General features: G+C 44.6%; 2 protein-coding genes, 2 long non-coding RNA genes and 1 pseudogene across 4 annotated transcripts; 1 reads left to right on the top strand and 4 right to left on the bottom strand.

Moving 5' to 3' along the window:
• Positions 1-17494: 17494 nt before the first annotated feature.
• On the bottom strand, positions 17495-19702 carry Gsx2 (GS homeobox 2). Its single transcript, XM_028859100.2, has 2 exons — positions 18932-19702; positions 17495-18297 (listed from the first exon to the last, which is right to left on the bottom strand). The coding sequence occupies exons 1-2, from the start codon at positions 19512-19514 to the stop codon at positions 17957-17959; spliced, it is 924 nt and encodes a 307-aa protein (XP_028714933.1). The 5' UTR covers positions 19515-19702; the 3' UTR covers positions 17495-17956.
• A 15185-nt stretch (positions 19703-34887) lies between these two features.
• Positions 34888-39194, bottom strand: LOC119088653. Its single transcript, XR_005092343.1, has 2 exons — positions 38030-39194; positions 34888-35199 (listed from the first exon to the last, which is right to left on the bottom strand). It is a non-coding gene; the product is annotated as an uncharacterized LOC119088653 (long non-coding RNA).
• Positions 39195-44681: 5487 nt separating this feature from the next.
• Positions 44682-47939, bottom strand: LOC114689506 (annotated as a pseudogene).
• A 2200-nt stretch (positions 47940-50139) lies between these two features.
• On the top strand, positions 50140-96917 carry Chic2 (cysteine rich hydrophobic domain 2). The gene is made up of 6 exons (XM_028859186.2): positions 50140-50587; positions 67764-67818; positions 68085-68240; positions 87442-87498; positions 87661-87720; positions 95562-96917. Exons 1-6 carry the CDS (start codon positions 50469-50471, stop codon positions 95610-95612), a joined length of 498 nt encoding a protein of 165 aa, XP_028715019.1. The 5' UTR covers positions 50140-50468; the 3' UTR covers positions 95613-96917.
• Positions 96918-115250: 18333 nt separating this feature from the next.
• On the bottom strand, positions 115251-126279 carry LOC119088652. The gene is made up of 3 exons (XR_005092342.1): positions 126100-126279; positions 120201-120320; positions 115251-116453 (listed from the first exon to the last, which is right to left on the bottom strand). It is a non-coding gene; the product is annotated as an uncharacterized LOC119088652 (long non-coding RNA).
• Between the last annotated feature and the right edge of the window lie 17408 nt (positions 126280-143687).

Below are 143687 nucleotides of genomic sequence, written 5' to 3'. Positions count from 1 at the left end.
CTTCCTTCCTTCCTTCCTTCCTTCCTTCCTTCCTTCCTTCCTTCCTTCCTTCCTTCCTTTCTTTCTTTCTTTCTTTCTTTCTTTCTTTCTTTCTTTCTTTCTTTCTTTCCTTCCTTCCTTCCTTCCTTCCTTCCTTCCTTCCTTCCTTCTTTCTTTCTTTCTTTCTTTTTAAATAATAACTTATTTTGAAACGGAGCCTTGCTAAGTAGTCTAGGCTGACTTCAAGTTCATGGCAATCCTCTTTCCTCAGCCTTCCAAAGGCTAGGTACTTCCTGGAGCCACCATATCTTTGCCTTCCTTCATTCTCTTTCTTTCTTTCCTTTTAAATTTTATGGATGTGAGTGTTTTTGCCTGCATGTATGTCTGTACACCATATGAATATGGTGCTTACATAGGCCAGTGGAGGGCATTAGATCTCTTCAACCTGGAGTTACCCATAGTTGTGAGCTGCATTGTGGGTGCTGGGAATCAAACCCAGGGCCTCATAAAGACCATGCAGTGCTCTTAACCTCTGAGCCATCTCTCTAGCTCCTTGTCTTTCTTGAAGTACTGGGGATACAATCAGGGCTTTGTTCATACTGGGCAAGCACTCTTCCACTGTGCCATAACCCCAGCTGGAGTGAGTGAAGGTGTTTGGTGTTTGGTGAGCTCTGAGATGGGTAGCAGTTCGTGGTTTGTTTGTGCATAGTCCCCAATGAGAAGGCGTAAGAAGTGAGTGAGGTTGGCCAACAAACATGTCAGCTTCGGGCACCCCAAGGAGGACTTCCAACACTATGGCAGTTCAGAGACAGTAGGGACCTCATCTCTGTACCTGCATGACATGTAGAGAGGACCAGTCTGATCAGCAGAGTTTTATAGAAGAAAATATTGAAGTAGTGAAGCTGCTGCTTTCCACTAAAGACTGGACCTGCCTTGCTGCATAGGACAAGGTTCCATCTAACCTGGATCATGGACAACCCTGCCCGGGGAGGGAAATGCTTCATCATAGCTTAAATTAAAGCTCTCATTGCCCCCTCTAATGAAGACTAAGAATGAGAGCTAATTTTATTAAAACTCCTAGAGAAGGTAACAATTCATACACATATAAGGTAAGCCACTTCTCTCTCACTGCATTTGAAGGGTGAACCTTTTCCCAGGACATGTGTGAATGCAAACAAATGAAAGAAAAAACAGCTTGTAACAGCAAAGTTCTGATTGTAGAGAACATTGCATTTTCTGTTTAATGAAGCCACATTTGTGGAGACAGTGATGCTATTACAATTGCATGCATACCTGTCAATCTAATGAGGTCACTCAAGTCTCTCAAAATCCGTGTCTCCTCTTTGTAATGCCAACCATTGCAGCTCAAATTAAATCTTCATGTTTTGAATGAAACCTCAACTATTTTGTAAGTTTCTTTTTCTTTTTAAAGATGCTGTTTTAGGCACAGAAATGGTTTTCTTTTCAGTCTCTGCATTCACAAATACTTTGATACCAGCAACCAATTGTTTAAATAGAAAATAAATGACAAGCTCATTTCTGACAACTTAATTGTGGGTTGACAGCTGTGACGGGAGCCAGCAGGCTACCTTGGCAGAACCCACAGATACAGGAGCTGCTAGACCTGTGGGTAATCACAAAAGACAGATCCACAGAGAAGAATTCCAAAAAAGACAACAAAGCGTTGTGAGGGGAAAAAAGAAAAAGAAAAAGAACCTGTCTTGGGATCTTTAGAAGTGACTGGTTTTATTATTTATTTATTTATTATTTATTTATTTTTGAGACAGGACCTCACTGTGTAACCTTGCTAGATCTGCAGCTCACTGCGTAGAGTGGGCTGGCCTCCAACTCATGGAGATCTACCTGCCTCTGCCTCCCAAGTGCTGGGGTTAAAGGCGTGCACCACCTCTCCCAGCTTGAAACGTTGTTCTTTAAAATAATTCATTTACTTTTATTTCATTTGCATTGGTATTTTGCCTGTATGTATGTCTGAGTGAAGGTGTCAGGTCTTGGAGTTAGAGACAGTTGTGAGCTGCCATGTGGGTGCTGGGAATTGAAGGTGTCAGGTCTTGGAGTTAGAGACAGTTGTGAGCTGCCATGTGGGTGCTGGGAATTGAACCCGAGGCCTCTGGAAAAGCAGTCAGTGCTCCTAACCACTGAGCCATCTCTCAGGCCCTTGAAATGTTTTTGTTTTGTTTTGTTTTGTTTTTCCAAGACAGGGTCTCTCTGTGTAGCCCTGGCTGTCCTGGAACTCACTTTGTAGACCAGTCTGGCCTCGAACTCACTGAGATCCACCTGCCTCTGCCTCCTGAGTGCTGAGATTAAAGGCGTGCACCACCACTGCCCGGCCCCTTGAAATGTTTTAACAGGACTGTTTTAGTGCCTCTTTTTTCCTTGTCTCTGAACTGTCAATAGATTTTTCTTTCAATGGAGAAGTCAAAAGTTAAACCCACTGCATCATGCATGAGTATGAAGAGGTAAAGGACCGCCTCTCTCTGGAGAAACGGAGAAAAACAGCAAGTCTGAGAATGGCCATTCCAGACATCAATCTTGATTCGATAGAACAATTCAATTATAAGACAACGTGGAGTATAGAAATCCATGTTCTCAGCATCAGTGTCCATCCCCGAGCAATCCTGTTCACTGGACTTCAGTCAATCCCTTCTGAGACTTTCCAGCTTCACCCAGTTCTGCCTCCCAGAATCTTCTCATTCTACCCAGGCCTCAAAGGCCAAACTTCAGTCTTTGCCATTCTCCCATCTCACTTCCGTTTCCACCAGGGTTCTCTGAAGGGATGCATGCTGGCCTTCCTCTGGAATATAGACAATGCTACCTCCTTGTCATATGACTTTGAAAGGACTCTACACAAAAACAGGCATGGTGATTCACATCTGTAGGAGGGCAAAGATGAGAGAGAAGAGGGAGGAAGAAGAGGGGGAGGAAGACTCTGTACCCACAGGGTGACCTGGGATATCTGAAGACATGGACATTCTTGTTTCTAAATTAAGGCAACATTGAGAGAAAATTAGGGAGAAAATGTGTTGTGTCTGAATAAAACAACACTTTTAAAAAGTTTCTGCTGAGTATTATGGCACATATCTATAATCCCAGGACTCAGGAGGTTGAGACTGGAGGATTGCTGTGAGTTCAAGGTTGACCTAAGTTAATAAGACCGTGTCTTGAAATATAACAGAAAAGTGGCACTGGCTGAAGTAGTCAGCTTCTGGTTGGTAAATCCTGAGACAGTCAACTTGAAGGAGAAAAGGTTTCATTCCAGCTCATGATCTCAGAGCTTTTAGGTCATTGCTTTGGGCCACGAAGCAAGGCAGGACTTTATGGTGGTAGAAGTATGTGACCAACAGAAACTAATTACCACATGGTGGTCAGGAAGGAGTCAAGGACATGATATAGTTCCCAAAGGAACACCCCAAGTGCAGATAGGCAGGGCCCCCTAAATTTCCATCATGTCCCCATAGCCCATCACATTATGAACATATTAATAGATGACCCCATTGCTGGGGTCAGGGCCCTTCATGTCCAATCATTCCCAAGAGTCACACCTATGAACATAGCTGTCTTGGAAATCAAGACCCTGCTGTAGACTTCAGATCCAAGTTATAGTACTGGCAAAGGTCAGATCCTGTGGCAGGGCTTCAGGGAGACCAGGATGGAAATACCAGCTGTCCTTGTAGCCCCACTGTGATGTTTCCAGGTCAACACTAGTTGACCTTTCGTCCTTGAGCCACGGCTGTGATGGCACGTTCCCCACATCCTCCTTCACCCTGACCATCTTCATTACATAAGTCTGATGTTGCAAACCTCTTGTCTTTTGCCTTCAGTCTTTTCCCCATTGCTGGGATTTGGACAAACCCAGTGTTCACACAGCAAAGCGCTGTCCGTATGCTATCACGTCTAATGTTTGCGACCCTCAGTTTTATGGACAAGGCAAAGTGCAGATCGAAGAAGTAAACCAGTCACCCAGTGACATTTGAGCTTGCAGGAAAAGGAGCCAGGGCTGGAGCTCATGGGGCCCTTTATCTTCTATTCAGTTTTCCTTTCTTGTCTTCAATTCCATTTTCAAAGTTCTTGGTAAGACTGAAATTGAGGCAGATTTTCAAAGATAACCTTGAGTTTGTATAGCATGAAGGAGCTCTAAGGAAGATCATTTCATTTGTATTACTTCAGAAGCAAGGCAGAGAAACAGAATTATCCACTTCCTCATCTTGGGTGCAGGCTTACTGGGGGAAAGATTTAGTAAACTCAAGACCTGTTTTGGCCATATCTATCAATTTAATTTTCATTTTTATTATTTTTTCTTCGTTTTGGAACACTGCCTCACTATGTACTATGAGCTGGCCTCCAACTCACAATGACCCTCTTGTCCCAGCCTCCCAGTTACTGGAGTGTTGGGCTTATAGCGTTTAAGAAATCATATCATGTATTTCATACCTATAAATGCATACCATTTGGATAATTTCTGACCAAAAAGTTCTGAACTTCATGAAACCTATGTTCATTTTTGTCTTATCTTCTGCCCTTAGAATTTGATAGATTAAAGCAAGTACTCAGAGATTATTGAGAATAAGTTATTGCCCAGAATATAATTAAAATATGCTGTATGTTCTTTCAAGGTACACATTTTACATTGCTGTTCTTCATGTGGTGCACTGTTTCTTACAGATTTGGAAAATTCCTAATAGAAGAGGAGGAGAGAAAGAGAGAACTATATCCCTTGTCTCTTTGTTGCTGGTTTGATGAACTTTAAGAATTCAAAGTTTAGATGCTTTTTACTCAGGTGCTAGAGAAACAATTTAACTCTACACTTTCTCTCTCTCTCTTTCTCTCTCTGTCTCTGTCTCTCTGTCTCTCTGTCTCTCATATAATAGTCCTCCTCCTGTATCTGTGGGAGATTGGGTTCAAGATGCCATTATTCCTTTACTCACAGATATAAAAGCTAGACACAGCTAAGAGGTAAAGCACTCATCTAGCATACTCAAGGTTCTAGGTTTAATTTGCAACTAATGTACACATACCCAAGTCTTTTCCGTAAAACGATACATCATTTACATATAACCTATGTATCTTTCATACACATTATCATTTCCAGATTACTTAAAATACCTGACACCATGTAACTACTATGTAAACAATTGTAAGATTTAGCTTAGGGAATAATGACAAGGAAGAAATATCAGTATATGTTCATAAACATACAATTTTTCCTGAACATTTTAGAGTCAAGATTGATCAAATCTGCAAAGTTGGGGCTGGAAAAGTGGCTCAGTGGTTAAGAGCACTTCTTGCTCTTCCCGAGGACCTGCATTTAATCCCTACCCCTCGCATCAGATGGCTCACAACCAACTGTAACTCCAGCTCCAGGGGATCTGACAGCTCTGGCCTCACCTGCATTTACACACATATACCCTAATACAGACATGCACACATACACATGATTAAAGATAATAAAAATAAGCCAGGCATGACGGCTCAGGCCTTTAATTCCAGCACTCGGGAGGCAGAGGCAGGAAGAGCTCTGTGAGTATGAGGCTAGCCTGGTCTACATAGTGAGTTCCAGGCTGGCCAAAGCTATATTGTGAAACTCCATTTCTGCAGCAAGCACTTCTAACTGCTGAGACATCTCTCCAACCTCTCTCTCTCTCTCTCTCTCTCTCTCTCTCTCTCTCTCTCTCTCTCTCTCTCTCTCTTGGAGATATACATTATATTTATATATATATACACACACATATACGTGTGTGTGTGTGTGTGTGTGTGTGTGTGTGTGTGTGTGTATGCATCTCCATGCTTTTACTGTGCAGTCCAGTAGTTCAGGCTGGCCCCATTGCACTAATCAAATTCAGTTAATCGTGACTGTGCTGCAGTATATGTTAGTGGGCACAAAGGCATCATTGCTGACTGTCTTCTTCTATTCTCCCCCCCACCAGCCTGCTATGACAAAATATCATGAACTGCATAGCTCCTGCAGAGTTGAAATGTTTTTGCTCACAGTTCTGGGAGCTGCACAGTCCAACATGAAGGCAGAGGCAGAGTCTGTGTGCTTGAAGGCCCCGTTGCTCAGAGAGAAAGTCATTTCCAGTCCTGTCCTCATGTAGGAGGGACTCAGAATTCCCAGGAGTCTTTTAATATTTGTTAAATTACACTTACTATTTATCGCACTGATGTTATAAATTATTTGTGATTATCAGCCAGCATGTGAAGGTCTGAGGACAACTTTCCGAACTTAGTTCTCCCTTCTATCTTGTGAAACCAGGGGATGGAACTCGGCCCATCAGGCTTGCCAGCAGGACCGTTACCTACTAAAGCTTAGCTCACCACTACCCAGGCCTCTTTTATAAGGACACAAACCTCATTCATGGGGACACCACCCCTCTGGCCTGGTCACTTCTAAGAGGCCCCACTCCCTAACCTAAGGGATTTTAAGATTTCAACATAAGAATGGGAGAGGGGCACAAACATTCAGAGTTTGCCCCAAACAACTTCCAAAACCTCACTGATTTTGTTTCTTTGCTTTTTTCATTATTTATTTCATGTATACAGATTTTTTTTTTTTGCCTGCATGTATGTCTGTGTACCACATGCATGCAGTCTCTCTGAGGCCAGAAGAAGGTGACAGGTCCTCTAGAACTGGAGTTACAGGTGGTTGTGAGTTGTCATGTGGGTGCTGGGTATCCAATCTAAGTCCTCTGTAAAAGCAGCAAGTGCTCTTAACCATTGAGGCATCTCTCCATGAGGCAGAGTTTTCCTGTTGCACAGCCACTCTCAAGTAATCACTTAGAGGCTTAATATTAATTATGAATGCTCAGCCAATAGCTCAGGCTTGTTACTAGCTAACTCCTACACTTTAAATTAACCCATATTTCTTATCTATGCTTTGCCACATGGCTCATGGCTTGTTACCTCATTTTCCACATGTCCTACTTCCTTGGCAGCTGGCTGGCATCTCCTCTGACTCAGCCCTTCTTCCTTCCAAGTCCTCTGTGTCTGGCTATCCCACCTATTCTTCCTGCCTGGCTACCAGCCTGTAGATGTAACCATCTTGTTAAATAAGAAACAGATCCAAATCCGAGATGAAAGCCCAGAGGTCAGAACTAAGAGCTAAAAACCTTAGCCTTCACTGCTGCTGCTGTCCTCTTCAACCAAGAGACCTACATCCTGTGTATCAGACTTTCTGTTCTGCCTTCTCATTGGTTGTAAACCCAACCACATGACTTCCTCATCACTGCCCATCTATACAGACCTCCAGGTCTTCTATGGTTGGTATTGAGATTAAAGGCATGTGTCCCCATGCTGGCTGTATCCTTGAACACACAGAGATCTGCCTAGCTCTGACTACCAAGTGCTGGGATTAAAGGTGTGCGCCACCACCCAGCTTCTGCTATGGCTTGCTATTAGCCCTGATCCCCAGGCAACTTTATTTATTAACATACAAATAAAATCACATTTCAGTACAAATAAAATATCACCATACCAGCCTGTCAGCTTTTTACTAATCAATGAGAGTGACACATATTCACAGTGTACAGAAGGATTATTCCACAGCATCTCCAATCCCATATTTTTTTTAGACAAAAATCTTACTATATAACCCAACTGGCCTAGAACTCCCTATGTAGACCCAGCTGGCTTTGAACTCCTGTCTCTGTCTCCTGGGTGCTGAAATTAAAGTTGCACACCGCCAGGTCCAGACTGATGTGTACTTTTGAGGCTGCTTTTAAGCTTTGATAGACAAGTAGCTTTAGTCTGGGGCTAATTTTGCCTCTGGACATGAATATGCCCTCTGAATAGAAGAAAAAAACAAAAACATAGGAAATTTCATTCTGGTCCCTGGGAAGTAAATCTTCCTAGTATTGTGTCATGATGCATATCAGGGTTGGAAACTGGGAAGAAGACAGACAAAGACCTCTTTGTGAAGAGAAAATACTTGGTAGAACCAATAGACACACAACAGCTAACAGGCCTTTAGCCCCAGATAGTTGGAGGCTAGCTTGCTTTATATAATGAGGTCTAGGCCATCCAGCACCACATAGTGAGACCTTGTCTTAAAAAACAGGATGTCAATTGACTTGGCTTTTACAGAGGGATTGAGTCAGCCGTGGCAAGCCTGATGGGCAACCAGGCAATCACTGAGCTGGAATGTGTATTATCTATCTGCCTATCTATCTATCCATCTATATCTATCCATCTATCTATCTATCTATCTATCTATCTATCTATCTATCTACCTACCTACCTACCTACCTACCTACCTATATATAGCCCATCTGACTATCAACTGCCTATCATCCATCTGTCTGTCTATCTATCTATCTATCTATCTATCTATCTATCTATCTATCTATCTATCTATTTATCTATCTATTTATCTTTTAAGCGCTGGGGCCACTCTGAACCCAGAGCCTCCAGATTTGCTACTGAGTTATAAGTCCTCAGCCTTTGAGCTAGGGTTTTTCAAGAAACTGGTTTTTTGTCTTCTGATTTGTCGTAGTGTATACTGATGATAAATGATAATTTTGTTATGAGACGCTCATACATGTGTGTATATCGTGTATTTTGAACATATTTAAATCATAGTCAACCCCTGTTACCCCCCTCTGTCTCCTTCCCACTGCTGCTGATCCCCTTCCTCTTTCCAATCAGCTTCCCTTTATTTCCTGTCCTGAGGTGTTTCCTTTTTCTTTTTTCCTTTCTTTTCTTTTCCTCTCTTTTCCTCTCTTCTCTTCTCTTCTCCTCTCCTCTTCTCTCTCTCTCTGTCTCTCTCTCTCTGTTGTTTTTCAAGATAGAGTTTCTCTGTGTAGCCCTGGCCAACATGGAACCCACTCTGTAGACCAGGCTGGCCTCATACTCAGAGATTTGCCTGCCTCTGCCTCTTGGGTGCTGGAATTAAAGGCCTGTGCCACACCACCGGGCTCTTTTCTTTTTTTAAAATAATGATGACCCAGTGAGTTTAATTAGGGTTGCTTACAGGAAGATGCCCACCTCAGCAATGGCAACACCACTGAAGAAAATGTCTCCTCTACCCCAACAACCTTTAGTTGAGAATAAGTCCTCAGGGAAGGGAAGGGCCCTAGGAGCCCCTCCCCGTCGGTGCCAAGGCGTCTCCTGGTCCAGCCTTGTGCACATGTGCAGGTAACCGCAGCAGCTATGAGTTCTTGAGTGCAACAGTTCTGTCACGTCAGGGACCTGATCAGTCCAGGCACTCCCCACCTTCCTCTGGCTCCCACATTGTCTTTGTCCCTCCTGTTAGAGGGAGAGAGATGCTCCATCTACGACTGAACAGTCATCCATCACTTACCCCTTCACATTTAGTAAGTCGGGAGTTTTGCAAATCTTTTTTTTTTTTTTAATTGTTTGCCAGGGCTAGACCTGTAATCCCAGCTACTTTGGAAGTTGAGACAGGAGGACTGCACATTCAAGTTCTCAGTGAAAACCACCACTGACCACGACAGTGGCCACAATGGCTGGCCACATCAATGACCACTGCAGTTGACCATCACAGGGGTCAACCACATCACACGACAACTGACCACCACAGAGACCACTAAGGTTGACATCATAGTGAACAACACACGTGTCAGTGAGCTGCTGAGTCAGTCCAAGGCCAGCTTAGGCAATTGATTCTTAAAATATAAAAGGGAAATGAGTGAGATGCCTTAGGGGGTAGACTGGCGACCTGAGTCGGACCCTCAGGACTCACATGGTGGAGGAAGAGAACAGACTCTGGAAAATTGTACATATGTACCTGGCACATGAACATCTGCCTGATTGATTAATTAAAAAATTAAAGAACAAAATGAGCTGTAGATGTAGCTCAGCTGGTCGAGTGTTTGCTTACCGTGAACAAGGACCAGGGTTTGGTCCCCAGCACTGTATCAATGGGTCATGAGCGTCATGACGTGGAGGCTGGAGAATCAGAAGTTCAAGGTCATTTTTGGCTGCCTAAGGAGCTTGAGGCAAATAGGTCTGGATGCTCTGTCTCAAAGTGATTAAGTAAGATGAAAGGCGAGGAGCTGGGAATGCGGCTTTGTGGCAGAGTACTTGCCTACCCTGTGTGGAGGCTCTGAGTTTGGTCCCTAGTGCAGTCAAAAAAAAAAAAAAAAAAAAAAAAAAAAAAAAAGAAAAAGAAAAGAAAAGAAAAAAGACTATTTGCAGAGATGCGCGGATTAGCAGAAGCTGAAGGAATTTTCACTCAAGGCTCCAGGGGAGCCTGGTTAAAAGTTGGAGTCTTAGGAAAGATCTCTGAGAGAAAGAATTTCTAGAAAGACGCTGCAGCTGGGACGTAACAGTATTTCCAATAAGCACTCCCCGCCCCGCCTCGTCCCGCCCCCTCGGGTCGTTAGGTCACTCAGAGTGCCACTCATTCACCCCCGCCGCCGCCGCCCCGGGTGGAAGCCACAGGCAAAGGCCTGCAGATGGGGCGGGTTATCTAGTAAAATCCGTGCACTCCACCTTAGCATAGAAGGGTGAGAGGGGACCTGGGGGGTGGGGGCGGGTAAACGGCCAATGCTAAAGTAGGTTAAGGACCTCATTTATTTAGAAGCAAACATTTCTCTGGGGGGAGGGGGAGAGACTGTCAAAATGAACCAACAGGAAGTGATGCGGACCATCCCTCCTCCGTATCTTCAGGGAGCTGGTGGTTCAGATGCTCAACACCAGCCAGCTTTGTCCCACGCCCTAGCGAAGCCTGGGACACCTGAGTTCCTGCGCAGTGATGCAGGGCAGGAGGCCGCGAGGTCTAGGTGGAGCAGGCTAGGACTGGGAGGCTGGGCCCCACTTGCGTCCTGCCCATCCTGGGTGTGGGGTCTGCGGGGCCTGAGACCATTCAGAAGACTCTGGCCTCCAGACAAGAGGGGGTTTCCACGTGGGCAGAGGCGATGTCGTTCAGGTGGCAAGGATCCAAGGCGGAGCCTTCTTCCCCTCGGGGTCCACCCATGCCCCTCCCCAGTCCCAACCCCGAAAAGGACACAGACACAAAAAAACTTTTGCCACACTATTAATATATTCTGGTTTCCTCCCACTTTCCCAATGGGCTACCAGCTGCAGAACTCCTGAATAGAAAGCTTAATTGTGCTTTGTCATGCAGAGTACCTCGATTTTCTATAGAAGGTTACAAAGGGCCATTTGAAGTGTTTCTTTCTGGTCTAATAGTGAGTCATTTGCATAGGGCACCTCTGCGCCTGCCAGACCCAGGTAGCTGCGCTGACGCTCCGGGGGCCTGGGATAACAAAACTGCCCGCCGCTTCCAAGGGGCGCCCTGCCGATCTCGCGCCCCGCATTCCCCCCACGGACTTTTCTCTCAACTCCCAGGGGTCACTGCCAGCCCCAGCAGCTGATGCGGGGGACTTGGAGCTGGAGCCTAGCAGGGCGCGGCTAACCTCGGAGCGGCCTTGGGCCACCCTAGGCCCGAGGAACCTCCTCAGTGCCTATACTAGACCTGGCCTTCCGAACCCAAATGTTTTTCCTGCGGGTCCCAAGACCGAGCTATTTCCCTGGAGGCGGAGTCCTCCAGGGCTTGCCTCCTACCTACAGGCAAGGGGAGATGCCAAAGGAACTAGAAGCCGACCTAGAGTTAGAGACCACGCAGTTCGTATCACTTAGTTGATTGGCAGGGCTGCCTACAGACTATCTTTTCTTGTTTTGACACTTCAAATCCAGGTCTACGTGACATATAAAGCTAATAAAATTCTAATTTCATTGTTAATCTTATTTCATTGCAGTATAGGTTTTTACCCTCACACCTGCATGGCAGGGTGTAATTCCATTAATAAAAAAATCAACATATTCATTGCATGTCTTTTCCCTGATGATATATTGTGAGCAGTGTGAGTTGAAAAAGCCATTTATTCCCACCGTGAATGAGCCTGCATGGGGCGGGAGCTTCACCTGCCCCTCAGTCAATTAGGAATGTATCGAAAAGTCTAGCAGAAAACGAGTTAAATTAACCGTTCGCTAATTTCCTTGTGTCCCTCCTACATAATCCTCCCTTTTCAGCTTGCCCAGAAAGTACCACATGTTGCAAGGTTCAAATAGTGCCTAATGAAACAGTGACTAAACGCTTCTCCCTCCAGCGCCGCGGACCGACGGGAAGCCCTTTCGCCGGCCTTCAAAGCCCACCCTTGTTTTCCTGTCCTGGTGTCCGAGTCTTAAAAATAAAATAAAACAGAAAGTAAGAAAGTTTCCGTGGCAGAAACAAATCAACGACAGACAACAAAAATATTTAAGCTGCCAGGAACTCTCCACCCAACGATCCAGCGGGTGAAACTCGCTGCCCCAGCCACCGCCAGCCAACGGCGGCGGCGTAGCGGGATTCCGAAATGCCTCCGCCTCGTATGGGGTCCGCAGCATCTGCGTCTTCGCTTTCAGGCGGGCGGTGGAAGACTGGGTACCAGGGCTAGGATACTTGAGCTAAGGCCAGGGTGGATTCAATGGGAAGAAAGGGGAGAGGGTTGGGAGAGAAACTGTGGGAAGAGAAAGGGGGGGAAGGGGGGGAGCAGAGACAGACAGAAAGACAGACAGAGACACACGGAGACAGAGACAGGGACACCTCTGTAGTGGAGGAAGAAGGTGGGGGGGGGGATAAAGACAGTGAAAAAGGCAAGCTAAAAGAGAACTGGAGGGGAGCAGACAGACAGACAATAAACACACACAGTCCAGTCTAAACTCCCTTCTCCCGGCCCCAAGTGTAATCTCAGCAGGCAGGAGGATTACTCTGGCCTGGGCTCCAAAGACAAGTTCAGGTCAGCCCAGGTCTCAGAAGGGGACCCTTTCTTAAAACAACAGCACACCTAACTCCAACTCCCTTCTCCCAAGTTAAAACCAGCTCCAAGCTTAAGCTACTCAAAGCCTGTGGAAACCTCGAGATGCCCAATAATTAATCGTGCTCATTAATTAGGAAGGAAAAGGGGGAGATGGCTTGCTGCTGCTTGACCCCAAACAATTTAAATTAGGCTTTGTGAAGGTGGTCTCTTAAGGCAGGGCAGCCCTCCCCCTCCCTCCTTCCTATTCTTTTTCTTTGAAGCCGTCAAAAATTTCCATTATAATCCCCAACGGTGGTGCGGGGCGGGCCGGTGCGCGCTCCCTCGCACTTCCCAGCAAACTGAGGCCAAGCTGGCCCTGGCTCCGGGAGCTGCCGGCTGCACTCGGCCCAGCCCGGAGCTCTTTCCCATCCCTGCAACTCCCACCTGTCTTCCCCCCACCCCTCTGCCTGCACCTGCTGTGGATTGTTTCTCCCAGAACTTCAGAAATCAAGTAGCTGCCCAAGAATTAGTCTCGCTACAGTGCTCACGAGTTAAATAGTCATATCTCTCTCTCTCTCTCTCTCTCTCTCTCTCTCTCTCTCTCTCTCTCTCTCTCTCTCTCTCTCTCCCTCCCTCCCTCCCTCCCTCCCTCCCTCCCTCCCTCTCTCTCTCTCTCTCTCTCTCTCTCTCTCTCTCTCTCTCTGTCTCTTTCTCTCCCTCCTCCTCCCCTGCCTCTCCTTCTCTCCTCCTTCCCCCCTCCCTCTCCTCTCCCTCTCTCCCCCTCTCATTTTCTCCCTCTTTCTGGAGACTGGAGTTCCTTATTTGAAATGGTGCCGCTAATACAAAGTCATCAAAGCGCTATGGTTCTTGTCTTAAAGTGACAGCTTGCTTTATGGGGCTGTTTTAAATACTCTCCCTCCTTTTCAATGTCTCTCTATCCATCTTTGTCTGCTCTTCAGAAATGGGGACAATATAAAGCCCAGCCTGGCGAGCTCCCCACGCTGGGCCTGGGCAGTGCCAACCCCCGCCTTTAAGCAGATTGAAATTGTCAGTGCTTCATTAATCTGAAACTAGTTACTTTCGTAGGCGCAGAGCACACACTTCCGATCTGTCCAGATTCTCGGAGGGGAACCCCGGGGGCCTTCCGGTGTTTGGGGTTGGGAAAGCTCACCCAAACACAATTGGGTTGGAGAAAACAGGACTCAGGTGCAACAATAATAAAACACGGTGGAAAGGGGGCTTCCTGAAATCAATAGACCAAAGAAGCACAAGCCCTGTTTTTAGAGACAATGGGACCCCCAGAATTTTGAAGAATGCACTTGAACCTAAGGAGCCAAGGTTCTGAATCTAGAGCGCCGCCGTTGGGAACTTGAGGTCTCACGTGCTCTGGGTCTGTCTCCTTTCTCCAAATAGGAGAAACTTACTTTCAGGTTTCTTCCAGAGTCGGATTGTTGCTGTTTCTTCTTGTCTTTGCTGTTTGATTTTCATCTGAGCTCTCATTCAGCTCTGTTCCCAAGACACGTCTTTCAGTTCCCACTCTCTTCTGGCCTGGGTCAAACTCAGCTTGACTTAGCCCCGTCAAGAATCTGCCTCTGAGCTGCAGAGCTCTGGCGAGGCTGGAGTTTCTCCTCTCCTGTGATGTGAGCTCAGGCTTCCTCCACTCCTCCCCCATTAACAAAGACAATACAAAAGACTCCTCTGCCCTCTTATTTCTAGCTGGCTTAGAATAGCAAGTTTTTGGATTTCATTCTATCTAATTTAAGAAAGAGGCATCTGTGGGCACTTTTTTTTTTTTCTAAAAAGAGCTCAATTTCAGTAATGTGAGCCTAAAGATTTATAAAATAGATTTATATTAAATTATGTTAATAGAAGCCTAGTAAATGCACCAATTAATTGCACAGAAAAAAAATGTTCCTTTTTAAAAGGTCTGTCACCTTAACAGGTACATTCAAAGATTCTCTGTGAATAATGAAAATAGGAACAATTGCTCTGATGCACAGAGCTGCATTCATCCTCGGGGACAGCTTTCTGTTTGGGGAAGGTGGGAGGGGCGCCTTTTAAAGAAGTGATTGCTCCTTTAAACCCAATTTCCTCTAGCAAATGGGTTCAATTGGAAGTGTCATTCCCTTCCTCCGTCCTGAAGGCTGGGCTGAAGCTCCCTTCCCAGAATTCTCTTCCCTCTCACCTCAGTGTTCATCAGCTTCCCCCCAGCCTTAGCTCTCCCTGAGCACCTTCCCACCTTCCTCAAGGGCATCTCTTAAGGAAGGGGGCCTGCAAAAAAGGAAGGATTTTTTTTTTTCTTAAGGAGCTGGATCTAGAGCTTAGGTAGGGTGCTGGTGTGAGCTTGTACAAAGCCCTGCTGGGTTCAAGCCCCACCACCACATAAATCAGGTCATGTCAGCACTGAAAGATGAGGGAAAAGGCTATCCTTAGCTACCAAGACAGTTTGTAGTCAGCATGGACTGTATTAAATACAGCATGGATGCTGTATTTAAAAAAAGAAAATTAAAAACTGGTATTCTTCCACTTGTTTTTAGCTTTCCATTTACACCACCACTGCCACTTAGTTCTCTTTCTCTCCCTGTCTCTCTGTCTCTCTCTCCTTCTCTGTGTGTGTCTCTGTCTGTCTGTCTGTGTATGTGTGTGTGTGTGTGTGTGTGTGTGTGTGTGGTCTCTCTGTGTATATGTATATAGGTGTATGTATGTATGTGTGTGTGTGTGTCTGCCTCTCTCTCTCTCTCTCTCTCTCTCTCTCTCTCTCTCTCTCTCGTACACAGGCATGCATGCTTGACGTCTGCATTACATCGATGTGGGCACACAACTCCTTTTACCACCCGTGACCACCTTCATTTAGCACCTACCACCTTTCTGGCAATTGTCTGACTAGTTGGTGTGGCCCAAGCAAACTGGTACAATCCTAATCCGATAGAATTGGATGGAAAATGTGGCCAGCTGTGGGGGTGGGGAGGGGCAGAGGAGGCTAGAAACGGAGGACTGTCCTTCCCTAAATCTTGTTTCTATTTAGGAAAGGAAGTAGCAAGAAACAGAGTAGCTCTGATGCATAATTCAAACCAAACCGGTTCAGAATAAGAACTCCGGAGAAGATCAGTCGAGTGGCACCAGTGTCTCCATTACCTGGGCTACTGACACCCCAAGGATAAGTTGTTGGATCCCTTTTGCCAGGGTTTGCAATTGAGAAGCCTTGCCTGGGGACACAGTCCCTGTCAGACCCTTGGCCTAGAGCATGTGTTGGTCACTGGATGGGTGAGTAGAAGGGGAAGGCCTTTGTTCCCCCTTTCCTCTCTGTGTTGAGCCAGGGCACAAGGGTGAAAGGTCATCTTCCTTGTGTTCTGAAGCTCCTAGCTGCCTAAGGTTCTCCAGGTTGGATACAACACCTTCAGTGGTTCTCACCCCCTCTTTTTAGTCAAGTAATCCAGGTTTCGACTTAATATTTTCCTTTCTCTTTTCTGGTTGTGTTTAAGGATTCTGAGAGGTTGTGCTTTGGATAAAGAGCATTTGGTGGGTTTCAAGTGGGACACTAGGAAAGCTGGAATCCAAGACTGTCTAGTAGACACGGTCCACATTGGCTCCCAATGTCTTAAACCTTCTCCAGTGCACCCAAGGGCACGGCGGCTTGCAGTGCTTGATCTGATGGTTGTTGGTAGACTATTTCCATACTTGAGCCTAGTGTCTGAGAGTTGACTTAAAAGGCTCTTAAGCTAATGTGGGTAGCCAGATCCTAGATCCTGGAAGTGTGATTCTTAAAACGTGCACAGTAGCAGTCCTCGGTCAGGATAACAGCACTAGCTGGCTCTCCTTTCGCCTGCTCCACACACACAGCTCCAGGAGTGGGAAGCTCCTGGCAACTGCATGGCAAGAGCTGGCCACAAGGCCCAGCAAGGTTACAGTAGGGGCTGAGATTGTACTGGCAATGGATGTGAGCTGGGTGTGAGCCAGACCCAAGCGCAGGACAGTGGGGAGTAGGCAGGTGTGCACATAGCAAGGGGATGGAGCAATAGTCTGCAGAAGAGGCTTTGCTTTGGCTTGGAGTAGGCTAAGAGGCAGCGGGGAGCGTGGGTGGGGTGGGGGAAGGTGGAGGGGGGCACCAGAGGTGTCTTTGTCCTGCTTATTTCCAGGGAAAGAAATTACCCTCTTGAAAAGCCCACCTCTAGCCCTTGCAAACATCTTTCCTCCCACTGGCCATTGGCCCTGGTTGCCTAGAAGCCCATTTCCTAGGAAAAAAGGAGGTTGGTTTTTAGGAGGTAGGAAATGCAGCGAGTTTGAGCCTGCTCCCCTCCCAGCCAGCAGGACAAACCCTGCTTTCCTTCGCGTGAGGGTCACAGAGATCAGGCCGGCTGAGCACCAGTTGCCAAGGTCCCCTTGACATTGTCAGTGTCCCCTAACTGTCCCCTGTCCTGGCAGCTGTGAGGTCACCCGTTTTGGTGAAAGGAGCACTACCTGGTCGCAGTCAAATGAGGACTGAGGTGTCTTTTTGTTAAGAAGTCTCTGTTACACACAAACCCTTAAGTTCCAAGTTCCATCAGCTGGGAGACCCACATGATTGCAGCCAGGACTTAACCTCTAAGTCCTTACTCCGCACATGACTGTCTCTAGACAAGGTGTATGTGTGGGGGGGGGGGAGAGGGAGGGCAAGCACCACAAATTTAAAGTATTTATTTTGTTTCATTTATTTAAATAAATATAAATATAAATTTTATATAAAACTATTCACATACAAAGGGACTTCCAGAGACTTGAATTTAAAACTCTCCCCCCCACGTGAAAATTTTCAGAAAAACAAGACCTACGGAGTTTAACTCTATATTAATGGCAACCTCAATGGTTTCCTTTCAAAACAGCAACAAAACTAATGAAGAAGGCCCTGCCTGATCAAGTTGAGAAAGACAAGGCTGGCAAATGACATGCGCGATTTCAACCCACTCCCCCTATACAGTGTTAAACTTAAACCATCCCTGGTTTTTTCCTGTTAGATGAGACTGACTCGAATTCTAGATTATTTACATTAAAAAAATCCATAACTCTGAGTGGAGTCCCAAATAAAGAGTCAAGAAGTAGCTTCAGAGTCAGGCCCAGCTTTGAACTCTCTGGATTTGTCCGAGTTCCTTTTCCAGGAAGGGTGAAGGCAATGAACTAGAACTTTGGTCCCTAAGCTGATTCAGCAGGGCCTGCCGGGGAGCAGGTAGCCTGAGAAGGAGCATCCTCCTTTACAAGGGAGAAATCTCCTTGTCTTCGTTAGCCGAGGCTGGGGACAAGGAGTCCTCGTCCTCTGAGCGCGCGTAGGGCGCCTGGCTCCCCACGCACTTGCAGCTGGTGTGATTGTTTCGAGAAGCGCCTTTCCCCTCCTTCTTGTGCTTCACGCGACGGTTCTGAAACCAGATTTTCACCTGCTTCTCTGACAGGTTCAGGTACGTCGCAATCTCGATTCTCCGGAGCCGGGACAGGTACATATTGGAAGAGAATTCTCGCTCCAGCTCCAGGAGCTGCGTGCTGGTAAATGCTGTCCTCATCCTTTTGCCGTTGGGTACCTGGCTGGCGTCGGAGCCTCCTACGGACCCAAAAGAGAGCAGAGGTGAGGTGCAGGGATGTATCCCCTACCCTACTTGCCAACCGTTGGAAAGGACGGGTCTCCAGAACCCAGTCTAACCCAACAGACCCATGCTCGCCCCGGTTTCGCCTTCTGTGGCCTGTCTGGGAGGGTGAGAGACGTCCAGGAGAATTAAGGCCTTCAGTGTGTATGCGCTGGATTCTAAGTTAAAGGAGCTCTGGGGCTTGCCCCGCCTTGCTGCCTTCCGTCCGCCTAGCGAAGTAGAAACTGCTAGCAGCCTCAACCAAAGGCACAGAAACCCTTTAACCAGCCGGGATGCTAAAATGCCGTACTGAGGTTCAAACGCACCCACCCACAAGCCTCGCTCAGTCAACCTCCGGTTCCTCTGAAGTCATGATCCAGGTCCCCAACGCCCCGGATAACACACGACACTTGCGCACCTGTAGAGCGAAGTGCCTAAGGCCTCCCCGAGAGGTTGACAAGTGAACCCCCACCTCCGTGGAAATTGCTGAGGACGACCTCAACAGTTCCCACCTCCCGCCACACCCCGCCCCCGGGGCTCGCACCTCCTCCCCTGGCGGCGCAAAGTTTGTTCCCGGGACGCGCGCGCCGGTCCCCAGGGCCCCCGCCCTACCCATGGTGAGGCAGTGGAATCTCCGCGGGTCCGACACGTTATAGGTGGTGGCGGCGCAGACAGGTGCGTGGTGCTGCGGGTGTCCCAGGGCCGCTGCGGCCGCCGCTGCAGCCGCCGCCGCCGCCGCCGCTGCCGCTGAGCCTGGCTGCTGGGGCTGGTGATGGTGATGGTGGTGCTGGGGCGGGTGGTGGTGGTGATGGTGTGCGTGGCTCACCCGTGGGCAGAACTGTGGGTCCCCGGGACCGGAAGAGAACTGGCTCTTGAGCAGAGGTAGGGCGCCGGTGCCCCCAGTCGCCCCGCCGCCCGCCACCGCAGCCCCTGCGGTCCCCGTAGCGCCGCCGCCGCCGCCGGCTCCTGCGGGCGGGCGAGAGGAGTGCAGGTGCGAGGTGACGCAAAGCGGGCACACGCAGAAAGAGCCGCTTTTGCGGGACGGGCAGCCCGGCCCGGACACCGACATCACCAACGGAGACGGCATGCCTAGCGGGATGAAGAAATCCGGCCCTGGGTGCGATTCCGGCAGCGAGGGTGCGGGCCGCGAGGAGTCCTTGATGATGAGCGAGTCCACATAGAAGGAGCGCGACATGTCGACGGGGGAAGGATGGCTTGTCCTGCGGGGGCCGCGGCTTCTCCTTGCCTTTCGAGATGTGCGCACTGCTTAGAGAGCTGGGCGGACGCGGGCGGTCAAGCCCTTGGGGACACGGAGGTGTCGGCGTCTGGGGCGTCTGGGATTCGAACAAAGGGGTCCTTGGAGAAGGTTGGTCCTCACGTCCCCCGCCCGGCGCCCCGGCTCCAGGATTTTATAGCCCCCACCCCGGCACGTGATGCTGCGGAGTACCGCTCAGCTCAGGCTCCTCCGCAGCTCCCCACCCTCGGGATAGGCTGCCCGAGTCACAACAGAAGCGTTGGGGGGGGGGGGGCGGGCAGGGAAGAACGCGGGGGAGGGGGAGACTTCGCAAAGTGTATGGTTTGTTAATTTTGCTGGGGGATCGACCTCCTGTCCCCCTTCTCCATCTTTGCTGCAGAAAATCTTAGCCGTACACACTCTGTCCTACACTCTCCTTGCTTGATCCTCTGTCCAACTCTTCATGGCGACGCGATGCAGAGCGCACCAGGTGGGGACTTCCAGGCCATTTAAACTGAGGTACCCAAATGCTTCCAAACTCCTCGGTGTCAACCCTGGCTGTACAGTAGAGCGTGAAACTTCTTCTGCTTTGGAGCAGGGTGTGTGATCCTGAAGGGGAGGTCGGCCTGGTCTAATCCTCACCACACTCATACCTGCCCTTGCTCTCCAACTTTTAGACTTGGCCAAGGTCATTCGCCCTGGACAAATCCAGTAACTGGACGAATGGGTAACTTCCCGGCTAAGAAACCAAGCGCTCCAGGCCGGTGCTACATCAGTTCCCAAATGCCTTTGTGTTTGGGCTTCTCTTGAGGCCACTCAGACCAACGACCCTTCTTGAGCATCATTCTAGTCAGCAGTTCAGCCTTCCGCGGAGGGGGGGGGGTGAGGAGTCGCCCTTTTCTTATTCCAAGCTGTTACATAGTTTTACAAGCTCAACCTTACAAACGCCACTGCGAAATATTTGGAGATGACCAAAAACAGCCTTCCTAGAGACTGGTGTAGGAACTGGAGGAGAGGCCTTTGGTGTAAGTCGAGTGATCTCTTGCTAATACCCCCAACCCCCCCCCCCCCCCGCACCCTCAATACCGATGCTCTTTACATCCTCAAATCCTAAAGCTCAAGAAGGGCGTAGAGCTGATGGAGGAATCCTGCCTGTACCTGTGAGGAGTGGCTTGGTACCAGAACCCCCTTCCGTGGCTCAGGAAGACTTGTGAGCCTTGTGAGAGAGGGTGGCCGCCACCACTGGGGCTCTTGGTTTGGGGGGAAGTCAAGGCAGCAAAGATGACAGCGGTTTCTTTCCTGTCCTTTTGCTAAAATGGCTAACTTCAAGTGTAAGTTCACAACAGCGACAAGGAACTTGAAGACTGGATTCCCTCAACCTGAGAAGTACCCAAGGACAGGAGACCCCAGCTGGAGGCATGGTTCTCTCTGTGCCCTCTGGCTTTCTCTTTCTCTTTCTCTCCCCCTACCCATCTCTGTGACCACCTCTCTCTTGCCTGATGGAGGAGTATAATTGGGTTGTAGGGATGCCCCGCTCTAGGGAGCCCAGGATTTATGGATGGCAATTAAAGTTTTATGAATTGCAGCTGAGGCTGGTTATTGAGCTATTTGAATGTGATTAGAATTCAATTAGAAAGTGGTTAGTGGACGGTGGGTCTCCAGAGTGTAAACAGACAGCTATTCCAGAAATGTGCTAATCCAACATCTTGTGACAACAGTTAAGGAGTCTGGGGCTGAGCGTGGGGCCACTCACTTGTAACTACTTTTGCATTGTAAGGTTCGCCTATACAGCCTTGAAGGGTGCTCATTCTCATCCAGCCCACCCAGTCAAGACCAACTCTAACCAACCCACTCTCTCCTGCCCAGCAGTCCCTGCAATCCTTCTAACCCTAGGAAAAGTATTTAGAATTCAACAATTGAGAGGCTTGACGGCAGATTATTATTTTTTAAGATATGTCTTTTATGTATATGAGTGTTTCGTCTGCATGTATACACACCACACTTGTGCCTGGTGCTCTCAGAAGCCAGAAGGCATCAGATCCCCCTGGATCCTGAGTTACTGATAGGTGTGAACCATCATATGGATACTGGGAACCAAACCCAGGTCCACTGCAAGAGCAACAAGTGCCCTTAATTGAGCCATCTCTCCAGCCCCAGAGTATTTTTTAAGGCCTAGATTGTTCGATGGGGTCAATAGGTTGGTGCTTTGAGAACATAGCCCTTTTCTCTTTCCTCCTCTGGCTAGGTAGGTCATCTATAGTCCTTTGGGGGCTGGTGCTTGCATGCCAGTATTCTCAGTGGCTTCTGGTGTGCGCCCAAGAATTGCTCTCTGTTCATGTTCTGCAAATGGTGTTTGTGTGCAGACCCATTCGTTTTAGGGACTCCATCAAGCAGGAGGCTTACATCTTGTTTGGTTTATGTCGGACTGTGGATGCATTCAGCTTCCACTGTCAAGGGATTTTGAGAGAGGTGAGGGGTCCAGGGAGGGTGGGGGGTGGTACTGATGACTGCAGGGGAGCAGAAGCTTCAGGCTAGGCCGAGTCTGAGAGCTGGACTGAGAAATCAGTTCACCGGAGTCCTTTGCAAATTGTGTAGGCTCACCAAGAGCAAGTGTTTGGGAGCTGTATCCCCTCTTATAACCTTTGCTCTTTCTTTTTTCCCTAGTTCTCTGTGTCTGTCTCCCCCTCTCCCTCTTTTTTTTCTAGAAGTCAGCTCCACCTCTGCCCTGTGCTCCAACAAGCCCACCCTCCGCATCCTGGGCAGAGTTGCCTCCATTGCCCCTGGAGTAAGTAGCAAAGCAAACTGCTCAGAGCAAAGGAGGATGCCATACGGAGCCTTCTCCCAAGCAGGCTGGCAGACAGGCAGCACATGCCCATAGTGCTTGCCCCAGCGCACAATTTTATTTCTCAGTGATTCTGTCTGATAAAATTTCATCGTCCATTAAGTAAGCCCCAAAATGAGGGCTCTTATGAGCCTATAATGAGCTCTAATTGCCAGGACTCGGGGAGCCACGTGGAAGGATTTATTCGGTATTAAGCAGTCGGGTACAGAGTACAGACTGTTACCTTAGCCATTACTTTCATAATTCAAGGAGAAAATTAGTTCTTTTAAGGGGAGGGGGGAAACCCTTGGCTTCCCTCTCTTTTGCTGAGGCTGGCAGAGGCGGGCTGGCTTTGTCTTCCTTGAATGCAAGCAGTGTTACAAACGCAAAGGTAACAAAATTGCTTTTCCCCATTCCCAGACAGAGCACCTTCATCCTGCCCTCAGCTTAGGGGAAAAAAAAAAATCAAAGCAGCTGTAAAAAGAGCAACGGTGCCTTCCTGCCAGTGGGCTCTAGGATTGGGTTCCTTGTAGCTCAGCCTTGAGCCTTGAACGCTTGGATTCTAGGTTTCCAGTGGTTGTGTAGTACTTTTCCCTCTTGCCTGCGATGGAAACTGACCCGAACCTCACATCCCTTTTCCACTTCTTTCTTCCAATTTCCTTTCATGGGCAAAGTGGCATGGCCTTTTCAACAGGCCCCAGAGTTCTGACCTGTTGATGTACTTAACCGTTCTTTTTTATTTTTCAGGCAAACCCCCCACTTTGCACCTACCCTTTATCCCCCAAGAGCTCCCCCTCCCATCCTCAGTTTTTTTTTTTCCTGCCCTCTCTGGTTTAGCATTTGTCTCTATAGTTCTCCAGCTACAAACTGAGGCTGCAAGCAGAGCCGGACAGCCGGGGAGTTGGCGGGGCTGCCTCGGATTTATTTGCTCCTCTTACATTGATTTCATATTAGTTTCCAAAGCGATGAATGATCTCAAAGCTGGGTTTTGTTAGCCGAACACAAACAGGAGACAGGACTTACTTGCCCCCAGCTCCCTTTAATGAGGTCATTATCAAAGCGTGAACAAGTCTATGAATGTTTTATTGAAAGCGCATCGTTAACTTGTATCCATCCTTTTCTCCAAGTGGCATTGTGATATTGCTGTCTGTGGCACATCTTACCCGATATAGCCCGAGATTTCCCCATTCTCTGTAACCAGGCAACCCTTTCTGAATACCCAAAAATTGAAAAGAACCGCTTAGTCTTCAAGAAAGTCCTCAATAATAGTGGAAAAGAACAAAGATCCAGGAGACAACAAAATGCCACAGGGGTGACTTCTCATGAGCAATTATCTCTCATTAATCAGAAGAACAGCTGCAATATTAATTTTCTCTCTTTCTTCCTCTCTTTTCACAGTCCCCAACATTTGAATAATCATAAATTTTGATTTTATGAAGGAGTCACGTTTTCAGGGGCTGGAGGAAAAGCAGCAGCTACCTAGGTGAAGACAAGAAGAAAACGCTCTTGCTTTATTTTTTTGTTTGGGTAAAACTGTCAACAAAGAAAAAAATTTTAAAATTAAAAAAAAATTAAAAGCAAGAAAGAAATACCAAAGAAAATGAAACCCCTCACCTACTTCTAGATGGCTGCTGTGAATCAGGACCCCATTCTCCTCCACCCCTCCTCCCAACCAGCACCCCCCTCCCCTTCTGCCTGCCCAGAACCTTTCCCTAGTTGTGCTCGGAGCAGGGTGGAGGGAAATGTCCTTGGCGTCTGGCGTGGGAGTTTCAGCTGGGTCTTTAACTTGCAAACGTGAAACCAAGCGTTGTCGATCTGACCAAAGAGACACTCTTTGGGCGTAACTTGTATTGTGGCCATCAAAAGCCCTCCAGCCTCAGATGAACTGAGGCGGCCATTCAGCAGAAATGGGGCGCTCGCTCGCTTTCCATTCAGGCTCTGGAGAGGCGATTGTTCGCAGGATGTGTAGCCAGAGTGGAAAACTGTGGGTCCCCAGATAAGGCTGTAACCTGCAAACAAGCTAGGAAGTAAAAGAACCTCATTAAAGGCAAGGGCGCAATTAGCAAATGCTTTCTCTCTCCCCTCCCCACCTTGAAAGCAGTGGGTCCGGGGAAAGGGGGCAGTTGGGAGTTAGTCCCCACATTCCAGGACTGGCTGAGTGATAGGCTACTGAAAGGCCCTAGGGATGTTGCTTTTAATGTAAATCAGGACGCGGCCCGATCCCGCGAGGTAACAGGTTGCAGACCCTAGGCTGAGGCGGTACCCAAAGTGCCTTAGCTTCGGCCTGGTGTTTATTCAGAGTAGATGGGCCTTTGAGAAACCTGAATTCCCCTTTGTGCTCACCACAGTTGCAGGAGTTCAATGGAGCCTTCTGAGAAAGGGCGGGGGCATCTTCTGAGAAAGGAGTCAGGGGGTTGGCTCAGAATTTCAGGAAAAGCTGCCTGCCTATCTACATGGCCTTCTGGCCCTAGGAGCAGAATTTTGATGGCAGCCAACCCACACCCCACACCCCCACGCCCTGGTTTTGCCCTTCACCTTAACGACTAGCCCCTCATCTCCGAATCCTCACCATCACCCCTCTCCCACCCTCAAAGCTCTGGTCTGTCATCGGCATAAAATTTATTGAGTGCCTACTCTGTGCCCAGCGTGTGCGAGGCACCGCGGGGAGCCCGATGAAAAGGCCGAGACAGTATCCAATAGAATATTGTTTCATTCCAGGAACAATGGCCTGAGGTGGGGGACAATTATCCAGATAATTGAAGCAAATGCCCCACCTCCCTCCCTCCCTCCGACTCCAGTTCCTCTGGCCCTTCCCAGCCAGCCTCACTACTCTTTTCAGCTATGAGGCGTTTGCCTAAGGAGAGGAGCGGGGAAGGCAGGGAAGAGCTGAGTTATTCACAGAATACCAATCCAGCAAGCATTGGGCTGATATAGCTGCTTAATTATGGGGATCAAACATTTTTCTTTCTCTCCTCGCCGCCATCTTTCGTGTTTTTTTTTTTTTTTTTTTTTTTCTTTTCCTTCTGGGGGACGAATCCAGAGGACTGCATATGCCAGATAAGGAATCTACAGCCGGGCCATGTCCCTAGCCCTCTCGTGTTTATTTTTTCACTTTACTCAAATCAGCGTGAACGCTTGTACTTTTAAAACGATTCAGCCTTTCTTGTTTTCAACCTCGGTCACCTACAAAAGCCACCTAGAACGCTTGTTCAAAAAAACACCCCAAGTTACCTGTTTTTGCTGGGCATGGGGGTGCATGCCTTTAAGGCAGATGATAGGTCCACTGTGAGTTCCAGGTCAACCTGGTCTACATAGTGAGACCCTGTCTCAACAAACAAACAAACAAACAAACAAACAAACAAAAAAGCCCCCCACCAAGGCACTAGAGATTTTCATGAGAGAAAGCAGGACCAGTACTGAGAAAAGCTTATTCCTGCCTCCTCCCAGTCTGGAACCTGAAGAGACTGACTTAGCCCCATAGACCTCAGTTCTCTGATCAACGGAAAGAGTGTATTGGCTCAGGGATGTAGTTTAGAGGTGAAGCATTTGCCTGGTGGCCAAAGGGGTGCCGTGCTTAACCCCCAACATCACCCCCCAACCCCAAAAGTAAGTGTGGATTGAGTGCCTACTATACACCAGGCTCAGGGCCAGAGAATCCAGTAGCACAAGCCCCGCCCCCTGGGGGTTTGCAATACCTTAAATGGATCAACAAATCAACTTAGAGCTGGTAGGATGCAGAAGGTCATGGGACTATGAAAGAAAGCCCATGGAGCTCTGGGAGTTGGTTAAAAAAAAAAAAAATACCAGAGGCATGAGGTATAAGTTTCAGGCTATCAAAGTCAAAGAACCTAGGGACAGGACACAAGAGCCCTGGAGAGTTTCTAGTTAGTTAGTTAGTTACTTTGTTAGTTTTTTCGAGACAGAGTTCTCTGTGTAGCCTTGGCTATCCTGGAACTTGCTTTGTAGACCAGGCTGAACACAGAGATCTGCATGCTTCTGCCCCCTAAATGCTGGGATTTAAGGTGTATACAGCCCCACCCCACCCCCCACCCCCGCCACGAGTTTCTCTTTTTTAACTGAGAGAACTGAAAAGAAGCCAGAGACAGTGAAAAGAAGAAATCCAGTTTCTGCACCTGTGAAATACAAAAAATGCCACCATTCTCGACGGTTCCTGAGGAATTAAGGCCTACCACCATGCCTCAAGTTTGATCATCATCATCATCACCACCATCAACATTGTCAGCACCCAAAAGCTGTATAAATCCTTCAGACAGGAGGTATCAGAAGCTCAGGTGTGGCTGTGAGGAACCCTGCAGACCAGGGCTTCTCCCAGAGTCCTCACCTGTAGGCTCTGAAGCTTTTGCATTCTATCCTGGAGCTACCACTTGCTGGCTCCCTTAGTCTTCCATTTCTGGGCAGCAGCCTCATGGATCTGAGGTGCCAGGGATACTTCACATCCCACGCCCCACCCAGCCCAAAATCCCCCTCCTGCCTTCTCCACCTGGGACTGTACCCTAAACTTCAAAGCTTCTCTGTGACCCCGAGAAAACAGCTAACTCTGCTGCCTGCTCACCCACTTCACCAAGGAGGAAACAGGCTCCATCTGAGTGTACAAAAGTCCCCACAACGACCATCTCCAAGAGCTTTCTGTGTGTGGGAGGGGGTGTGGGCGGGTGGGGAACATAGCCTTGCCCACATGACTCATTCAATCCCCAGCAGCCTTCCCAGAAAAGGTGCTATTATTATGGCTGTTTGTGTAGCAGAACCCCTAGACTGTGGAAATTCAGAGACTTAACCTAGGTCACACAGCTAGAGATGGCAGAGCCAGGATTCAGAGTCTCAGCCGCAGTAGGGTAATACTTCACCCAGAATTTATTTCTCATAATGATGCCGTGAGGAAGGTACAGTCACTATGTACTTTTTTTTTTTTTTTAATAGTCCAACCCTTGATTAGTGTGGCTTTCCAACGTGTATTAAAGGTTCCAAGGCTCGGCCAAACTTGGCCCATGTGACAGAAAGGACAGACTGACAAAAGAGGAGGCTAGGGAACCTGATTTCTTCTATGCACCTGTGCCCAGAACACAGGAAGCTCTGAATGAAACCCAAGCCTCATTGCTTTACTTCAAAAGTCCATCACAACTGGTGATCTGAAGTTCTGTGGGTTGAGTTTCTGGTTGGGTATCTTTCCCAGCCGACTTCAAGCTGCACCTCAGCAGAAACTGGGTCCGTTTTGTTTATTCCCGGTGTTTGCCAGACAGCCAGTCCATAGTCTGCATAGAAGAGAATTCATACGTGCTGAACGCCTGGCTCCTTATTTCACAAAGAAACTGAAGCCTGTCAAACACCTGGAGAGGAAAGAGATGGAGCATTCAACCACGGTTGTTTCTTCTTCTGGGGTGGGTGGGGGTGGGTGGGGGTGGGTGGGGGTGTGTCTCACTCTGCAGCCCAGAATGGCTTCGACTTGGGATCCTCCGGCCTCAGCTTCCCAAGTGCTGCAACTTTCAAGCTAAGGCCCTCTTCTCTTTTCAACACATTCACAGCTTCCAGCGTCCAGTGTCCCCAGACAGAAAGTGAGCACCCAGGCTGTGCAGCAGGACGAGTCCCAAGTGGGCGCATTCGTCCCAGTCCGGGTGCAGAGGAGCACACAGCGGCAGGGGATCCTGCGGGTCCCCCAGCACCCCGCGCCCCTCGTCCCCTTCCCCTCTTCCTAGTCACAAAACAAGCGGGACAAAACAAGCGAATCCACACTGTCCCACCGACCCAAAGTTCCCAAACATGACACCAGCGATCTCAATACCCACCTGAAAGCCTGCCCTGCGCCACGACCTCTCCGATCCGCCACAGGTGCGCATGAGCCCCGCCCTCCACCCCACCCCACCCCACCCCACTCCGGGCCTGGGCGCATGCGTGGGTGTGAGGCGGGAGAACTTGAACTTGTAGGCGATCGCCTGTGTCTGGGGTTGAGGTTGGGGGTAGGGTGGGAGGGAGTGCAGGGAGTTGAGAATCTGGGTGACAGTGAGACACAACGTATGTGTGGGGAGTGTGCGTGTCCATGCTGTGTGTGCGTGGAGTGCGTGGGGACAGACGGCGCTTTATGCTACCCGAGCGAGCGAGCGTGTGAACACCCTGGTGCGAGGCGGGCACTGTGAGCGGGGGTGGGGTGGGGGGTATGGGGAAGCTGTGCGCTCGCGTGCCAAGGGCATGGGCATCCCTTGGAGGCTGGCAACTTGGGCATCTAAAGGGAGTCCCCTTCAGTCAGAGCCCGGACGCACCACGTGGAAGGGGACTAGATTCTACCGCCTTGGGGGTCACCCCTTTCAACGCCCCAGGCTTGCTCTTTGCCTGGTAGGTCATCTTGCCATTCATTAACGTGATGAACTTTGATGGTGTGCCCACAGATAGATGCCAGGCTCTGCGTGAGGCGCTGGGGAAGCCAGAATGAACTAGCTTAGGTCTCCTGCCTCATCTGCTTCTGCTGATCTTTTGGGTTTTCGGTTTGTGTGTGACTGCTTTGCAGGATGTCAGTGATAAGCACAAATGGTAGCCTCTCCCTGTAAGCAAAGGGGCATGAAGTAGCTTATAGGACAAAATAAGTCAGAGCAGGAACCGAAGACGCTACATGAAGACCCTCCAGGATAGGGCCCTTTCGACTACTCTAACCATTCCAACTGCAGCCTACTGGTCCCTCCGGCCCCTCAACTTTCTTTCTGGCCTGGCCATCTCTTCACCTGGAAGTCCATTGTCTCTCTTCTTCCTGCTTCAGACATCCCTTTCACTTTCCTTTTTTTTTTTTTTTTTTAAGATCAAAGTCCTTACTCTACCTTCTGTACTACAATCCTTTATCATACGGGTAGTCTTTTTTTTTTTCTTAAAGCATTTATTGCTCTCAATCTGTACTCTGTAATGTGCTAAGTTGGGTCGCTTCTTGTGTGAATCTCCCTACTGGATGAGAGCTTCGGGAAGGGAAGGGATGAAGGTCCTCTAAGACCTCGGCAGACAGCACCGCCCAGTGGGCGGGCACTCAGTGTTGATTGACAGATGGGACAGAAAGGGGGTTCCCCACAGCCCGTGCCTAGGCACAATTCTTCCTTACCTCTGTACAGCAACTCTGGAGTGTACAAAGACTTTATAAAAGTTATGTTATTAAATCTTCATGATTATATAAACTATGTAGGACTTTTTCTTGATGTTGGCCTTAACACACACACACACACACACACACACACACACACACACACACACATCTGGCAGTGTATCTTGCTCATATCTCCCTCTGCTGCTCTCCCTTAGCCCTTCTTCCTCCTTCTCATTGGTCCCAATTCCTTCCACCAAGTAGTCCCACTTATGTTTTCATGCCCCAGTTGTATGTCTATGTCAAACTGATAGTCAAGGCACATACAAGAGCACTGTTTTCTGAAGATGTCACATCTCCCTAGGAAACGTTTTTTGTCACACACACAGCATTCTCTCTCTCTCTCTCTCTCTCTCTCTCTCTCTCTCTCTCTCTCTCTCTCTCTCTCTCTCTCTCTCACACACACACACACACACACACACACACACACACACACACACACACGTATATTGCAAATATGGGAAAAATATGTGATATTTTGTCTTTTCCTCTCTCATTCCTCATTTTGAATTTCTTCCCACTTACAGTCCCCCTCTGCATCCTTATCTATGATAGTGCCTTTCTTAGGATGGTTATTTCCACAAGAGGAACTGAGAGGTTAGAGGACTTGTCTTGATCCAGAACCAGATCTGAGCATCATTCTGGGTGGGAGACAACCACTTGCTTCTAGATCTCTTGGCTAATGAAGAGAACTGCTAGGTTCCTGCTTCTCCTAGGGATCACGGTGGGTGTCTTCTATCCACTGTCTGCCTGTCATAGTATGCATCTGCTTAAGCTACAGCTCGATGGTAGATGCCTCGTAAGCACAACAGTGTGGTGCACAACAGTGTGGTAGCCACTTCTTCTTGTTTCTATAATTTGCACTAGATTGTAAACAAGAGCCATCATTTTGTTTTCCAGAGCTGTCTTGGAGTCTGCCCCGAGTGTTGTAACTTGGCTGGATGCTGCCCTTGACTCTGGCTGCTCTGGGCAAACCAGTCACTGGCCTGGCTTACTACATTACCATTCCTTCCTCACGTTTGAGTTCTCTGCCAGTCCATTGGACTTAGCTGATGAGCTCAGTGACTGCCAACTGATTGAGCAAGACAATGGCCCTGATTCTCCAGCACACACAACAGCATTGTCTCCTACAGATGCTTAGGGATCCTTGGCATCCCCTCCAGAGAGCACTGGTGTCTCAATAGACATCAGTCAATGGCTGTTGACAGGGAAGAATTTTATAGAGTAAACTGCTAAGGGAGTTTTTAAAAGTAAGTCGGGGTGGAGAGGGGGCCCTTAAGAGCTTATACCGATTTTGCAGAGGACCCAAGTTCAGTTCCCATCTTCCACAATGGGGGCTCACAACCACCTCTAACTCCAACTGCGGGGCCTCTAATACCTATGGCCTCCAAGACACCTGCTTGTATACACCCACACAGAGTTAAAAATAACCAAGTTTAAGTAAGTCAGAAGTCAAATGTAAATTTAAAATAATTCTGAAGACAGTTTTTTTTTTTTCTTCCTTCTTGAGACAGGATTTCTCTGTGTAGCTCTGGCTGTTCTGGAACTCGCTCTATAGACCAGGCTGGCCTCAAATTCATAGAGATCTGTCTACTTCTGTCTCCTGAGTGCTGAGGTTAAAGGTGTGTGCCACCCCTGCTCAGCCTGAATGAATACAATTTTAAAGATTTATTATTATTGTATGTACAGGTGTGTGTTGGGGGTACATGTGCACACACACTTGTGTGCATGCCACAGTACACGTGTGGAGGTGAGTTCACACTGTCCCCCTTTACAGGGGCTCTGAGGCTCTTCACTTGGATCAGTAGGCTTAGGTGGCAAGCACCTTTCCCTAATCCATCTGCCTAGGCTTCTGAACAAGTTTTCAAGGTGCTAATTTTTTTTTTTTTTGCTCAAGGATATTCATATGCAGCAAAATAAAAAAGTTTTTTTTGTTGTTATCATTTAAATGACAAATTGTCTCTCTGCCTTTTTGGTGGTACTTGCTTGGCTCCTTTCACTCTGGGCTCTCTATCACTGAGCAACATCCCTATCCCAAATTACTGTTTTTATGTGAAACAGGAAGTATATATAGCATTTGGACATTTTAAGATAAGACAATTGTTTCTTGAAATTTTATTCAACGTTTGGTAATTGATTATTGCCACAAAGAGTATACTGCTTATCTCACTTATACACTGCTTTTCTGTTTCGTGTCTTCTAATACTTCAGCGACAACAATAATGAATGAACAATAGACTTGTTTCAGGAAAAGAGCGATGGCCTAGGAAGTGCAGTGAATGGCCGCTGTTCTGGAGAGGGCTTTCCACCCGGACTTTCTCTTTTCTATCTGTTTGTTTGAGATCAGATAAGTTAATGATGTTCCACACAATGTGGCTGACACTGTCACCGTGCCCTTTATATTGGCTGGAGAATAACTTTGGTCCAAACAATGCTTTAAGTGTGTTTAGTTGTCAACAAAAGACAAAGTATCTCAGAAGAATGCCCACTTTCAGATGTAAGGCCTGACTCAGATTGTTTGAAGAACTGCGAATGGGAGGCAGTTGTTACTGAAATCCAGTTCGGCTTTAGTCAGCACTGTTTTACCCAGCTCCTACACACGGTAGGCCCTGGGGCTGCAAAGATGACTAACACTTTTTTAAAAGGGATCTAACTTAGACTTGCTGTGTGCAAGGCAAGCACTTTACCACTGAATGACATTCCCAGTACCTCTTTTGCTTTGTTTATTTCGAGACAGGGTCTCACTGAGTTGCAGGCTGGCCTTGAACTTCCTCTGTAGCCAGCCAGGCGTCTTAGTTAGGGTTTCTTTTGGTGTGTAGAGACACCATGACCATGGCAACTCTTATAAGGGAAACATTTAATTGGGGTGGCTCGCTTACAGCTTCATTCATCAGTTCAGTCTGCTATCATCATGGTGGGGAGCATGGTGGCGTGTAGACTGACATGGTGCTGGTTACGTCTTGATCAGAAAGCAACAAGAAATAAACTCCGACACTGGGCCACATCTTGAGAGTAGGAAACCTTAAAGCCCACCCCTACAGTGATACATTTCCTCCAACAAGGCCACACCTACTACAGCCAAGTCACAGCTCCTAATAGTGCCACTCCCTATGAGCTTATAGGGGTCAATTACATTCAAACCACCACACCCAGGCAGGTCTTGAACTTGAGATCTTCCAACCGCAGCTTCCCAAGTATCTGGAATCACCAGGCTTTGCCAGATGATTACAACTTAACCTTAGTTATCAATGGGTTCTGACTGGGAATGCTAATGGAAGACATCAATTTATGGAACCATGGAGGAGAGAGCAGTTTCTCTTCCTGCTGGCATCATTCATAGGAAATGCTCAGATTAAACTAGTCATAGGAAATGTTCAGATAAAAAAACAAAAACAAACAAAAAAAAAAAAACAGTGAAACAGCAGGAGAAGAGTCTAGGCCAAAGGTCTAGAGTGAGCACAGATCCAGATGACTGTGTATCATGCTAGAACGTTTGCATGCAGGAGAGGGAAGATGGAAGCGCTGTTTGGAGGCCAGAAACAAAGCCTTTGAGTGTCACGGGAAGACTTTTTATATTAAGTGGATAGTATTTGAAATGGAGCTGGATGTGGTGCATGCCTGTAATACTAGCCCTTAGGAGGTGGAGGCAGGAGGATCAGGAGTTCAAGGTCATCTTCAGTTACATACTGTATCTGAAGCCAACTGGGGCTACAGTGAGACAGTCTTTAAAAGTTCATTTAAAGGGGGCAAGCCTGGTGACATCATTTTAATTGTCAGAATCCATGCTTTAAAAAAGCACAAAGAGAGTAATGACTCCACAAGTTCTTTTCTGACTTCTACATGCACTCTGTCACATGTGCACCCCCCATAATAAATAAATAATAATTTAAAAGGGTAAATCAGATCACTGAAGTTGAGGCATACCCATACACCTTTGTCACTGTATGTCATTGTAAAGGATGGAAACGATACAGAGGTCCAGACTTGAGAAGATAAGATGGCCATCCATCAGCAGTGGGGATCCATTCAAGAGTCTGGTGTGTGCACCCTCGAGCGGGCACTGGCCACTAACTAGATGGAACAGAAATACAGAAAGGGATGTGAGCAGTGGAGTTTGGAGTTCCTAGCTCCAAGAACCATGTTGGTGCTGAACACCCTCGTTGTGGACGGAAGGTGAGCAAGTTTTCATCGTTTCAGATGAGATTGTGGGTAGAGCTGGTGGGAGGGGAAGAAGGCACAGTATTTGGTTTTTGATTGATTGATTGATTGATTGATTTTACTTAATTCGTGGTGTGGGAGAGCATAGACGTGTCACAGCAGGGTGGGGAGGTCAAAGGACAACCCCCAAATACTTAGTTCTCTCCTTCCATATGGGTCCCAGGGATTGAACTCAGCTTGTCAGGCCTGGTGATAAGTGCCTTTACCTCCTGAGCCATCTTGCTGGCCCCCAAATATTTGGTTTTAAGTATTTGGAATTTTAAGAACCGTCAAGGATAGGGCTGGAGAGATGGCTCAGTGGTTAAGGATCACACTGCTTTTGCAAAAGACACAAGCTCTACCTCTAGTAGCCATGTCAGGAGGCTCATAACCATTTGTAACTCCAGCTCCTGGGGAATCCAAGGCCTTCGGCCTCTGTGGACACCTGCACTCATGTGTACAAACGCACACAGAAGCATACATAGATACACAATCACAAAAATAATAATTTTTTAAAAAGAAGGGCTAAGGATGGGTTGGGGATTTAGCTCAGTGGTAGAGCGCTTAATTTATATGTTGGCAGTGGAGACAGAGATTTGACTTTAAGAGAAATTGGGATTGGCATTAAATGACAGCAACCTACAATGTTAAAATTGTATGTAATATTTGAAATGGTGAGGTAAATTTACCCAGGGTCAGATTGATGATTAGGAAAGGCCTTAAAGTTATGTGGCTCAGGACCTATTCAGTAATTGACAAATAGTATGTAACATATGTATTAAGAACTGGGTTGGGGGATGAATATGAATCATACAATTATTTTCATATGAAAATATCATAACAAAACCCATTGTTTTGTATGCTAACTAAAATGTTTAGTTATAAAAGAAAGGAAATTGAGTCCATTCCAGTCTCACTTTCTTGATTCAAGGAATTGTGTGTTCTTTTGGTTACTCTGTCTAAGGGTAATCCAGTATTTACCACTTGATAGGGGGCCTGGAATAGACTGAGCTACCCACCAAGTTACAAGACAGTTTAGTGTGAATGTGGGATTAGAGTTTGAAAGCAGTGGTATGAGCAGATTAGTTCCTAAGAGCCTCCAGGTGTCTTGGGAAGTTGGCTGCGCCCTCTTCCTCACCCCATCCTACAGAAAGAGCACAAAGAAAGGAAATTCTAGAACAGTGTTCAGTCTCTGCCTCCTTCTCTTTCCAAAGATTCCTTTCCACGCGTTCCTTACATATTTGCAGACAGAGTCGACTTTATATCCAAAGCCCCAATTGACAACTGAGCAAGCCAGGACTCCTTGGAGTGGAGCACCCAGGTGTTTAGGGCTGTCCCCTGGCTACTTATCATGACATCACTCAGATTCCCCGGGCTGAGTCAGAGTCTTAGGTGGCTATTCAAGGTCATAGGATGCCTGCTCTTGTTTCCTGAGGAAGTTGAAGTGCTTGCTGATTGGTCTGTTCTGTCCCACTTCCAGGAGAAAAATCAGTCATCTGTGAGATCCCATGTGGATGAGAAAAAGAGAGAGAAATGTGGCAGATGATTAAACACAGTGTCACTATTTATTCTCAACTGTAGCTGATGATTTATTTATTTATTTTTTCATGGGCCATCTGGGTAACTGCCTTCAGCTCATTACATTCTGGATCATCCTTCCATCACGTCTTGGCCTTCAGATAAAATCAAGCGTAGACCTACCCCTTACTTCAGCTGGGTAGTTGTGTTGGCTACACACACAGCTGTCCTACCCATCCATGATCTCATTGACACCTGCTCCACTTAACATGCCTCTACCTCCTCCTCACTCTCATATTTTAACCTTTGAAGTATTACCCCAAACTGTAGCTCCTCTACATTTTTTTTTCTTCCTACTGCTAAATCCTCCCAACAGTCTACACTCTCCTGGGGCCATATCAGCTACTGTAAGTTTTCTTTCTCCATAGTGCATCCAGAGGTGATGTTTCTTCTCCTGTGGATACCTGGGATATGTCTTTAACCTTCCAGACTAGTCCTCAGCTTCACTTAAAGAGATGGAGGAGTGGGATAAGTCATTTGACTATGCTAAACTGAGTTTCTAAGATGAGAGTAACAGCAATAAGCACTGTAATTCATCGAGTGTCCACTGTGGCAGATACCTCACTAAGCATTTTGTTATGTTATAACATTGCCACCATCAAATGTGAGGAAGCTAGCCGGGCAGTGGTGGCATACACTTTTTATCTCAGCACTCTGGAGGCAAATGCAGGCAGGTCTCCATGAGTTCGAGGCCAGGGCTGTTCTACAGAGCTACAGCCAAGGCTACACAGTAAAACCCCGTCTCAAAAAACAAAAACAGAAGTGAGGGAGGTCCCACCTCTATTTTGTGGATGAGGAAACTAAAGTTGGAAACAATCATTTGTTTAAGAGGCAGAAACCAGATTCAGGCTTATGGCTTTTTTCCCTAGCTTTATTAAGTGATAAGTGACAAAAAATGGTATATGTTCATTTCTGAGTATTAGTTCATTTTATGTTGCCAAATCAAAATATCCAAAGCTGGGTCAGCCCCGTTGGCTGAGAGGGTAAAGGTGATTGCTGCCACGCCTGACAATCTGAGTTCAATCTCCAGGACTCACATGGTGGAAGGAGAGACCAGACTTCTGAAAGTTGTCCTCTGGCTTCCACGTGCCCCACCCTAAAGAAGGCAAATGTCATACGAAACCAAACAATACCTGTAGCTGACTATGACTATGTCATAAAGAGGAGAGGTTTTTCGGGGGTGGAATATTTGACTACAGATCAAGTGAAGAGGCTTATTTCGAGCTGGGTGTGGTGGCATGTGCCTTTAGGGGGAGTCTCTGTGAGTTTGAGGCCAGCCTGATCTACATAGTTCTAGGCCAGCCAGGGCTACATAGGGAGGAGACCCTGTCTCAAAACACAACATCAAAAAGAGGCTTATTTTGACCGACATCTCCAGAGGTCCTTAGGAAAGGGCACTGATAGCAACACACTGACTTAGAGCATGCTGAGAAGCAAGAAGCCAAACAGCTATGTGTTGGAAGGCCTGGTGTGTGTGGTGACCTCCAGGCTCCCAGGAAAATTACATTAATTATGCTCATTATCTTCCAAGTGTGGCAACATCAATGACCTTCTACCTCTTAAAGCAGTGGTTCTCAACCTTCCTAGTGCTGTGACCCTTTAATTCAGTTTCTCATGTTGTGGTGACCTGTAACCATAAAATTATTTTGTTGCTACTTCATACTGTAATCTTGCTACTGTTATGAGCCATAATGTAAGTATCTGGTTTGTGAATCCTGTAGGGGTCACGACCCACAAGTTGAGAACCACTGTCTTAAAGGTTCCACCAGCATAACACCACCAGGGAAGTGTTAGGATTCTGATACATGCCTTTTTGGGAGACACTTAAACCACAGTATACAGATTTGGCATATGTGTGCATAAAATGATGACCACAGTAAAGCTAATTAGCACATCTGTCAGCTCACGTACATTAATTTTGACAGTTGATAACTGTCAACTAATATCCTAGGAAAGATTAAAAAGTGCTCAAATCACCAGGATCATTTTTATCCTGTTTTTAAAGAAATATTTTAATATCTATTGTTGTGCAAAAGAAATCTTCTTAAATATTAATCCTCGGAAATGACATGTAGTTTAAAGTTTTAAGACCATTTTCAGTGAGCAATTACAACACCTTTGGCATTATTAGTAAAAGAAGACAAAGAAAAAGGTCTCACGATAATACTCAAAGGGAAGAACTAGATCAGAGGAAATAAGATATAGGAAAAGATGGGAGAAAAACTGAAAAAGGACAAATAAAGCCAGTTTTCTAGAAAGGGAAGTTTTAAAAACCTTCCTGGAAAAGAAAAAACACAGTCAAATGTCCACGGTTGTATAATTTAATGTCACAAGGGTGTCACCCAGCTAGCGCAGTCGGTAGAGCATGAGACTTGTGATGTCACATAGGAAAACTATAAAAGCAGTAGTTAATAAGTCACAAAAGGTCTCCTGCTGTTGGGTGGGTAAATGAGTGTGGAGACATATGCCTGTAATCCTAGCACTGTGGAGGCAGAAGCAGAAGTTCAAAGACATCCTTAGCTACTAAGCAGTTTAAAGCCAGTGGGGGCTACATGAGTCTCTATTAAAAAAAGGAAAAAAAAAAAAAAAAAGATTTGCTAGAGAGTAAAATATAAATCTCAATATAAATATTTTAAACTATGTTAACAAGATTTAATTAGATTCTTTCTATATTATTTTCATTATAATTCCAAGACAAATGAGGGATTTGAAATAATTATAGAATTATCCCTCATGGCGCAAACTAACCTGAGTGAATGAAATCCGACTCAGCTGTCATGCTCAGCCCAGCCATCAAAATGTAGTTTGGATCACCTTTCGATGAGAATAGAAATTAAAAATTCCTGCTCAGCCCAGCCATCAAAATGTAGTTTGGATCACCTTTCGATGACAATAGAAATTAAAAATGTCTGCTCTTTTCATTGGTGTTTATCACAAAGACAACTCACTTGTTTGTGATAGGACCCAGGAGGAAATAGGTCTGTCAATTCAGTAATATGGGAATTAAAAAGAAAAAAAAAAGCTACTCTAAATGAATCAATGTGGAAAAACACAGATTGGCATCACTCTGAGTTAATCCAAGATTATCTTCCAAAAATGTTTGATTTAGGATTCGTTTACCAAATAATGTTATTCCTAAAGCATCTTAAACCAGACAGGACAGGATAGAGCCACATTCTGATGTCACAAGGTGTAGATGGGCCCCAGTGGTACCTGATTTAGCTGGCATCACACTCTCATCACAAAGGATCAGCTGCTCTGCGGTACTAACGGTACTAACCCACTCATATGACGTGCCCTTGAAGCACTTGTTGGCCGTGGAGTGTCAAGGGGGTTTCCAATGGGACGAACCACCAGTAGATCTTTGGGCCACGTTAGGATCATAGGCAGGACAAGCAGCATCCTCATCAGAATTATGAGTACATTGAGAGAATGCATCTCTGAGAACTCTTTCACAAGCTAATCACCATGGTAACCCACAGCTAAATAACATTCTAGAGATTTCTCAGGTGGCCAGGACATTGTTATCTGAATGAAGCTGTTATAGACAATGCGAGCTGCTTATTAGATTGTTGGACAATGATAAAGCCAGGTTCACCATGCTTTCTCCTCGGCCATGAATTCTTAGACTGCCAGACGACGGTGTAGGTCTGAACTGGTGTCTGCTCATCCTGCTCCCACAGCCCCACAGCATGGCTCTGCTCAGAGCAGGAAGAGGGAAGACTGGAAGGGAGACACTGTTGCAGAAACTTATTTTGTTCCTTTTTTAAAAATTAAATTCTCTTCCCAGACGTATTTATTTTAGGCATATGAAAGTTTCCTTCGATGTATGTCCATGCACCGTGTGCCTGTCTGGTACCCACAGAAGTCAGAAGAAAGCATCAGACCCTTGAAACTTGAGTCACATGACCGGTACAGCCATCGTGTGGGGGATGGGAACTGAACCTGGCAAAAAGCAGCAAGTGGTTTCAACTGCTGAGCCATCACTGCAGCCGGACATCTTGCTTTTGTTATTATTTTTTAAGATTTATTTTATATACATTGGGGTTTTGCCTGTGTGAGGATGCCAGATCCCCTGGAATTGGAGTTGCAGACAGTTGTGTGAACCGCTTTGTGGGTGCTGGAAATTGAGCCGAGGTCCTTTGGAAGAGCAGCCAGTACTCTTAACCGTGGAGCCATCTCTCCAGCCCCAACACCTTGCATTTCTACAAAGTAAGGTGCTTAGAACAGGACCCATCCTGGGGCTTGGAACAGGACCCATCGTGGTGAGTTGTTTCTGGGAAAGAGGCAGTTAAGTAACATTGTCTTCACTGCTTAGATGAGAGGATTGAAGGGAAGGGACTCAGAGTTGGATGGTCACCATGGAAACACTTATGTCTTCCCCTCTCTCTCCAGTATCCTACTCACCTAGATTAAAAACACCATCCATGGTGACTAACATGTATTCGGTGCTTATCATTCCTTGTATGAATTATCTCATTTAGTTGTCCTTACAACAACTTCATGAGTTCTATACAATCAGATCTAAGCACAGATAAGGACAAGAGGTTGAGACAACTGTTTTCCAGGTGCTTTTTTTTCATATGTTTTTAATTTTATTTTATTGTTTTCAAGGCAGGGTCTCTGTGTAGCCCTTGCTGTCTTGGAACTTGATTTATAAAGACTGGCCTTGAACTCAAGAGATCCACCTGCCTCTGTCTCCCAAGCGCTGGAATTAAAGGCTTGTTCCGTCACACCTGGCTTTCACAACTGTTTTTAAAAAAAACAGTTATTGAAACAAAAGCTCCTGTCGTCCAGGCTTGGCCTTGGCAGATGGCCAAGCATGCCCCTGAGTGCTAGCTCCTCCTCTCTTCATGTACTGAGTGCTGGGTTTATAGACATTCACATCACACTTGGCGCCATTGTCTTACATATCATCCTGACGTTGTGACGTGTTTAAGGAGGCGTATGGATTCCGTTATAACTACTTAACAATTTTTCGGTATACTGAGGAAAAATAGTTAACTTCCTCTTCTCATTAAATGCATATATTTTCCCTTCCTATTTGTTTTTTTCTCTCTTTCATGGGGAAAAAAAAAACCATTTATTTTGTGTGCATTGGTCTTTGGTCTGCATGTATGTCCGTGAGAGGGTGCCAAATCCCTTGGACCTGAAGTTACAGACAGTCATGAGCTGCCATGTGGGTGCTGGGAATTGAACCCTAGTCCGTCGGGAGGAGCACCCAGTGCTCTTAGCTGCTGAGCCGTCTCTCTCCTAGCTCCCCTTTTGTAGAAATTTTAAACCGTAGGAACACTAGCAATTTTGGATTTTAGTTGTACTTCAGCCCCGCCTCCCGTGTGTGTGTGTGTGTGTGTGTGTGTGTGTGTGTGTGTGTGTGTGTGTGTGTGTATGAGAGAGAGAGAGAGAGGAGAGAGGAGGAGAGAGAGAGGAGAGAGAGAGAGAGAGAGAGAGAGAGAGAGAGGAGAGAGAGAGAGAGAGAGAGAGAGAGAGAGAGAGAGAGAGAGAGAGAGAGAGAGAGCGCTGTGCTGTGGGAGTTGATTCTCCGTCAGGTGGGGGCCTATGGTTATCAGGCTTGGCAGCAAGTGCCTTTCCCAGTATGCCACTCGCCCCCAGCTCTTTATTTTACGTCTCATTCAGGGGTTGGGCCCGCTGTCACAGGCCCACAATCCCATCGCTTGGGAGGATGTCATAAGAGACCATCTTGGAGGCTGCCCATCATACTCCTTACATCAAGGTGTGTCTGCTTGGGAGTCCAGACATGAGGAAGGCTATTGACCAGACATGCTGAGGCAGCCAGATGCAGCCTCTCCAAGAGGCAAACACCTCAGTCTTCTCTCTTGGAGGAAAGACAGTTGAAATACATGGGCATAGTCAAAGAGTGAAGATTTTTGGGTGGGGATATCTGTACACTGTTGGGCTCATACAGAAGCACAATGGTTTTGTATCTCAGAGATTGTAGTAAGAAGTTATAGATGTGCAAGTATTGAGTGACCCTAGATCCAGGGACTATTCAAGGGCTTAGAATAATCAAAAGAAAAAGGAAGACACAGTCTCCACCTTCAAGAATCTAGCTTTTCATGTGGCAGAACAGAGACTATTTTTGCATATGCTCCACTAGATAGGAATGTTTAACGTCCTAATTAGAGTGCGCTTAGTTAGAGAAGGAAGACTCATACAGACTGATAGATGTATGCTTGATTTCCTTCTTTTCCTCCTCATTCTTTTTTCAAGTTTCTTGTAGCCCAGGCTGGCCTTGAACTTGCTCTGGATGACCTTGAATTGAGCCCCCTGCCCCCACCTCTGGAGCACTGGGTCTACCTGCTGTGTTTATGCAGTGCTGGGGGTGGACGGTGGCTCCATGCATGCTAGGCCAAGGGAGCTTCTTCATGCATGCTAGGCCAAGGGAGCTTCTTCATGCATGCTAGGCCAAGGGAGCTTCTTCATGCATGCTAGGCCAAGGGAGCTTCTTCATGCATGCTAGGCCAGGGGAGCTTCATGCATGCTAGGCCAAGGGAGCTTCTTCATGCATGCTAGGCCAAGGGAGCTTCTTCATGCATGCTAGGCCAAGGGAGCTTCTTCATGCATGCTAGGCCAGGGGAGCTTCCTGCTGGAGCTCCAACCCCGCCCCCTTCTTGTTTTCTGTTTTGAAATGGGGACTCTTGCTCTATAGCTCAGACTCGCCTCAAACTTGGGCCCCTCCTGCCTCCGCCTCTGGTGTAGCTACACCTAACTCTAATATATGGTTTGGAAGGACAGTGGGGATTATTCGGCTTCTGGCTCCTCCGTTTTATGAGCCTAGGGTTCTAGGAATAATCTGAGAAATTATTCTGTGAAGTTAAAAGATAGAGAAGAAAAATGAATACAATTTGTACTTTTTGTTTATAGTGTTTGATTTAAATAAGATAAATTTTAATTAGACACCATTGAAGGAATGTAAGAGAATCAATTTTTTTTTATTTATGATGAAAATATTTTGGAGACAGGACTTGAATTAAATATGCATACGTAGTGTGAGATGACCCAGAAAAAAACTGAAAGCAAGTGGTTCCATACACGAAGCTGCCTACTTTATATTTTATTAATCTAGTTTAATTGTCCTTCGGGTGTTGGGAAGACAGAGGTGTAGGTAACCCAAATATTTGTCTGGTGTTTCACTTGTTTGCTATTTTGAGACAGAGTCTTGCTGTGCATCCCTGGCTGGCTGAGAACTTGCTGCAATCCTCCTGCCCTGTCCCCGTCTTCCAAGTGCTGGAATTGCATATCTCTACCAGCGTGCCCAGCTTCTACTGGTGATTAGACTACATGGTGAGGAACAGTCTGCTTAGATTCAAGTCCTGGTTCTAATCCTGCTACCACCACCTCTACCACCACTCCATCACCACCACCACCACCACCACCACTACCACCACCACAACAACAACAACAACAACATCACATCCTCCTCCTCCACCACCACCACCACCACCACCACCACCTCTACCACCTCCACCTCTACCACTACAACCACCACCTCCTCCTCCACCCTCTTCCACCACACCATCACCACCACCTCCTCCACCACCTCCTCCTCCACCACATCCTCCTCCTCTACCACATTCTCCTGCTCCACCACCTCTTCCACCACACCATCTCCACCATCATACCACCACTGCCACCACCACCTCCATTACCACCACCTCTACCAAAGGTGAGTTTTGAGGTTTAAAAAGCCCACACCATTCTAGATATAAAATAAAGAACAATCAGACCACAGCCCATAGAACCATAGAGGCTATATATATAGCATGGAGGTCCCTAGGACGACGGTGGCTTATAATAAATTTCGGTTTTACTCAATTATTAAAAAAAAATAGCCAAATGAATGGAAACACATGAACTATGAACCAAAGGCTGAGGGGCCCCCAGCTGGATCAGGCCCTCTGAATAGGTGAGACAGTTGATTGGCTTCATCAGTTTGGGAGGCAACCAGGCAGTGGGACCAAGTCCTGTGCTCATTGCATGAGTTGGCTGTTTGAAACCTGGAGCTTATGCAGGGACACTTGGCTCAGTCTGGGAGGAAGGGACTGGACCTGCCTGGACTGAGTCTATCAGGTTGATCGCAGTCCTGGGGGCGGGGGGATTTGCCCTGGGGGAGGTGGGAATGGGGGGTAGGCTGGGGGTAAGGGGAGGGGGTGGGAGGGGGGAGAATAGGGGAACCCGTGGCTGATATGTAGAACTGAATGGTATTGTAAAATAAAATTAAATTAAATTTAAAAAATGAATAAAACAAAACAAAAATAAATAAATAAATATTAAATAACCTTAAAAAAAAAAAGCCCACACCATTTCTCAGTCTCTCTTTCTGCCTCATGCTTGTGGTTCAGGTGCAAGTTCTCAGCTACAGATCATTTCTCTGGAGGCTGTGATCCAAGGGCACAAATTCCATTCAGAGGGCTCTGTCCCCTCGACCAGATCATCTCCTGACAGCCTCACCCACTAATGCTATCACCTTTCCGCTTGGAGTTTCTATATACAGGCTTCCTACTGCTGCTCTTGGTTTCTGAGACCATCTCGCTTCATAGCCCAGGATGGTTTGGAATTGTTGCTCTTCCTGCCTCAGCTTCCCAAATTCTGGGATTACAGGTGGGAGCCACCACATCTGGACTTATCTATAAGCTTTGTGGGGACACAAACATGTAGTCCTTGGGATGGTGACTTTTTTTTATATATATATAGAAAAGCGATTTCCTCCTTATAAGCGAGCACGTGGTTAGTCAAGGAGATAATAGGCCCAGTGGTGAGATAAGTCAACCAAAATGGAGAGAGTCTCAAAGTTATCAAAGACTGCCCTCCTCCCAAAGAAAGAAACTCTTATCAAGGATTAATATTGTAAGGACTATGTCCTTGTTATGTCATTAGCCTGCCATGGCATCCCAGTTTAAAAAAAAAAAAGCGGGCATGCCCTCCCACCGGGCCCCCTCATTCCGTATTCTCTCTGTCCCCTGCGCAGTCTCTCTCTCTCCTCTCTCTCTCCTTTCTCCTAATAAAGCTCTAAAAAGGTAACCATGGCTCATGATTCTTCTGCCACGGCAGCATCTAGCACCAGCCACGAGTCCCGCTGCGTTAACCCCTTCAAATATAATTAAAGAAAAATAAAACTGACACGGGTGGTGGTGGTGGTGGTGGTGGTGGTGGTGGTGGTGGTGGTGGTGGTGGTGGACGCCTTTAATCTCGGCACATGGGAGGCAGAGGCAGGCAGATCTTTGTGAGTTCGAGGCCAGCCTGGTCTACAAAGTGAGATCCAGGAAAGGTGCAAAGCTACAAAGAGAAACCCTGTCTCAAAAAACAAGCAAACAAAAAACCCAAAACAACAACAACAAAAACAAAACAAAACAAAAAGGTTCAGAGGAAAAGGGAGAGTCTAAAAATCACAAATGCAGACGTGTCTAGGATCCTCATCCTCTGGGTCCATGCATTCATCATTATAAATGTTCAGGCACTCATCATTACAATTGTTCTCTGCCATCTGCCTCACTTGCACAATATTATTTCCTGATACAGAACAAATCAACCAAGGTTCACTAGGCTTCTAGGAGAATTCAAGGATCTTGGCAGTGTGACCACCATGAATAATCAACAACTCTGGTGGGCCATCTTCTGCATCTTCTGGGCTGTTCTTCTCCAACTTTACTTAAATGCCACGCACCCCATCTACAATGGGTCTCACCAGAAGCCAAGAGTTAGTCTCATTGTGAGGTGACCACTGAACTTGGACTGTGATTCAAAGGAATGCAACCTGAGTTTCTGATTACTCAGATCCTGCAAGGCAACAGTCTCGTCAGCTGATGCTATGGCAAGCATGAGCTCACTACAAGGACGGAAAAACAGGCAGTCTACTTCAGTAGCGTGAGCAGCTTCTAAGTGACTTGGTTTGGAAGCATTGTTTGAATGGCTATCACGAATCTTAAGTTTCTGATCATCCACGACTGCCTAACACAGATGCCAAGGAAAGTCTACAGCTGTATGTCTTGTCGAGATGGTCTTTGAACCCCCCACTTTTCCTTCCCTTGGGGTTGTACTGCTGTCCCATAGGCAGACGCTGACGTCATCTGAAGAACGGAGTGACTGCCGAGATTTGCCGTCCTTCTGATGTTGCACTCTCCAGAGGTGCCTGCTTTAGAAGGACGCTTTGTGTAGTCAAAATCAAGAATGTCACAGTGGGATGTAGATTCTGTTGTGATGATGCCAGGGTTCTGGGGAATATAATAAGCCCTGTTAACTTCTTCATGGTTGATTTTGATTCCAATTTGTTTTCTCACTGACAGAGCCAATACTTCCAAATTCTCCCTCCTCACTATTGGGGGGTGCATAAGGAGCCCTGTTTACTTCTTCACGGTGGTTCTATTTCAGTTTTCCCACTGACAGAGCTAGAACATCCAAATTCTCCCTCCTTACTATTGTGGTGTGATGCATCAAACTGAGCATCAGCATTAGGGGGCCTGCCACTGGCTATCACAAGGTGGGTTCATTCATTTGATGTGTGTGTGTCCCCAGGACAAGTCCATGAATGCTGAAATCATTCCCTTCACATCTGTTACATCTGGAAGCCACTGGGCAATTAATCTGTATTACTCCAGGCCATGGGTCACCATCAAATCATAAAGAAATGGGTATTCTTTTTCTATATTTTATATTCCTTATTGATCATCAAAGGATGCTTCCTACTCAGCTGTGGTGGCAGGTGAGCCCCAGAACGGGTGTGGGAGAAATCCTGGGCCCGTGTGTTGTGGGAGGGGTGAGGAGGCTGCCCACCTGGAATGAGTGGCTTAAATATCAGAAAGTTCTAGTCTGGAGAGTAAGAGATCAAAGACCAAAGCTCCAGTGTGTGGAGAGCATTCTCCTGGCTTTCAGGTAGCCAGCTGCTCACATGGCAGAGAGGAAGAGGGTGGGGTTTCTGCTGTCTCTATCAAGGTAGACATCCTGTTCTGGAAACCCAGCTGTTAGGATCATTTTAAACTCACGTAGCTATCAAAAGCCCCATATCCTGAGACCTTCATCACACTGAGGATTAAAGTTTTAGCATATGAATTTTAAGGAAGGATACAGTGCAGTCCACAGCACATTTATTTTCTCATTTGGTCCTTCATAACTCCATGACAAAGGTTCCAGTTAGGGTGAAGAAGCTTAGAAAGATAAATGTGAGTGAGGGCTGGAGAGATGGCACAGAGGTTAAGAGCACTGGCTGCTCTTCCAGAGGACCTTTGTTCAATTCCCAGCACCCACATGGCAGCTCACAGATGTCTGTAACTTCTGTTCCAGAGGATCCAACACCCTCACACAGACATACATGAAAGCAAAACACCAATGCACACACACACACAAATAATATATGTATATCATAAATGTGCCCAAGACCACTCAGTCCTGTCCCAGCAAAAGTTGGAAGTCTTTTTTCGAGGGGATTGGGGGTGTGGTTTCAAGGCAAGGTTTTGTTGCACAATATTTATTTACACTGTGTGAAGATGTGTCACTGTGATTGGTTTAATAAAGAGTTGAATGGCCAATAGCTAGGCAGGATCGAATAGGCGGGACTTCCATGAAGAGAGAGGAACTCAGGATGAATCTAAGCACAGAGATGCTAGTGAGACATTAAGTTGGATGTACACATTTTGGGAAAAGTAAAAGCCACATGGCAGAACATAGATTAATAGAAACATGTTAAGTTATAAGAGCTAGTTGGGAACAAGCCTAAGCTAAAGCCAAGCTTTCATAATTAATAATAAGTCTCCATGTCATTATTGGGGAGCTGGTGGTCCCAAGAAAGCCTGACTACAGGGTTTCTCTATGTAGCCTTATCTGTCTTGGAAATCATTCTCTAGACCAGGCTGGCCTAGAACTCAGAGATCCTCCTGCCTCTGCCTCCTGAGCGCTGGGACTAAAGGCGCGTGCCACTACCCCACACCACCACTACTGGACTAGTTGGAGGTCTTTAAATCTCAGAATAATAAACTCCTCATGATCTGGGAGGATGAGACAGAAGAATTGCCACAAGTCTGAGGACACGTTCCAGGCCAGCCTGGGCTATGAAGTGAGGTGTTGTCTCACTCCCACACCTACCAAACAGCAACTAAAACCGTGCCTCCTGGGGTCACTGAGAAGGTGTCCTGTTTGTTTTGAGCCATTTGGTCTGAAGGTAAATGCAGACATGAGGAGTATGGAGAGGAACTTTGAAAGGACAGAAATGTATGCAAGGGTGGGTACTGTGAACACAGGAGAACTCCTAAGGTAGAGGGGGAAAATACCATAAAAGTTGGTTCATCCTCAGGAAAGGTGGAGGAAGTAGTTTGGCAAGAAACAATCCTGGCAGGCTGGGGGTGGAGCCTGGAATTATGATGTCAACTATTACAGAGAAACACTTGACTCATCTTTCTTCATCCTCTTGGCCTCATTCCCAGGTCTCACGCCCTTTTTTCTGACACTGGTAGCTTCTTCAGAACAGGAAGAAGAGTCAAAAAGAGAAAAAGCAGCTCCTCTTTACACCTGGGTGGTGGGAGTTAGAATGTTCTCTCTGTGGAGTCCAACAAGAATGCTTTCCCCACATAGCGCCCGTGTTGAGAGTGAGGTCCTTGCAAGTCCGCTGATGTCTCATTGGTCGGTCATCATGCCAGTCATGAGACATCTCAATTCAGAAAACATGATCTTTCTCCTAAGGCCGGATCTGTGGAGGGGGCTGCAGAAGGAAGGCGTCTGTTACGGTTTCCTCCATCGGTCAGTCAGTCCTTGGAAAGCTCTCTCTCAGCTGTGCGGTCAGCTGCTGTCTCTACTGAAAGGTGAATTCTGAGTCACACACACAGCATGAAGGGTGTGGGCCCTGACCAGAACAGGCCCATTTTTCTCCTCCTTACTCCGGTTTTCCCTCCTTTTGGCATCCACTCCTTTGAGTGCAGCCGCTGGTCTCTTGGTTAATGCCAAGAAGGAAGTTCAGGAGCTTCCTGCAGCTAATGTGTTGGAGTTGAAGTTCTGAGTAGGACCATTGAGTGCACATGGAACCAAGAGAAAGGTCACAGAGGGTCTCTGAAACTAGCGATACTTCACAGACACCAACACACGACACAATTGAGGAAGGATTGTGGTGATCTTCACAGCAGAGACGCTGGGGGAGAATCAGGAATGGTGCCTGTGACTATATTCACTGTGTGCCAGGCTCTCTTCCTAAGCATCCGCATGTGTCAAGACAGCCCAGAGGGGTAGATATTGTTATCTTTATTTTATTTTGGAGACAAGGGTCTATTGCAGCCCCAAATGGCCTCAAACTGGCTTTGTAGAGTGACTTTCAATTTCTGATCTTCCTGCTTCCAGCTCTCAACTGCTAAGGTTTTATAGATGTGTGCCACCAGGGCCGGCCTTTGTCTTCCTGTTACATAGGAAAGACCAAGAAGTTAAATGGCTTCTCCAGGGTCCCATAGCAAGTGGTGGACTGAGATTCAAGGCCAGGCTTCAGAACTACCAAACTGAGCTGCCTCCTATGTATTGGCTCCATTGGAGACCTCGGCATACCCTCTGAACACCTGGCAGAATCACAATTGCTTAATGACAGATGTGACTGCCAGGGACTCTAACACACACACACACAACTTGTCACATGGTTGGCTCAGTGTTTATTGAATGAATAAATCTGGGAAGGTAGGTCTGACACACAGACTATTTTTCCCTTCCTAGCTCACTGCCCATTTTCTTCAACTCTTTCCAGTATTTAGTTGCTCAGCGTTTCTCACCACCCACATTAACCTTTGTGCATTTTCTGCTTGGACAAAGACCCATAAATGAACTTCAAGGATGTGAGCACTATGTGGAGAACCATCTGCAGGACCCTGGGTCCAGCACAGCTATGCTTTCCTCCCCAGTACAACGATAAACTCTCCTTACTCCATTGTCCATTTTGTCCTTAGGAGTCCTGTCCCTGGGCTGTTTGTATGCCTGGCAGACTCTCGATTATGAAACCAAGTCCAAGGTGACCCATCCATTAAGCCAACTGCTCCTCCTTCCCTTCGCCCCCGCTCTTGTCCCATCCCCCACCCCCTTCTTCCTCTCTTGTGGAGGAAACTGGTAAGGTTTTAATGGAAAAGAACAGATTATCTTTCGTTAGGCAGTTGAAGCATACATAGAACTGCATTTTCTTAATTGGAACCCGGAGAATATGTCAACTTTGTTTGATAGTATGATGGCGAGATTTCTTGTTTAAAACAACAATCACCACCAAACAAACAAACCAGGAACTGTACTTGAGAGGCTAAAAGGACAAGATCTTTGACTTTTGGAGATTTTTTTTGGGGGGGGGGTTCAGGTAGAACTGCAGACAAGAACGCACTGTGCCTGTCAAGTTGGGGAAGTCAACCAACTTTGGTTGGCATCGTGTACTAAAAAGACACTGACAATAAAAAAACAAAACAAAACAAAACACAACTGAGATCAGATGATTCAGCCGGGTTCCCCAAGCCAGAGATCCTCTCTTCCAGCCAGGGGCTTCGCCCGCCCGCCCGCCCGTCGTTGTTTGGGCTAGAGATGACTTCAGCTTGGCTTTCGGTGTCGAGTCGGGGTTGGAGGGTGGGGTCGGGTGGGGCGGGTCATCGCCCGGGTCCTCGCCGACGCCGCCTTCCGGGTCGGTGACCCTGGAGCCTGGGGGGCGGGGCCGCGCCGGCGGCTGGAAGCGGAGGCAGAGAGGCCGGCGTCCCGGGAGCGCGCGCGCGCGCGAGAGAGAGCGAGAGGCCTTCCGCGTGCGCGCGCCCACCCTCGCGCCCGCTCTCGCGCCCACCCTCGCGCCCGCGCTCCCGCCTGCCCGCCCGCGCTCCCGCCCGCCCGCCCGCGCTCCCGGGAAGTCTCGCGATGCGGTAGCCGGCTGCTCCTGCTTGCGGGTGGCTCTGGCTGTTGCTGTGGTTGCCGGAGTTGCGGCGGCGGCGGCGGCGGCGGCGGCGCTGGCGGGGGTGGCGGCGGCCCCGGCGGATGTTGACATTGTGTTGTTGTTCCTGCCCACGGTAATGGCGGCGGCGGCGGCGGCGGCGGCCGGGACCCGGTCTCCTCAGTAGCCAGAGCCGACCCTGCCGAGCGCCAGCTCCGCGGCCTCCGCGCCCGCAGCCTCGCCAGCCAGCCGTTCCCCGCGGCCGCCCCAGAGCCGCCAGGGCCCCGGGCCGGGGGGCTCGCCTGGCGCGGGATGGCGGATTTCGATGAGATCTACGAGGAGGAGGAGGACGAGGAGCGGGCCCTGGAGGAGCAGCTGCTGAAGTACTCGCCCGACCCGGTGGTGGTCCGCGGCTCCGGTCACGTCACCGTGTAAGGCCCTGCGAGGGCTGGGACGAGGACGGGAGGCGCGGGCTGGGTGGGCCCCAGGGCCCCCTCGGAGTCCTCTTTTTCCTTGAACCCCCGTCCCCCGGTGACGGGCGCGGGACGGGGGGGCCTTCTGGAAACGCCGGCGACCAGGAAGTGAGAACTTGCTCTGTTTCCATTTGTTTAGGACTCCCAAATGGGGACAGGCACTGCCTTGCCTCCCCTCCCTCCCATAGTCCTGGAGCAGGCCCCACGGCCCGGGGGATGTGTGGGATCCCAACAGGGAAGATGGACTGCTTTATGGGCCATCCCTTCAGCCTAGGGATGGAAGTGCCTATATGTTTTATGGGATCCACCTTGGTAAACCACCCCCTCCCCGTTATTCTTCGGGACTGTGCCATACAGTCTATTGACATATGGCTCAGGGGTCAGATCTGGGGTGTAAGACCCCAGTGGCAATTGGTAAGTGAGGTTTACCGTGTTGTGTCTGTCACACATACCCACAGGGCTTCCCAGTTCCCTAAGAGTAAATTTTTGCAAAACTAATTCAAGTCTCTGCCATTATATGTAATGGAAATACACAGGTGGACATAAAAGTAGGCAGAAAGATACATGTTTGCAGCGAGTTACAAGTACTGAGTTTCCTGTAGTCGTTCTGCTTTGGGGCAGGACTCTCGGTTGTCTTCTGGTTTGATAAGGGTTCCTGTAAGGCTTATTAGCAACGTCAAAAGCCCAATATTATTCAGATAATAAGGGATGAAAGCACCCTGAAAGGTCATGACTAATAAAGGAATGTGTAGACTTGAAGCAAATAATGAGCTGTCCGGAAGGAGGAAGTTTTCTAAGTTTTGTAACATTTCCCTGATAAAGCCCGGAGTTTGTACAGCTTGGGCTATTTGATACTCTTTTGCAGCTGATATCTCTGGCTAAAAGTCATAGCTCAAGCTTCCTGTCCTTACATATCGCTTCATCACTGATATAAAAAGGCAGCGAGGCTGAAGATGTCTGGAGCCCTTCTCGTTGTGTTTTGATGTAGGGTGAGTGGGCTGTGCTGTGAAGAAGTCAGTGAGTGAAACAGCGAGACTCCTCATAGGATTGTCAGCAGAATCCTTCCATTTCTCAGGGTTGCTGAGAGCAGTCATACAGACTAGCCATGCTGTTGTTTGGGGATGCTTATGTAACGCTGTGGTTTCTTAGCACCTGTTAAGTGTGTATTTAGGTGACTTACCAGGGTAAAAACACTGCATAATCATTGTCCCATTACCTGGATAAGGAGAGGGGACATGCACCATAATAACAGCTGTTTTAACTGTCATTACACGCTTAATTAAGGAATATAGCCGATTATGAATAATACAACTTAAATGTCTATCACAGTGGTTTTAGTGTCATAACCTGCTATTTAATTTTTAGTTTGACTCTTAGGACTTTTTTCTTCTTGTTTTAAACTTAAGGACTATGGGTGCTTTAAGAAGCAATTACTAACAAAAAATGGACGTGGTGGCGTTTGTCTAATCCCAGCACTCAGGAGGCAGAGGCAGAGGCAGGTGGATCTGTGAGTTACAGACCAGTCAGGGCTACATAGAGAGACCCTGGCTCAAAAGGATTTCCAAACTTTTTCATGTTGTCTGTGATGGTCCTTAAAATCCTCACATCAAATCAAAGCTGGCTGAATTTTATTTACAAAGGTTCAGCCAGGGCTGGGGACGAGGCTCAGTTGCAGAGTGCTTGCCCTGGGTTCAGAACAGCACAACAAAAAGATTCACGTATAGTTGTAATGTCTCTTTTCAAGAAGAAAAGCTAAACACTTAGTTGGGAAATAGAATAGGCAAAGTGCTCAGATGGTCAGTAACTTTTGGTTGTAGTTGACTATTTGGAGTGGTTAACAGAATGGGAAATAATTATTAATGGTTTTTCATCTTATCTGTCTGTTAAAATCACCTGGCATTGTGCTCAAATATACACTATCCTCTTTATTATTATCAGTACTGCCAATTGCAAGTCTAACTGATTCATTTAGTCTAGTTTATCTGCCCATTAAAATCATCTGGGGAGCCCCAACATTTGCTCCACCCCCTTTCCAGGCCAGTAGTCCACAAATGATGAGACTCTGGTACTGATCAGGTCGGGGAGAGTCTTATAGGTGATTCTGATCTGTAGCTAGGACCTCTGCTCCAGACACCGGAGATGGTGGTGTTTGCTCACAGTAGCAAAGCCTTAAGTTTGTGATCTTCCTCAGACAGGTCTTTGACAGTTTGGTTGTAACCTTCTTCCACCACTTCCTATATAAATTACCCATCTCTGTCTCTTCAGTTCGCATGATGATAGCTGTGTGTGTTCAGACCTTTTTAGATTAAGGATTAAGTGAGCTAATGAATGTAAAGAATGCACTAGTGTGCTGCTGTGCTCAGGGAATATTAGCCTTTATTGATTATTACCCTCCTTAGGTAATTTTCTACTTTGAGAAAGATATGTGTAAAATACAGCATTAAGAAATCAGCATTGGGCTGGGCGGTGGTGCTCACGCCTTCAATCCCTGCATTTGGATCTCCGTAAGTTCGAGGCCAGCATGGGCTACAGAGTTAGTTCTAGGAAAGGCGCAAAGCTACACAGAGAAACCCTGTCTCGAAAAACAAAACAAAACAAAACAAAAATCAGCGTTGGAGCTGGAGAGATGGCTCAGTGGTTAAGAGCACTCACTGGCTGTTCTTCTAGAGGACCTGGGTTCAGTTCCCAGCACCCACATGGCATCTTACAACTTCTGTAACTTCAGTTCTAGGGGACCTGACACCCTCACACAGACATACATGCAGTCAAAACACCAATACACATGAATTAAACATATATTATTTAAAGAAAAAGAAATCAGCATTGCCATTTTTAAACCAAACAGTGGTTCATTTAGTTAATTCTTTTTTTTTATTCTGAAACAGCTTGTATATATAAGAATCTTGGTGCAGTGAAAACCTAAGCCTGTTTTGTGGTGATCTAGATTTGTATAGTAATATAAAACTTACATATGGCCATCGTACATAATATTGGGCATACTAGATTGTATAGCAAAGTTAGCCCCTGCAAAGGTTTTTGAAATGGGTGTTCGTTCATGTGCTATTATAACTGTTGAATGTGTTTCATTTTCCTTTCCTTTATAAGTATAAACAGGAAAGCTGTTAATTATTATAGTAAAACATGGGCTGGAGAGATGGCATTTGTTGCTCTTACAGAGGACTGGGCTTAGTTCTCAGCACCCACTTGGTAGCTTACAACCATCCATATTCCAGTTACAGAGGATCCAACAGCTTCTTCTGACTCCCATGAGCACTAGGCATGCCCTCGGGGCACAGACATACATGCAGGCAAAACACTCATACACAAAAATAAAATAAGTCTTTAAACAATTAAAAATCACAGTAAAACATGAAGCTTACTCCTCGTTTTACCAGAGAAGTTGGTGAAAGCACTCTTCCCTGGTCACTTGGAAAGTAAATGGTGTTCTAAACAGATTACAGTGTCATTGTTAATCCAGGCCAGACTCAAAAGATTCAGATCTATGTGGATGCTCCCCTTTGCAGCTGAGTATTTCCAGTTTTTAAAATTACTTTTTATTTTATATGAATTGATTTACCTGCATGTATGTCTGTGTAAGAGTGTCAAATCCCCCTAGAACTGGAGTTACAGACAGTTGTAAGCTGCCATGTGGATGCTGGGAATTGAATCCAGGTTTTCTGGAAAAGCAGCCAATGCTCTTAATCCAGCACTGAGCTGTCTCTCCAGCCCCTATTTCTAATTTTTTTTTTTAAAGTTAATAAGCTCACTGTTACTCTTAGGAATCTTTATTTTTTTGTGATATGTTTTTTCTTGATATTTTAGATTAGTAGAATTTTTTCATTGTTAGATTTGCATGTAGCATTTAAGAAAAATAATGTGTAGACTAGTATTTTGAAGGAAAATCATATATGGGAGAAGAAAATGAAAATTCCCATGGTTTCATAGTATTTACATTCATATAATTTGAAAGACTTGAATTACAAAAGTATATTTTCTTTTTTTCTTTGACTTCTTATCATGTAATGAAAATAAAGAGAAAAATGACAAGCGTACTAGATAGTGTGGGTCAGACCCGTTACTATTCCTTTTTTATTTGAAGGATGTAAGTATGTTTATTTCTTTTTTTTTTTTAAGATTTATTTATTTATTTAGAACACAGAAGAGGATGCTAGATCTCATTACACATGGTTGTGAGCCACCATGTGGGTGCTGGGAATTGAACTCAGGACCTCTGGAAGAGCAGTCGGTGCTTTTAACCTCTGAGCCATCTCTCCAGCCCTGTTTATTTCTTTAGTAGTGGGAAGCGGCCTGACACGACTGATTGCTGTTCCCATATTCACCGCTAAACAGATGGGTAAGTCCTGGGGAAGCACTGTATCACATAATAAATACATTAGTGTTGGCAGTTTACTCCAGTCCATTTCTTTTACACGCTGAAGCACCTTCATTAGGTTGCTTGATGGGACAGAACCACAGGAAAGCCATGTGCCCAGGGGCGGCCAACTTGCAGCCAGTCAGGTTGGTGGCCACTCTGACCGTGTTGAAGGGCAGCTTAGGAGCCAGGCAGGGTCTAGGGGCTGGGCCCAGAAACTGAAAGGGACATGCAAATGGTGTCGTTTCCTGGATGACGCTGGTTTATAATTTTAAATTTTGTAGTTCTTTATCTCAGAATAAAATATATTGCTAATTTATTGGAGACTTTGATTTTTTTCATCAGTTATTGACTTAGTGTGCATGTGTGTGGGCACATGTGCTCTTGTGGAAGTGAGGGTGCCCTCCGTGTGGGTCCTCGTGAAGCTTGGTAGCAGGCATGCTTGCCTGCTGAGCCGTCTTTGCAGCCCGACTTTGGTTTGTTACAGGGAAGATAACTCTTCTTTTGGTTTGTTTGTCAAGACAGGGTTTCTCTGTGGGACTGTCCTGGAATTCACTCTATAGACCAGGCTGGCCTCTAACTCATAGAGATCTGCCTGCCTCTGCCTCCAGAGTGCTGGGATTAAAGGTGTGCACCACCACCGCCTGACCAGGGTGATAACTCTTAGGGAATGTGCTAGTAAAACGGAATTTTTAAAAGTTAAGGAAACTAATTTAAAAGTAATTCGAAGTTTGTATTAGCGGGGACACCTACCAGTTATCATCATTATTGTGTCTTATTCCACACTCATTCTGTATCTGAACCAAAGCTGAGACTTTCCTGGAGCGGGCAGCAGCCCTGATTTCTAACTTAGGTCCTGTCATCTGTTCGTTAAGAAGTCAACTTCAGAAGCCAGGCGGCGTAATGTCACAGGCCTTTAATCCCAGTACTCAGGCAGAGGCCAGCGGGCAGGTCTCTGTGAGATCGAGGCCAGGCTGGTCTGTATAGTGAGTTCCAGGCCAGCCATGGCTACATATAGAAATCCTGTCTTTCAAAAAGAAGAAAGAAAGGAGGGTTGGGGATTAGCACAGTGGTAGAGTGCTAGCAAGCACAAGGCCCTGGGTTGGGTCCTCAGCTCTGGGGGGGTGGGGGGAGTGAAAGAAAGAAAGAACGTAGACTTCAGCAAAATAAGTTGTACAGACAGTTAGTTTGATGAAGGATATGAAGGGGAGGGAAGCTAAGTGTTTGAATAGGACAGCTACTACATTTTGATGGGTAGACTTGCTTGAAGAAATGAGAGTTAGAGCGGGCTCAGTGAGGGATAGCCCTTATCACACAAGCCTGGCGACTGGGATTGACCGTGATCCCACGGAAGTGTCCTCTGACCCCACACATGCACCGTGGCATTCCCTTCCCCATAAAAATAAAACAAATGAGAGATACGGTAATGAGCTGAGGCTTCAGAGTTTTACTGTAGTGGAAAATTTACATAGGATTTGAATCAGAGTTTGAAGTTAGATTTGTGCTTACTCAGAGATGTGAAATTGACTAAGTTTTACATGGCTGGCTAAGAAGAATATGGGGGCAAGATAGTGAAAGGAAAATAATGCCTACTTATTTATGTTGATGAATAGTATTCTAAACAATAACTTAATACCGCTCTAAAAATACATTTTTGAATTGGAGAGACTCCTGGAGTTTATTTTGCTATGCATGTATCCCAGTGGAGGCAGGAAGACCACTGAGATTTGAAGCTGACTAGAGGTACTGGCTGAGGAAAAAAGTTTGAAATAGCCATAGCTTAGCTAGTTTAGGTCATGTGTCTCCTTTTGTAGCCTACTCTGACAGCTATCCTCCTGCCTCAGCCTCCAGATTTGAATTTGAGGCTGCTTGAGCCACTGCTCCTGGCAGGCTTTTGGTACATTATATAGCTGTCTGAGGTTTTGTTCTCAGCAAGGGTAAGCCTTAACTATAACTTAGAACAGCTGATGCTCCTGAGTGTCTACACCGCTGTTTCCTGTGTCAGCTTGTTTTGCTCACTTGACCCAGTCAGACTCAGGAGGGCAAGGCTAGGGCACGTACGTGTGTTTATGAGACAGGATCTTGATCGGCGGCAGGTTTTGAATTCCTGGCTTGGGCATGCTCATTTAACTTTAGCCTCCCCAGTGGTTGGGAGTAGGCATATCCCATCATGCCCTTCTCTAAGCATTTCTTTTCTAATGAGACTCGGTGTTTCTTATATCAGACATATTTCATATGCAGTGGGTGGTGCTGTGGAAAGACTGGTTCTTGACATCAGTCATAACAGTTTCAACTCTTGGATACTCGTTACCAACCATAGATGAACTTTTCTGAATTTCACTTTTCTCACCTGCAAAAGGAGATAATACCTGCTTTAGAGGTTAGGTATGAGACTCAGAAATACAACTTTAATTTTATGACCTGGACCTATCATAAGCATTCAACAAATTCGTATCTATCACGATTTGATTTTTATCCCTATGTACACATTTTAATTTAATTAAAAATTGTGATTAATTTTTACTATTTGAAAAGAAAAAGTAAGTCCAAAATGTGATACATTACTTCCCTGCTTTATTTGTGCTTTTGGGGTTTTTGAGGCAGGGTCTCTGTAGCGCTGGCTCTCTTGGAACTCTGTAGACAGACCCCCCACCCCGCAAGGGGGAGTAGTGGTTTAGGTGTGTGCCAGCAGGCCTGGCTGTGTTTTCTACTTTAAAACAAGACCTTGAGCATAAATCAGATAGTCAAATTTTCTAAAGGACTATTTACTCAAAAGAAGGCCTTATCAGAAGGGTGCCTGGGGTTGTGTTGGTTTGAGACCTACCCTCCTTGAATGGCACTTTTCTTCAGTCTCCTGCCACCTCCCTAAACTGGTGTACTTCAAGTGAGATGACCCATCTTAGAAGACTGCATAGAGTAAAAAGTTCATTCTAGATACTGAATTTAGGTACTGATTTTTGGTTTTGTTTGTTTGTTTGTTTTTCTAGACAGGATTTCTCTGTGTAGCCCTGGATGTCCTGGAACTCGCCCTATAGACTAGGCTGGCCTCTGCCTTCCAAGTGCTGGGGATAAAAGTGTACACTACCAAGACTGGCTCTAATTAGTTATCAACACCTTATATTTAGCATATTTTGTTTGTTTGTTCTGTAGATGAGCTCCTGAAAGACACGAAGAGTCTTCACGTAGTTCCCAGCTAGTAGATGAGTTCTGATGAAAACGAAAGCAGTGAGGAGTACGGTGACTGACAGTACTGTGATTAGGGAGATGGTGTTGAGGAAGGGTAAGCCGGTCTTAGGAGAACACTTCAAGTCTAGACTCGGAGATGGAAACCCAAGTAAGTCTGAAGAAGAGTTATAGTACAGCTAGACCATACAGAAAACAGGAGTGTGTGAGTGTTTGATGGAGAGGCCGACCAGTGAGCTCAGTCAATTAGGGTTACTTCCAGGGTTGTGAATGAAAGCTGTCTACAGGAGCACACTCTGTGCCGTGGTGGCTCCACTACTGAGGAAAATGTCAGAGTGAAATTGAAGAGACTGTTGCAGTCATCTAGGTGAAGCATGAGAGTGGCCTGGCTGGGTTCGTGGTCCCTAGGTAAAGAGGTGTTACAGTTCTATGTCTAAAACATCAGATTTTACAACTTTCCCATAAGATAAGGGAAAACAGAGCAACGACTGATCTTCATTTGGTAAATGTGGTTCCTTTGGTTGATTTGATTTGATTTTGGCTCTGTGATGGATGAGGTCAAGGAACTGGGTCTGCCCTTGCTAAGCTGATTGGGGACTATTTTTAATGACATATCTGGACCTCTTGTTGCCATGGGCAGCTAATATGCCAAGAGAGCAGCCTTGGCCAGGTTGTAGAGGAGCTTCCTCATGACATTTGTGGAATGATATTCTTTACTACAATATGTGTGGTGTTTGAAAACTATTCATTTCTTAGATTTCAGGGAAAGATCTACATTTAAAGCTGACTTGGGAGTACCAAGGGCTGAAATGTTCTAATGGGTCCTGAAAAAGGTTCTACTTATTTTTTAAGTTCTTCCATGTAGCTTACTTAGGGTAGAGTTGGCTAGACTTTGATATAACTTTCCTTTTCCCCTTGTGTTGATCACAGATACATAACAAAGTTCCCCCGGGCTAGAATTCATTTTGTGGTTCCGGCTGGCCTTAAACCTGCAGCACCCTCCTGCCTCTGCCTCCTTAGTGCTGGAATTGTAGGTGTGGGCTACTCTGCCTGGCAAGAGCCTCCTGTTTTCTTTTTTTTTTTGCATTGTGGTTATTTATGGTGAAGTCTGGCTTTGTTCAGTGAAGGATTTCTTATGTTATTCAGCCTTCTTTCTCTGCCTTTTTATAGTAAGAAATGTTACTTACAGTTACTATTTTTGGTAGCCTATTGTGTTAGTAAGCTTTCCATTACTGTAACAAAATGCCTGGAGTTACTAACTTAGAAAGTTTTAATTAACTTAGAAAGTTTAATTTTGGCTTAGTTTTGAGATTTCATGCACACTTACATGCACATGCACACTCACCCATGCAGAGGGTGTGGAGAGGGAGGAGAAGGGAAGGACTGATACTAAAAGTGTGCTCTCTACCAGCGGTCCTCTTGCTGCTCTTCCAGGGGACGTGGCTCGATTCCCAGCAGCCACGTGGCAGCTCACAACTGGTTGCATGGCTCGCTCTCTCTCTCTCTCTCTCTTTCTCTCTCTCTCTCTCTCTCTCTCTCTCTCTCTCTCTCTCTCTCGTGTGTGTGTGTGTGTGTGTGTGTGTGTGTGTGTGTGTGTGTGTGTCTCTGTCTGTCTGTCTGTCTCCCCATGTCCAACTGCAAGGGTTTATATCTTCTTTCAGTCCTTGTTGAGCTGTATTGATACTCACATATTGAGATGGCTGGTAAATTAAAGCATGTTTTATACACAGCAGAGTCTGTTAATTTCTTCCATAATTATGATTTCATCTCCAAAAATAGCTAAAAATCTGATTCCATTGAGTTCAAAATGCAACATTAGGAAAAATGTTCTGTCTTCACTTACTGTCTGTATAACCCATGTGTTTAGTTTGTGTCTGAAATTTCTAGTTCATATGTGCACAGGTCTTGTCATAGCTATGGGAGGTAAAATTCTGTGACTCTGGGTTCCTACAGGTTGGCTGTCTAAGAGGAGTGTCAGATTAGTTTCTCTTATCCAAAACTGAATTCAGAATACTCTGTTCAAAGCAGCTTTCCTGTTCTCAGTTGATGATAGACCCAGCATTGGTTTTATTTAGACTAAAATAAAAAAATCTTTTTAATAAATTAAAAAAGATTTAATTATGTGTGCATGCATGCATGCATGCGTGTGTGTGTGTGTGTGTGTGTGTGTGTGTGTGTGTGTGTGTGTGTATGTATGTATGTATGTATGTGTGTGTGTGTGCCTGCATGTGAGTGTCTGTCATGAATATGTGTGTACCCGAAGAGGCTAGAAGAGGGTGTTGGATCCTCTGGAGTGGCAGTTATTAGTCACTGGCTGTGGGTGCTTATTCTAGTTTGTTCTTTGTTGCTGTGATAAAAACCATGACCGAAGCAACTCAGAGGGGAAAAGAATTACTTGGTTTACAAGTTAGAATCTGTCTTCTAGGAAAGCTGAGGCAGGAACCCGGAGGCAGAAACTGAAACAGAGACCATGGAAGAATGCTCTTTACTGGCTTGCTCAGCCTGCTCTCTTACATAATCCAGGACCACCTGCCTAGGGATGGCACCGCCCACATCACTACTGAGCCCTCCCACATTAATCATTAACGAAGAAATGCTCCACAGCCTTGCCTACAGACCAAGCTGATGGGTGGCATTTTCTCAGTTGAGCTTTCCTCTTCCCAGATGACACTAGCTTGTGTCAGATTTACAGAAACTAGCCAGCACAGTGTCCCATAGACAAAAAATTTGGACACCTTAGAAGTCTTTCTGTGTATCCATTGTGTCAAGGAAGCCATTAGTTCTGCCTTTGAAACATGCTTGATTTTCTGTGTGCTCCCCTCGTTGTTGTGCCTTAGACTTGCTGTTTTCTCCTTTTCCACTCCGTGCCTTTCCCCCTTACAGCCCCACTGGCAGGCACATCTGCATCATAGTTGCATCATAGTGCAGATTTCAGCTTTCTCTCCTTATCAGCTACCTGACACCTCATCTCTTTTGGAGTCCTGTAGCTGGAAGTTTCTCTGCTCCTGCCCGGCCCTGTGGTCAGACGAATCTCTCCCATGTGTCCCTCAGCTTCTTGGTCCCAAGTAAACACCCAGAGGCTTATATCGTTACAAACTCTATGGCCTATTGGCTCAGGCTCCTCACTAGCTAGCTCCTACAGCTTAGCTCAGCCCATTTCTGTGAGTCTGTGCATTACCACGCGGCTTCGTGGCTTCCCGGTACTTTCTCGTCTTTATGCTTCTGGTGGTGGCTCGCAGAGTCTGCCCCGCTCTCCTTTTCTTCTCTCTCTCCAGTCGGAATGTACCGCCTCACCTTGTTCTGCCTCTCCATTGGCCTAACAGCCTTATTTATCAACCAGTCAGAACAGCGCATGTTCACAGCGGACAGAAAGACATCCCACAGCTGTAGCATGAATCTTAAAAGGTCTTATTAATAAAAACAAACCAGAGGCCAGGTATTGGGGTGAATGCTGGAAGATCAGAGAAGCAGAACAAGCCATAGCTTCCTCACCTTGCCAGTTCCTCAGCTGATCTTGTTTCCTCAGACTGGAAACCTCTTAAGTCCTTATCCAAAATAGGTCTCAGCTGAACTGGTGCTCAAAAGCCTAAAAGCTTAACCAGCCAAAAGCTTAACCAGCCAAATGCTTCTAGTTCCTGGTCTTCACGCCTTATATACCTTTCTGCTATCTGCTATCATTTCCTGGGATTAAAGGCTCGCTTTCTGGGATTAAAGGCATGAGTCACCATGCTTGGCTGTATCCTTGAACACATGGATTTCTGCCTCTGGAATGCTAGGATTAAAGGCGTGTGCTACCACTGCCTATCCTCTATGTTTAATATTGTGGCTGTCCTGTTCTCTGACCCCAGATAAGTTTATTAGGGTGCACAATATTTTGGGGAACACAATACTACCACACACAGCAGAGCCCTTTCTATGGCTGCAAGCCTCTCCCTGACCTAGCCTACCCTGTGGACAGCCTCTGACTTTTCCTTCTGCTCCCTTACCCTATTCTAGTTACACTGAATTCTAGTTTCCTTTCTATGTCCATTATTCTAGGTGTGTTTCTGACCTATGCCCTTTGTACTGGCTGGCTCCTCTTTATGGATAATTGTGTCTAATACCCAGAGCCTAGGTCCTTCTCATCTCAAATCTCTGTCAGTTAGAAGCGTATCCTCCTGCTTAAAGTCAGAACATTTCATCTTCTCCTTACCCTGGGCTACGTTTTTCTTTATTCATAATTGTCTTCTGTCAGAACATGAATTAGCAAGACATGCTACCGTATAAATTTATTTATTTGCAACCAGGATTTGCTATGTGGCTGGCCTCACACCTCAAGTCCTCCACTTCAGCTGTCTAAATTCTGGGCCTACTGCAGGCATGTACCTCTACACCTCACTCTAGAATATAAGCTTGTCGTAAAGAGAGGAGCCTTCAGTAACACTTCCCACATTATAGCAGCTGTTCTAAGTGTAAATTGAACCCTTAAATCTTGCATTTTTTTTTTTTTTAATTTGAGGAGCTGGGTATGGTGGTGTACACCTTATTTATTTATTTTTATGTGCATTGGTGCTATGTGCATTGGTGTCAGGTCCCCTGGAACTGGAATTACAGATAGTTGTGAGCTGCCATGTGGGTGGGTGCTGCGAATTGAACCTGGGTCCTCTGGAAGAACAGTCAGTGCTCTTAACCACGGAGCCATCTCTCCAGCCCCCAGTGTATGCCTTTAATCTCAGCACTTAGGGGGCAGAGGCAGGAGAATCTGAGTTCAAAATCTGGTCTACATAGGAAACTCCAAGACAGCCAAGGTTCTCAAAAACAAACAAACAAAACACACACACACACACACACACACACAAACAACAACAACAACAACAACAACAAAACAAAACAAAATTGGGAGAGTTGGGCCCTTGAGATAGCTCAGTGTGTAAACGTGATTGTTATCCAAGCCTAGAACCTGAGTTTGATCCCTGGAACCCATGTAAAGGAACTCATGTAAAGGTGGAAGGAGAAACGCCAAAGGTGTCCCCTTCTCTCCATATGAGCTCTGTGGCACGTCTGTGCCCAAGAACGCACACTGTCTTAGTTAGAGTTTCTTTCTTTCTTTCTTTCTTTTTTTTTTTTTTTTTTTGGTTTTTCGAGACAGGGTTTCTCTGTGTAGCTTTGTGCCTTTCCTGGAACTTGCTTTGGAGACCAGGCTGGCCTCGAACTCACAGAGATCCGCCTGCCTCTGCCTCTGCCTCCCGAGTGCTGGGATTAAAGGTGTGGGGCTACCACCGCCCGGCCTTAGTTAGAGTTTCTAATGCTGTGATGAAACACTATGACTAAAGCAATCGGAAAGGAAAGGGTTTATTCAGCTTACATTTCCACATCACAGTTCATCATTGAAGGAAGTTGGGACAGGAACTCAAACAGGGCAGGGACCTGGAGGCAGGAGCTGATGCAGAGGCTATGGAGGGTACTGCTTACTGGCTTGCTCCTCATGGCTTGCTTAGCCTGCTTTCTTATAAACCCAGGGGTGGCACCACCCACTATGGACTGGACCTTTCCCCATCAATCATTAAGAAAATGCCCTACTGCCAGATCTTACATGTGGGAGACCAGCTCCCACATTTCTTTACCCCAGGGACTCTCTAGGAGAGAGGGATAAGAGACTTAGAAGGATAGCGGGGAGAGAAACAGATAGAAACACAGGATAGCCTCGGGAGGGCCTAGATCCTAATCCACCAGCCCAGAACTTTATTCAAAAGGGCTTTTTAGGGTGAGGCAAGAAGGCCTCCCCCTGCTAGATACAACCAAGTGTAGACCCTTCCAAACACCTGGCACTCAGGCCGGTAGACCAATCATCCTCTTATGCAGGCCTGCTGGGTAAAGCCACTAGAAACCTTGGTGGGCTCCAACACTTACGGAGGCATTTTCTCAATGGGAAATAATTTTCAGATAATTATTTCAGATAATTCTAGCTTGTATCAGGTTGACATAAAACTAGCCAGCACACACACTCTACACACACACAATAATAAAGTTTAAAATTGAGGGGGAGGGATTGAGATAGGAGGCTTCCTAGTTCCATGCCGTATAGTGAGTCACCATATTTTATTTAATAAATAAAATAAAACTAGAGATGGCACTGGGATGGAGCTTTATTAGAAAGTGATTGCCAGGGCTCTGGATGTCATCCTTAGCACTGTATAAACTAAAAACTTAGGATAGCACAACATTAGCTCTTGGGTCTGCTTTTATCTGAGACAAATAAAATTGCAGGGGAGATTTACTTCTCTGATAATATGATGAATTGATATTGTAACCAGGATTAGAATTCCGGCATTCCCTTTACATTGTGTTACTCTTCCAGCTGCACCACATTAGCTTTTTGTACTTGGCAGTTACCAAGTCTTACCTAAGTGGATTGCTGGCTGCGTGCTCGCCATTTCAGTTGTCAGCCTGCTGGTACTGCTTGGCTTTCTTGAAATCAGCATGCATTCCGTTTTCTGTAGTCTCCCTGACCTTGAGGGGCTTTAGGGATGGAGGACGGGAGGGAGGGCTCATTGGTTAAGAGGACTTGTTGCTCTTTATGGGGGAACCTGGGTTCAGTTCCCAGCATTCACATGGTGACTCACAACCATCCCTAGCTCCTGGTTCAGGTGATCTGAGACCCTCTTCAGAACCCCTTGGGCACCATGCACACACATGGTGTGCAGGCATACATGCAGGCAAAACACTCAGAAACATAAAGTAAGTAAAGCTTCTAAAAACACAAAACTGTGGGGAGGTGTCGAAGGGTCTTAGCTCACTTAACAGCAACATGAAAAAAAGCGCTTGCATGTAATCATTGGACACAATGGGACTTCAGCATCTGTGTGTGAGCATGCTTGTGACTCAGGCTGCAAGGGGAGCAAAGACTGGAGAATCAGGGGAACTTTTTTACACCAGACTAGCAGAGAAAGAGCAAACCCCGAGTTCAGGAAGAAGGACGCTGCTGCCTCAGAAGAATAGGTAGTCACAGAGACACATACATACAAAATAAGCAGTAAAACCCCCAAACCAAAGTGTGAGTGAGTGAATGAGTGAGTGAGTGAGTGAGTGAGTGAGTGAGTGAGAGAGAAAGAGAGACAGACAGAGACCCTGTCAAACAGAAACTTAAAATACACTTACTTGTTTGTGGTTGGTGGGTTTTGTTGTTTGTTTTAAGACAGGTTCTCATGTAGTTTGGGCAGACAATGAACTCCCTCTGTAGCTGAAGGCGACCTTGAATTCCTGGTCTTCCTGTCACCACTTCCTGAGTTCTGGCATTCGGATGTGTGCCACCACACCTAGTTTATGTAGTGCTAGGGGTTGAACTCAGAGCTAACTGTCTGCTAGGCAACTTCATGAGTGTTACTAACTGAGCGCATTTTCAGCCCTGAAATACACTCTAAAGCTACTAGGAGTATCTCTAAATATAGGCATGTCTTTTGTACATACATTTCCTTATTCTGTCTTAAAAACAAAACTCTCATCTATTTTTTCTTAATATTTTAATTCTTTTTCTAATTATAAAGAAAGGCATACAGATTACTTAAAAATTGGGAAGTTGTATTTCCCAGTGAAGCAGAAAATGAAACTTAGGATTATTAAGATACAAAAGGTCTCCTGTTTTGTGTAATTGTTCCTAGGGTTTTTTTTTTTCTTTCTATTTTTTGGTGTGTGTTTTTGTGTATTGGGTGTGTTGTATGTACTTTTAAAATATAGTGTACAGTGTGCCTTTGAGTGTTTGTGTGCATGCTTGTGTGTTTTATGTACATTGTTATGTAGTGCATGTATGTACACACATGTTGAGGCAAGAGGTACGGGGGCTGTCTCCTGTATTGCTCTCACTCTGCCTTTATTTTCTGAGCTAGAAACTCACTGAACCAAAGCTCATGTACTTCCTCCTGTCTTCCCCCAGTGCTGCATTTACAGGTGCTGTGCCTGGCTTCTTATGTGTGTTCTGGGGATCCAGACTCAGGCTCATGTCCCCTGTCCTATCCCTAGTCTTTCAATTTAGTCTTAAATACTAACAGATTTTATTAGAGAAGTCATGGAAAACATGAAAATTTAAAAAAAAAAATGCCATCCATAATCTTCATTATCTAGGATTAACTACCATTAGTATTTGGATGGATTTGATTTTTGTTTTCATATCTCAATAATTACATTAAAATTTAGGCAACAGTATTTTAGTTTTTTTTTTTCCATTAAGAATTATATTGGGAGCATTTGCCACTATCATTATGGGATCTTAAAAATATGAAAGATGAGGCTTTATTAGATTATTAAAAAAAAACACTTAAGGGGATTTAGGCAGTAGGATTTTATTTAAGAATGATTTGGGGGATGGGGCTGGAGAGATGGCTCAGCAATTAGGAGCATTGGCTGCTCTTCCAAAGGACCCAGGTTCAATTCCTAGCACCTCAACATGACAGCTCAAGCTATCTCTAACTCCAGTTCCAGGGTGTCTGACACACTCACACAGACCTACATACATGCAAAACCACCAGTGCACATACAATTAAAAAATAAATAAATAAATAAATGCTTTAGGGACTAGGAGGGCCAGAGCTCTACCATCATACCCTGGACTTCAGTGGCTCTGCTATTTTTCTCTGTACTGTCTTTTGCTCCCTGGTCTAATGCCCTGTCATGGTGATTTGTGTGCTTGATCATTCCAGCTTCTGCTGTTGTAGTGTGAACTGCTGACTACTCCTTCACTTGACAATTTCTGCTTTCTACTGTTTGCTCTTTATTCTTGACTATCTGGCTTCCCAATTTCACTATATCTTGACTTAAACTCAAGTCCTTTTTGTGTATTTCAGCCCTTATCCATGAAACCATCTATTTAATGTCTTATATTCAGATAGGACAAGAGAAAAAGAAAACCTTTCTGAGTTGCACAGCCCTGTTGGGTCCTACCTAGGCAGTCCTGGGCTTAAGTGATCTTAAAGCAAATGCCCATTTGTGTCCTCACTGTCCAGAGTACAGAGGTCCTAGTCAGTTGTGCAAGTACTAGGCTTGCTTCTTGTCTAGTGTATGTGGTTTTAGCTGTACATTAAAGATGTGGTATAATTAATATTGTAAAATGCTTCTATCAATTTACATTCTTAAAAATAGCACTACAACTCGGAAACAAGATAAATAAACATTGAATAAATATTTTTGGTTAAGAGTGAAATAAATTGAAGCAGTTGGATTCTTGTAATTGGTATTTAAAAGACAAAATGCACTATGAGTTCAAAACAGTGAAAGCTAGAAAATTTGTTGTCTGATTAAAATATGCTTTGATGCTTTTAAGGTATATGTGATAGCTCAAATGAAGTAGACCATCTATTCTTTTACTTATATATTGCTGGTTATTTAACATTGTCCCTCATTACATAAGTTCTGATTCCACTGGAAAAATCATTGCATGCTATATTTTGTTGCTCATTATGATGATTTTGTCTTAGACCTTCATTCTGTCTTAGACACTCTGGAGGGGGTCCACATTCTGTTCCCCCAACCTTTAAGTTGGGTAGTTCAAGCTTTTATGCTGTTCCCACAGTGTCATATAATAACATATGTTTTCTTTTTTGAGAACAGATTTGGACTGAGCAACAAATTTGAATCTGAATTCCCTTCTTCATTAACTGGAAAAGTGAGTATCTCTTTCTTTCATTTTTTGGTTTTCAAGACAGGGTTTCTCTGTGTAGCCCAGACTGACCTCGAACTCCGAGATTGCCTACTTCTGCCTCCCAAGTGCTGGGATTAAAGGTGTGCACTACCACAGCCTGGCGAGTGTCTCTTTTATTGACCTACTGTTTATATATCTCAAATTAGTTTTCCTTAGAATTTAGAAAAATGTGTGCTGAGACTCATTTATTGTCATTCAGCATCTCAGTTACATTTCTTACTTTCCTTTAGGTAGCTCCCGAAGAATTTAAAGCCAGCATCAACAGAGTTAACAGCTGTCTTAGGAAGAATCTTCCTGTTAATGTGCGGTGGTTGCTCTGTGGCTGCCTGTGTTGCTGCTGCACATTAGGCTGCAGTATGTGGCCAGTTATTTGCCTCAGTAAAAGAGTAAGTTGAATTACATCTTTTAATTTACTGTAGAAGTGTGAAACAAGTCTTATTTTTACCTTTTTCCCCCCCTCTGTTGAATGAACCACACTGTTCTGAATATTATACAAAAATAATCTTATTTGGTAAAGCAAGATTGATTAGTTAAGTAAATGATCATATATCCAAATGTTATACACTAGCTATGTAGAAGGTGTTCATAATTTGTGTGCATTAGAAATTATGGTCAAGAAGAATGCAGCTCTATGTCTGTGTGTACATTCATTGTGGACTAGGGTGGTGCAGTGTGCAGGCTACTGGGTCAGCTCTACCACTTAGCTCTGTGTCTGTGGACGTATTTCTTGACCTCTTCAGTCTGGTGGAGACGACTATAAAGTGATAATACCTACCTAGGATTTGAGTAGAATTGTAAGGATACAATGAAATCTTATTTTTAAAGCTCTTAGCCAAACAGTGTATGAGAAATTCTGTCAGCTTCAGTGTTGTTTCAGATACTCAAGAGAAACTGTTTAAAGGAGGAACTCTAAACTTTGGCTCATGGTTTTAGAGATTTTAGTCCATGGACTGCCATGCTAGCTCTATTACTTCCCTGCTTGTCCAAGCAAAAATGTCACAGTGGCCGAGCAGAGCTGCTTGCCTTACAGTTGCCAGGTATCAGAGAGGGAAGAAGGGGATTGGAACAAGATGTAGTCCCTGAGAACAGACCCCTACCCATTCCACTAGGTCCCATGTCTAGACATTTGAAACACCTCCCAAAAGGCCATCATAATAAGAATCCATGAGTGGTTTAATCCATTGATTAGGTCATATTCCTTATGATCCAAATCACCTTTCAGTGTACAGGGTCTCCCAAGCAAGTGCTCTAGCATTGATTAGGCTATAGCCACAGCTCTCTGTATACTTTTTAAGATTTTACTTTATGTATGTGAGTGTTTTTGGCTGTATGTATTATATGCACCATATGTGTCCTGGTGTCTGTGGAGATTAGAAGAGGTCATCAGATTCCCTGGAATTAAAGTTACAGGTGCTCGTGAGCCTCCATTCGAGAGCTGGAAATTGAACCCTGGTTCTCTGCAAGAGCAATGTTCCCAACCACTAAGTCACCTCTCTAGTCCCTAACACAGGGACTTTAGGCGTGTGTTGTTAGAAGTTGTCATAATAGAAGCTGTCAGTAAGGATGTAGTCTGAGAGTACCCATAGAGGAAAGAAGATGATTATGGTAAGATAATAGGAAACTCATTTTAATTTTGTACTTTATAGATTCTCTATAATGAGTATACACTGACTCTGATTAGGAAAAATAATCCAAAGACTTGATTTTCACTGCTTATAATGAAAAGATTCCAAGATGTTGGTTATAGATATGCCAAAATAATGCAAATTAGGGGGGCTGGAGAGATGGCTCAGAGGTTAAAAGCACTGACTGCTCTTCCAGAGGTCCTGAGTTCATTTCCCAGCACCCACGTGGTGACTGTAATGAGATCTGGCACCCTCTTCTGTGTACATAATAAATAAATAAATCTTTAAAAAAATAATGCAAATTAAAAGTTGTTTATTTTTTTTATTTCTTTAAGACATTGTCTTACTCTGTAGACTTGATTGGCCTGGAACTCACTATGTAGATCAGGCTAGCCTTGAACTAAGAGATCTGCCTGCCTTTGTCTCCCAAATGCTCTAGGCATGTGCCACCATGCCCAACATAGCACCCTTGTTGTTATCTTAAAAAATACATATATTTACACATATGAAAGTAAAGTAATATTTAGCCATATGTGGTAACTCCCCGTCTGAAATTTCAGCACTCAAGAGGCTGGGACAGGAGGATTGTGAATGCCATGATGTAGTAAGTTAAGGCCATCCTGGAAAACCAAAAGTGGGTCAGGGAATGGGAGGGCCAGTCAACCAAGTTGCCTTGAGTGGTTTTCTATGGAAACATTTCATTTTGGTGGCAAATAATGGTAAGGAAATGAAAGAAATCACATAGAATTTATTACTTGATTTCCATTATAAAGTTAGGGATATACTCTACTGAAAAATTTGAGCTAATATATGTTATTGATAGAATGGACATGATGCTTTTATAATAGAATTCCTTATGTATTATTTATTTTAACATTTGAAATATTTACATTTCTCCAAAACTTTTTATTATTAGTGTGTTGAGCCAGGGAGATTCAGGTACTCCAGCGAGTGCATAGAGGTCAGAGGAGAACATTGGAGTCAGTTCTCACCCACCTTTAAGTGGGTCATTGAACTTGTGTGCCTGGGGCTTTTTTGCTGGCCCTACTTTCTTTAAGACATTTTTTACCCCCATAATTCTTGCCAGATTGTCTCTAGGTCACAAAAATCTGTCTTTGGACACAGTTGCACTTGCTGTCTTTTTAGTTCAGGCCCTCTCACTGCCTCCACTGGTGAGGCCTTGCTGCTGTTTGAGTGGCTGCCCAGCTCCTTCGGTTGCTGTTCTCTGTCATGTAACCCAAAGGATTGATGGGCTTTATCTGTCGCGTCAGGAAGTATGACCTGTTCAGTCCGTAGCGTTTGGTTCAAGATCTCTATCTGTATATGTGACTAGGTGGAACATTTATTTCATGCATGTCATTTCTCTTTTGTTTGGGTTTTGGATTTGGAGAGGGCCTCATGTAGCCTAGGCTGACTTCAAACTCATTGGGTAAGGATGACTGTGAACCCCTGGTCTTCCTGCCTCTACCTCTCATGGGCAAGGATTATAGGCACATGATCTGCTTGATGTATTTAACTTTTATATAGTGTCTAGTGAGCATAAAGAAATTGCTTAAAAGAAGCTATACATTTCCCTGTCTTGTGTATAAACTATTCTGTTGCATGTCATGGATGTATAGAGAATATTAGAGCACCTTTGTAAGATGGAGACAGAATATTAGGAATTTCCAGCCCTTTGTCAGAGAGCACTTTGGTGGTCTAAAAAAGCCTATAAATACTATCTTAGTACAATATTTAATATATTTAAAGTATTTAATTAATAAAATATTTTAGACTACAGAGAAACCAATTATATATCAAACAACTAAGATATGAAACTGGAGACCATTTTAATATTGTTCGAAGAAATCCCAAATGCCATTCGGTGAAAAGCTGTGACAACAGGCTGGTGATGTGTAAGCTGTGGATGAATTCACCAAAGGCAGAAAAGGAGGATTTCAGAAAAGAAAGGCAGAAGCTACAGTGCACTCCAGGCCATAACACTCCAAAAAATGTTGGTCAGAGGATGTCAACTTGTGACTGCTATTAGGACCTTTTTCACTTGGACCCCTGGACAGACTGATGTCCCATTTCCCTGTCCCCTCAGAACAAGACTCAAGGAGAAGAAACCAACCAAGTGACAACCCCCTTTTAACAGAAGCAGCTCGATCTTAGTCATCACCCATTCCCCGGTAGATTGTGTCTCAGGTCCTTGGAGTTTGGAGGGGAAATGACAGGGTTAAAACTAATGCTAGGGAAATAGAAATAAGAGTGCTTACAGGTGGGATATGAGACGGCCACAGGAACCAAATAAGAGGAAGCACCGAGTTCTGAGAAAAACAAAGCTGGTCTCAGCAGGTCCCATTTGGCTCCTGTGGAGCCCCGTCCTGAAGAAGAGCATAGTAAGGCACCATTGCTCTTTCCCTAGCAAGCTCAACTGTATAGTAATTACACTTTTATACGTGGTCCTGCATCTAATGCATCTAATTGTAACACTGAATTGTGCTTAAGGATGATGTCTGTAAAAGCTTCCACCTTTTCCAGGAAAGTGACCACCCACAGGGTAGGCAAGATAAAAACAGATGGTAGACCAAGACGATAGGCCAGGTCCCAGGCGTGGCACTTGACCTTTTGTCTTGGCTTATTCTAAAAATACACTTTGCTTGTTCTAAAATCAAGACCCCACAAAACAACCCAGGAACCCCAAAATGCTTTAAAACAAATTTATCAGATTGTTCTTTGTTGATGTATACAAATAAGACAGCAGACCCATGCTAATGTGGTCTGCTGAGAAGACTGATTCCTGAGATCGGTCAGAGCACCATTCCTGTTTGGTCACTAGAGTTGGGTGCATGCATTCATAACCTTCAGAGAGGTACAGTGCATTTCAACTGGAGGTTCAAAACCAAGGTGTGCTTTTACTCCTGTTGCTCTTGTGGACTCTGACCCTTCTGTCTCCACATTCCTTATTAAGGAATCTTGGGCTGGGCGGTGGTAGCGCATGCCTTTAATCCCAGCACTCTGGGAGGCAGAGCCAGGTGGATCTCTGTGAATTCAAGGCCAGCCTGGTCTACAGAGTGAGATCCAGGACAGGCACCAAAACTACACAGAGAAACCCTGCAGCAGGAATCTTAAAGAGTCTTATTAATAAAATCAAACCTGGGCCAAGTATTGGGGTGAACACTGGAAGATCAGAGAGACAGAACAAGCAACCTCACCTGGCCAACTTCTTCAGTTGGTCCTGTTTCCTCAGACAGGAAGCCTCTGAGTCCTCATCCAGAATGAATCTCAGCTGAACTGCTGCTAAAAGCCTGAAAGCTTAACCAGGCCAAATGCTTCTAGTTCCTGGTCCTCACGCCTTATATATCTTTCTGCCTGCTACCACCACTCCCTGGGATTAAAGGCTCGCTTTCTGGGATTAAAGGCATGAGTCACCATGCTTGGCTGTATCCTTGAACACATGGATTTTTGCCTAGCTCTGCCTCCCAAGTGCTGGGATTAAAGGCGTGTGCTACCACTGCCTATCCTCTATGTTTAATATTGTGGCTGTTCTGTCTCTAACCCCAGATAAGTTCATTAGGGTGCACAATATTTCGGGGAACACAATACAACCACAAAACCCTGTCTCGAAAAACCAAAAACCAGACAAACAAAAAGGAACCTTGAGGAACCAGGTGGTGGTGGCACACGCCTTTAACCCCAGCATTTAGGAGGCAGAGCCAGGTGGATCTCTGTGAGTTCGAGGTCAGCCTGGTCTACAGAATGAGTTCCAGGACAGCTTGGGCTATATAGAGAAATCCTTTCTGGGGTTGGGGAGGGGAGGAAACCTTGAGAGGGCAGGGATGTAGCTCAGTGGTAGAACACTTTCCTATGATTGCAAGGCCCACTGTTCAATCCCCAATACCACAAGCAAAGACACACACACACACACACACACACACACACACACACACACACCTGTAGATGTAACCAACTGTCTTATTAAATAAGAAACACAGAACCAATGTAAAAGAGAAAGCTAAGAGGTCAGAGCTCAGAGCTAAAACCTTACCCTTCCTCCTGTGGTGCTCCTACTTCTCCGAAAGAGAGCTACTTCCTGTGTGTTTGTCTTTAATATAACCTTTCTGTTCTGCCTTCTCACTGGTTATAAACCCAAACACATGACTGCCTCGTCACTGCCTGTAAGTACAGCCCTCCAGGTCTTAAAGGCGTATGTCTCTAATGCTGGCTGTATCCCTGAACACACAGAGATCTACCTAGCTCTGTCTACCAAGCGCTGAGATTAAAGGCGTGCACCACCACCGCCATGCTCTTGCTATGGCTCTAATAGCTCTGACCCCTGGGCAACTTTATTTATTAACATATAATTAAAATCACATTTCAGTACAAATAAAATACCACCATACACACCCTTTCTGCCTATCTTGATTTAAGGCATTAGTTTTTGTTTTTTTTTTCCGAGACAGGGTTTCTATGTGTAGTTTTGGTGCCTGTCCTGGAACTCGCTCTGTAGCCTAGGCTGGCCTGGAACTCACGGAGATCCACCTGTCTCTGCCTCCCAAGTGCTGGGGTTAAAAGTGTGCACCACCACCGCCTGGCTATAGATATTAGTGTTTTTAAAATGGGTCAAAATGCTGCCTGATCATTAGCTTGTGAACCTCTCTTGTCTCTGCATTTGTGACACAGAATCAAAAGATGGCTATGATTATCTCTGACTCCAATATAAATTAGGACCAAAACTACACTTTATTATGCAGCTCAAAGTTCATCTTCCTCACATATTTAGGTAACTAAACTGCTTTGCTTTAAAACTCATTGCTAGCACCCTGATCTACAAAGTGAATTCCCAGACAGTCAAGGCTGTTATACAGAGAACCCTGTCTTGAAAAACAAAAAAACAAACAAAACAAAACAAAAACAAAAACAATACACCTCATTGCCAATTGTCCATTGGTAATGCACACCCTTCATCCCAGCACTCAGGAGGCAGAGACAAGTAGATAGGCAGATCTTTGAGTCTGAAGCCAGCCTGGCTTACATAGAAAGTGGCCAGCTAGGGCTGTACTGTGAGAATTTGTCTCAAACTGAACAAAACAAAATAAAAGACATTATCAACTTGCTTTTCCCCTTATGTAGCTTTTGTTCCAGAGACCATGTCCATACACTGTTATTATTTATTACTGTTTTTATGCCTTCTAAGATTCTTTTAAGACTACCTTTGTTTTTGAAAATTATCGTTGATGAAAAAAATCATTTTTTAGTGTAATGCTTTATAATTTTTATATATATATATACATATATATATATGTATATATATTTACAAAGCTACCCATAATCAAGGTACATAAAAGTTTTTTCCAAAAATCCTTCTTGTACTGGTGGTCACTGATATGTTCCTATAGTTTTCTCTGTTCTAGAGTATTGTATCAGTGAAATTATCCAGTTTATGTAGTCTTATTTATTCTGACTTTGTTGTTTTAGCTCAGCACATTTGAAATGGACCTATTTTGTTTTATATGTTAGTAGTTTATCCCGTTTTTATTATGAGCACTTTCCCTTATATGCACTCCATTGTTACATGGATATACCTTCACAGTTTGTTTATCCAGGCATCGCTTGGAAACATTGTGTGTGGTTTTGGTGATTCTGAGTTAGGCTTGCTTTATTTTTATGTGAATATAGGAGTAGAATTCCTGGATCATGTAGTATAATTGTATGCTTTATTTTATGAGAAACTTTTAAACTCTTTTCAAAAGTGGACAAATAATTTTGCATTCAAACGAGCATTGTGTGGGAGTTGCAGTTACCCGGTGTCCTTGCCAGGACTTGGTGATGTTTAGAAATGCCGGTCGTTCTGGAAGCTGTGTCATGATCCTTCAGTTTGCCTTGCCCTTGTAAGTAATGATCCTCTGTTTATTTCCACTGTCCGTCTTCCTTTTGCAGTATTGAGGGCTGTGGGATGGAGCTCAGTGGTAGAGGGCCTTCCCATATGTGCAAGCCTTCAGCCTCTAGCACCGCAAACACACAACAAAGCAAGAAATACAAGATAAAGTTTGTTGAAACAAATTGCCCTCTTCCCCTTGTTTTTGACATGGTGTCTTACTGTGTAACTCTGGCTGGCTTCACACTTAGAAAGATCTACCTGTTTTTTATTCCCGTGTGCTGGGATTAAAGGCTTATGCTGTTATGCCCAGCCTATTTATTTATTTATTTATTTATTTATTTATTTATTTATTTATAGAGCACAGACCCACTTTTACTTATCTACTTGTCATTGGTTTCAATCTTTGAGAGAGAGAGCATCACACAGATTCTTGTCCAGCGGATTTAGCAGGAAGTTTACTTTGGAATTTAACACAAATCATGCCACTGTTTCCATGGGCCCCAATATCCCAAATTATACTGACTTTGTTCACTTTGTCACCAGGAAAAATATGTTATTGTTTGCTTTGAACAAATCCTATCTCTTACACAAGTGGAGTCTGATCTCACTTTGTACGTAAACACTGTTTTAGACTGGCTGTGTGCTCCCTGGGTTTTGGAAACCCCACCTACAGCCAACATATAAATGGCCTTAGACCTCTACACATATTTGCCTGTACAGTTCCTGTTCCCAGCAGACTTCCATGACTCCAAGACAGAGGAGAGGACACCTTGGGCTACTTAAAAATGGTTCTTTATTGGGATGGGAATTATTTTTTAGTGATGAAGTGCTCACTTAGCATTTAGAAGAACCTGGCTTTGAACCCCAGCACTGAAGAGAGGGCAGAGAATATGAAAGTTAATATTTTTAAAATTTTTAAAGGGTGTGTGTGTGTGTGTGTGTGTGTGCGCGCGCGCGTGCGAATTTATGTGTAACACATGCATGCAGGAGCCTATGGAGGCCAGACGAGGGTGTCAGATCTCCTGTAACCAAAGTTAACAGATAGTGTGATCCTTGTGTAGGGACTAGGAATTGAGCCCCAGTCCTCTGGAAGAGTAGCAAGTGTTCTTAACCTCTGAGCTGTCTCTCCAACCTTGAATGTCTTACTTTTTAAAATGGTTGTTTTTGTTATTGTTTTTGAATTTAGACAAGGTCTCATTTTGTAACCCATACTGAGGCTTGAACTTAGGATTCTTTTGCCTCAGCATTCCGAGTGTTGGAAGTATAAAGCATGCACCACTATGCCAGGCTTGAGGATATTTAATGTAATCCTGATATAAGTCAGTATTATTATTCTAGTGTATAACCTGTCTTTCTATTCTCTTAACACTGTCTTTGACAGAGCCAAAGTTTTGATTTTGGTGAAGTCTGGTTCATCAATTTAAAAAAAAAAAAATGTGCTTTTATGCCAGGCACACATATCCCAGCCCTTAGGAGGCAGAGGCAGGTAAATCTCTGAGTTCAAGGACAGCCTGGTCTACATAGTGAGTTCCAGGACAGCCAGGGCTTCTTAGTGAAACTTTGTCTGAAAAAAAGAAAAGAAAAATATAATTCCTTGTGGGAGACCGGCTCCCACCTTTAGAAGGGTTCTTAGGAGGAGGAACAGAGAGGGATAAGAAAGTATCAGGTAGAAAGAGAGACCTAGCTGACGAGAAGAAAGACAGAAACACAGGATAGCTTTGGGAGGGCTAGGGTCAGTATTCAGCAGCCTCATCCTTTATTGAACAGGGCTTTTTATAATAATGCCAAGGGGAGAGGCAAAAGACCTCCCCCTTTCAAGATCAAAGCACACTGTACAGCCAAGTATGGACCCTTCCAAACACCTGGTAAACATGCTAATGGCCAAATCATCCCATTATGCAGCCCTCTGGGTAAAATAAGCCCAGATTCTCTGACCCTGAGTAAGGTCTCACTAGGAAACCTCTGTGGGTCTCCACACTGCCTTTACTATCATCTTTAATAGTTTTGCCTAAGCCAAAGTTGTGAAGATTTTGATGTCCTGCATTTTGTGTATAGCTGTGACAAAGAGGTCAAAGTTCATGTTTTGGCATATGACTGTCTAGGACCTTTGGTTAAAAAGACTATCTTTTCAATATTTAATGGGCAGTCAGTCATATTTGTATGAATCTTTTTTGGGACTTCATTATGTTCCATTTGTGTTGATCTTGACTTTAATATCACACTGTCTTATTTACTATACCTTATTTACTTTAGCTTAATGTTCCGTGGAGTGAGTCTTGCAAATATGTCCTCCTTCTCTTTTTTGAGATGGGGCTCTCATGTGGCCCAGGCTAGCCTTGAGCTTGCTCTGTAGTAGATGACCCTCTGATCTTGCCTCTACCTTTCAAATTCAGGGATTACAGGTATGTTTTGCCGTACCTGGAGCTGGGCAGCCGACTCTGTTTCCTACAACCTAGGCAGGACTGTATCAGCTGAGCTACATTCCTAGCTGTGGATTTTTGTTCTAAATTTTTTTTTGGATTATTTTTTTTTCTTTTTCTATGTATATTTTAAGCTCAGCTTGTTAACAGCTACAAAAACTACTGATTTTTTTTTTTTGAGATTTTATTTTATGTGTATGGGTAAAGTTTTACCTCTGTGTATGTCTGTGCATCATCTCCTACAAAGAGATGTAGAGAAGTGTCCCCTGTAACATTGTCAATACTCCTGATCCGGTGAGGATCCTGAACCTTATTGGTACTTGTCTAGAACGAAGTCCCCAATGTAAAGACAGAAATCATCTACAAAAGCCTAATTGTGAAAGAGAATACTATAGGGCCATTTTTCACTGAGGACGAATCAACTGTAGGATCTGGAGCGATGCTCAGTGGTTAAGAGCAGAGGACCTGCGTTTGGTTCCCAGCACCCGTGTCAGGCAGTTCACAGCCGCTGGTACCTCAAGCTCCAGACAAGCTGATGGCCTTTGACTCGTCTTCACTGGCACCTGCATTCAGAGTGTGCACATCCATACCCCCCCCCAATTAAAAATAAATCTTTAAAATATTTTTCATTTAAATTCTTTTCATACAATATATTTGATTGTTTCCCCCTCCTCCAGCTCCTTCTAGGTCCTCCCCCACCTCTATTACCCACCCACCTAGATGTGTTCTCTCTCCCTCCCCTTCTCTCGTATCACTGGTCAGTACTCAAACTCAACACAGGAGTCAGTTTGCGTGCACACTTGCCAGTGAGAAACTAGTAATCACAACCAGGGACTTGGAGGTTTGGCAGTGATGGAGTCCAGAAAGAGTAGGTGTTCTGGGAAAGATCATTTTTAAATAACAGGAAGAAATAAAACACACTCCCACCCACAGACACAGTACTTCCTACCAAGATGCTGTTAAAACAGAAGGACAAAAGCATACCTGCAGCCCCTTTCTCCTTCTGGTTTCTACCTCAGTCTCTCAGATGGAAAGTCAGCTCCCACTTGGAGTGCTCTTCCCTATCTACAGATACTTTATTTCTTTTTGGAGACAAAGTTTTACTATGATGTTGGTTAAAGTTTTATGTCAACTTGACACAAACTAGAGTCATTTGGACCCAAATGAGAATGTCTTTATAAGATTTGCCTGTTGGCAAGTCTGTGGAACATTTTCTTGACTGCTGATTGATATGAAAGGGTCCAGGTCACTAGGGGTGGTGCCGTCCCTGGGCAGTTGGTCTTGGGTGGATAAGAAAGCAGACCTAGTAAGCCAGAAGGTAGGACTCCTCCAAGGCTTTTGCTTCAGTCCCTGTTTCCAGGTTCCTGACTTCCCTCAGTGATAGAATAGGACCCGAGAGTTTATAGACAGCTAAGAATCAATCCTGGCCTTTGCTTTCATGTCATTCTTTTTTTTTTTTTTTTTTTTTTGGCAAGGCTTGAGATGGAACCCAAGGCCTTGCACATGCTAAATGAGTATTCTTCCATTAAGGTACATCTTAGCTCTTTTGTTTTACTTTAAATAAATAAATCATTGAGTCAGTTCAAATAGTGCAGGTTAGCTGTGAACTGCCAATCTTCCTGTCTTTGTCTCCTAAATGCTGGCATTATAGATATGTATCATCATACCGGGCTTTGTTTACTTTATATGACTTAGTTTGGGGAATTTATTTATTGGGTTTTTCTTAGTCAGTGCTTTATTGCTGTGAAGAGACACCATGACCAAGGCAACTCTTGTGAAAGAAAACATTTCATGGGGAGTTTGCCTACAGTTTGAGCCTTGCTTACGGTCTTAGTCCATTGTCATCATCGCGGAGAGCATGGTGGCTGGCAGCCATGGTCGCTGGCAGGCACGGTGCTGGAGAAGTAGATGAAAACTATGAACTGCAAGCAGCGAGACTGACTGAGACTGAGTGTTTGCTGTGTGAACACACATTAGAATCCTTAGAACATGTGTTTTGCCCAGAGTTGATTCTTGTGTGTGTGTGTGTGTGTGTGTGTGTGTGTGCGTGTGCATGTGCACCACAGATCAAAGGTGATGCCTTCTTCAATTGTGCCCAACTTCCTTCCTTCCTTCCTTCTTCCTTTCTTTCTTTCTTTTTCTTCCTTCCTTCCTTCCCTTTTCATTTCCTTTTTCCTTTTTCCCTTTTTTCCTTTTCCCTTCCCTTCCCTTCCCTTCCCTTTCCTTCCCTTCCCTTCCCTTCCCTTCCCTTCCCTTCCCTTCCCTTCCCTTCCTTCCTTCCCTTTCTTTTCCTTCCTTCCTTCCTTCCTTCCTTCCTTCCTTCCTTCCTTCCTTCCTTCCTTCCTTTCTTTCTTTCTTTTCTCTCTTTCTCTCTCTCCCCCCCCTCTTTCCTTTCCTTTTCTTTTCTTTATTTATTTGAGACATGGTTTCTCTGTATCAGCCCTGGCTGTCCTGGAACTCTCTGTAGACCAGAATGACCTCGAACTCACAGAGATCCACCTGCCTCTGCCTCCTGAGAGCTTGGATTAAAGGCATGTGCCACCATTGCCCAGCTCCAACTTATTTTTTTAAGACACTGTCTCCTACTTGAATGTACTGATTGGCATAGCTAGCCAACAAGATCAGGGATCCTCTTGTTTCCACCTCCCCGGTACTGCTGTTACCGCCATGAGAGTCGTTGTCGGTCATATTTTATGTGGGTGCTGGGGATCTGAACTCAGGTCCTCATGCCCGTACAGCAAGCCCTTTACCAACTAACTGAGCCATCTTCTCAGCCCTCAGATTCCCACACATCTGTAAGGTCCCTGGAATACCACTGAATATGTCCGACTCACACTCGACATTTGTAGTATCAACATGTGTCTCAGAATAGTTAGAATATGATATTGTTGATGTGTACTTTGTAGGAAGTTGTGCTCTCTTTTATGCTCACTTGGCTATTAACCAGTGAATTTTTACTATCAAATGTTGTATTTTACTGTCCTAGAATGTCCTTATGATTTTTTAAAATAGATTTCTCTTCTGAAATTCTGTTTTCATTCATTTTTTTTCTTTCCTTCCTTTTTTTTTTTTGGTTTTTTGAGACAGGGTTTCTCTGTGTAGTTTTGGTGCCTTTCCTGGAACTCACTCTGTAGACCAGGCTGGCCTTGAACTCACAGAGATCCATCTGCCTCTGCCTCCCGAGGGCTGGCATTAAAGGTGTGCGCCACCACCACTGCTGCCCAGCTTTTTTCTTTTTCTTTTTTTTAAAACTATATTAATCATACTTTTAGGGTGAGTTGGTTATTTAAGGTGGATATCTTGGGTAACTTGCATGTAGTAGTTAACATTTCTGTTAGGATAGCTTCAGAAACACATTCTTTACATATTCATAGCTCTGTCCTATGGTGGAAACGACATGAGGTTGAATGTTCTATAATATATAGCCTTGGTTTTAGATCACAAGACCACTTGAGTGGAGCTTTACGTTTCTTGTCCTCTGGAAGATTCCATTTTTGCATGTAAAATGAAAGTTACCCAAGCTGCCTAGTAGTCTTGCTGAAGGAAAATTCCTAGCATGCTCAGCCGTACATGCTTGTTGCTTCCAATCTCGCGTCTCCGGTTGGGTGTTGTAATTGGTGCCTTTTAGTTTTTCAGTGTTTTCTCACTGTCACCTCTAAGCTTTGATTCTTTTTCTAATTACATAATTTTCTTTTTTAGATCTGTAAATAAGAAACAAAACCCAGAATTATACTTAAGGAGAATCACTCCTTAATAGAGTTTTTATCTTAATGAAAATTATTTCACTCCCATAGTTTCTCTAATTTTCTGTTAGATGAAATTAAATTTTAGTTTTAAAAAATCTTATCACAGTTTTCTCAGATATTCTCAAATATCAATTCCCTTTATAATTTTGTACAGCATTTTATGTATGTGTTTACGTGCACTTTTCTAGAAGTCCAAAACCTTCATCATTCATAAAGTACCAGTATAACCTTAAGAACGTAAGATTCACTTGCTAACCTGACGGAACGCCGCCGTGCAGTTGTGTATCCTGAGCCCCTTTCAAGTCCCCCAAGCACTGCAGGACGAGGGGCCTTCTGTTGGGCACATGTCTGCAGTTGTTGAGGTCTCGCCATCCAACTAACTGCTCCCTTGTAACAAACCCCAACGTCCTAATGCTGGGTTGGGCTTCTTGCTGCAGCCACACTTTGAAAGTCCGTGTTCATATGCAGATTTTAAGAGGTTTTTACATACCAGAAGGAAATTTGTTGCAATTTCTTTTTCTTTTTTTCCTTTTATTTTATTTTACAATACCATTCAGTTCTATATATCAGCCACGGGTTCCCCTGTTCTCCCCCCTCCCACCCCTCCCCTTTCCCCTAGCCCACCCCCCAATCCCACCTCCTCCAGGGCAAAGCCTCCCCCGACTGTGATCAACCTGATTGACTCAGTCCAGGCAAGTCCAGTCCCCTCCTCCCAGACCGAGCTGAGCGTTCCTGCATAAGCTCCAGGTTTCAAACAGCCAGCTTATGCAATGAGCACAGGACTTGGTCCCACTGCCTAGTTGCCTCCCAAACAGATCAAGCCAATCAACTGTCTCACCTATTCAGAGGGCCTGATCCAACTGGGGGCCTCTCAGCCTTTGGTTCATAGTTCATGTGTTTCCATTTGTTTGGCTATTTTTTTTTTCAATAATTGAGTAAAACTGAAATTTATTATAAGCCACAGTCGTCCTAGGGACCTCCATGCTATATATATAGCCTCCATGGTTCTATGGGTTGTGGTCTGATTGTTCTTTATTTTATATTTAGAATCCACTTATGAGTGAGTACATACCATGACTGTCTTTCTGGGTTTGGGTTACCTCACTCAGGATGATTTTTTCTAGTTCCATCCATTTTTGTTTGCAATTTCTTTTAAGGAATCTATTAATATTTTGGTTTATCTTGGCGAATTGTAGGCTTTATATTTGTAATGACACTGAGATATACTTAATTTTCAGCTCACCACTGGAATATGAGATTTAACATTAATTCAGAACAAATGGAAGTGATTCAAGTAATTTTCTCTTAAGTTAAAAGTAATTCATTCTAAATTATAGTTTCTTTCTAGTAGCCTCAAAACCATTATTGTTTCACTTATTTCCATGAATTCCATTTGTATAAATACAAAAGGATGGATCTTTATTTGAAAAACACACAAGGGTTAAAAATAATCAATGCACTAGTGGCATTATTCTAGTTAAATTTTAATTGACAGATTACAAATTTAGCAGTTTGAATTTCAAAATGTTTTAAATAAGAAATTGAACATTTGAAATTTGCCTTGACATTGCTTAATACAATGAACAGATCCAATTCAAATAAGTTTTAATTGCAGGTTTAAGTTGTTGAACTTTAGTAAATAGTTGTAAAAATTTGAAAAACCATGTTTTCAAACAACAGATTGTGAGTAAATTAACCACTGGTGATGAATTTTAAGTAATGGTGTTAACCAATTCAGGATGCTATGACTGGCTGCACGTCCTGTGAGATTCATTGGTGTTTGGTGGCTTATAATGTGAGCTTGTGCATGGGTTAGTACTTTATTCCTTACGGTTACACAGAGGCCTGAGGAAATCAGACTTCAATGTTGATGGAGTCCATTTTATGTTTTAGTAGTTGAGATTTGGGTGGTTTATGTTCACTATTTCAAGCTTACTTCTCGATTCTTCTTTAGAAGTTATAACTGTATGCCACATTTACTATTAATTGTTGGCTAATCATCCTTTAGCCATTAGAATTTTATGAATCCTAATGTTTTAATTTTCCTTGTCATTTTTTTTTTTGTTCTGGCTCTTCCACGATTTTATCAAAAAATTGTGCCAAAGAAGATAAAAGTAAACACAAATGCTTAGTTTAAGTCTATGCTGCCTGTTCAGTAATTAAAATGTTTTTTTAATTTTATTCACTCTAATAAAGCAATTATATTAGAACTAGCTGACAGCAAGAAGAATATAACTAAAGATGTTGTAATGTTAATATTATTGTTGAAAACATTGTCATTCATAATGAGCTTTGATGAGGAAGGTTGCTGAGGTATAGATGCTGGGAGCTGCCTTTCTAACCCAGGTTCACTTCGTGATAGTATCTATCTCACAAAGCCTTGTTTTGCTTACATGGTGTAAGTTGGTAGTCTTGGTTCTTCTAATTCAAGACTCCATGTGATAAAAGTAGGTTTCTTGTTGATAGCCTAGGCAGGACCGAGGATTCATTGGTAAAGAACCACTAACCTGTCTTTCCACCCCAGCCTGTGAGGACTGAAAAGGATTAAGGCCCACTGTAGGGAACTTACTGAAGCTGCATTCCCTTTCTCCTGTTCTTTCAGAGAAACAGAAGATTTTTTTAGTTCCCATGACTGTCAATCTGGTATTTTTCTCAAGCACTAAATTCTCTGAAGAAAGATAATATGACTTATTTTTAGAAAGTGGCCTAAAAGGATACTGTTTTGTTGGTATGTCATGTTTGATATGTATATGTTTTTTCTGATCCTATTAACTTAGAATATTTTGAATTCACAAGGCAGTATAATCACTTAAAATTTAATGACAGGTATTTATAGGATTAGATTTGCTTGTCCAGTTAATAGATATTAGGTTTGGCTGTGTTGAATTTTAATATTTCATTAGAATCTGACAACCCTGTGGACATAAACACTTAACTTTTATTTCTAGATGACTGTAATTAAAATGTGCTTTGTTCTCACTGAAGTTTAAAAGCTTTGAAATAGCTTTTATAATGCTGGAATGTCATATTTCCCCCACTATCTGCCAAATTGGTATTGTACTTTATCTTGAAAATATATTTTGATTTTGTGAACTAAAAATAATTGCATAGTATTAAACATTCTCCATGGTTAAGCCTTTTTTCTTCCATTTAATTTGATCTTTTGTTGTTACTAACAAATAATTTGTGGCACAGTTTCTTTCTTTACTTTTCTTTTTCTTTTTTCTTTTTTAGAATCATTGCCGGAATCACTTACTTGTCACCTTAGTGTGCTAGAAATGTTCTCCTCAAATCAAGGGTTCTTTCTGGTTTTGTGTGTTCTCACCTGCTCCTCGCTGTAAATCATTGAGATGTCAAGTGCAGTGATTAATTAGGCTGCACGTGCAAGTGCCTTTTTTTCACCTGTCAAGCAGGAGAGACGTCTTCTAGCAAGATTAGATGGTGCTGATTCACAGCTTTACTTCAGCCTTCAACCGTGGAGAAATAGTGAATATTCAGATGATTATACAGAATATGGCATAGCAAACTTTGTTTGCTTTAGAATTCTTAATATTATGGGATACAATTATATCCAACATTATCATTGAGCTCCTAATTAGAAGCAAAGAATAAATTCGAAGTTCCTACTTAAGTATTTTAGAATTTTAGGTTCATACTTTGTAATTATCTTTTACACAAATGTTGGTATTTGATTTAAGTAAAAGTAAATATTTTTAAGTTGGTAAATGTCATGTGTATGTGTGCATGTGTATATATACGTATGTATGATAATGCGCTGTTCTCACTGTATATAGCATGACTTATACATTCTGGTAACTTAATATGGTAAAAACCACTCTTTTCTTTGAATAATAAATATTTGCAGAATGTACTGTTAAGTTTTTAGGAACTACTTTTATATCATTTTACTATAAAACAACAGACTTCAAAAGCTACTTCTCCCTACCCTGGTTCTTTAATTTTCCCCATCTTCTTTTAAACCATCAGTACAAGTAAAACCTCAAATTGTATAGTAATCTTAATCTATTATTAAAAGGTCCTAGAAAGGAAGATTACAAGGTGGATTCAGGTTTTGAAACGGTTTTACCATTGGTTTAGCAGCGGGTGGGCAGGCAGATGCCTGCTCAGAGTAGAACCTATTGCCATTTTTCACCATTGATAGAGTAGCCTTTCAGAGTCAATGAGCTCTGTCAATGTGAGCTTGTCAAGGCTACAACTTCATAGACCTGAGAGGCGGTTTGAGAGGTCAGCCCTTTTCAGGTTCGCTGTGATGCAAATGAACTCTAATGCTTAAACAACTATTGGAATTTTTATGTCTGCTCCTTGTTCTTTTTTCTTCACAAAGTCATTGACGAGACATTCAGTGCTTTTTAAATTGGAAGTTGCATTGTGCTAAAGACCTAGTACAGATTTACGGAGGGCTGAAAGCAGTTAGATCATGTTCTTTTCATGGTGCGATTAGAATCAAATCGATTTCCCTACAGCCTTCAGCATTCAGATGGCAATTTTAACAAAGCTTGGGGGCTAGACAAGGGACCAAACGACTGAACTGAATGTTAATTACACTCTGCAGCCTTATTTTCTTTTGATTTGGGGCTGACTGGCAACTAAATTAACAAAAAGTGTGACCATAACTGCTGCCCTATTTTCATTTAAAAGGAGAGCTGCCTCTAAAAGGCTATCTTACAAAGAAACAAGTGAGGGCTGCTGATCATCGCTAACAAGGGCACTTTTTCTTTAAAATTCTTGCCAAAAAGACTGTTCAAAAATTGTAATAAATTAGTCATTGACATATTATTGCCAGAAAATAGTTGATTTTCTGATTTTTATGACATAAAATTGGAAAATATAAGCACTCGTGGTCATTTGTTGCTAGCTATGAATTATAATTGGCACCTATGTGACTTGAGTGTCTTTATAGCAATTCAGCCTGCTGAAATGTAACACCGGGTTACAGTAGATACTTTCAATAAATCCTAACGTTTTTTATGTAACAGACTTCCAGACCAGCTTGTTCTACCAGCTTTTCCCCTCACCCAGTCTTGGTTGGCATGCAAGTTTTGATGTGATGATCAGTACTTATTTACAGTTGTGCCACAGTTAGTATCGGCAGCCGCCTTTTTCCTTCACAAGAGAGCTGCTACTGCCTCATCAGGTTGCAGTCGGTCGCGTAGCAAGCAGTACTGTCACTTCTGCACCTGCAGTGGTCGTCTCCTCCTGACACCTGGCTCCACGCAGTAGCTGCCTCATCCACACTCCCAAGTGAGAAGTGGCCCATGCTGCATGTCTGCGTCACAGCAGCTGAGGGGGCCCTGAGCCGGTCGGAACCCCTGCATTAAGAATCGAATTTGACTCTCAGATACCACTTTCATGTTGCCTTAAATAAAAATGGGCTCTGTTCGAAAACTACAGTAACCATCAAACTGAATTTTCTCATACAGTCCTCAAATTAGTTTGATTTATAACTTATTTCCCCCCTTTATTAACCTTCAATTAGTAGTTTTTTTTAGATATACCCTAAAGGCTGTTTGTATTTTGCTAACTAATATTTGAATTAATACTGTTTTTAAAATAGAGATTAAGGAATCTTCATTACTATTTAAATACTGCAAAATGTTTCCTAAAGAAGTGGGGATTTAAGTTTAAATTAAGTAAATGAAATGACATTTGCTTTTTAGACTAATAGTTTTAAATCAGAGGCTAGTAAGTTCAAAATACTTTAAAAATTAAGCTTATGTATTTCAAAGAAAATTGATGTTTCTTTACAAACTACTGTCTCTGATGAGGTTGCTCCTTAGTGCTGAACATGGAGAGTACAGGCCACTCTTGCTTGTCATCATTTTATACTTCTTCCCTTTTCACACAGAAAGCAGCTGCCAAACAGCTTTTCTAAAGCCAGTCAAGAGTAAACTTTCCCCTCATTTTTCTTCCAGACACGAAGATCGATTGAGAAGTTATTAGAATGGGAAAACAATAGGTTATACCACAAGGTGAGTGCTGGGGGAGCAGCTCCGGACTGCTGGGGGCTGAACTGCACAGTATGGAAACAGATGCTTTGTTGGACTGCAAATGTGAAGGGTGGACGAATGGGTGAGCCTGGTGCCCAGGACAACGAAGCTCATCTCTCTTCTTTTCCCCTCCTTCGTGTCTAGCTGTGCTTGCACTGGAGACTGAGCAAAAGGAAATGTGAAACGAACAACATGATGGAATATGTAAGTTAAAGGGCTGTTTTGTGAGTTTCTCTATTAAATGATCATTTATTTTGTTTCTGATCTTATTCTTTCCATGATTATTAATCAGCAAAGGTGTCAGGAGCTTAATCTCCTGAGTGCAAGGATTTTCTACGGTTCACAGATGCCTGGGTTTCATGTGCAAGACTGATTTATAAAGTTATGAATGACTTGAAAACAAGGCTTCACTGTGTTCTGAAAAATAATAAATTAATTGCCAGGATAAAATGGCCTGAACATGTGTTGATGGAGTGTGAAATTTTAGATGCTGTATAAAGAATAACCACAACCTTGGTTACGCAGCACGTCAGATATGGAGTTTTTATATAATGCTAATCAGGTTTCCAAGTATGGAAGAGAACCTTTCAGCTAAGCCGTTGGAGCCTGAGAAGCCTTTATGGACTTCGGCTGCCTATGTACCTCATGGCTTTAGAGGGTTCCAAAGTGTTGCTAGAACATTGCTTTGTAAAGTTACCTTAAATGTAAACAGATGTTGGCCAACCTGCTTTGTCCTTTAAAACATGGCTAAGTTTGCATACACTTACATAAATGTGTCCACACATAATCATTTTAGAAATTTAGTTTATTGATGCTCTTGATTTATTTGAATAATTGCTCTCTGTTTGAAAAGTTCAGAATACTTTAAGAAGTTTTGAATTTATTAATTCTTCTTGAGCTTGAATGTTTTACTTCAAAACCTGGAAAAGTTATTAGATTAAAAGAAAAAGATTTAAGAAAGGAAGTAATTGTTGAAACTAAAACCAGTCTTTGTGAAGGACCTGGTGTTACATTTCTGAGGAATTTTCACTGTTCTTTGAAACAATATGATCCTCATTGTGTATATGTATAAAAGATTGGTTAAAAACCACTTCCCAGTTCTCTGTTATCAGACAGCCACATCTCCTTGCTCTTCTTGAGCAGTGAAGATAATTTACGGTTCTTTCCCCAACCCCCAGACTATCTCTGTTCACAAACTAAGCACGTGAGGTCTTCACTTTAAATTTCGTTACATTTTGAGGGTGAGAAGGGACTATGTTGCTTCTTTGCAACCATGAAAAGGGACACTTGAGTGACTGACCGACTGTGTGAGGTTGGCCTGGACAGGTACTAGCCATCTCACCGTGGATAGGAAGAGTTCTGTTACCCATTGGGGGCAGTTCAAGGGCTTCAGGAAACACTCACAAACCCGAACACCAAGCTTAAACCTGAAGCTTTAATTACTTTTTACATGTTTGTGAATTTACTTTGGGAAGGAAAAAATGAAAGTTAATAACAAACTGGAAATAGCCCAATGATAGAGCACGTGCCTGCCACAAAAGGGGTTGGATTTCCTGCATTGAGAAAAGAAAAATCTAGATTATGTGATTTCCAAGTGGAGCTCTATGAAGAACATTCATTCATACGGCATATGAACCTTATTTTATTTTTAAAAGAATTATTTATTTATTTATTTATTTATTTATTTATTTATTTATTTATTTATTTATTTATTATCTATACAGAAGAGGGTGCCAGATCTCATTACAGATGGTTGTGAGCCACCATGTGGGTGCTGGGAATTGAACTCAGGACCTCTGGAAGAGCAGTCAGTGCTCTTAACCTATGAGCCATCTCTCCAGCCCCCCCTTATTTTATTTTTAAGAAATTCTTTCATTACAATTAAATTAGTAGTTTTTTAAAACATTCTAAACTGTATACTTCATGAAAAAATTTAATTTCCCTTGAGTTTTTACATAGTTAAGTACTTTTAAGTGAATTTTATTTCACATTATCATAGAAGGTATACAAAAAGTACTTTAAAAATTACTTTTAAAGTGATTTTTAGATATTCTTTGTTTGTTTTTGTTGAGATAGGGTTTCTCTGTGTAACAGTCCTGGCTGTCCTGGAACTCGATTTGTAGACCAGGCTGGCCTCGAACTCACTGAGACGTGCCTGCCTCTGCCTCCCAAGTGTTGGGATTAAAGGCGTGTGCCACCATAGATATTCTTAGAGTATGTCTATTTGTGGTAGTTCAAAATAGGAGTAAACAAAGCTTCAGAACCCCTTTAAAAGCATTTGAGCATCATAATCACACATAGTCTAGTAAGAAGAAAAAGCCTCCTTATTTAATGAACTTGAGCCTTTCTGCTGTGCATATATATATGCCTTTGCCTATAATTTATACAACCTTGATTGTTAAAGTGAAGTACTTCCCTTTAATTATGTTTTGACTGTTAGAAATAATCTAGAAAATAAATAACCATGCAAAACTATTTGTTTTATTGTTTGTCACTCGGGAATGAAGTACGCGTGGGGTTTGTGAAGGAAAACGTTCACAGTCAGGGCACTGTCCTCTCAAAACTAAGGCAGATTCAGAGTTAACAGTAGTCATTGTGGACTGGAGAGTTGGCTCCTCAGTTAGGAGCGCTTGTTATACTTGCAGAGGATGCAGGTTAATTCTTAGCTCCTCCATGTCTGCTCATAACTGTCTGGAACTCCTCTCTCAGAGGATTTGACATTCTCCTCTAACCTCTGAGGCAACAGGCATACACATGGTGCATATTTATATACACACACGAATGGTACATGTATATACCATATTTCCATTCAGCAAAACATAAATGTGCATAAAGTAATAAAAATTAGCCACTTTTTTTTTTTGGTTTTTCGAGACAGGGTTTCTTTGTGTAGCTTTGGTGCCCATCCTGGATCTCACTCTGTAGACCAGGCTGGCCTCAAACTCACAGAGATTCTCTGCTCTGCCTCCCGAGTGCTGGGATTAAAGGTGTGCACCACCACCACCACCACCACCACCACCACCACCACCACCACCACCACCACCACCACCCAGCCAAAAATAGCCACTGTTTTACACTTTGCATATACACTGTAAAATAGTGTACTCACCCCTGGGGCCTGAAATTTAAAAACACTACAGTGGAAGATGTGTTTGAATACTGAAATATTTATTCAATGTGAACTTGCAAGTCATTTGAATATTTAATCGTGAACTTTTAGAGATACAAAGAACCTTTTCATCTAGTCCAACCATTTATTTATAGATGAGAAACATGAGAAAGAGGAAAATCGAGTACAAATAAAGGAGCTGGGTGGAGGAAAAAAAAGTACTTTTGAAAAGATGTATTTATGTTTATTTATATAAGAATGAATGTTTGCCTACATGTATGTCTATGCACCATGTTTGTGCCTGGTGCCCTTGAAGGCCAGAAGAGGCCTTGGATCCCCTGGAATTGAAGTTGTGAGCCGCTGTGTGGGTGCTGGGAAGCGAATCCAGGTCCTCTGCAAAAACAGCCAGTGCTCCTAACCACTAAGCTATCTTTCCAGCCCCACATTTTTTTTTAAACATACATTTTATTTATACTTGGACAATTTCAGACATGTGGAATGTATTTTGTTCACCCCTCCTTCTTCAATATCTTAACTTCTCCTCTTCCTCACTTCCTCTGGAGCCCTTCTTCTCAACACAGCCCTCCTACACTCCATGCTTCTCTCTGTCTTTGTTAAAGTAACCTGCTGAGTTCAATTAGGGTTGCTGGCATGTGCATTGGTACAGGATTATTTACTGGATCACGGGCAACTGACCAGTGCCTACACCCCTGAAGGAACATGATTATCCCTCTCCCAGCAGCTAGGAATTGCCAGTTGCTTCTCAGTTAAGGGGTAAGCTTGCATGAGTCTTTGCTGCCTCTACCCTAGAATCTCGACCTGCAAAATCTCGTGCAGGTAGCTACAGCTGCTATGAGTTCATGTGCAGTGAGCATGCCATGTCCAGCAGTTAGTTTCCTGGGCTCTTTTCCTTAGGTTCTTTCCTCCCCCTCTTCCTAAATGTCATCCGAGCCTTTGTCCTGGCAGGAGTAATAGAGATACTTTGACGAGGGCCGAGCACTCCACAAGTACTTCTCAGTGCGAACATATTCTAGGAAGCTAGTGAATGGATGCCTTGTATGTAAGTAACAGGGCAGGACAGTGGCATGGGTGACCCCTAAGGCTTCCTGAGGGTAACTAGAAAGGGAAAGGAGTGTTTGTGAACCAAGAAGGGAAGTACTTTCTTTATTGAGGAAATCAAAAAGCCAGTAGAACTCAAGATGAAAATGAAAGTTCCCTGGCCCAGATGGTAAATCAAGTACACGATCAGAGCCTCCTATGTCAAGACACAGTTTCTGAGAAAAATGAGGTCCCAACTTTAGAAATTATTCACATCAAATAATTTTTTAACAATAAAAATGCTTTACTGGCTGGGCAGTGGTAGCACATGCCTTTAATTCCAGCACTTGGGAGACAGAGACAGGTAGATAGATCTCTGTGAGTTTGAGGCCAGCCTGGTCTACAAAGTGAGTGAGTTACAGGACAGGCTCCAAAGCTACAGAGAAACCCTGTCTCAAAAAAGAAAAAAAAATGCTTTACTGTATCTATTTGTCAACAATATTTTTATAAAGTTTGACTTCTTTACTGTTCACATAATTTTTTAAAGATTTTGTTTTTATTTTATGTGTATCAATATTTTGTCTTCATGTATGTTTCTGCACCAAGTCTCTGTCTGGTACCCAGGGAATACAGAATAGGGTATTGGAACCCCAGGAACTAGAGTTAGACATGATTGTGAGCTGCCGTGGTAGTGCAGGGAACTAAACATGAATCCTTTTCCGAGCCATCTCTCCAGCTCCCTCAAACAGTTTTTTGACCTGTATCTATTCTATCTAGAATTGGAACATGGGAAGATTTAATATAACAGTATAGTTCAAGTTCAGAATAAAAATTAGCTGTAGTCAGCTTGAATATTTATGTTACAATATTTTCACAGTTTCCTTTGGTTTACTACTAAAAGTGCCTTTGGAACAATTTTAACTAGTTTTGCTAAGAGAAGGGCTTGGGAAAAAGAAATAGTTGGGTTACAGGTACACACCTGTGATTGCACCTTTCTAGAGGCTAAGGTCTCTAGAGGACTGCTATTTGAGAGCAGACATTCCTAAGAAATCAGTACCCAGAACTAAAAAGAAGTCTGGCTGGGGAAGAGGCAGAGAGAGAATGAGCATAACTCCTGGGAGAGAGCGAGTGCATGCATGTGAGCTGGGTAGGGTGCTCCTGACTATCACCCCAGCACTTGTGGGGATTGGTGAGAGTTCAAGGCCAGCCTGAATTATATCATGAATTCCAGTTGATCCCGAAAACCCTGTCTTCAGAATTACAGAAGGAGGAAGAAGGAAGTACTCATGCAGAGCTCATCTGTCCTGCTGTGGTAAACTGTAAGCGACTCTGGGACATAGAGAAGACTATGGGATTAGGTCGATTAAAGAGAAGAAATACTAATACAAATAGTGATTAACTATATAAACTATGGTAGAAAAGGCAAAGCTTTGGAATTTAGGTTTTTGTTTTTTTTTTTTTTGTTACTGTTATCTTTTGTTCTTTTGAGATAGTCACTATGTAGCCCCAACTGTCCTAGAACTGGTTATATTGACCTTACTGTGCTTGAACTTAGAGATATGCCTGCCTCTGCCTCCCAAATTCTGGGATTTGTGCCACGTCCAGCTTCTTTCTCTTTTAAAAAAATACTTTCTGTTGTGTGTATGTGTGTGTGTGTGTGTGTGTGTGTGTGTGTGTGTGTGTGTAGGTGTAGGTGTCTACGACAGATGAGGGTATTGGATCTCTCAGCTGGAGTTAAAAGGTAGTTGTGAGCTACCTGATGTAGGTGCTAGGATCTGAACTTGCATCCTCTAGAAGAGTAGCAAGTGTTAACTTCTGAGTTATCTCTTAAGCCTCCTACACAGTCTGCTTTTTCTGCCTTTATAGTTCTTGATTTTACAGGTTATGAGATAATTCATTTTCTTCTACTTTATTTACATTTACTTACTTTGTATGTATGTGTGGGGGGGGTGGAGGGCACATGCCCCACACGTGTAGAGGTCAGAGGATACCCTAGAGGAGTTCTCTCCTTTCTCCATCTAAGTTCCTGGGCCTGAACTCAGGTCATCAGACTTGGAGGCAAGTCCCTCTCTGCAAAATCATTGTGCCTGTATGTTGCCCGAATTGTTAGAAGGTCTTATTAACAAAAACAAACCCAAGGCCAGGTATTGGGGTGAACGCTGGAAGATCAGAGAAGCAGAACAAGCCACAGCTTCCTCACTTGGCCAGTTCCTCAGCTGATTCTGTTTCCTCAGACTGGAAGCCTCTGAGTCCTCATCCAGGATGAATCTCAGCTGAACTGCTGCTCAAAAGCCTAAAAGCTTAACCAGGCTAGTTCCTCGTCCTCACTCCTTATATGCCTTTCTGCTTTCTGCTATCACTTCCTGGGATTAAAGACTCTTGTTACCACGCCTGGCTGTTTCCAGTGTGGCCTTGAACTCACAGAGATCCAAACGGATCTCTACCTCTGGAATGCTAGGATTAAAGGTGTGAGTGCCACCGTTTCCTGGACTCTATGTCTGTCTAGTGGCTGTTCTGTTCTCTGATCCCAGATAAATTTATTAAGGTGCACAATATTTTAAAGAACACAATATCACCACACCTGTCTGGTCTAGAGCATTAGTTTCCTTGTCTGTCAGTGAGGACAATAAGACTTTGCTTAGGTTGTTGGGCTTAAATAGAGCTGTCCACTGAAAGCCCTTGTGTTCAGTTCTCAGTATTTCTCATTCTTTGAGGCATGCACGTGTACACATACTACTTCAGTATATCAAATGGAACACCTATGTTACCGACCTCTAATTACCTTCTTGCACTTCTGTAGATGGATTTTCTTTTGGGGCAGGGGAAGGGAGCAGCTCACAAAAAAAGACATGGAGACTTATTCATTATGAAAGCTGGGCCTTAGCTTAGGCTTGTTCTTAACTAGTTCTTATAACCCCTATCTTTTAGTCTACTTTTTTTTTTTTAATGTGACTTGGTTACCTTTATTCTGTATTCCCATCCTGTTTCCTTTCTGTCTGTCTGGTGACTCCACCTTCTTCCTCTGCCTTCTTCCTGGTGTTCTCTCTCTGCCTGGAAGTCCCACCTTTCTCTCCTGCCTTGCTATTGGCTGTTCAGCTTTTAACTACACCAATCACAGCAATACATCTTCACAGTGTACCCACAACAGACTTCTATTATTTTATTCATTTTTCATAGAATTGAAGGATATTTCACACTTGGTAAAGGTCCAGAAATAAAAAGAAAACTTAGTGTTGAGGTTCAAAGATATCAAATAAATGTCTGTTTTAAAAATTAGGGTGAACATGGTGGCATATGCCTTTAATCCTAGCACTTGGGAAGCGGGGACACAGATTTCTATGATTTCAAGGCCAACCTGGTATACATAAAGGGTTCCACGCCAACCAGGGTCACATAGTCAGACCTGTCTTTAAAAAGATAAAATTAAAGTTTTGAAATGTGTGTGGATTTTCAAAATAAAATTTTGTGTTATGTTAGCATGTACTAATTATGCTTGCTGAGCTTCATTATGACATTTTCATACATAAGTAGTGTATTTTGTTTGTACTCACACCTCCACTAGTCTCTCTTGTCCGTGTCCTGTTCTCACTGAGCCCCTTCCTTCTTGCTCTTCCCAGTACGTCCCTCTTCTACTCTTACATCTTTTTGGTTTTGTTTTCTAAGGTGGGGTTTCTCTGTGTAGACCCTGACTGTCCTGGAACTCGCTCTGTAGACCAAGCTGGCCTCGAACTCAGAGATCCGCCTGGCTCTGCCTCCCGAGTGCTGGGATTAAAGGCATGAGCCCAGCCTTACATCTTTTTTAAACAAATTTTAAGCAACAGAATATGACTGATGTTTGAAGGTTAAGAAAAAAAATCTGCTTTAAGTTGTTTACAACCCTTTTCTTCTCCTTTTACAGGTCATCCTCATAGAATTTTTACCAAAGACACCGATTTTTCGACCAGATTAGCATTTGCTTTATTTATAGAGACTTTGCAAGTGTGTTGTCTTTCCAATGGTGCCTTGCTTGGTGCTCTCCTGCTGGTGACATGATGCTGGTTCTACAGAATCGGGTGGTGGTTCTGTTTGTTTTGTTTTTAAATAACCGCATGTTCTATGTGTGCATATTTGTCAAACTTTGCAAGTTATTTCATACAGATGTTTAATACTTAAGTTATTGTGCTCTTTTCTGTTATGTATTCTGATTTTCAAGGATTACTTTTTGTATTCTCAAAAAAAAATACATTTGAACTTAGCATAAAAATGGTCAGCCTTTGTTATTTTGTCAACAAGGTTCACACGGTCCTTTGTCAGTTCCTTAACATTGAAAAACATACTTGTTGTCTGTTCTAACATACTCTTGTACTGTTTTTTTTTCCTTTCTGTTAGAATTTGCACAGTAGTATTTGAAACCAGTACATTTTCTCACATAGCCTTTTGGGCCTGCGCTGACCTTTCTCACACAGTTCCTGATGCTCTGTCTCAGCAGATACACTTTAGCTTTATGAAGAACTAGCAATGGTTTTGAAAAATCCCTGTCTTCAAAAGGTCGTTTTCCTAGAATAGACACATCACGAATGGTGTGCATGCAGCAGCAGTTGCTAGGACTCAGTGAGCTCACTGTAGTAGCATCGTCCTCAGTGCCAGTCGACAGGCAGAAAGGCATCTGTACCCGGTTATGGTCACTGCTCAGCGTATCTTACATACAGAAGTAGAGAATTACCCCTTCTAAATTCAAATGTTTCCAATCTAACAATCGGGGAATGGATATGTTTCTCGCTAGTTTGGAAAGAAAACAAACTTCTAGAATTAAAAATCATCTGATATAACACTAGTATATTGTTATATAGAGTAGATAGTCACTAAGGAATGGTGAATATGTTTAATACTATTTCCAATCTACCCATTCACTTTCAATCCAGTTATATACTTTTTTGATTGAATATTGGATATTTAAGTTCAGATCAGATTAGCTTATTACTTTTTTTTAGCTTATTCCTTTTAAATATAGACATACATATATTTTTTCTGTTTAGTTGTACATATCTCTCCACACTATAGATTTTCTGAATGGCCTATTTGTAGACTTTGTTTTTTTATAAGCCTAAAATTAAACACGTTTTAATGTGTGTCAAGAACTTGTTCCATATAATTGTGGTATCGAGCAATAATGTGAATAACGTTTGAAATTATATAAACTATGTTTAATAATTTGTATTAAGAATTGGTACCACTACCTTCCCCCCGACCCCATATTAAACCTTTTAAATACCAATTTTGTTAATTGATATACCTGTATTTCTAAAAGGTGTTTCTTTGTACTTCTCTAAAGTACTGTGCTTCTATATAAATTTGAATAGCTAAATTCCAGTATCTCAAATCCTATATGGGATTTTAGGAATTGTCTTTAAAATTTGGGTTTAAGATAGTGTCCCAACGTGTGTGTCTCTGTCTCTGTCTCTGTCTCTGTCTCTCTCTCTCTCTCTCTCACACACACACACACACACACACACACGAGAACTTAACAACTTGAATCCATAGAAAACATTTCTGTGATGTGCTTAGAGTACAAAGGATTTAAATGGTTCCCACTTTTCTTTAACCTTTATCTGGCCAGGGTAGGTATGTCCTACCACCGTAATTAGTGCAGTTCAAAACAATGTTGTCCCAAACTCCAGTGTTGCTGGGTTTCAGTGTGAACTGATTGTATAGTCACACAGTGCTGAACTGGCCCCAGGCTTCAGAAGGAGCAGCTAACCTTGATGACCATGCAGGCTATGCCGCAGTGTCCGTGTACACAGCTGTCGGTCTGTGGAATGCCTCTGCAGTGGGCTGCAGAGGAGACTTGGGCCTAGTTAAGAGCCGTTTGTCTCCTGTTGTTGGTCAAGATTATATTGTTGTAAGAATATTTTCACAATTAATATTAACTATAGGATTTGAAAAGCTTTTATAACTGTAATTAGAAATGTGTTCCCTACTGAAAAAGTCCCTAGAAATGTGTACTCCCACACTTCAGATGTACACAGAAAAGAGCCAAGATCCATGATATGTGCATTATCCTAAACCAATCATACCTCAAGCATTTAGAGCTTTCATTAATGGCTTACAGTATTATTATTTCTTAAATAATAAATCTAAGTGTCCATGTACTGGAAATTATTTATCAGAGGCATCCTTGTTACATGAACATCAGTCCAAGGAAATATTTTAAACAAAAGTTGTTCCTCAGCTCCTGTTTTCTGATCTTAAGTTTGTAAGTCATGAACCATCAGTGCTTTTAGACTGGCCAAGAAAATAGATTATTAGCAGGAAATCCAATGTATAGGTTTGTATATAAGCTAATAAATTACCTGTGATCTTTTTTTGTACATTACTGGCTTTTTACAGGTAGTCACTATTGCTATATAGAAACTTTTCCCAGATGATGTATTTTGCAAACTATTACATTTTACACACAACTGTGACTGTTTGGATTAGAATAGCTATTCTAAAGTCCAGTAGCAGTGGTAAAACTGATGTGACATTTTCAGCTTTGAGGTGAATGTTGCCCTTTTCTCACAAAGGGTTCATTGTATCTATCTAAATTAGCAGCAGATACTACACCAAGAGTCTTTAACACTAGATTTTAGTTATTCAGAATAGAAACCATGTAATTGTGTTGTAAAACCCAAAATAAATTTAACAAAACCTTGAATAATAGTAAACAATGATTTCCACTAATTAGTAGCATAGTTTTGTAAGTGAACAGTCTTCAGTTGGGAAGAAGGACACTTCCCCCATAGTTGTTTTCGAGGTGTTTATGGAGTGGTCCTGACTGTTACCTTGTAGACACAAGCCAGCTGTACAGGCTTTGGACAGTTTCCACTGCTGTGGAGGGGAAGGTGCTCCCCGGTGATATGTGCAGTCGGGACCTATGTTTGCAAGTTCAGGTGCACTGGTTTTACATGTTCTGTACATAGTCAGACTGTTGGAATTTCCATGATGTTTGGCTTCACAGTTTACCATGTGAAGTGTAGCTGCATGCCTGACGTCTCATTGTCAGATTTGCTTTGACTTGCTGTTGAACACCAGTGCTGAATCAAAAGTAAAGTATGTTTAAAGTCGTCCTTGCACTACACCAGCATCTGGTTGTGGGCCCCTCTGTCCTGACAAGCTGGGTATGTCACCTAAGGCCTGGTGGATGATGGGCAGCACCCTGCCACTGAACTACTTTCCCAAGCACTGCTCTCCTCTCAGTGGTCCAGTATTGCCACCTAGACCTGGGAATAGTTCACAATTGCCTTTTGTCTTCATTCCAAAAAGAAACCATTGAAGATGTTACTTTTTTGTTCTGGTCTGTTTTGTTTCCTGACGGACGAGCCTGGCCTTCAACTCTCAGTTCTTTTCCCTAGCTTACAGGTACCGAGATTACAGGCTTGTAGCAGGCTAATGTTTTCATTCTCATAGTACTGAAAACAGATTTCAAGGTGCTCATCCTGTTGTTTTGTTTTGAGATGGGCTCTCATCTAGTCCAGGCTGGCCTCAGTCCTTTTGTGCAACTGAGGGTTGCAGGCATTAGCTATGGTGCCACAAGATGCTCATCTTGAGTTCAGGACATTTCTGCTGTTTTATAATGTCATCAGATTATTTGGCCTCATTAGTTTGCTTTCATTATCAAAAGAAGAAGAAGATGTTATGATATGACCACCTCATGATGTTACCTTTGTTTAGCTGTTGTTTATTTTTTCTTTTCATTAAGCTTTATGTGAGAACAATGTACCTAGATGTTTAATGGTAATTATTTAGACGTAGAATGTCAGCATAAATGAGCTATTGTTAAATTTTGTGTTTAAAATTAGAGGTGGGGTCAGCCAAACATTAGGCAGAGAGAGAGAGAGAGAGAGAGAGAGAGAGAGAGAGAGAGAGAGAGGGGTCCCAGGTTATGGATGTCCACCAGATCCCTCCCTCGGAGCTTAGGAAGTCTGAGGAAGAGGTGGGAGAGGAGGAATTGTGGGAACCAAGAGGGGTTGAAGACTCCATGAGAGCATGGCCCACTGAATCAAACTAATGCCCAGGGTCCATGGGCATTTCAGGGGGTCACAGAGCCTGAAGTGGCATTCACAGAGCCTGCATGGGTCTGTACTAGGTTCTTTACATGTATGTTATGATTATTGGGGTTCTGTGGGACTCCTGAAAGTGGGACTGGGGGTGTCCCTGACTCTGTCTGCTCTTGGAACCCTTTTCCTCCTGCTGGGTTACCTTCCCCAGCCTTCATGTGAAGGGTTATGCCTGGTCGTACTGTATCTTGTGTCATGTTTTGTTAGTGTCCCTGGGAGGCTTGATCTTTTCGGGGGGGGGGGCGGGGAGGGACCTGGAGGATGGGGAACTAGGGGAAGAACTGAGGAAATGGAGGGAAGGGAAGTACGGTCAGAATATAGTACATGAGAGAAGAATTAAAAATGTTAAACAATTAGAAAAATTAGAGGTGGGGTATTCCCCATATGTACTTAAAATACTTTGTGTGTTTAAAGATTGGGGAAATGTTGACTATAATGAAAAAAAATAATGTGATCTTTTGAAACCTAGTTACACCTGAGATCATCAGTCAACCCATGTTCTCCCTTGCATTTCTAAACATGATACTCTTGAATTGGGAATTGACTGTTTTTTCTGTTTTTGAAAAATAACATATTGCCTTCTTAGCTTTGTATCTCAGAAGTATTTTAGTGAACTGAACACCAAACATTTTGTTTTGGACGAATTAGCTATCAATTGCTCTGTTGCTGGGTTTAAAGAAACAGCATCGACCAACCTTCAGTAGCAGATACCTTCCCCCAGAGCCTGGTGCAAACCTGGGTGCCCGCACTCTGGAGGCTGTGACAAGATGTAGAGGCTAGACAGGCTCAGAGAGCAAGAGAGAAGAGTGCTGGTGACGGAGCCGTGCTTGCTTCCTCCTGCTTCCTGCTTTAGGAAACGGTCCGGTTCTTTCTCTAGACACACACACTATTAACTGAAAGTCTAGAAGGAAAGCTGGGTGTGTTGGCCCCTGCCTTTTAATCCCATAGCTCAGCAGGCAGAAGCAAGGTTTCTGATTCGGGGGCCAGCCTGGTCTACAGAATGAGTTCTAGCCAGCCCAGGCTCCATAGTGAGACCCTGACTTAAGTTTTCATAACCCCCACAAAAAATCTAGACTGCACTAAATAAGATCATTCCCTCTGTTTAAGGGTTGATTTTTTACCTTTTTTTTTTTTTTTTAGCAGCATCTATTGTAGAACATGGTTTCCACCGATAATGCCGTGGCCAAAATTAAACTAAAGCATACCATTTTGTTTTTGTAGAACGTAATGGGTGAAGTAAAGCTGAGGCCATCTAAATCACATCACAGGAAACTCACGGACTGAGAAGGGTCTGTGGTCATGACTGAGTGACGTGCACACCCATGCACACTCTTAGAGTGGATAGCATTCTCACAGATGTCTGGGAATAAAACAAATTGACATCCTTAAGAATTTGAATTTAGGACTTGGCATGGTAAACTTGAAAAATTTGCAGTAGGCATTTGTGAACTTTCCACTTGGTGGTGGATCACTTGCCTAGCATGCTTGAGGCCCTTGCTTATACTGGGGGGGGGGGGTGAGAAAAAGTATAACTTCTATCTTACTCCTTTGCTCCAAAGGTTGTCCTTAAATTCTGAAATGAATGTGGGGTTAGCGAAGATCATCAATTACTCTGTCAGGCTCTCAAGTTCTCAGGTGAAGGCAGAAATAATTCTGGCTCTGACCCCTGGAAATACACATTGAGCAGTGTCAGTATGTTGCATTGTATTAAGTGGCTTAACCACATGAGGTTTGTCCCATTTTATTTGACCCAGATTCCAGTTGTTAACATGGAAAATGCATATAGATATATACACGTCAATGCAAAAACAACTTTCACCTCAAGAAACATAGAGTTTATTCTGCAGCTAAATATAAGCAACCATGGCCTGGAAACACAGATTGAGATTATCCTAAATTCCATGTTTCAGTGTGGCAGATGTTCCATCGTATTTTTATAGTAACAGAAAAAGTCACCAATCAAGGCACTTTTCAAACACTTTGGTGGAAATACCAGGTAGGTGAGGTACAGCAGTCAGCTATGTGTCTCAGACGCTGTGTGATGACATTCTTCGCCTTTTAGTTGGTGGAAGCCAGTGGCCTCCTAATACAATTGAAAGGCTTGACCTGTTGTTACAAGGGTGTAAGAAATGGCTACCGAACCTGGTGGTGGTGGTGGCGGTGGCAGTGGTGGTGGCGGCGCAGCCTTTAATCCCACACTCGGGAGGCAGAGCCAGGCCGATCTCTGTGAGTTCGAGGCCAGCCTGGTCTACAGAGCGAGATCCAGGCCAGGCACCAAAACTACACAGAGAAACCCTGCCTCGAAAAATACGCCCCCCCCCCAAAAAAAAAAAAGAAAAGAGAAGAAAGAAATGGCTACCGAGCAGCTAATGATACAGGTAACCCAAGATAAATTGTAATCAAGTTCTGTCTGACAGCATTCCACCCCTCTACAGTCTAGTCTGTTAACAGCCTTACAGAAAGTCAGTCTTGTTTTCAGGCGTACATTTGTGTGCTTGACATAGGGAAAGGCACATAGAGGTATCATTGTGACAAAAATACCTGACTCAGTTCACTTAAGACCTTCTCTGCCTGGGTGTGGTAGTGCACGCCTTTAGTCCCAGAGCTCTGAAGGCAGAGGCAGGCTCGTCTCTGAGTTTGAGGCTAGCCTGGTCTACAAAGCAAGTTCCAGTACAAAACTACACAGAAACCCTGTCTCAAAAAACAAAAACAAAAAAGAATTTTTCTGTAGCATGCAATCGAAGATGTTTTTACCTCCACTGCCTGAATTGTTTTGCTCGAGATACAGAATGGTGCTGCTATATGAGATGTTTGAAGAGAGAGGCTTTATTTCTGAATTTGTGTTTGAATCATTTGAGTCTTGGAATTTTTTTAAGGAGGTGATACCTTATTTTCTGAATTTCCATGCTTTTCACCGCTGTCGTCCTAACAAAGCTGAGAGCGTTCTCAGCACTGTGTCCCACTTCTCTTCTCGCCAGTGCAGACTGCTGCAGAATGCCGCTCGCGGCTGCCTGCGGTCGTTAGCATCTAGACTCCATTGCAGGAAGCCCAAAAGATAGCGCAACCTTTTGTACCTACAGGCTTCGATATTGTTAAATAGCCATTCAGTTTGCTGCACATTGTGTGTGAGATGAATATTTCTTAAGACTTTTTGTTTGCTTTACCAAAGAAATCAACGGAGGAAAAAAAACTCAAAAAACAAAACAAACAAAAAACACCCTGTAACTCATGTGAAGCATGCAGGGTGTTGTAATTTCAGTTTGCAAAGCTCTGAGATACAATGTTGCAGAGCCCAAAGCACACGATAGATTTAATGTAGCCAATTGTGGACTTTTGAAAAAAAGAGTAACTGTTCCCTGTGAGTTAATTTTGGATTTTTTCAAAATCTTTCTTTTAGGCTTTGTGCTGGATTCTTCCAGACAAATGCATCTTCCATGTGGGCCAGTGTTCCACTAAATGCTCTCCGTTCCCCCTTTGCAATCAAGACTATGTTGCTAAGGAGATTTCGCTTTTATTGGTGCCATTGATTTGTGTTAATACGTTTTGAATACCTCTTGGTATTCTTCCGTAGACAAGGCCAAAAGAAAAACTTCCCCGAGTCCCCCAATTTACATGACAAATGGAGCGGTGGTGTAATGAAGCCGATCTAAAGTGGGCAGTTGAAAGGGACCCAAAGAAGGGCACTCAAGTGAGAAATGAAGAAATGTGCAAGTACGGTCTGTGGGCTGCCTGCGGGCCAGCTGCGGGAACTGGCTCCGGCCAGAGGTAGAGTGAGCGAGCGCCTCCCTCTGCAAAGACCACCCACTTCTGGAGCCGGGACCGACACACCATAGACTACCTCACCAATGCAGGCGTGCTTAAAAGTGAGCCAGGCTTCCAAAGCAGGCAAGAGATGGTCCTCAGTCCTTTGAATCCTGAGCTTGGCATAGGCCAGGCCGGCTTCATGCACCTTTTGACCTTAAGTTGCTAATGAAGTCCTCGGTGAATCAATTCCGGTTCTCAGGACTGACATACTCAAACCTCCTTGGAAAAAAATTTTAACTGGTCACATTTGTTTTAGTCTTCCGTTCCGTTGTATCACATCTCAGCTGCCCAAACCCTTTCTTGACTACAACGCCCAGGAGCTCTGAGCAAGTGACGCCAGCCTGAGCTGCGCTTTAAGCAGTGGTGTGTATCGTATCCTCACCTTGTTCCACCCCTGTTCACATGTCACAAGTCCTGCTGTCAACTGCACCTACGTAACTTGAAGAATTTTGTGTAGCTCACTTGGTAGCCCTTAGTTCAATCACCAGCACCATGTAAGTGGTGCTTACAATCCCAGCACTGGGGAGGTAGAGGCAGGAGGATCGGAAGTTCAAGGTCATCTACAACTGTATAATGAGTTCAAGGCCAGCCTGGGATACATGAGACTTAAATAAAACATAATGGAAACATCATGAAAAATTGCTATAGCAGTCTGAGAAAATTAAAAATTGATCACAAAGGAAGCACTTATTTAGAGATGAAAATTCTCATAAAACAGGCACATTGGCCCGCCTGTAATCCTAGCACTTGGGAAATAGGGACAGGAATATCAGAAGTTCAGGGTCAGCCTAGCTAGAGACCCTATCTTAAAATAAAGCTAAAGTTAAGAATTCTAAGGATGGAAACAGGTAAGAATTATAGGTGAAACAGTAAGATATTTTATGTGTGTTAAGAACTTTAAACAATTACTGAAACTCTTACTTTAAAATTCTTATACTGGGAGAGTATGGAAGCACAGGGAAACATACCTCCAGGGGGTGTGTGGCATGGTTTATTCAGCACAACAAATGAAACAAGAAAGCCACCCCTGTCACAGTGACATGTAGAATTGAACAGCCATTATTCCCAGGTTCTTGAGCTCTGCAAAGCCAATTTTTCAGTCTTTCTGTTTGAAGCATACTCCTGATAATTTGTCTGGGTGGAGGCAGCGTGAGGGATCAAACCCCGGCCCTCAGGCAGGCTGACTAGGCGAGTACTCTGCCACCAAGGTATAGCCCTCCAACCCTGTTGGGTGCAAATTTTCTGAAAGAATGTGAGAATACATCACCCACTCTGCCTTGATTGTCTTGCCGGTGTTTGTCTGTTTGTGTGCTGGGTTTTTCTCGGTCTTAGCCTTGAATCCCTATGGCAGATACTCTTAGAGAAAAGAATTATTTAGGCTCAGAGTAGGGAAGTGCCAGGGTCCAGTAGGTTGTTGACTCCATTGCTTTGTGTCCGTGGTGAGAAAACACATCTTGGTGGAGAGGAGAGTACATACATTGTGGAGCAGAGCTGCTTACTTACGTCTGGAAAAGAAGAGGAGAAAAAGGAAGAGACAGAGCCCATGGCCCTCTTAAGTGCATGCCCTCAGTGACTTAAAATCCCTCTCACGGCTTCAAAGTGTCTGCTGCCTCCCAATAGCACCACCCTAACAGGGGACTTGGTGGGATGCTCAGGATCCCAAAGGTAGCATTTCTTAGAAGGGGCAAAGATGAGGTGGACCATCTAATGGCTTTAGTCAGAACTTGTAATAATTAGGTGGCACCCTGAAATTGCTCCAGGGAAAGCATGTATGGAGAAAGCGTTGTCTTCTTGTCCGGTTCTGTCAACATTGGGTCTTTAGTCATAACCCTCATTTTTAAAAAGACCCAGTGAGATAACTCGGTGAGTAAAGGCCCCTGCCACCAAGCCTGACTTCCCAGAATTCTCTTCACAGGATGCACAGAGGTAGGAGAGGACCAACTCTTGAAGGTCCTCATCACCAGTGCACCATGGCTTCTCCTCACTTGTACTTGTGACACACGCAGTAATAAGTTTTAATAGCTGGGAGGCTGAAGGAGGAGGAACGTCAGGCATTGTCGTGAGCTACATAGCAAGGCGTCATCTCAGCCAAAAAGGGCAAAGGGGGAAAGAAAAAAAACAAACCCTACCCATCTGGGAAGCTTTTATTCATTCATTTTGATCTTGAATACTCACGCTTGTACACATCTACCTCATGAAAACTAAGGAGTGGGGAGGAGAGCGTGTATATTTTTCTCAGGAATGATTTAAAAAAAGTGTCTCTGATTCTAACCTAATTTTATAACATTAGACCCAGAAAGGTAACTCACTAAAGGCCATCAGTTGTTAGCGGCGGTGCCAGGCCTAAACCCAGGCACCTGACTACTTTACGTATGGGGCTAGAGGTATATGTGCTGCCGTAGGTAGAATCTCCTTTTTTGCAAATAGGATAATAAAAATTATGAAAGTGACCTCTTGGAATTCGTGTAAAGCCTTGGGCCAGTGAGATGGCTCTAAAGATAAAGGTGCTTGGCACACAGGCCTGGTGGCCTGAGTCGATCCCTAGAGCCCCATAAAGGTAGTGGGAGAGAACTGACCCCACGAAGGTGTCCTGTGGCCTCCACAATTGTTCTATGGTAAAAGTGAGAGGCCCAGCCACCATAATCTACAAACAAACACAAACCATCTTAAAGCCTTGCCAGTTGCTATGTGGTAGTAGGTTATGCTGAGGAGGCAGAGACAGGAGGATTACAAGTTTGAAGCCACGTCTTTTGTTTGGGACCTACAAGATGGCTGACTGGGTGAAAGCACTTGCTGTGAGAGCCTAGCATTCTGAATTTGACCTCCACAAGTTAAGGTGGAAGAGACCTGACACCAGAGTTGTTCTCTGGCACGCGTGTGTGTGTGTGTGTGTGTGTGTGTGTGTGTGTGTGTGTGTGTGTGAGAGAGAGAGAGAGAGAGAGAGAGAGAGAGAGAGAGAGAGAGCATGACTGTGAAGATCAGAAACCAGAGGACCTCTTCCCCATCCTCTATGTGAGTCCCAGGAATCTGGGACAACTCTGGTTGTCAGGCTGGTGGCTCAGGCTGGACTTTACCTGCTGAGCTGTACTTAATTAATTAATTTGTTCTTTCATTCACAAGGAAGCCTGGCCACAGTTGACTGTGAGGGTGTTGCATACCAGGAGCATCAAGAGGTCACGTGTGGCTTTCCCCTCAGAAGGACGCTTGCTCAGCTCTCTGAGTGGTGAGATCAGCCCTCTCCACAGTCCTATCAGCTGTGACTTAGAGACTCAATTACTTATTGCTCACGGTATGAAAACATTTAGAATGGCTGGCAGCCTACCAGACCCAGAGTTAAACATTCTGCAGCCTGACTAGATGGCTGGGTAGGCCAACTTCACATCAGATTAAACACATTCTGTTCACCATGAATAGCTTGGGACCCCCCCCCCAAAAAAAAAAAAACTCAGTTCATTATTTTAAAAAGTGCAAGGGGTGTGTTGTTTTCCAGTTTGAAATAGTTTCATTGCTTCCATTCTCATGGTGGTTACAAACGTGTCTTCTTGGGTGTCAGCGAGACAAGCGAAAGGTGCCGGGAGAGACTTTGAGGCTAATTGAAATCACTAAGGACTCCTACAAAGTTGGCCACAGTGCAGCTGAAGGATGAACATTCATGAATTTTGTAGTGAAAAATTAACATTTCATTAACATCTTAAATTATAAAGGTAGCTACAGATATTGATGTGTGTGTGTGTGTCTTAGCTTGAATTTATATTGCTGTGGTAAAACACCTTGAACAGAAAATCAGCTTAGGGAGGAAGGGTTCATTGGCTTTTGCACATTCAGGGTCACAGTGGATGGAGGGAAGCCAAGGCAGGAAATTAAAGCAGGAACCTGGAGGCAGGAGCGGACACAGAAGCCTTCTAAGTACTGCTCCCTTGTTTGCTCCCCATGGCTTGCTCAGCCCTCTTACTCATGGGACCCAGTACCCCCCCAGCCAGGGGAGGACTGCCCACAGTGAGCAGGGGGAAGGGGGCATATCAATCAGTAACTAAGACAGTGCACCACAGTTTTGCCTACACGACAGTCTGGTGGGGTCATTTTCTCAATTGAGGTTCCTTCTGAAATTGCTGTAGCTTTTGTTAACGCAAATGTAGCTGAGTAGTATACTTTAAAATCACAGTGTTGTGAAGACCTTTATGAACATTTATCTCTTTGTAAGTTATTCTGGGGTTGCAGGATGGCCGGTTGCTGAGAAGTTGTCTTGCCAGTCTTCATCACTATTTCTCTATACTCTTGTATGTCACCTTCCCACAAATAGGTGACAAGAACCATTCCATACTTACTTTCGTTGTTTGCCCTGTTGACCGACTTTGTAGTAAGTCCACGAAGACATATTTCTCATCAAAATTACATCCCAAAGTCAGCCGGGCGGTGGTGGCACACGCCTTTAATCCCAGTACTCAGGAGGCAGAGGCCAGCCTGGTCTACAAAGTGAGATCCAGGAAAGGCACCAAAACTACAGAGAAACCCTGTCTTGAAAAAAAAATTTTTTTGTATCAAAGTCAGAAGGGATATCCAGTGGTTTTTAACTAGTTAAATAGGAAAATGACCTGGAGTAAAGTAGCTGCCCTCAAAGAAACCTGGACTCTTGAACGCCAGTTTAAAGCTGTTTGTGCTGTGGGTTTCTATGTAGAAACTGGCATCTTTTACCTGGTTTAGGAATAAAGGCACATGATGACTTGGCTTTGAATAAGAAAGAGTGTGGTTCAGAGCTAGGAAGTTAGTTGCATCTTCCTGTAGAATAACATTTAGATTTCAGAAATAGAGTTTCCTGTGTTTTTCTCACAGGACAGTTTGAGCCTGGTGTCTGAAGTCACCTGTCAGAGAGCTGTAACAAATTGCTCGCTGTCCCTCCAGCCAGCTCCCAAATAATGACATGGAGACTTATTAGTAATCATGAAAACTCGGCCTATAGCTTAGGCTTCTTCCTAACTAGCTCTTACAACTTCCCGTTTCTATTAATCTATGTTTTACCATATGGCTTTTTACCTTTCTTTCATTCTGTATGTCCGACTCTCTCCTTGTCTTGTTGGCATCTCCTCTGTGCCTTGATTATCTCCTCCTTCCTCTTTTTACTTGGAAGTCTCACCTATACCTTCTGCCTAGCTACTGACCATTCAGTTCTTTATTAAAACAATCACAGCAATATATCCTCACAGTGTACAAATATCACACATTTCCCCCTTTTTGTCTAAATAAAAAGGAAAGGTTTTAGCTAACATAATAAAACTATGTACAATAAGAACAATTGTCAGATAAGAATTACATTCACAATGTCCAGTCCATTTGTATTTGGCATATTCAGAGAAAATACTCTATTATCTATCTTATTTTGATAAATTTAAAGTTTTATACCTAAACTATTTTCTATCATAACTTGTATTACCATCCTAAAACTATCATTTTAGACCTCAAAACATTTACTTAGATAAATGATTTAAGCTTTTATGTCTCTCAACCTTACACATTTTATACCTCTTTTGTGAGTTTCTTTTCTAAAGTTTGTAACAAGAAAAATTGTAACTATAACTATCTCATCTTCAATCCCATTGAAGACCCATTAAGGATATATTACCTGAATAAACAGGAAGTGCAAACAAGCAACTTCCAAAATTACAGAAATGACAGAAACAGCTGGCTGCCTAGACAGTCACCCAAGGTTCCTCTGTAGTGTTGGGGCATCTGTCTTCACCCTACAGGCCTAGAATGTCTGACAGGCTTTTCTGTCAAGCAGGAATTTTGAAGGACTGTTCTATCTTTTCTTGGCAAAGTTCAGCAGTCACTTTCTTTTGTGTTCTGCTTGTCCGGTTTGGACAGCATACTGTCAGCAGTTGAGGCAAGGGCAGTTTCTTGCCCAAATGGCTACCTTTGTCACATTGAATGCAAACTCCATATGAAGGTTTTTTTTTGATGTCTGTCATCCTTTTATGGAGTAAATTTGTGCTGCCACAAGCAGATGTGTCTCACTGTCATGAAAAAGCCTTATGTTATTAAAATATTTTAAATGCCATATTCTGTAGGTCTGTGAAGTGTTTGAAATCCATTTATCTATCTAAAATATATTTCTGTTTAACCTTGAAAACATATCTAACATGACTACAAGTTTGATTATAAGAGATGACTAAATACTAACCTGTATTTCTTAATTATCCTAAATAGCTTACAAGGACTAGAACTTTACATTACATTTTTAAATGAGCTGCATAGGTACAATACCTTATATAAGAATAGAAACATATATACAGTACAACAAAAATAACCTTAAATTTATGTCACTATACAAAAAATATCTTAAACAAAAGTAGAAACATATGTAAAGTATGTTCTAACAAAAATAACCTTAAATTTGTATCAATATACAAAAATTCCTATCAATGTAAAATATTTGAGGTCAATAGTTGTTCAAAAGTAGACTCAACAATCCACCCTTTTATCCCATCATTTCTATACTATATCCCCCCTTTCTCCCTTCAAAAAGAGATCCCTGAATCTAATCCAATCTCTTTTGTTCAGCTTTTTTCCTGACCATGACCAATAACAACTTGTAACCAACCCCCCTAAACAATGACAAACATCCATAACCCACCAAATGATCAAAAACCATCCACCCCACCTCTTGGGAATGTGGGTGTCATATTCTCTAGACTGCTTCCTTTTCTCTGGGGGAGATGCACTCTTTAGGGGACCCTGAGAAAATTCAGATAATGATCAAGTCTTGGAAGAGTAGCAGTATTTTTTTTTTTTAATTTCCCATCTCTGTGTGATGGGAAAGTGTAGGGCTTCTCTGAAATCTTGGCTGAATAGTCTCTGAGGCTGGATCATCTCAGCTAGCAGCTTTAAAGTTGTTCTGGGTGTAGAATTTTGAGAAAACTTCAACAGAGGCTGGATCACCTGGGCTACTTGTTTTTATTGGTGTCTGGTCTTCTCCCCCCACTCCCCCGAAAACACATAAACTTTTAAAGGTAACATATATATCTGCATTAACACAAGTATGCATGAGTCAGTTAAAGATGATTTTTTTTGGTTTTGTTTTATGTTTAATCAGGTAAAAGGCATTTGTCAACTTTGTAAGTCTGTTTGGACTGTATAACCAAACTTCTACCCATGCCATATGAAAGGATGGCATGTAGTAATAAGTCACGAGGATTTTGTAGCCAACAAGGTTTATCTCGTCTCATCCAGTCTCAGAGCTGTTCCCATAGTAGAGGGATCAGCATATTCATCCCCTGTCCTGTAGTCTTTTTTGGTTTCTTTCTTCATGTCTGTTGTCAGGATTTTAGGGGGTCTCCCCTAATCAAATCTGATCTTCATTAATTTTGAAGAAAACCATAAGTTTTTGTTTCCTGTGGAAACAAAGGTGTAACCTCTCTGCCAATATATATTTGAGTCTCCACATTGGACACCATATTGGACAACTTTCTTTCCCACTACCAGCCCCAAATAATGACACAAGGGCTTCTTATTAATTACAAAAGCTTGACCTTTACCTTAGGTTTGTCTCAACTAGCTCTTATAACTTAAATTAACCCGTTTATATTAATCTACATTCTGTCACATGGCATTACTTATCTTACATCTTGTACCTTCTGTTTCCTCTCTGGCTGGCTGGCAACTCCACCCTTCTTCTTCCCAGAGTCCTCTCTGTCTCCCGAAGTCCCACCCATACCTGCTGCCTAGCTATTGGCTGTTCAGCTCTTTATTAAACCAATCACAGCAATGTATCTTCACACAGTGTACAAATATCCCACAACAGAGTTCCACATTTGCACAGTGGGTCCTCCTTCATCTCGCCTCCCTTCAGCTCCCATGTGTGCTACATATCCCATTTTATTTGCCACATGAGAGAAATACACTTATTCATTTAAATCAAGGGTCAAATCAAATACTCAACATGAGGTTTTAATAGCAAGGCATTATCTTTATATTGGCCTATGATGAAGCATTAACATCTTGCTTTCACCTTGAAGGGATTGGCTTTTAAAAAGTAGTGCTGGGATTGAATGTAGGGCCTTGTGAGCAGAGTGAGTTCTTCAACACTGTTGAGCTGCACCCTGAGCCCTCTCTGACAAGGTTTGGAGACTCTTACTGGTGTTACTATTATTGGCTTTCTGAGACTTACTGTGTAGTTTGGGAGGCCCTTCTGCCTTGGCCTCCCAAGCACTGGGACGATGAGCTTACGTCACCACGCCAGGCTTCACAGCTTCTTCCAGTGAACAGTGAATAAGGAATGTGTATGAGGTAAGATGTAATGAACACACAGAGCTGTGGGATAAACAAGGCCCATTTTTCTAGGGCCAGAGTGGGGAAGCAGAAGATGCATGCGTAGCTCAGCAGCAGAGTATATGCTGAGACTGCTCAAGGCCCTGGGTTCAACCTCTAATACCTCAAAGAGAAAGAAAGAAGACGGGAGGCAGGATTGCACAGAGGTTAGACGATCATTTGAGTCTAAAGGGATGAGCCAGTTAGTCTGGTGGGCATTTCAAAGCAAGTCAGCATTTAAGCCGTGCTGTGGTTATTTTTAGTTGCTTTTGGCCAGGTTTGAGGTGCAAAAATAGGAACTAAAACCAAAACAGGTTTGAAACACTTGTAGATTTTCAGAAATGCCAGGGTCCATTTGGGGCTAAGGGAGGCAGGGTTTCTGGAGAGATTAACACTACTAAATAGAAGGGAAACACTTTGCATTTGGACAGTAAGAAAGATGATGGGCATCTCAGGGGCTAGCCAGACCCCGTGTGTCGCAGGCTTGCCCTTGGGAAGAGAAGACCTACAAGGTGGCCTGTTTGTACAGGGCTGCCTAGAAATTCGTTTCCACAGGACTCATGCTCAGCTTCTGCTCCCAGAGGCTGCTACAGCTGTGTTCAAGAGGGTCTGGAAAGCTACTCATGGCTACACACACATTTGATTCCAGCATCCAGGAGGCAAAGGCAAATGGGTCTCCATGAGTTCCAGGGTCAGCCTGGTCTACATAGTGAGTTCCAGGCCAGCCAGAGCTTCGTGGTAAGACTGTGTCTGAAAAACAGCAAAACACCACTACCCACCACCAGCAAGAACCCCAAGGGTCTGGTGTAACGTGAATTGCTAAATGGTCTTATTAATAAAAAGCCCAGAGCCAGATACTGGGGTGAAAGCTGAAAGATCAGCGGGACAGAACAAGTTCTTACCACTAGGAAATCCTCAGCCCAAGAGAGCTACTTCCTGTATACTCACGCCTATATACTTCTCTCTATCCAGCTACATCACTTCCTCTTTCTGCCCAGCTCTATCACTTCCTGTCTGTACAGACCTCCAGACCTCTATGGTTAACTAGTGTTGTGATTAAAGGCGTGTGCCACCACACCTGGCTCTGTTCCCACTGTGGCCTTGAACTCACAGAGATGAATCTCTCTGCCTCCTGAATGCTAGGATTAAAGGCGTGTGCTACCACTGCCTGACAGTCTATGTTTAATGTAGTGGCTGGCTTTGTCCTCAGATCCCCAGGCAAGCTTTATTTGTTAGAGCACAAATCAAATATGACCACAGTCTGGATAGTGTTGAGTCTGATGGTAGACTTGGGCATTACCCATATGATGCTAGTGTTGCAGGTATACAGAATGCAAGCCTTGCAAAGTCATAGAGGTCTCCACCCAGATTCCAAAGGAAAGCCTTGGAAACCAAGTAATGTGTGATGGGGTCAGAAACTCTGCAGGTAGCCCCCAAGACAGCAGTGAAGCTATGAGGGTGAAACCTAACTAGGAATGGAGGCCCCAGGATGTTAGAGATGCCAGGTACATGGACTGTCTGTCAAGTCAAGCTGCAGGCAAGGAGGGGAGCCAGCTAAAAGAAGAGGCCACATGGGCTATAAACAAGGCCATAGGAGCACATGCCCAAGCATGTCGCAGGCCCAACCACAATACCACAAGCTCCACAGTTCTCTGCCATGCTGGATTTGGTTCTGCTTTGGTCCAGTGCTTCCTGGCTGGTCTCCTGTTCCTCCCTGGGGTGGTATGAGCGAGAAGGGTCCCTACAGGCTCAGGTATTCGAACACTCAGTTCCCAGTTGGTAGTACGATTTGGGAAGGTTGTGAGGGCGTGGCCTTGCTGGTAAAAGTATGTCACTGAGGGTGGGCTTTGAGAGGAAATAGCCTCACCCTACTTCCGGTTTTCTCTCTGTTTTATGTCTGCATTTGAAGATATGATCTCTCAGATGTGACCACCATTCATTCAGCAGATGCCCTGGCTGCCATGCCTTCAACCATGATGGACTCTTTATCCCTCTGGAACTGGGAGGCCAAATAAATGTTTTCTCTCGTATGTGGCTTTTGGTTATGGTGTTTTATCACACTATCAGAAGGTCATTGATATTACCGTGCCTTCCCTGCCAGGATGGACCAAAACCTCGAGACGGAACCAAGATAAATCTCCTTTCCAGTTGTGCATGTTAGGCATTCTGTCCCTGTGACAGGGTTTTGACTCACACATCTGTCTGTTATTAATGAATTAGAATATATTGAAAGCAAATTAAAATAATTCTGAGCGCCGGGCAGTGGTGGCGCACCCCTTTAATCCCAGCACTCGGGAGGCAGAGCCAGGCAGATCTCAGTGAGTTTGAGGCCAGCCAGGGCTACCAAGTGAGCCCCAGGAAAGGCGCAAAGCTACACAGAGAAACCCTGTCTGAAAAAACCAAAATAATAATAATAATAATAATAATTCTGAGCATTGTTATTATTTACCGTTTTGAGTATCCTGGAGGTACCACTATTCTGCCGACCACATCTGACTTTGGGGGAGGGGGGTGTTGTGGTTTCAAGACAGGGTTTCTCAGTGTAGTTTTGGTGCCTGTCCTGGATCTGTTGTGTAGACCAGGCTGGCCTTGAACTCACAGAGATCTACCTGGCTCTGTTTCCCAAGTGCTGGGATTAAAGGCGTGCACCACCACTGCCCGGCCACATCCGACTTGTAGAGTGATAACGATGAACAGTAGAAGCTAGAAGGGGCCAGCCTGGCCTTTGGCCATCGCCCCAACACCAAGTGCACAGTATTATTATGGAAACCTGATTAGAAAAGCTCCACCCCTTGGCATTGCACTCATCTTGGCAAGCCCAGTCCCGCCAGGATCAATCAACTCTTCCACTCTTCACTGCTTCTCTGCTCTCTGGTCACTCAGGAAAAGACCCAAAGAACAGAGGCCAAAGCTCGGCCCAGCATGACCATTCACAACTCTGCTAAGGAGTCCAGGGACTTTGATGCAGTTTACCAAATCAAAGACGCAGGGTCCCGGGAGGAAGCATTGCTGTATTCCATTCTCCCTGCAAGGAGAACTTAATAAAACACGATGCAGACAGCTACTTTTTTTTTCTGTCATTCCCAAACTTGGGAGACTGAGGTAGGAAGATCATGAGTTCCAGTCCAGTGTGGGCTTAAGAGTGAGCTTCTGTAGCAACAAAAACAGCAGAAGCCAGACTTGTAATGACATGCCTGTAATCTCGGCCATTTGAGGAGCTGAGGCAGGAGGATGGAGTTACACAGCAAGGTCTCGACTCAGGAAAACATCCACAGAAAAACCTCACAAAAGCAACTCTCCCCAACAGTGCCTGGCTCTGAAAAATGCCTCTGGGGTAAGGAGGCTCTTCTGCTGGCTTGTTCCCAGGGACAGTCAGTCTCCAGCTGCAAGGACCAGGGGATGAGGTGTGCGATGAAGGAGGCTAGTTTATTTCGATTCCTTGCTTTGCCATTGCAAAAAGGACCCAAGAATGACAGGAGCGAGCCACTCCTTTCTTTGGCCTCGATCCAGTTGACGATCAGCCTGGTGCTCTTGAAGGGTGCGTGAGTGGGGCAGGCGGCAGGAGGGGCACCGGCTGCAGAGGTGATGCTCCCCAGTGCCTCAGGGATGCTGCATTCGCCCTTCCGCCTTTTTTTTTTCTTCTTCTTTCCAAAGAGCGGAAGATGATCCTAGGGACTATTGAGAATGCAAGACAGACCAACAGCGAAGGCTGGGAGGAACGACCAAGGAGAGTGTGTTTGTAGGTGTGCACGGGCATCTGTCAGCACGACAGAGTGTGGGGTGTATGCCTTTTTAAGTATCTGGTAAGATATTGTCCTCAACTCGCCAAAAGGATGCTCTGAACCACGGGCTCGTATTAGAGCTGAGAACAAGTACCTATTGTTCAGGCCTAAACAGCTTTAAGCGTTTCTTCTAGAGATAATTAATTTAATTAAAATGGTCCCTGAGGCCAAATGAGCTTTGTATTGAGCACTGCACACATTCCTTCCAAATTCCAGCGCATGGGTGTTCAGAATTAGCAGGCTAGCAGCCGCAACCCACACCTCCTTCTGTGGGAATGGGGGCCCAGGGACAGCAAGCTGAGGGAGTGGAAGGAAAGATCATCTTCTATCTCTAGGTTTCGTTCCAAAAATGATGTGACCATCTTTTTATTTCATGGTCATTTAAAAGGAACTCTGGTTTTGCCTGCATCCATTTCAGAAGCCCACAGAATAGCCTCAGTGGCCTGTGCTCCCTCGAGGGGTGAATGAGTGGGTAAATGAACGACAAGCCACCCCTTTGCAAACAGGCAGGGTTGGGGCTCTATTATTCTGTGGAGTAAGTAAATTGAGCAGCATTTGATCCTAGATCCAAACTACCATGCTGCCGTGTCTCCCAAGGGGACATGGTAAGACATCGTGGCATTGAATGGTGGCTTAGTTATGGTGGATCTAATTCAACACGCTTATTCCAAACCACACAGCGGCACCTCAGGGAAGCCTTCCACAAGCTGTGGGATAGCTGTTGGGCTAGCAGCCTGTGGAGTCAGGAAGACGGCTTGCGGGGCTCTCCATGGCTTGTGACTCGATTCCTGGCATGGTTGTCACACTCCTCTCTGCCTCAGTTTCTTCCTGTGTAAAATAAGGATAATATAAAATGCAATGCATGCTTTTGTTTTGTTTTGTAAAATATCACAGTCTTGCAGCTTGAATCGAGTGCTCACTGTGTTGCAAGCACTGGTCTCTGGGCGTTGAGGGTGAGCAGGATAAAGGTCCTTGTGTGGTGACCGTTCAAGAGAGGGCAAGAGGGCAAATAAGGTGGAAACAGACAAATGAAAACAACACCAATAAAAAACCAAAACAAAACATAAATGATCCGGGCAGTGGCGGCGGCGGCGGCGGCGGTGGCGCACGCCTTTAATCCTAGCATTCCTGAGGCAGAGGCAAGCTGATCTCTGTGAGTGCAAGGCCAGCCTGGGCTACAGAGTGAGTTCCAGGACAGCCAAGGGCTACACAGAGAAACCCTGTCTGGAAACACCCCGCCCCATAAATAAATACATAAATAAATATAAATAAATAAATGAAAGTAAGCATTTGCTGTGTTAGAGGTTCTATGTGTTAAACACAGCGGAGCAGGGCTGGGCATGTAGCTCAAGGTGGAACACTTGCCCTGGGTTTGATCCCCAGAACTGCACAATTAATTACTTACAAGCCATAAAAAAAAAAAAAAAAAAGTGCTGCAGGATTGGAGTTGCAGTGTGGAAGGGTGTGAGGAGCTGGAAGCAGCCGCAGTAGGGTAAGGTAGATCTAAAGCCGACGCCGGATGAAGATTCAAAACTCAAGAAGGGACTGACCGCCCTGTGGGTGTCTAGAATGGCCAAGGCAAAGGGAGCAGCAGGACAGAGGCCCTCCGCAGAGCTTGGGGTGAGATGGGAAAGACTTCGGAAAGAGGAGATCTGAAGGGCACGGAGTGGCTGTTTGCTGATGGTCCAGGTGTGTGAAGGGTCTGGTCGTGTGTGTGTGTGTGTGTGTGTGTGTGTGTGTGTGTGTGTGTGTGTGGTCATGGGCGGGGCAGGAAGAGGGGAGAAAGCTGTGGGGGAGGTGGGCTTGAGTAAATGAGGGGGTGCATACAGCACTCCACCACAGACTGGCTGGGAGGGTGAAGGGAGTGGTGAGCGGGTGAATGTAGCTGTGGGGGGGTCTGTGGAAGTTCCTGGCTCAGAAACAGGTCTAAGCAGCAAAGCACTAAGAGTAAAGGGGAGAGGAGGGTGTTAGGAGTCTAGGCAGAGAGAGGGCAGTGTGAACTACTGCGGCGTAATCGGAGAGGGAATGCACAAAAGCATACAAGTTGAACATCCCTGATCTGAAAATCCAAAGTCCAGAATATTCTGAAACCCAAAACCTTTTCACCCACACGAGAAGTTCAGACTTTAGATTTTCTTTTTTTTTTTTTTTTTTTTTTTTTTTTTTTTTTTTTTTTTTTCGAGACAGGGTTTCTCTGCGTAGCTTTGCGCCTTTCCTGGAGCTCACTTGGTAGCCCAGGCTGGCCTCGAACTCACAGAGATCCGCCTGGCTCTGCCTCCCGAGTGCTGGGATTAAAGGCGTGCGCCACCACCGCCCGGCTTAGATTTTCTTATTAGGGATCCTCAGCCAGTAAGAACTGTAAGTATTAAAAAACACAAATAAAAACCTGAACCATCTATCGTCCAAGTATTTGGGGCAAGATGGGTTGCTAAGCAGCATCATAAAGGCTCGTGATCAGACACTCAGGGACCAGTTAGTAAGTTGAACTTTTTGCTAGACGTTTTCATGCACCCACAAACAGGCAGGCTTGGGTTTTCCCTAGCCTGTAACTTCCCTGAGTAAGTAGGACGGTTGGGAGGGTGTGAAGCGAGAACGGAAGGAAGCCAGGTACAAGAGAAGATGTCACTTCCCGTGGGAAGGGGGCAGGAACAAGGGAAGGGAGCCCACAGTGGAGGAGGGTGGGAGGAACTGGGGAGATGAGGGAATGGAGGTGGGCCCGAGTGGAATGTGTGGGCAGGGTGGGATGGTGGCTAGTCATAGGGTGGCTCTCGGGTGGAGCAAATCTTTGACAGTTAGTGGCGGTTGCTAGGGATTCAATGGTTTATATCACCCCCTTAAACCAGGTGCCGGTGTAACCCAGAAGTGTAACTCAGATTGTGGGAGGGCTCTAGGGTCCGTGTATATAAATGCCCCAGTAAGGTCCCCCTGTGCCTTCTATAATCAAGCACATTAACTCTTCCTTGAAACATATCAATGTCCGGATGAAGTGGAATGCAGTGCCTCCTTAGATGTAACCTGGTATTTGGTAACTTCTGGCTTTAAATTTCAAAATTGAGGGCTCAGTGGGTCAAGGTGCCTGCCTCTAAACTGAGTTCAATCCCCAAGACCCAAATGATGGAAGGAAGAACTGGATAACCCAGTTATCTTCTGACCTCCATCATTTGTGCTGTGACTTGTGACCTCCCCCCCCCCCCCGGAAATAAATAATGAATGTTAAAAAAAACAAAAAACAAAGGTGAGCATCATTGGTGTTTGGAAACACTTGAAAGCTGGTTACCCTGTCGAATGCCTGTAATCCCAGCTACTTGGGGAACCGAAGAGAATTGACAGTTCAAGGCCTGTCTTGATTACTCAGCAGATTGGAGGCCAGCCTGGACAATTCAGCAAGAACTTACCTTGAAATACATTTTTTTTTCCCATTTTTCTTTATTAAGCAATTTTCTACTCACTCCACATGCTATCCACAGACCCCCACTCCTGCCTCCTGGAAATACAAATTTTAAAGGTGCAGTCAGAGAGCATCTAGCCTAGCCTCACAGCCTAGGTTCGGTCCTCAGTGTTTCAGTTAGTAGGTAAGGAGAGAGGGCACCTGAGTCACCCCTAAGATGTGGCCTCATGAACTTGGGGCATCCCTTCACCACTCTAGATGTTAGAGGCCTCTGAAATTCTCTGAGCACCTCTGTGCTCCATGTTTCATGGTCCCTCCATGCCCTTGGCTGGGTTTTCAAAAACGAAATTGTGTTACCAATCAAGTTTTCCACAGGACAGCTAATAAAAAGGCTGGATCTAAATTCTGTTTCAATTAACGGGCCTATTTTGATGGTTGTGGGGGCTCACTAAAAATGACCTTGAATTTCTGATCCTCCTGCTGGGACTAAAGGCAAGGTCCAGCAGGTCAGCTCTGTGTGGTGCTGGGGATCAACCCCAGGGTTTCAAGCTACAACCCAAAGAGCTACATCTCCAGCCCCCAAGGTTTCCTGTTTTTTTAATTCAAAGATTTATTTCATAAAACGGATCAGTGGTGCTAAAGGATCCAAGACTCTCTTCCTCTTGTGCAGGCTTCCGGGGGGATCAGCCTGAGAACTGAAGTCACTTTTGCTGTGAACAAGAGGGCCATGTAAGGTCTCCTGTCACCCTTCTCTGGCTGTCAGCTCCTGATGTCTGACTCCGCCCCTCCCCGTGCATTAGAAATTGAGAAACGGAAGGAAATCACTTCTTTTCTTTGAAATGTCACTTCAGACGGTGCTCGGCCACCTTCCAGGGAGATCTCCATTGCTACGACGATGACGGAGGAGGGTTAAGCTGTCACTGATCTTTCATCTTGCAGAACCCATTAGGTCCGCAACTTGGAAGGGTAAACTCCCCACATCACAGAACCCAAGTAAGAGATTAGCGCCATGAGACGGAGGGCTACCACCCGTCCATTTAATCGAGACCCCAAACCGAAAAATGGTTGCGGATGCTTATCATAATTACAATGACATTAAGGCGCCTTTTGGGGTTGTTTTTGTTTCTTTGTAAATGGGATTTAAGATCCGGACCCTATGAAGACGAGGACTGGAGCTGCATGCCTACCAGGTGCAAGAGGTCCGTCTGTGTGGCGTGAGCACGCTAATCCCTCTCCTCCTCTCTTCTCTTTGGCAGCAAATCACTTCCTGGTGTGCCGGGTAATAACAGGCAGCTGTCCTGTCCGCCCTGCTGGAAAATGAGATAATAAGGCAGGCAAACGATGTCCTTTATGTCGGAATCCACCACTTCCTGCAGTTTGCTTCTGAGATGCTTTGAGGGAACAAGGATCCGGGCAATTTTCACACCGTTTCTCCTTCCAAAAAAAAAAAAAAAAAAGTTTGTCCAAATTCTTGGTGAATGTCATTTCCCTTTGGGACACTGGGTGGGAAAGAGGCAAACGTGCTTCACTGCACCGGGACAGAAGGCGTCCAAAAAGCCTCTGAATGGAGGGGGGGGGGGGGCATGAAAGGAAATCCCCACTCAAAGGCAGCAGAGGAGATCAGAACTGTCGTTAGGTCCGGGAGGGATGCGTTTGGCGCTGAGGAAGAGGACTGCTGGGGACCTTTCTGTGGGCAGGCCTTTCTGGAAGCTGCAGGAAGAGCAACAGTATCTTGCAGTGCTGGGAAATAGACTGTCTGGTGGCCTGGCTGCGCCTGGCTAAAAGGGCTCATCTTACTGAGAGAGCCCCGGGCCGTGGGCAGGATGCATGCTTCCAGGTTCCTGGAAGCCCAAAGTCGGCCTTTCTCTGATTCCTTGAAAATAAAAAGGAAGTCAAGGTTCATGCTAGAGCTTGGCATTGAAGTCGGGGGCTTGTCTTGGTGGCCAGGGCTGGCGTCAGTGCCTTTCCCTAAGACAGCATGCACTGCTGGGCACTTTCCCTGATCTGTGCCAGTTTAAGCCTAAGACGATCACATTTTCCTATTGTAAATCCTTGATCATGGTCTGAGGCCATGTAGCTCAGTGGTTATGTGCTTGCCTAGCATGAATGAGAGCTTGGCTTCTGTCCCCAGCACTTCAAAACAAAGAAATGATTCAATGCTGCTTAAAAATGTAGAGCAACTTCATAGGCTGAGAGAACATGTCGGTTAGAATATGGATTTTTGAAGCTGGGAAGATGGTTCTGCGCTATGAGGACTTACTGTTCTTGCAGAGGACCCAGGGTTCACTTCCCAGCACCCACATGGTGGCTTACAATCATTCCAGTCCCGGGGGAACGAGCTCCCTCTTCTGACCTCTGAGGGTGCACATGCATACATACATTCAGGAACAGCCTTCATCCATATAATTCAAATAAATAAATCTTAAAAAAAGAAGAAGAATACAAACTCTCAAGGGTCCGTTCAACCGCCTGCCATTTATTCTTTTATGAACCCACTCACAGGCAAAGGTTAGAGAGAAGTGAGTTAAGAAATGTGGCCAACTGGTGTCATAGGTCATGACAAGAGCCTGAGAAACATACGTACTCCAGGCGCCAGGTCTCCGTGTAGTGTGGGTGGGTGGTCTGATAGAACCAGGAAATCGGTAAGGAACCCCCGAGAGAAAGGTTTCCTACATTTCATGGATTGGTTGCACTGTATTGACTTGGTTCCCCGGGAGGAGGGCTCCTGCTTCTGTGTGAGGTTGCCATTCTGGGCCAGCTTTATTGGAATCAGCCTTCAAACCGCTTCATTCAGCACAGGGTTGGCCCTGACCGCTGGGAACGCCATGACTGCCATGCCTGCTGCAGGCACCGGGAGGGGTGACCTGAAGCAGGCCTTTGTCCTGCCTGGCCCGAGGCAGGGGAATCAGGCTGGACCTGGACTTCAGGGGACCGTGTCCTCCAGGGAGGGAAAAGTGAAGAGGCGGGAAGTCGCTGGCCTGCCCTTCCTTCTCCCTACCTTGGAACTATTGGCCAAAGTGAGGTGTAAGTAAGCAGGATGGAGGGGCTCCTGTCAGCACCCAGAACCCACCTTTGCTGACGTAATAGTGTCCTTCCGTTCAAGTCAGCTGACCCCCCCCCACCACCCCCCACCCCGCCTCACCCCCCAGCTTCTCCCCTGTCAGCACCGGGCTTTCTTTCTCTCCATTCCTAGTCTTAGAACAAATTACTTTTTTTTCTTTCTCTTTTTGCTTTCTTTCTGTTTTTTGTTTGTTTTTTGTTTATGTTTTTGTTTTTTGTTTTGTTTTTTTTTTTGAGCCAGGATTTCCTTATGTAGCCCTGGCTGTCCTGGAGCTTGCTCTGTAGACCAGGCTGGCCTCGATCTCAGAAATTTGTCTGCCTCTGCCTCCCTAATGCTGTACTCAAAGGTGTGTGCCAACACCATGCCAGACTACAAATAAATCACTTTCTAACAGAGACCCGCTAAGTACTTAAGTCTGAGCTCAACTGACTTACACATGTTAACTCACTGACCCTGTGAACACTCCAATAAGTATATCTGTTATTATTCTCACTTTTCAGATAAGCAAACTGAGGCTCAGACACTTTGAGTAGCTTGTCCAAAGTAATGGGTCAGAAAATGGAAGGAATTATGGGGTTCAAAAATCTGGTTTCAAAGTCTCTGTCTCCCTTCTAGTAATAGATGATCTATTCCACTATTTCTAGAAACACATTCGCCAATACAAAAGACAGGAACCATCTGTAACTACTGAAGTTGGCATCGGAATTAGTTAAAATTAAGACAGACGTGGTGCCCTCCTGTGGTGCCAGCCCTCCGGGGGCTGAAGCGGGATGATGGTGAGTTTGAGACCAGTGTGGGCTACACAAGGAGATTCTGTCTTAAAAAGACAAACAAAATCAAGTAAGAGTAAGTAAACTAAGCATCCAGAGCATCCAGTTCCCCAGTCACACCTGTCACATGTTCAGTGCTTGGTGGCCACAGGTGGCTAGTAGCCACTGCACTAGACAGAGCACCCCAAAGGACATGTCTGTTACCAATGGAGGAGGAGATGATGGGCAACACTGCCTTAAAAACCCATAAATTCTTCTGCTTAATAAAAGCCAGGAGCACTAAAAACAACCAAGAGCCAGCTTTTAAGATAGACAGTAATGTTTGGGTGGTGGTTTTTTTTTGTTTTTGTTTTTCTTTTTTTGTTTTTTGTTTTTTGTTTTTCGAGAAAGGGTTTCTCTGTGTAGCTTTGCACCTTTCCTGGAGCTCACTTGGTAGCCCAGGCTGGCCTCGAACTCACAGAGATTCGCCTGGCTCTGCCTCCCGAGTGCTGGGATTAAAGGCGTGCGCCACCACCGCCCAGCGGGTTTTTGTTTTATTGAGACAAGATCTCACTACATAGCTCTGGCTGGCCTGGAACTTGATCAGGCTGGCCTCAAAGTCACAGATCTGCCTGCTTCTGCCTCTTGAGTGCTGGGATTAGAGGTATTTTCTCTGTCTCTCCCTCTCTCCCTTCCTCCCCCCCCCCCCCCGTGTGTGTGTGTAAATGTGTGCATGTGTGCTATGGCGTGAGGGTGGAGACTAGAAGACAATTTCATGCAATAAGCTCTTTTCTATCTCCATTATATGGGTGCCAGGGATCGAACTCAGGACACCAGGCTTACGCAGCAAGCTTCTTTACCTTCTTAGCCCTCTGGCTGGCCTCTGTTTCTTGGTTTGTTTTGAGACATCATTCTGCTATGTAGCTTAAACTCGCCTCAATCCTCCTGTCTATGTCTCCCAAGTATTGAAATTTCAGGCTAGTCACCACCCTGACTAGCTAATTAAATTTAACTTTTGAAACTCGGGTAATATGGACAGACTAAGAAATGTTCTATCAGAAAAGAGATTTCTAATGCAGGGGATGGAAAACAAGCAAGCTGTACAGCAGTACATGGAGAGCTGTGCTGTCTTTGTTAAAGCAGCCGTGTGCATACGCATGTACACATAGTATGTACACACGGTGTGCACACAGGACCCCCTAAGACAACCACACATCTCCAGCATGGTTGTGCTTGCTGTATGGTATATGGGGAGGAGAGATGTGTATCCAGGGGTAAAATTACCTCTCAAAGTTTTGTTTAAAACACTCATGATTCATTTTATATAAAAATTCCAGCCGGGCGGTGGTGGCGCACGCCTTTAATCCCAGCACTCAGGAGGCAGAGCCAGGTGGATCTCTGTGAGTTCAAGGCCAGCCTGGGCTACCAAGTGAGTTCCAGGAAAGGCGCAAAGCTACACAGAGAAACCCTGTCTCGAAAAACCAAAAAAAAAAAAAAAAAAAAAAATTCCAGAAAATAAAATTCATCAAATGAAAAAAAAATTAAATGATTTGTGAAATGTTTCTATTTGGTGTTTGGATCTGGGGCTTTCTGTATTCATAATCATAAGCAGCACTTGCTATGTGTTTAAAATTTTATTTATTTTATGTGCACCGTGTGTGTGTGTGTGTGTGTGTGTGTGTGTGTGTGTGTGCCTGCCTGGATTGTTGTGGGCCACCATGTGGCTGCTGGGGACCATGCCCTGGGTCCTCTGCAAGAACAACAAGTGCTCTCACTACTGAGCCATCTCTCCCCACCACATAAAAGTACTCTCTCACCCCGAAAGTATTTGCATTTTGCAAGAATGCAAATCTTGCTAATTTAGAGTCAAAAGGCAGAAGCCGTGAAGAAAGAGCTTCAGGTGGCAGAAGCCTGAGCAGGATGCAGCAGAGAGGAGGGCCGCTCGGTGCTGGGGACGCCACCACAGGCTGTGCCCATTCCGTACCATCTGGCTGCACCTGTGGCCCCCTGTGTGATCCGAGAGGCTCGAACCCTGCACGGCTGGGCTGTACTGGGAATATTAGCAAGTGTGCAGCAAGACTGGTGATTGCGGAGGGAAGGCCCTGGAACTGGATGAGTGGTTGGTTTCTCCTCAGGCCTTCATTGCTCTTTGTCGTCTCTGTCCATCACTGACCTGGAGCCTGCTGCAGGGAGGGTCTGGCTGGGAGATGACCGGAAGCTCCCCACGTGTTTAGCTGAGCACCCAGCCTCATCCATATACCGTCTTGCAAAGTCCCAACCCCCGACTCTTACACACACACACACACACACACACACACACACACACACACACACTTGAATATATGTTGAAAATGTTTGCGAAACAATTAGTAACTTGAAGAAGAAAGAAGAAAAACCGGACTGCGTTAACTCTACATGGACCTCCCCTGGTTGGTTTTGGAGTCCGGCACAAGGCTGTGCCTGGATCCTCTTGCCTGCTCTGAGCACTAGTTGGGGATACAAGCCAGGAAGGACCTCTGTGCTCTCACAGGCTCTCGGGGCTGGAGGCAGAGTCCTCCCCCTCTCCTCCCCCCTCCCCTGCCCTGGCAGACTGCCCAGGCCAGCTGAGGCCAATGGCCAGGGTTAGTCACTTCTGTGTCCTTTAATATGGAACATAGCTGTGGTTTATGACATCTGCTGAAGGATTGAAAGGTCTGGGGACCAAACTCTCTCAGTCTCAGGGGAGAGAAAAGACTTGCTAAGAAAACATTTCTAACAGCTCCTCTCAAACGCTCGCTTGTGAGGCCCTCACTCTTGACCCCTGTGTGAGAAAGGGTGTCTCCAAGGAGGAAACCGGAAGGCGTGTGACACGGGTCTGGGCCCCAGTTGTGAATGCCTCCCGGGAATGGCCACACAAACACTCTAACTGGACGTGAAGGATGCTTGGGAGGCCCTGAAGGAGGCAGGCAGCAAGCTCCCCCCTCCACCCCACAGGAAGGCCTCACTGACTGGCCTTGAAGCTCTTTTCTCTGAGAGAGGAGTGTCTGGGATATGGCCTTCAGAACATGTGGCATTTACTAAGAGCCCGGGGAACAAAACAGTTATTTATCCCATAAATTTAAGCACAAAGAAAAGAAATTTACCTCAACTGAACTGAAAAGAAAAATCCAGGCTAAAGGGACTGACATTGTGGCTTGGAATGGCTTCCTAGAAGTCGTTATAGCCTATCGCCTATAGCCACGAGGAAAGATTTCAGGTGACTGAAGCCTCAGTAGGACCCAAGAGAGAACAGCTAACCTTTGACTTCAAATCCTCACAGCAAGAGAAGTTTGAGGTCTACACATCACCCAGGCTCTGTGTCCCGGCTGCGTCCGCTCAGTCAGCAGGAGCCTTTGCCTGGCGCCCACCTCCATCGCCTGCTGCTGTTGAATCAAAACTTGTCACTGCGGTGTTAGGTCCCAAGTCCAGTCTGATGGTTTCGCAACAGAGACAGAAAAAGTCCACGCTAAATGCCAAAGAAAAGTTTCGCTCTGTTAGGACCTGGTGGACTCCCTGCAGTCCACTGGAGTGGGGCTGACGACCCCTCCGTGAACCTCTGTCCACTCACCTCTGCCCTGGCTTCCTGCGTAGGCGGCCGCCTAGGAAATCCACAGTGGGATGTGCCGTAAGAACAGCGAGGTAGTATCGCTGCACAGCTGCCTTTCATCTGTTTCTGCAACCGAACATCCGGCCCTAAGTGGACCATCACATTCGGAACTTGTCAAGCAGAACTGGGACTGTGCCTATAAAAATGAAATAAAGATCCTGAAAATGTTTCCAGAGGTTTTTATTTTTCTTTGCAACAGTCAGTCTATTAGGCCCGTGCAACATTTCCTAGGGATAGTGTTAGAACGAGTCAGTATCTGGATACAGGCCCAGGACAGTCAATTCTCATCATTCAGGTAGTCACATGCTGTAGAGGAACAGGAAGAACATTCACTTCCGGGGAACCCTGGGAATACTTCCCACCCACCTCTGGTCACAGTTCTCATCCACCAATCAGAACATAATCTTCCTTTAGATGGGTTTCTATTTAAAGACTTTTATTTAACATATATTGTGACTCATTGATATATGGGACTAGAGTGCTGCCCGTGGTGCATTTTATCTTATTAATTAATAATCATTAATTTTTAATTTTTGTTGATTTTTATTATTAATTATTGTTACTATTTTGAGACAAGGTCACCCCATGCATCCCAGCCTGGCTCTTGTGATCTGCCTCTGCCTCCGGATTGCAGATTGCCAGTATCAAAGGTGGGTGTGGCCCTGTGCCTGGCTGGGAGCCAGTTAAGCAGGAAGAACACAGAAATGTAAAGAGCTGACCCTGTCTAGACAGCAGAAAGGATGCTTGTTCAGAGGATGGGAGAGGACACTGAGGTGCAAGAGAGTCCCTTACTCAGCCTCTGTTAAAAGAGTGCCCATCGGTTGAATAAAAAAAAAAAAAACACCTACTCTGTGTAGGTCTTTGTATGACCCATGAAGTCCTTGCTAGGCATTGGGTTCAGAGTCACATTTTACTCAGCATTTGTGGTGGTTCATCTTTATTGTCAACGGAGTACACTTGGAATCACCATGGAAATGTAACTCTGGGTGTGTCTATAAAGATATTTCCAGAAAGGCAACTGAGGAGGAAAGACCCACCCTGAATTGGGTGACACTGTTCCATGGACTGGGGTCCTGGACTGAATAAAAAGGAGGACGACCCCTGAACACCAGTGTTCATCTCTCTCTGCTCCCTGCCTGGGAGCGCAACATGACCAGCTGCCTCACGTTCCCGCCAGCACGCCTTCCCCGCCACGATGGACTCTACCCTCAAAGTGTGGGCCACAACACGCCCCCCCCCTCCTTGCATTTCGTCTGTCAGGTGTTTTCACACAGCAGCAAGAGAAACGGAACAAAACAAAATAACTAATACGAGTGAGTCTGAAAACATGGAATTTGGAAACACCGAGGACCAATTGTCCACCCCTCAGGTAAGATCCCACTACCCTGTGAGTCTTCCACAGCGTTTCCTTGAGGACCCAAACTCATCATTATCCTGCCTATAAAAGACTCAAGTGTCTGGGAAGGGAGACAAAGTATGATGGCAGTCTTCGTACCTCATGGTGGATTGTGTCAGCTTCCGTACTAGAAGGAGCCAGTCAGAGAGCGGAAGAGGTGAGGGTAGCAATATTGAGCTGACCGGCCTCGGGTGTTTTGGAAAGCAGCCAGCCTGGGAAGAGCAAGTCATGGAGGCATCCCCGTCTGAGTTCTCCATCCCTGTTCAACCATCTGACTAAGTCAGAGCTGCTCCTGTGGAGACTGCCCTTCTGCTCACTTCTGGAGACACTTCCTGCGTATCCCCGGGGGCGGGGAACATCTGTTCAGAGACTAGGTTTATTCTGTGTGATGACCCCTGAGGTCTTAACTCACTGAGGTCAGTTTGAGGCAACAACTATTTCTGAGTTTCCTCTCACACAGGGCAAGGCCCCCAGCCCTGGGTGCTGGAGTTTAAGGTGAGCCTAAGCACCCAGGGCAAGAGGGTGAGGAGCTCGGCCCTAAACAACTGGACCCTCCTTCCCCATCTCTTCACTGAGGAGGCCTTCAGGCGTCCACCTTCCCACCGGAGCTTTAGGAATGGTAGGTCAATTAGCCTCAGGCTAGCCATTCTGACTTCTACCCCGGGCTCGTGGCTGACCTCTGCTCTCAGAATTCTCCATGGGCCCACCCTAATTTTCCAGTCTTCTGACCTCATGCTTGGCTTGATCTGTGGCAGCTGCGGGCTTTGTAACCTTTCAGTTTGCTAGCTCAGCAACTTCCTAATGGCGTTGAATAGGGCCGCTGTTACCTATCCCTAACGGGAGGACCCACCCCAACGCCATCCCCAGCCTCATTGTTTGCACGGGGTTAAGTCTTCTCTGCGGAGCGCCTGGATGCCCTGCCCACCACAGAACTTCCTATCGAATGGACTAAACCAAGGGAGAGCCGAGACCTGGTCCTGCTAGCTTTAGGTCTGGAACTGGCTATGAATGGCTGGATGGTGATTTTCATAATGGGAATTTAAATTTTTTTCTGGATCAATGGTAGTCAGAGAATGATAGAGCTAGAAGAGACAGTGTATTTCTTCCCGATAAAGGGAAAGAATAAAGGGATTGGGCTGATGGGTCAGTAGGTGAAGGTGCTTACTGCCAAGCCCAATGACCTGAGTTCGAATCCCAGGACCCACACGGCAGAAGGAGAAAACTAGCTCTTTCAAGTTGTCTTCTAACAGCCACACATGTGCAATTAAAAAAAAAAAGATAAGATTATTCCTAAAAATTGATTTGTGTTGTTAAGACTTGTAGTGGGTAACTGTTCCAGCTTTGACCTGGAAGTACTTCTTCCATTGAGGCTTCTGGTAACTATCATGCCTATGAGGCGGGGCTGAGACAGGAGATCTGGATGTGCCGGCTCTCTTGGTTCCTGGACCCTGGACGCTGGAGGTAGACCGAGCAGAGTTCTCCAGAGAACACCGCGGGACTGCGCTACACCTTTCTCAGACCCTGTAACCTACCCCTTCACTTGTAAGTTACCCCACAAAATAAACCTCCCTTTTAACTATGTGGAGTTGCCCTAATATTTCCACCAATAAAGACTAAATCAATCTACTCTTTTTTGAGACAGGGTCTCACTTTGCAGCTCTGACTGACCTCAAACTCACAGGGATCCACCTGCCTCTGCCTCTGAGTGCCAGGATTGAAGGTGTGCACCACTACACCCAGCCCTATCTTAATGAAAACATTATTTACTTAGTTTTACAAAGTCAGACACATCTAATAACTGGACAGGACTAAAGACAGTTAAAAGCCTGCCAGATGATGGCGGCGGCGGCGGCGGCGGCGGCGGCGGCGGCTCACGCCTTTAATCCCAGCACTCGAGAGGTAGAGTCAGGTGGATCTCTGAGTTCAAGGCCAGCCTGGTCTACAGATCGAGATCCAGGACAGCCAGGGCTACACAGAGAGACCCTGTCTCGGAAAAACAAACAAACCAACAAACAAATAAACAAATAAATAAGCCCAGGCAGAAGCCAGGCCTGGTGGCTCATGCCTGTAATTCCAGCGCTCTAGGTCATCTGGCTTGTGTGGCATGTGCCTTGGCAGTGTCAGGATTGTCTGTCTGTTTCATGTTTTCTTTGTTATTCTGCGTGTAGGAGTGTTTTACCTGCATGTATGTCTGCATTCCATGTGCATGCACTCATCAAAAGACGGCTTGGATCCCTTGGAACGGGAGTTGCAAATAGCTGTGAGTTACCATGTGGGTGTTGGCAACTGAACCTGGGTGCTCTGGAAAAGCAGCCATCATTTTTTTTTTTTAAAGATTTATTTATTTATCATGTATACAGAAGAGGGGGCCATTACAGATGGTTGTGAGGCACCATGTGGTTGCTGGGAATTGAACTCAGGACCTCTGGAAGAGCAGTCGGTGCTCTTAACCTCTGAGCCATCTCTCTAGCCCGCAGCCATCATTCTTAATGGCCAAGCCATCTCTCCAGGCCTTCCTGCTTTGTTTTCTTGAGACAGGGTTCTTGTAGCTGAGAAGGACCTCGAATCCTTGATCCGCCTGCCTCTGCCTCCCAACTGCTTGGATTACAGGCATACATACTCTACCATGCACATATCATGGCTAAAGCCTTAAAAACAATGGTTACTCCCTATCGAATATTCATGATGTACTAAAAATAGCACTTTACTTACAATACAACCTAATCATCATTATTTATAACAATGCCATTAAGTCAATATAATCTGTTTTCCCATTCTTTTCTTTTTCTTTCTTCCTTTCTCTCTCTCTCTCTCTCTCTCTCTCTCTCTCTCTCTCCCCCTCTCTCCCTCCCTCCTTCCCTCTCTCTTTTTCTTTCTTTTCTTCCTTCCTTCCTTCTTTCTGAGACAGGGTTTCTCTGTGTATCTTTGGAGCCTGTCCTGGAACTCGCTTTGTAGACCAGGCTGGCCTTGAACTCACAGAGATCCACATGACTCTGCCTCCTGAGTGCTGGGGACTAAAGGTGTGTGCTACCACCACCCAAACCTGTTTTCCCATTCTATAGATGAGAAAACTGAGGCCTGATAGGAAAAGAAGCTGTAGAGCTAGTAGTAAGCAGACTAAACTATCATTATTTGCAAGTATTTAATGTTGTACACAATGCACAACTGCCTAACAAGAAAACAGAAAGGAGCTGTGCAGTGGTGGCACATGCCTTTAATCCCAGCACTCGGGAGGCAGAGGCAGGTGGATCTCTGTGAGTTCGAGGCCAGCCTGGTCTACAAAGCAAGTTCCAGGAAAGCCAGGGCTGTTACACAGAGGAACACTGTCTCATAAAACCAACAGGGGGGGTGGGCGGGGAGAACAGAAAGGAATCAATTGAAAAATTTTCATTTTAGACACAAAAGAATCTAGTGCTATGCCCAGATGCAGAATATGTATTTTAAATTTTTGTCTTTTTAGAATATCAATAATAATGACTCACAAGTTATAATGTAGAGCTGTATATAGCAGTGTCTATCTGTGATCCTAGCACTGAGGAAGTGGAAGAAAGATCAGGAGTTCAAGGCCATCCTCTGCTACATATTGACATTGAGGCTAGCCTATGCTACATGACACTTGTCTCAAAAGCCAAACAAAAAAGTAATGATAACAACAAAAGAAAGAAATCATAATACAATACAAAAGTGAAATCCTCTTTTCAACATCAACACAAACCATAAATTATCTAGAGATAACTTAGCAAAATTTGTGCTGGATCCACAAGAAAGAAGCAACAATATTTTATAAAGGGATGCACTATAATGAAAGCCTGCATAAATGAAAAACATACTTTGTCCCTGGAGGGAAAACCAAATAATATAAAGATGTCAGTTCTCCCCAAAGTAATACATTCCTTTAATGCATCTCCAATAAAAATCTGAGGAAGGACTCTACAGGGATTTGGACAAGATGATTCTAAATTCATCTGTGAGAGTAGTAAGTGACGCGAAAAGACTGAGAACCCAGACGTTATTTATAGACAATAACAGACGAAGCAGTCTTAAAATGTGTCCTGGAACTCTCCATGTTAAATTCACATCGGTGGCGAGCCCTGGGTGGGCGGAGCGGAGTGGGCTGGGCTGGGGACCCATAAGAGACTTGACATCCATCTGTTCTATTACGTCTCAATCTGAGGCAGAGGCAACCATGTTACAATGTCTGTCTTGGTTAATAGTAACAAATGTTCTTCTGTATGTTTTCTGGCTTCATTTTGTATTTATTTTATTTTATTCCAAAAAGAAAACAGAAGGAGATGAAGAGCTATAGATTTCCTGGTCCTGCCTGACCCACAGTCAGGACAAATCTCTCTCACCCGCCAGTCCCGCAGCCACTTGGACCCAACCAAGTAAACACACAGAGACTTATATTATTTATGAACTGTATGACCGTGGCAGGCTTCTTGCTAGCTGTTCTTATAGCTTAAATTAGCCCATTTCTATTAGTCTGTAAGTTGCCACGTGGCTCGTGGCTTACCGGTACCTTACATCTCGCTTGTCATGGCTGCGGCTGGTCATGGTGGCGGCTGGCAGTGTCTCTCTGACTCAGCCTTCCTGCTCCCAGAATTCTCTTCTCTGCTTGTCCCACCTATACTTCCTGCCTAGCTACTGGCCAATCAGCATTTTATTTTAACAGAGCAATATCCACAGCAAGAGACTGTAGTGAGGGATATTTTGAATTATCAGTAATTACTAGATCAGCTGAGTTGGGTATCACATACCTGTTATTCCTGGCAAGTGGGTTGTGAGTTTGAGACCAGCCTGAGCTGGCTTCTCAGCAAGACCATGTCTCGGAGAGAAAGCTCGTTGGTGTAAAGAGCACTGACTGTTCTTGCAGAGGTCCCAGATTCAATTTCCTAGCATCCACATGGCAGCTCACAACCCTCTATAACTTCAGTCTCAGGGAATCCGACACGTCTGGTCTCTGAGAGCACCAGGCATGCACACATGGTGCACAGAGGGACATGCAGGCAAAACACCCATACACATCAAAAAGGAATACATTTTCAAAAACGGAAACAAAGATAAACCATTGGGGGCTGGTGAGAGGATTCAGCAGTTAGCAGCACTTGTTGCTTTTGCAGAGGACTGGAATTCACTTCCCAGCACCTGTATTAGACAGCCCATAACCCCCTGTAACACCAAAGAGTGGATCCAGCGCCCCCTTCTGGCCTCCAAGGGCATCTGTACACATAGGTGCACACACACATAAATAAAAGCAAAACAAATCTCTAACAACAAACCAATAGCAAAAAACAACCCCAAATCTCTCCTTAATTCCCATTTCATTTCATTCTTCAGCTTATGGAAAGGAGAGGGGGGGCTACTTCGATTTTACCTAATTTAATTTCCTCAAACTCACCATGTATCAAAGATGACCTTAAACTTCCAATCCTCCTGCCTCCTCCTCCTGAGTGTTGGGATTACCAGTGTGTACCACCACCTATGTATTTGGCATAAATATTCGTGTGGTGCTGGAGATTGACTCAGGTCCTCCTGCGTGCTGACTAGGCAGTCTACCAACGGCACTATATCCCCAGTCCCTAATTTTATTGATAATTTAAAAAGATAAATTCAAAGTCAGAATTTTTCAAATTGAACTTTAAAACACATCAAGTGTTACCAAAACAAAAACAAAAAACCCCCACAAGAGTTACTGATAAATTCCACTTAGGATTGTTCTAGAAAATTCAGGGTGACATGTACTCAGATTGCTGCTATACTAGCTATAAAAGCAAAAAACAAAACAAAACAAAAACAAAAAACAAACAAACAAAAAACAAGAAAATTCATGGAACATTGCTGAATGGTTATTAAGTAGTATCTGGTCCTTAATGGCAAGTTCATTTTCATTTAATAACATGTTATTGTGAAGTAGAATGAAAAGTGGAGTAGCATGCGGAGCAAGCTGGCGTCTGCTTAGGTTGACGGTGTGCCAGTTTTGGGGTGCCGCTTACAGCCCTATCCATCTTCATGAACCAGTCTTTGGGAGACTTTATTAAACAGCGGGGAGGAACAGAGGATGACAGCTTCATTAGCCGTGAGTAGGTAATCCTGGCCGATTTCTCTAGAGAATTATTAACACATTCCTAAGCTCCTCTTAGACGATGGCATACCAAGAACAAGAAGAGGAGATCTGTGTTAAGATCTTGGACATCATCCAAGTCTGCAGAGCGTTTCTTTAGCTCTTCATAACACTTCTGGGGAGCCAGGCCTTCTGAGTCCTGTACAAAGACCTCAAGACTCATGCCCACCATTCTATCCAAGGCAGAGAAAAAAGTCGGCAGGACATCTACCAGATAGAGAGTTTATGTTATGTCTTTCGATAAGGAGATGAGTTTGTACCAAACTAGTCCAGCTAGAAAATAGGAGTTTTAGGAGGGTGTCTTTGGGAACCCAGGATAATAATAAATGCACAATAAATCTATCAGAATTTGACAGGTTCCGGAGAATTCCTGTTCAGGCAGGCTGAGTTAGTTAGAGGGTCTGTGTGTCCCTGTGAAGATCTCTAGGACATTGCCGCTGTCCCCTGGTGAGTCCTGGTAGGGTTTGAGGAGGGCCATCAGGGAAATGCTTTATTCTGCAGGTCTGTGGAGTTTTATACGTGTGCTTAAAGAGTGGTAAGCCGCACGGTGGTGGTGCATGCCTTTAATCCCAGCACTCGGGAGGCAAAGCCAGGCAGATCTCTGTGAGTTCGAGGCCAGCCTGGGCTACAGAGCAAGTTCCAGGATAGGCACCAAAACTACACAGAGAAACCCTGTCTCGAATAAAGAGTTATAATTGCATCTTTGAAATTTCAGTTGCTTCCTAGGGTAGCAAAATTAAGAATTGGAGTGAGAGGCTGGGGAGATGGCTCAATGGTTAAGGGAGGGCCCAAATTTGGTTCCCAGTATCCATATCAGGCAGCTCACATCCTCCTGTAACTCCAGTTCTAGAGGGTCTCTGGCCTCTTTGAGAAACCCCACAGACATGTATACCTCCCACACACATACACATAATCAATTCCGTTTTAGAGTAATTAAAAAATACAAATAATTTGATTCTGTTAAAAAATAAACAGAAGGGGTTGGGGATTTAGCTCAGTGGTAGAGCGCTTGCCTAGCAAGCACAAGGCCCTGGGTTCAGTCCTCAGCTCTGGAAAAAAATAATAATAATAAAAAATAAACAGAAAAGAATTGAAGTGGGACTTACGCATTTGATTTGCCACTCAACTGTGGAACCTTGGACAAATGAAATAACCTCTCAGCCTGATTCTTCATCTGCAAAGCAGAAACCATCTCATGGAGGTTTGTGAGGATTACTCAGTGTAAATAGGGAACGCACTTATCAGATCGCTTCAGCAAACACATCTCCTGTTATACTACAAGAGGGAGGCTGTGTTGGTACAGTCAACCACGGCACATTTGAGAAAGTGTCTTGTAACACAAAGTGATAGACGGTCTTATAAATGAAATAACTGGGAGCCAGGTATCAGGGTGAACGCTGAATGATCAGAGAAACAGAACAAGCCACATCCAACCTCACCTTGCCAACTTCTCAGCTGATCCTGTTTCCTCAAACTGGATGCCTCTGAGTCCTCATCTGAATGGATCTCAGCTGGACTGCCGCTAAAAGCTAAAGGCTTAAAAAAGGCTCTAGTTCCTGGTCCTCATACCTTATATACCTCTCTGCTTCCTACCATCACTTCCTGAGATTAAAGACATGTGTCACCATGCTTGGCTGTTTCCAGTATGGCTTTGAACTCACAGAAATCCAGACGGATCTCTGCCTCCAGAATGCCAGGATTAAAGGCGTGTGCTACCACTGCCTAAACCTATGTTTTATACAGTGGCTGTTCTGTTCTCTGACCCCCAGATAATTTTACTGGGGTGCACAGTATATCAACCACAGTGTCTAAAGCAATTACATCTGGCAGGGTGTGGTGTCTGGCAGGAACTTGGGTTCTCTCTGCAAGAGCAGCCAGCTCTTAACTGCTGAGCTGTTTCTCCAGTGTTGAATTTTACTTGACACAATTTGAATTAGGCCAGCTTGAAAAGAAGAAAAGAATTATGAAACAATTCCCCCCCCTCTCTCCCTCCCCACCGTGTGTGTGTGTGTCTGTGTGTGTGTCTGTGTGTGTGTGAGTGAGTGTATGTGTGTGCGTCTTTCTCTTTCTGTCTGTCTGTTTCTCTCACACTGGAGCAGCTCAAGCCGTTTTAATAAAAGCCATTTAAAAGAACAGGAGCATTTCGTAGAGAGCCTGGTTGGTAACAACTTTTCCATTCTATTTGAACTTGTTACTGTAACAAGTCCTAGCAGAGAACTCTTCGCCTATTCAGAGAGCAGAGATATAGCTTGTCTCTGGAGAGTATGAAAATATGAATTCCTCAAGGAAGTGTGGGATCATGTCCTTCTTTTGTTTTTCAGAGAAGAGGGTCAAAGTGGAGGGAGATTACAGTGGGATTTAGGATCCCACTCTTTATAGAGAGTAGCATGATGTGGCACAACCCACAATCTCATACATGACAGAAAAGTTCTTTAACATCAAGTTTCATCCCCAGCTCTGGGCCGTGATCCAACACGGGTCCTGTGGAGTATCCCAAAAGGAGAGCAGGAGCTAGCTACTCAGTGGTGTTGCTGAAACAGTTAAGATTCGGGAACTGTCCAGTAGCTAAACCTTTACCCCACAGCCCGCGAGGGATTCAGTCTGGCCAGGGTTAACGCTCCCTGTGCACCTTTCTCCACCTGCACACCCCCGGGGTCCTGCTCAGGCCCACCCAACGGTTTCTTCAGCAGGAGGCCAGCCCAGTGACAAGTGTGGGCAGGAGTCGTCTCCTATACATCCAATCACCTAGAACTAGTATGGCTGAGTTCTAGGGTTGATGTGGAATTTGGGTAAACAATAGATTATGAACAGTTTAGATACAAAGTTACAGGAAGCAGTCACATTAATGGTCTGGAAGGAAAGAAGTCATTTGGGAACTCGAAGCTTCCTCATTATTTTAGCTCGAAGAATGTTCTTGACGAATTCTGAAGGACTAAAGTGACTTTACACATTGCTGCTACTCATGATGGGCCAGAGCTGTCGTCGACGACACAGCTCTGACCTTGGAGTTCCTTAAGCAGCCTCTAAGAATCTTCTCACTGGAGGGGAGACTTTCTCTGATATTCCAGAACACTGAGGGTCAAATGTAGCTTGTCAGATACTGGCAAGAGAATACAGCCAAGATCAACTTTAAGGCTTCCAGATGGGGGGCGGCTGCTCCCTCTGGCAGGGATTTCCTTCTCAAAGCTACAACAGAAAAAGGGGTTGAGAATGGAACGTGGGTCTTCCTCCATCCAACCAGATGAACAGGCTTTCTCAGGGCTATGCTTCCTGGTCTACCAGCTAACTGTGTTTCAGACCACTTCTTGACCCTCGCTGCCTTTGTGCCCGATTCTTGGATCCTCAGGCTGCAAGGAAGCAGGGAGCGCACACATGTGTTCCACATGCCTGTGCTCTGCTCTGCCCCGGCTTGGGAGGGACTTCGTGCTGATTGGGCTGTGCAGAAGGGTCTGGGGAGAAAGTCCCCTTCTCATTCTTTAGTGATGTGCAAACGCCTTGCAATTGGCTCACATGAAGTAGTAGCTAAGCTGGGGATGTAGAAATGTTTTTGTTGGCAGGAGAACACATTCACCATCCACATACATGCGTGTCTACTTTTTGGCAGACAGCAGAAATGCAGTGGCTTTGGCCCTTCCCACATCTCTGCGTACTAGATCCTCCAATGCCTCAGGGTGCAGCGCTGTGCCTGTCTCCTATACGGAGCTTGGATGGGCACTGCCATGTGGAGATCATCTTTATTGCAGCCAGAGCACTCCAGTAAAGAAGAGTGAAGGACAGAACTCGTTAGCGGTAAGGGTGATGTCTAAGGTTCTGAAAGGGGCTTTATAAGTGGTCACCTAATCTGTAAGCCTTTAGCAACACTGGAAGTTAGGTTTTACCTGAGGTAGGGTAGGGATGTTGTCTCTTCCCACTGGGTTCCATTTCTAGTATTTCCCCTAAGGAGGCACGGGATGATGGAGAGGTGTCGAGGAGGTCTTTAGGGGAGCCAGGAGGAGCGGAATCCGAGATTCATTTATTTGGGATCTACGGGCTCTTCATATATGGTCCCACACTTACTTTCATTCATACTAAATAAGTTGCTAGTCCTTTTAGGGTAGAAACGGCCTCAGCAGCGTCCTCGGTGGCATCCTAGCTCCTGTTCCGGGTCCAGTGTGTCTCACAAAGCTGGATTCTGGAAGTGGCAGGTAATGGGGAAGAAACAAGAGTTAAAACGATGGCTGTTCTTTCGTGCATCAGCTGTATGAAATTGTGAGTGGATTATTTAGCTCTCATTGATGTCAAGACAGAAATTATCTTTGAAAAACATCCACTATTTCAATGCCTAAAATGATTGCTTTTGGTTCCTTTTATTAGCATATACTAATTGGATAAGAGAATGGATCCATTGTGACATTTCCTACGTGTATCTACTTCACTTTCTCCTCCTACCGCTCACCTCCTCTTCCCCCTTCCTACTTTCATGCCTTTCCTTCTTTTTGTTTTTAATGCAAATTCTGCATATGAGGGGAAATGGTATTTGACTTTCTGAGTCTGGCCTAGTTTGTTTAACACGTAAATGTCCACAACCATCACACACCACACCGTGGTACTTTAAAAATGGGAATCAAAGCAAAATAGAATTGTCTAGGGAGCGGGAGGGGGAGAACAAGGGAATCTGTGGCTGATATGTAGAACTGCATTGTATTGTAAAATAAAATAAAATAGAATTGACTAGGGTTCTTATGTTTGTGGAGCACACAGCCAGAACAATTCCATTAACTGTGAAGTAGTGTTCTTTGGCATGCCAGACTGCTTTGTTATGTCTTCTCACATACTGACTCAATCTCAGTGTATCTGATACACCTTCTCCTGATGGAATCTGGTGATACCGGAAAAACTAACATTCAAAGTAAGTGAATGTGACAAAATACCCATCTCCACGTTACTATCAATAGAGTAAGAGGAATTCCATTGAACAATGATACAGTTCAATCCAATCCAATATCATTTTCCTTACTATTGTATTGCTTTCTTATCATGGCATTTAAAAACATGTTTAGATGCTTTCTTTTCTCTCCATGAAAATTATATTACAAAATTGAAGAAATGACCAAACGAAAGTTATGCAGCAAAAAAATATATGGAAAATAGGACAATACAGATGCAAGTATGTAAATTTTCAGGATCTTATGTCTTTGGTATTTGCCACATTTTTAAAAAGGTGTAATTTGTTGTGATTTCACTTTCTTTCTTTCTTTTTTTTTTTTTTTTCAAGACAGGGTTTCTCTGTGTAGCTTTGCATCTTTCCTGGAACTTGCTTTGGAGACCAGGCTGGCCTCGAACTCACAGAGATCCGCCTGCCTCTGCCTCCCGAGTACTGGGATTAAAGGCGTGCGCCACCACCGCCCGGCCTTTCTTTCTTTTTTTTGAGACAGGGTTTCTCTGTGTAGCTTTGCACCTTTCCTGGATCTCACTCTGTAGCCCAGGCTGACCTTGAACTCACAGAGATCCACCTGGCTCTACCTCCTGAGTGCTGGGATCAAAGGTGCACACCACCATGCCACCACGCCACCACGCCACCACCGCCCTGGCGTGATTCCATTTTCAACCTAAACAATATCTACTAGCTGGGTCCAGTGACATACAACTGTCACTGGTTCCTAGGGAGCCAAGGCAAGAGAACCATGGTAGCCCAGGACTTTGAGGACAACCTGGGAAACATACTGTTTCAGAAAAGTAAACCAAACACTTTGTGTTCGTGCTTGATTTTGTACTCTTACATTGCTATTTTAAGGTCTTTTTCTATGCTCCCCCCCTATATATATATAAAGTTTGAGACCCATGTGTGCCAAATCCACCCTTGATCATAGTTGTGCTTTGTTCTATGCACTCTGTCTCATAAAAATTATTGCTATTATTGTTTTGAGATACTGTCTCCCTACTAGCCCAGGCTGACCTTGAACTCTTGATTCTCCTGACTCTTGTGTGATGGAATTGCAAATGCTCACTGCCACACCCAGCTGTTATTACTATTACTAGTGTAATTTTTTATGGTGTAGGGGCTTGAACACAAGAGCCTTGCATGTACAGGCCAGTACTCTCCCACCTAGAGCTTCAGTTAGTGCCCCTAGAAAAATAATTGAATATTCAAAATGCACCTGGTAGTTTATGCCTGTGAAATCATTTTAGGCAGTACAAAGATGTGTGGAGATGGTCAGTATTATACTTTCTTAACACCCTCATCCCAGCTGTCCATTTCAGTGTCTTCTCTTGGTCCTGTCCTCCAACCAGTCCATTGTTATTGAGTGTGGTTTTGGTACAAGATGCCTGAGTTGACTTCTGCCTCTGCCCTAGGCAAACTTAACAAGTCTGTTAGTGCTTTTTTTTTTTTTAAGTACCTGTCTGGGGTAGGGGGTGGGGTGCTGTTGGGGACTTAGAACTGCATCTAACATACTGTGCCCACTAAACATCAGTTTGTTTAGAAAACGCACGCATTGCGGTTTCTTTGCAGCTATTTCACGTGCTGGAGCCCCCCTTCCCCCCAAGTCTGTAAACTCAAGATGGGAGACTAATGGAAAACATCTTTCTTGGCACGTCGTTCCTCAGAAATGCGTGGGCGTGAGCGCCATCTAGCTGCGCTCCGGGTGGTTCTGTGAATGCCCGGCTTAGAATGGCTGAACAGGATCGGGGAAGTGTCCTTTGATCTGTCAGGAGAAGCGGCAAGCCTGTGGTGTGAGAGTAACTCACAAGGACTGTATCCGCAGACACCCACTGAAAAGCCAGGGCTCCCTAGGAAGGGATGGGTGTCCTCGAAATGTAAAGAGATGGAAGTCTGCATGCGAGGGGACAGTTTAAGATTGAAACACTACTCCAGGGAGCACAAAGCCAACGCCGGGTGTCTTGTGAAGCAGCAGGCAGGTGATTCTCAAGGGCGATCATTAAGAAAGGCCCCTGACCATGTGGAAGAAGGGTGGAGAGACGGATGAGCCTCCTGGATGACCCGGCTCACCGGCTACCTAGTAACAGAGGAATGGCGGGAACAAACCCCAGGATGAGATCATCAAAAAACCAAAGAGAGAAGAGGCAGATGGAGAGAAGAAGACTGGGTTCCGCGGAGGTGGCGCTGAATGTCTCAGTTTCTAACCCCCTCTGCCTTCCTTTCCGCCAAGGGTAAAATGCAGAGGCTCACAGGTAGGGAGGGGTCAAACTGCCGAGACAGTCGTCACCAGGACCCTTCCTTCAGAGCTGGCTCGATGAGGAGCCACGAGGAGCCGGCGCCGCTGCGATGCTGGGTTCATGTTTCACTTGGCTACATTTGCTGTCTCTCCCACACAGGCAAAACAGGCTCTCTCTCTCTCTCTCCTCTGCCTGTGGAAATCTACCTGGGAGCTCTGCAGGTCTAATAGTTGGGCAGCCCCCCCTTTATCAGAAGCCTTTGGTCACTGCTAGAAATCGGTCCTAAGTGGGGGAGGGGGTGGCTGCCAAGCCAGATGATGTGTGTGGCTCATACCCAGGCCGCCTTGCTATTACAGTCCAGATGGATACACCGAAGCTGGAGTCCAGGGGCAGTAGCCCCCCAAAATGGGATCCCGCTCTTGATTTCTCCATGAAAGGGTTAATACAATGCTCAAATTTCCAAGGGAATGTGTGCCTCCAAAATCTCTAATGTCTCTAAAGAGAGCATGACCAATGGATTTGCAAATAGTAGGTGCTTAATAAATGCTTATCACTCATTTTGAAAAGAGGAACGTTTGGTTGTCTTTTTAAAAAAAATTATTTAACTTTATTTTATGAGCATTGGTGTGAAGGTGTCAGATCCCCTGGAACTGGAATTACAGACAGTTGTGAGCTGCCATGTGGGTGCTGGGAATTGAACCTGGGTCCTCTGGAAGAGCAGCCAGTGCTCTTAACCACTGATCCACCTCTCTGCCCCCCCACCCCGGGGGTGTGTGTTAATGTCTCTTGTTCACTAGTAGCTATCTAAAAATCTTTGCTGGGGCTGGAGAAATGGCCCAGTGATGAAGAGTGCTTGCTGCTCTTCCTCTTCCAAAGGACATCAATTGCTTTCCAGAACCCACATTAGGTGTCTAACAACTGTCTGTAACTCCAGCTCCAGAAGATCCAATGCCCCTTTCTGGCCTCCACAGGGACTGCCTCCACCCCCCAGACACAGGCAAATAAAAAACAAAAATCTTAAAGAAAAAAAAAATGGAACCTTTTCTGCTTTTTGTCTTTTTTTTTTTTTTTTTTTTTTTTTGGTTTGGAGCTGGCCTGACATATATTAAGCATGATCTCCAGCAATGAGTTGCAGCCCAGGCCAAGCAGACACAGTGGGAGGACTCCCAGCATCCTGAGTCCCACAGGATCACCTAAGATTTTCAAATCAAACCTAGAGCCAAGTCATGTTCGTTCTCCTTTTTTTTTTTTCTTTTTTCTTGTTTCTCTTTTTTAAAGTATAATTTTTGATGTACATTGATGTTTGGACCGACATGTATGTCTGTGTGAGGGCGTCAGATCCCCTGGAACTGGAGTAATAGACAGTCATAAGCTGCCATGTGGGTGCTGGGAATCAAACCCAGGTCCTTTGATAATCCTGTCTCCCGTTCTTTTTACATTCTATAGACTGAGCTGTACCCTCAGCCCCTAATTCTGTGATATGTCAGTTAATGTGCTGCTTTGATCATAATAACACAATTTCAGAATGTGGAGACGAGCCGGGCAAAGTCACTGTTCAGCAAGATTGATGGTCTGAGTATGATGGCTAGGAACTGCATGGCAGAAGAGAGAACTGACTCCTGAGAGTTGTCCGCTGGCCTCTACCTGCGTGCTGTGGCCCCTGTGTGCCTGCTCTTCACACACACACACACACACACACACACACACACACACACACACACTGTACTAATGAATTAAAAAGTAATAACAGTGTCTGTTGCTGGAGGGCTTCTCTCCAGGTTCCCCAAGCCCCGCAGTCCCACAATCCACTTATAAAATAATCACTCAGACGCTTATATCACTTATAAACTGTATGGCCGTGGCAGGCTTCTTGCTAACTGTTCTTTTATCTTAAATTAACCCATTTTTATAAATCTATACCTTGCCACATGGCTGGTGGCTTACCAGCGTCTTCACATGCTGCTTGTCCTGGCGGTGGCTGCAGTGTCTCTCCCTCAGCCTTCCGCTTCCCAGAATTCTCCTCTCTCCTTGTCCCACCTACTTCCTGCCTGGCCACCTACTTCCTGCCTGGTCACTGGCCATCAGTGTTTTATTTATATAGAACGGTATCCACAGCAAGTGTCCACTAATTTCAATGGAAAGTATTATTGCCAGTGCTTTGCACACAATAGTTTGTTTAACCCTCTGCAGAAACACGTCTCATGTTACCATGTTAACTTTACCAATGAGAAAGGTTCCGTACAGTTTGGTGACAAGCCTAACGTCCCTCTCGAGCTCAGGATTTTCACCCATGTCCTGTAACTGTGGTCTAAAAGAAAGCACCGAGGCCTGCCATGGGGCCCAGTTCCCTCCGAGTTTGCAGAATTACAAGGTTTCCAGAGCATGGTTCTGTGGGTAGCCTCCTGGTTGCCTTCAGGTGCAGACTGAACCTGCAATTCTCTCCTTATCAGTCCCGGGGGGCTCTGGACTGATTATCTGGGTTCCAAGGATGAACTGCACTTCAGGGTGGTCTCTAGATGTCCTGTGTAGGGACTTCGCCTCTGCTGTGTTCCTGACTGGAGTGCCCT

This window comes from Peromyscus leucopus, chromosome 10 (assembly GCF_004664715.2).
Source record: "Peromyscus leucopus breed LL Stock chromosome 10, UCI_PerLeu_2.1, whole genome shotgun sequence".
NCBI classification, from domain to species: domain Eukaryota; kingdom Metazoa; phylum Chordata; class Mammalia; order Rodentia; family Cricetidae; genus Peromyscus; species Peromyscus leucopus.
This window is presented reverse-complemented; position numbering and strand designations above follow the sequence as displayed.

What these genes read in the sequence shown, in the direction of transcription:
- Gsx2 (XM_028859100.2), bottom strand. Translation starts at nt 19,514, where the DNA reads ATGTCGCGCTCCTTCTATGTGGACTCGCTCATCATCAAGGACTCCTCG. An exon ending in ATTCCACTGCCTCACCATGG is followed by an intron (nt 18,298 to 18,931) that starts GTAGGGCGGGGG and finishes TTGGGTCCGTAG; the next exon opens with GAGGCTCCGACGCCAGCCAG.
- Chic2 (XM_028859186.2), top strand. Translation starts at nt 50,469, where the DNA reads ATGGCGGATTTCGATGAGATCTACGAGGAGGAGGAGGACGAGGAGCGG. An exon ending in GGCTCCGGTCACGTCACCGT is followed by an intron (nt 50,588 to 67,763) that starts GTAAGGCCCTGC and finishes TTTTGAGAACAG; the next exon opens with ATTTGGACTGAGCAACAAAT. An exon ending in TTATTTGCCTCAGTAAAAGA is followed by an intron (nt 68,241 to 87,441) that starts GTAAGTTGAATT and finishes TTTTTCTTCCAG; the next exon opens with ACACGAAGATCGATTGAGAA.